Here is a 144,179-nt window from a genome sequence, read left to right on the forward strand (position 1 = left end):
AAGTTTCGATTTAGTATTCAATCTTTTCTAAATTGTACTCAACTTTGTACTTTTTTGGCATTATAAAAATTTTGATATGAGCGTCAATGATGAGTCTTATGAAGACGAAACGCGCGTCTGGCGTACTAAATCATAATCCTGGTACCTTTGATAACTAGTAATGCCTATCTGTTTGTTTTCATGTTAATGTAACTCAAGCCAACAACAAGGCATTGTATTTTACTCTTCGGTTTTAAAACTATCCAATTTTTTTATTGCCATCCTTCAATATGACACAATATGAAATAAAAAGAATATGTGGTATGATTGCCAATGAGACAACTTTCCACAAGAGATCGAACGATACAGACATTTACAACTATAGGTCACCATACGGCCTTCCATTATTAGCAAATAACTTAGCATAATAGGTTCAAGATGTGTTTTATCTTTAAACGCTGATGGATGATATTATTTTTTCTTTGAACTATTGAGTTCATACTTAAACCTAACTTAATCGCGATTATTTGTTAATTATAATTCCAAATATATTATAATGCCTTCCAGCTTATCAACTTTAATACAAACTTCTAATTTTAATTGTCCCAGGTTAACTTTTAATTTTGATAAAAAAAACATCATTTAATGTTTCAAAATTTAGTGTTACTGTAAGGTTTGACTACTTTACACTTATGTCGTAATCATCTGAGTCTATTCAAATCGTGTTGTTGGAATTGTAGGAAGGTGTTATTTAATAAAAAAAAAAACACAAAAAAAACAGAAAGACATCAACAAGATTTACTTTGTTTTTAAAATATATTATATAAACATATATCACATGTAAAGTTCTTGGGTAATTATATTGTGTTTCAGATTGTTCCTTGTCAGATAAGGTTTCATAATCCGGAAATGTATTGTTAAGACGATATACAACTTTTTCGCCAGCTACACTTCTTATCTGATGTTAAATAAATTGAGAAGATTTTATTGAAATGACTGCTTGACAAACATTCTTTTACTCTGCTGTATGTATACTTCATCAAACAGCGTACATAGAAATGTATTCTTTTGAGTTTCAACATCAGTGAAAACGGAATTAATTTAACAACATGAGAACATGAAGTATATAGTTTCCTGTTTAGACAATCAGGTTGGAAATTGGTTTTACTTCTATATGAAGAATGACTATGGTTGTGAACCTTTCCCGATCAATGTTACACACATCCTGCGGTGGTCTTGTGGTCGTGTGGTTGTCCCTCTTGTGGGAAGTCGTTTGTTCGAACCCCCACTCGGTCAAACTATAGAATTTTAAATTTGTATTTGATGATTCTCCGCCAAGAACTCTACAATTTTGAGAAAGAGCAAAGACTTGTCGGCTTCGACTCTTAATAAAATGACCAGGTAAGATGCTATGTCTTCCTAAGAACTGTTACCTTGCTAACTAGAACGTTAACAAACTGTGTCATCATGTCAACTTTTGTGCTGAACGAGATACACATTTACATAGACATGTGCGATCATATTTTCTCGTTATTACCGATGATCGCAAACAGCGAGTGCCAAGTGATGAAAAAATCAGGGGAAATTGGACTGCCCTTGTAACGATCCTTTTTGGGGCCGTATGTTACCCTCTGCATGTTAAACTTTCTTTTCCTATCCAATATTACCTCATTTTCCAATGGCTTTTTCAAATTCCCAGATTTTTACCTCGAATGGCTTCTAGTTACAGTATTTGAAATAATTGAAAAAGATGAAAAGGAAAATAATAAAATGATACTTAGTGTAGTAATTACATGTAGTTATATAACATTTTTTTTATTTTTATGTTATTGTTTGAGCGAAGAACCTTTTTAATTGTAAAAGACATTAGTATAACATGTTTAAGTTAAATCATGGCTTCATCAAATATTCTGTTTTAATATTTTTTTTTAATTCAGATAGAAAACCAAGGTACTTGACATTGGATTTTTTTAAACTGCATTGTTATTTTATTGATGTATTCTGTACATGCTTTATATAACAGTATCCTCGTGATTTACTTTTTATCAAACAATAAGCTATGAAATTTAGATTTTTAACTGAAATGAGACAATAGACATTTTACTGCTTTACTTTATATAGCTCGCCAACAAAAGGAGTGCGATTCTTTTCATTTTTCCTTTCTATAAAGGGACTGAATAATATTGACATACACTTTCCTGATGCAATTTTGTTTGTTCGCGAAGTGTTAAAGTGATGTTAGCTTTCTCATTCGTTCGACAGAGATATTGTTTCAGCAAGAAAAATCAAATATGTATTGGTCTTGCCATTGCTTAGTCAAACAAGATTTAAAAAGGATATTCAAATAAGAAAACAGAAGCAGTCATTATAATCATTTTTCAAAAATATTCAAATTAGAATACAGAAGCAATCATTATATCCATTTTCAAAGATATTTAAATAAGAAAACAGAAGCAGTCATTATAACCATTTTCAAACTGTCATATATTCATTAATCTGATACTTCAATAGCAGAAACTTACGAAGTCAACGACTTAGAAAACTGTTTCAGTGTCATATGATATGTGGAATCTACAAAGACTTGTCCTCTGTTGTTATTTTTTACGTTTTTCTGATCAAATTATACAGCAGCATGCTTTAAATGACCCTAGCTACAATAAGCACTATCATATTGAAAATGCAGTGGAGCAGACAATAGTTGAATCACTTTTGGATTGCGCGAGTCGTTGTTTGCATTCTACGCGTTGTGTGTCGTACTTTTATAATACACAATCAAACGAATGTATTTTACACGCGATAGCGTTCGGAAATACTCTACCATCTTATGCAGCCATAGGATGGAAGTACTATTTAACAGAGGATCGTGAGTAGCAATTTTGATTTCAATATTTTGTATATTTAGGTGTTTAGTTTTAAGTGCTAGGTAGAATTTTGAAATTTAAATGTTTGAGGCAAGTGAAAGGGGGCAAAGTCAGCAACAATTTACGATATCCTGTTAACAACAGAATTATATATTATTGAATATTTATTGAAAAAAAGTTTCCGCACAATTTCACAAGAGAAAAAGTAAGTGAACTACGGAATATTTGTCAAGCAAAAAACTTATTTAGAAATTTAGAAATTAAAATCAGGTAAAAAAGAAGAATTTGTTTTTTCCCATGTATGACAATAATTAGGTTTTTCTTTAATCCTTCCCGTTAGATGTTAAGTATCATACCATCATAAGATATATGAGAAGAACATAACCCGTGGCATGCCAACCACTGGTTTTTAAATAAATGTGTGTAGTTCCGATGCAAAGACCCTATAACTGAATCAATATTAATGCCACAATATGCAATCTTTAATGACCTGACAACAGTATCGTAATTATATCCCTTCTTAATAAAACTATTTAAAGGTTGTGTTCGCTTCTGAGGTGAATAGTGACATTTTTGTGCTTTTTAAAGAATATTTCCATAAAAAAATGGATGTGAAAAACCTGAACGTGTCAGAATTCTTATAAGAAGTCTGCATGTTGAGCTATATTTACGAATGATGTCTGTATACCGAAATATTTTGACTAGTTTGTGATATCAAAAAGCCTGGTGTAATAGCTTTTCAGTAATACATACATTTCTTTCGTTAAAATCTAAAACACTCTTACATACACGAGCATAAGCCTTTCATACCTTTTATGCGAAATGGGAATAGATCCTTGTTATGGGGTATTCAGTAACATATAGTATAGTTGCTAACATTTAAGTGTTTGGTGGCTAGGTAATTGTCTTCTTTGTAAATCATACCATATCTTCTAATTATTATATATCATTAAGAAGTCCGAGTCCGACGTCACGATAGGTAGTAAAAGACTTTTTATATCTGTTTGTTTTGGTCACAGATCGTTGTCAATATAATGGAAATTTATGCAAAAGCCATATACTAATGAGAGGTTCAGCTAGCTATAAAATCAGGTCTTAACTAACATTTTATTCATTTTAAGAGTATGTGTGTACTTCGTCCGAAATATGGCAATTTTTATCCTTTTGATTGATGTGTTTGAGCTATAGATATGCCATTTGAATTCTCCTCGGAGTTCGGATTTGTTATATTACTTTGTTCACTTCTTTTGAAGTCCACATCATAAGCAACTTAAGATTTCCACAAGAGAATAAAATCTACTTTATTAGTCGATATTTCATCAGTCGTATATTACTTGTTGTTTTTCGTATATCAAAAATGAAGAAAAACAATCTGTCTTGTTTGGTCTGGTTTCTTACTCATTGAAGATACTCAGGTTCAATCATTGCTTTATCAGTTATTAAATTTTGTTTAAAAAATTACAGTTGTTTTCCTATCATTTAACTTGTTTGAAACTTTGATTTTGACATTTGAATCTTCCTCAGAGTTTGAGTTTTTTTATTATTTAATGTGTTTCTTATCCTTTGAAATCCGCATATTTTGGTTGGTTCTGGTCAATCTTTATCACAAATACAAGGATATTCTTATTTATAGGAAGTGGTCGTTGTACAGCGGGAGACGGATTTATTCACTATAGAGATTTAGACTTTTGCTACAGAATCTACGATGCATTACCCACAGACTTCGACAAATTCAATGAGGTGTGTCACAATGCCAATTCTGAGTTGATGAGAGTCGATTCTGAACAAAAGCAGAAGTATGTCGAACTTATATCAGGTATTATACGAATTATATTCATATATTTTCCCTCATAATATAACTGTTAATACGTAATATTATATCTTGAATAAAACAGTTACGAGGTCCAATTTGTTATCGGCAAGAAATACAACCGACAAATCAAAGAATTAAACTTTACATATACCTAATATTACAATATAGGGTAATGGTGTTGATTAAAAATTACACCATTCCCGGTCCTTTTGTTTTCTGCGTATTTAATATTACCAACAAATAAACAAGTTTGGGTCAAATCCGATACTGATACCAAACGTATATGTCACGTGTACAAATGGTGTATTTCACGGATTAGTTCTTTTTAACTCTTCACTATCTGGTGTACATGTACCACTACTCTATTGTAGTGAGAAAATTGTGACTGGTTCAACGAGAGAGATTTGGTGCATCTCCTTTTTAGCATGACGTGACAATACTGATAATAAAAATCCATGATAAAAAAAGGCGAAGGCACTTAAATTCAGTCACGGAACCGCGAATTCGCGGGTGTGTTCTAGTAACTACTGGTGTTTTGTAAAGATACATAGGCACAGGGAAATAACACTAATTCTTGTTTTCTATAACAGTAAAATAAAATCAATATTGTATCATTTCCTATAGTTTAAGCTTTGTAAGAACAACATAATTCATGTTACTATTATATCATTTATTATCATCTTCTTCTCATTTAACATTTCGAATAGATAGTATTTTAATATACTTAAAAGTTTAATAGCTTTGCAATTGGGTAATAATACACAAATCGTTCTAAAACTACTCGATTCATATCATTAAAAATTTCCAAGAAATTTATCTTGATTTTTTCTTTCCCCCAAATTGAGTAATATTTGATAGGAGAAAAATCAAAACGCTATTTAGTCAAATGTCATAAAATTAACGGAGAACTTGCACAAAACATTTTTGTTTTTAGACGATCTTTCAGCTACATAGATTTGTATGCAAGGAACAGACACCATTGTACCCAATCAGTGGACTTTTGACGATGGTACACCAATGACTTATTTCAACTGGAACAAAGAATACAATCAACCGAATGGTAACGAAGGACATGTTGGTATTTATATACCATCCAACTTTACGTGGATGGACATTGTTGGTTTAAAGCCTGATTGGCTATGTGCATTCATATGAGAGAAATAAAGAAAGGAATAATGCTGTTCAGATGTCTTTTAATCTATATTTTCATTCTGATTATGAAGTATTAAACTGGAATTTGAATATTATATAATACTTGGCTTATTTATAACTCTAAAATCAATATGAAAAAATTCGACTGCACGAAGTGAATTGTGCCAAATACTGGTTACTTAATATACCACTTCGCGTAATGTCTTTCACAGGAAAACTTTGGCAATTATGCGAAGTTTTAAGTTAGTATCACCTGTATTCCTGTACTATTCAAGTTCTTCAAGCGTCTTTGTGATATTCATCGTATAGGGAAAACAAGAAATTTTATTTGTTCCACATGCACTTGATCACAATTCCTTAATGAGGGCCGTGCTGGTTTTTAATTTAATTGTATAAAAATTTAGTTTGCCGAATAATTTGTGCAATCAATCATCATTTTTGTTCAACCGATCACTCAAAATATGCAGGTAGTGACGATGCCCTTAACGCAAAAATTATCTCCACTTACTTTTGAGGGAAATGTAACGAACTCGAAAGTGGTCTATTAGGTTACTTTATACTTGATTTAAGGAAAGCAGTATTTAACCGAGGTTGAAATTTATAACAATATATATATAATTATATATCTATATTCTTGTAAAAGTGTTTTAAGCTTGGAAATCTTCATAAGGAATATCGCTAATAATAGCAGAGTTAGACAAATTTCTTCAATAACATATGTTTTTGATCATCATTTTATTATTCTATCATTACTGTTAGTACACACAAGATTATATTTTTTTTAACAAAATCACAATGTCAAATTGAGTAAATTGATTATGATTATCTCCTCTACATGAGCACTCACCTGATTAAAGTCAATAATGCTTCTCAAAGGTATAAATAATAAATTTCTGTTTGGTTTCCATTAATATATCCTCCAGAACAAGAAACTAAAGAAATAAAAGGCACGGCTACCTCCGCCTCACTTTTAGACGAAACCTCGAATTTAGCATACACAGTCATATTAGTACCAGAATCTATGATAAATGAGACGATTTTAATTTTGAAAATATTAATTTCTTCCACCTACGTATACGTAGCAATGTACCAGATTCACCTGCATATGGGTATACATTTCATAACCTTACCGTAGTCAAGAACATGCAGCAACTACTCATACTTTGTAAAACGTTACTAGTGTCTTGGCAGAATGTTGATAAACCAAGGTTATATCGAGAATGTCTCGTCCTTTTTCTATAAAAAGAAGTTCATCGGAAGATACCAAGACCTTGTTAATGAATATTCCATATCAACTTCACAAATAATACACGATGCTCTGGAAATATAGACTCTGGATTCTTACGTTGTTTACCTTAATAACGTGTTATAGTGTTCTTTTATTTGTCTTTACGTATATTACTTTTACTGTTTAATAGTATGTTTTGGTGGTATTCATTAGACGTTACTCTGTAATTATACATCCCGTTATTGTTCTATTGATAATATTTGTATTCTTGTCTTTAATTTTTGAAAATATATTTTTTGTTATATATGACATGGCTCTGTAATCATACGTCATTTTTTTTTATTTTGCAATAGTTAATGTTTGTTAATATATTTGTTTGTTTCTAGAGTGATTAAGATGATAACTCAATTATGTATTGGTCTATGGAACAATCTATGATGACATATAGCTCTAAACATTTTCACAGATGTGCATACATATTTGAATGTTTTATCAATTATTAATTCTGAAGACTATGGTAAACAACTCCTTTTTATGAGTTCCCAGTAAATGTATACGTAGACGTCAGTTACCATTATACTTTAAATGATAATTTCGCTTTTTTTACATTAAAACTGCCATTATTGCAATGACACAAACAATCATAAAGTGTTTAAACAAATTATGATAAACTCAGATTTCAGAAGATTACTTTACAGTTTATCATGTTTATACTTTCTTTGTATGTTTATATGCTTGTGTGAATATTGTTAAGAATTGTTATTGTGGCGTTATACTTTGTAAGTTGTATCAGGATGCACTTAAAATAAAATAAATCTATATCTTCGTCGGGCTAATCAAGGTGCATAGACAATGTTAATAGTAAAATCACAAAAAATACCGAACTTTAAGGAAAATTCAAAACGGAAAGTCCTGTATCAAATGGCAAAATCAAAAGCTAAAACACATCAAATAAATGGTAAATGGATGAAAACTGTCATATTCATGTATGGTGGATTGAACCTGGTTTTATAAGTAGCTAAACCTTTCACTTGTATGACAGTTGCATAAAATTCCATAATTAACAACAATGTGTGAACAAAACAAACAGACATGCATGTAATAGGTAGATAATAAGCGTATATTCTGCTTTGAATGCATCATCCGACATAACTATCCACACATAGTCGAACTATCACAATATGAATAATAATAAACTCATCATAGATACCAGGTATACATTTTTATATTTACGCCAGACGCGCGTTTCGTCTACATAACTGACGTTCGAATCAAAAATGTTTAAAAGGCTAAATAAAGTAAGAAGTTCAAGAGCATTGAGGACCAAAAATTCCTAAAAGTTTTACCAAATACAGCTAAGGTAATCTCTACTGAGATGAGCGGTCGTTTTTCAAATATCTCATGTTTACTTTACAGCTTTTATCAAGATTTATGTTTAGTCATTGTGTAGTTACCATTATAATAAATGTATATTAAAGTAATATTTGTTAGTTGTTTCATTATTTTACTCAACTACATAATATATTTGAATTTCCTAAACCAAGACCATAATCTGTAATTGTAGTATTTTTTTATGTTTGCTGTTATATATGCTAATTTATCTCTTCAATTTTTTTGGACTGGTGTTTCAAATGGAAGTTTTTATCGACCTTGACTGGCTATACAACCCTGGTGATCATTTCGAGATTGACGTTATATACACCTGATTTTTAAATTTTGTCGAAGATTACATGTTGTCACACTTGATTTTATTCTCAACTCTTCGTTCTATTGATGTCCCCTGCATATAAAAAAGAAGATGTGGTATGATTTCCAATGAGACAACTATCCACAAAAGACCAAAATGACACAGACATTAACAACTATAGGTCACCATACGGCCTTCAACAATGAGCAAAGCCCATACCGCATAGTCACCTATAAAAGGCCCCGATAAGACAATGTAAAACTATTCAAACGAGAGAACTAACGGCCTTATTCATGTAAAAAAATGAACGAAAAACAAATATATAACACATAAACAAACGACAACCACTGAATTACAGGCTCCTGAATACTCTTGTATTTCATGGTTTTCATATATATCATTCGTGTGCATATGAAACAAATAAAATTTAACTGAACATAGAAACATGAAGATTTGTTTTAATTCATTGAAATGCAATTTATTTCAGACGAAATATCATTTAATGGTTCAACATACTAGTTCTAATAGACAAGAAAGGATACAGGGTATCCATTCATGATACAAAATTGGTACATGGATAGCGGAAATATAAAAATCAAAGGAAACTTTGAAAGGTTTATGCTTTTTCCGTAATATTCATTTAAGGTTTCGCTAAAACTATATCTATTCTATATATGGTGTTTCCATGCTTGGAATATGTATCTCATAAATGTAAGAAGACTTCGAAGACTTCACAACAAATTACTTTCGTTTAACACCATTTTCATTCTTCTTTATCTGGGAAATTTTTCGGTTTTAGGTATTGTTAATTGTTCGATAGTGTATCACAATCCGAGTTGTCTATTAAAGAGGAAACCCAGTTTTTTCTTCAATGTACTCTTCTTGTCTAATGTTATAAAAATTGAGCATTTCATTATAATAACTATTACTTTGACAAACATTCTGTTGACACTTGAATTAACACAGAAGTAGTTGTACGAATGGATTTGGAATAGATTTTCTTAAATTTTAGTTCATTACAACAAGCTGAGTACAGCGTGTGTCAGACGTAGATGAGTTGCAAAAATAAGAGAAAAAATCAGAGAAACGGCATCATTTCCATTGGAATGAAGAATTATACTCGTACATATGGAATAGTTGATGACTGAAAGTTGATATCGTTCTATTAGAAATATCGATTATACTTTAATGAGACAGCAATTATATACGACCCATAAATAAACTTCGTATTAGTACGTGTATATAAATCATGCAACAATACTTTCTGGAGAAGATTTGTTTTTTATTATTTTTGCATATTTGAGCAAATATAATACCGCTTTGTTTATAAACTAATAATACATTTTGTGTGGTACCGTGAATCCTTTGTTCAGATGTTATACTTTCACGGATTTATATAAATAAGAAGATTCTGGTATGATTGCAAATGAGACAACTCTCTGCATGAGATGTAAGCTTCTCTATACAACTATTTACAGGCTCCTGATTTAAAAAGACTCTCGGAATGTGGCGAAGTTAAACATGTTTGCAAGAACACAACCTTATCCCTAACCTTAGACAGTGATGTACATGATTGTAACAGCACAACAATAGAAAATATAAAAAATCAATTGAAAAGTTAACATTGATCAGCCCGAACTCAAGATGCTTGGACATCAAAGAGAACAGGAAACTTATTGAAATATTTTCTAGAGAACTATTCGAAAAGACTTAACATAAACGAGCTCCGTTTGAAGTTGGACAGTATAATATATTATTTGGCTTTAATTTTTAAAGCAGAATAATAAATAATTAACACCACACATAACTGTTTTATCCAGGTTTTTATTATTAAAAGATGTAAATTTAGAAAATGATAATATTGTCGCCTATGGCAGAATAAATAGTACCGTTTTCCCTATATATATACCTAGAGTTGGTGAGGGCCTTTCCGTGATGGAGTTATCTACGGTAACGTTGTAGCTTAAACTAATGTTGCATGGTATAATTGCTTGGATATGATATGTATGTGTTCTTCATCTCTACCTCAATCAATAGTATGTTACTTTAATTATAATATATGAAAACAACAGGTTATAATTTCATGTGTATAACTCTTACCTACTGAGAGGTGTGGCGATAGCTGGTTTTTATTGTCTTATGAATGAGGAGCATCACAACCTTTAACTTGTTATCTTATAAATTCACATTTTTAACGATATTATAAGTCAGAGGAGCTAATAAAGGAACAAAAGAGGCTACATAATTTGATAGGTTATGGAGCTCCTTTCCGATATATTTAATATAGTCTAAGAGCTCCTTTTCGAGATATTTAATTGTTTTTAAATGTCGGGGATCAGGCTGATCTGGACTTTTACCTTATTTTATTTTGTTTCAAATCAAAAGAAAAGTAATCTAGAATCTGCTTGAATTATGGTAAACGACATTTTATTAGCTATTGAAATTTTTTATGGAAAGAAAAACGGGTGTAGTGGGGCAAATTAATAAACCCTGTATCGTGACAAAACCTAACAGTCAGAACATATGACAAAAATGTCTAAACCAGTTATTCTTTATAAGCGCAATTGTACATGTATTACTGTAACAGTAAACTTTGTAATTTAGAAAAAGAAATGTTATTTATAAACCAGATGAGTCTATAGTCTCTGTATTATCTGGCACTAAAGGAGCAACCATTTCACTTCAAGGGGATGTTGTTTTTTACGCTATCAATCAATTTTTTTTTAATCTCAAAATTTAACACTATATAAGGTTTTGGAAAATGGTTTTCAAAATATATTTTCGTCATTTGCTTCGTCACACCAATTTATTTTTTGGTCATTTTCTTGATTACAGTATTTTTTTCTGTTATCAGTTACACCATGTAATATTATGCGACAAATTGCGGATAACTAAATATTTTTTTAAGGAAAAAGCCATAGCCTCCCCCCCTCTTAAAGTTAAATGATTGTTCCCTCGGTTAACGTGTAACAGTCGTTCCCTAGACACTGAATATATATAAACTGTCTCGTGAATGACCTTCAGGTTGATATTATAAAGTATGGTTAACCAATAGGCACATTAATTCAAAACAATTTGATATTAAAAACTGTGAATGGAAATAATATCCAGTCATGAAGACTTCATCACGAAGATTATGATGTGGCTATACGTTTTATATCATTAATAGAAGTAACATGTTGTAGAGGCTTCTTGAAGGGAATTTATAAATTTTCCAATGAAATTATTTCTGACAAAAGTTTTAAGGAAGTAAAATTGTATAAGATATATATATATATAAATATCATGAGACTTCTTCGGCTGTTTGCCCCAAACAGCGACCTACACTTGATAATAGAAAAAATAATCTGCATTTGAATAAAATGCCATCTATGATAAAGTAAATGATATAAAATTACAGCTAATTGTATCTTCTGATCAGGGAAAATATATTTAATACAACTATTCTCTTCAAGTTTTTTTCCAGCCTCTTTAGTTTGGAAATAATCATGATAATCCAATCGGGCGCTTTCAAAGGAAGATAGTTGTTTTTGTAACTAATTCCCCCAAAAAAATATTAACATTAATCAGTGTTGATCTGATTTTTATTTTGTTTAGTCAGCAACTCAACAACACAAAAAAAAAATATTCTCGAGAATTGTTGTGGAAGACTTCAAATAGTTATTTTCTGCACTAAAACAAACTTTACATTTTATTAAAAACATTCACATAATAACAATGATGTGTATGCTACATGTTATGAGTAGTATTTTGACTTGATTCAAGTGAGAGATGCCGACAAATTGATTAGATTAAACAAATATTGCAATGAGCAGTTGTGTTATTGGTAACACAAACTGATATATTCTAGCGAACCTCAAACCGTAATCTATTGTTTTCCAGATTTAATAAAATTTATGTCCTACTATAAAAATGACTTGAATTTGTATTATTGTTTAGAAAAAGTCTCCGATGCTGTTAAGCTTTACGTGTAGCTCTCAGTGACATTTCGATTGACTGAGTGTTGATTGCTTTACGTTCAGTAGCAAATATTTCATACATTTCAGGACGATTGACAGTTTGAATAATATATGTAAAACCATTGGAAATATGGTTTTTTTTTGTGTATCATAAAGAGTTCCACATTCAAATTCAAGAAGATTTCAATAAATAAATATGTTTTAACGACTCTGACCCTAACAAATAAACAAATACAAGTGAGGTGGGAAAATAAGTTTTTTTCTGTGTACAAAACGTCAGATACGAATTGACACGTTGCATTTTATACACAAATTACACAATAAAGGGTGAATGTCACATTTTCTGGAGGGTCCGTATCTATTCTGTTTCAAGGAAACATGGCTCCCATATTTTACAGCTGCGATTGTTCACATTTCTCGCCTTTTTTTCTTGTCGACATAGCGTTTGTGCATTTAATTTAACCGTTATCGTCCTAAATTTGCACAAAACATTTGCCACTGGACTTTAAGAAACAATCAATAATTCAATGTATCAGTATTGATCAGTGGCTCTTCACTTATAATTACAATGTATAACCATATGTTTTTCTATATAAGAATAACGAGATGTGGTATGATTCATATAACGTGCATCTGTAGCCTACGGATTTCAAAAATGAGAAAAACTCAATTTCGTAAAGTTAGTTTTAAAAGAAATTCTACATGAAAAATATGAAATAAGTTAAACGATAAAACGTGTAAACTAACGACCTAAATTGAATTAATATCAAAAAAGTTTACGAAACACAATATGACAGACATGAACCAACTACATCCACTTAACTACTGGCTCCTGCATATGGACAGGCACTAATATGTAAAATGTGGCGAGGTAAACCTAAATTGTGGGCGCAAAATTTAGTAGGTTATTAGAACTTTATAAGATCCTTAGCAATTGGCATTCGGAGGGAGAATAGTGTTGTGGAATGATTTTTTTTATAATCAGTGCTATGTAGACCTTTTTTTCGTTTTGTCTTTTTTCAACAAAACCATGGTGTTCTCCAACGGCTCATCAAAAGTGCCCCATGGGTATCTTCTCTCCTACTTTTAACCGTTAATGTATACTAAATCGCTGACAATATAAATGTTTCCAATATATTTATATTTTCTCGAAAAAAATCAAAATCATGAGTTAATATAGCAAACTCCTGTATTGAACCTCATATTGTCGTTTATCATCATCCCATGAACTTGTTTGTGAGCTGCAAAGTAAATAATCAATTAGCATTAGAATGAATTAATAATAAAAACGTTTTAATTCTTCACACCTGTAAGGACCACAATAGTTACACGTTTACAAAAAAGCAACAAAGAAATTACTTAATTTGTCAGTAGGATATTTGATCTGTCCATTTTCTATATTTCTTTACGTTAAAACAGGTAAGTTACGTTTTCCATTGTTTCTTCTAAACTTTACTTTTTAAAAACATACAAGTTACTTTTTTTCCATAGTTTCTTCAGATGGTAACCTTTTCCAAAAACTTTAAGTTACTTTTTAAAATTTAATAATCGTACAACACTTTCAAACAAATTGTTTGAAGCTGCTAGCTTTGGGCATGTCTTAACGTATGATACTTCACATAGAGTGAACACTTATGGAGGTTCTTGGAAATCTTTTCAGCGGCTGTCTGTTTGCTTATCCATGTACTTATCCAAAGTCGTTTGTGTAGCGTTCATGCTTCCAAGCGAATAAGTCTATCGTTATGGTTGATAGCTTTTCAAATGATAATCGAACACAATTATATCTGTTTGAGTGTATATCCATGCAAATGCCTTTTATGTATTGTTCACGCAAAATTTAGTACTCATTTGTAAGATAATTACCAACATTATCGCGCATGGTGTAATAATACACAAAGAACAAGCGTTAATGCTTCCATGCGAATACTTATTCAATAAGTCTAGCGTTTGGTTTGATGGTCGTTTGATAACGTACAAAATTGTATCATTCACGAAGAAATAATCTCCAATGAAGAGATTCATAGGACCTAGCTTACTAAATTTTAAAAGCTGTCTACATTTAACGGTTCGCATTTTCAAAAGACGATTAGTTGGTCGGAAAACTTGCGTCTAAATACTTGGAAATATTGTTTTGGGAAAATATTTGTTTGAGTTATTTGAAATAGGGAGAACGCCAACTGTTACATAGCGGATATAAATGCATGTTATTTTTCCAACAATATAAGACGTATATTGTTTGTTTTGTGAAATTCTATCTCGACTTTTAAACGGGATATTTTTTTGGGAAGGGTTAGTTTTTTGTTTTTTTAGTTCACAACCGTCGGCATTTATCTCATAGCACGCAAACCGTAATTGTGATAGTGCGCATTTTAACTGAGACGCGGGAACATTTTGAAATACCGCTGTACAAAATTGAACACGTACTGTATGTAAATAATTACTAGTTGTGCGTGTTTTATGGTATAATTTTTTAGATGTAGCATAGAATATTTACTGTAAAATGTATAGTTAGTATAGATTATATGTGTACAGTGTCGTCGGACAATGAGACAGATACCTCACAACACAAAACTATCATTTAGTGGTCAACATTTGTTTTGAGCATTATTCAATTTCACAATTTCTGACCACATAATCGACTTTCTACGAGACTATTTTCCTATTTAAATGGTCATGTCAACTGCGAAACTTCTTCATCCTTAATGGGGTTAGGATGAGGGGTCCTTCATTGCTTTAATTTAATTTTTAAGCCATGTTTCACTCTGCATAACTTTTGCCTTGTAGTCTCTAGTCTTTATATTTCAGTAGCACACCATTCTTCTTTTTTCTTTATTTTTTGTCTTTACTCTGCACTTTTATGCCTTTATTCTATATTCTGTAAACACCATCCAGACGCTCTTATAAGTCCAATGTAACCTTTATGCTGAGACAGCAAGTTTGCATGTTCACGTGTATGTAAGTAATATGATGCTAGGTTATTGGAATAAATTTATATTCAAATTGCCACATAAATAAAACAAAACGAACTAAACATGCTTTATTGTATAATCAGTATGATATTCCAATGTAATTAAAGTTATAAAAAGTGCGCTCATGACTTTGCTCGCATGTGTTGGCTTAGAAGAGTGGTATTGACTATACAAAAAAAAAAAATAAAAAAAAAATAAAGATAACAAAAATAGACCACATTCTTAAAAAAAAACGGAACCATGAAAATCTCCCGAAAGATTGGAACACGCCTATACACCGTTAAACGCAAATACCTCGGAAAGATGAGTAGTTCATGCCTCACTCATTTAGTGACTCTCATGTGACTCCTGCTGAAAAAATAGAAACGCTAAACGTCATAGCCGGTGATTTGGCAACATCAACAAAACGCTAAACGCCATAGCCGGCATCGTTAAACGTAAACTACACAGACATAAAAAAAAAACATAGACAAGAGAATAAAATTATTTTTAAACTACACAAAAATTTAACGATAACATATGTATTTGAAGAAAATTAATTGGGATATATTAATGGAAATTGTGTATATCGATATAACCTCCTTTATTCGTCGTTGTATTTTTGAAAAAATAAGACTGATGGACAGGCATATATTTTATTTTCAGATAGTAAAATGTGGTTGAACACGGTATTTGAAATCTTACTGGTGACATTTTCTGTTACCATGGTAACTGGGATGTCTGATTTTCTCAGGTAAATATGACATAAGCACCACGTCATAGATGCAGAAAAAACTACTTGTCTAGCCATGAATTTAAGCCTTATCGATTTTTGATACATTTATTAATTTTAAGTCTCGGCAAAACAAATTACCGCTAAGATCTTCAAATAAAGCTGTCAATTGCCATTCAAAGGGTAATACATTTCCAAATAATTACATTAGATGTAAGTTTCATTATAATACGTTATTCTGATTGGCTAACATGTTATTCCGTAAACAATTGTATCAGACAATAACATTTATCATGCATGATGACACGAGGTCCCACAAAAAAGTGCACAGGTGAATTAAATAAAACTGGATAAAAATCGTGTTTTCATGATTTTAGCTAAACAAATGTAATTATAAGTATTGAATACTTCTTTTTGAAACTTTATAGGGTTGTAAAAGCGTTGACCGTGCGTACATTTTTAGAATGAAGCGCTTCCGCGCTTCATACAAAATGTACTTCGGTCAACGCTTTTACCACCCAATAAATTTACAAAAAAGAGCATTCAATTCTTAAATAAACCTTTCACGCAACTAAAAAAAGGGTGAGACGTAATCTTTGAAAGTCAGGGCTGATACGAGCTTTGCCGTCCAATCGTAGTACTAATTTATCGAAGTACATACAGAAAAATCCGTCCGTTCATAACAAATATTAACTTAAAAAGTATCATGCAATACAGGAAAAAGTATATTTGAACAAATACAGGTCGTGCGCACTCACAGCTCAAAATAGTACACGAAAATAGGATCAAAGATTTATCGCAGCAGATGTTACAATAAGTCACATGCTATTTTATATGCGTAGTATAATATATAAATATATCAGCAATTCGAATGAGATTTGTATTCATTGACTTAGGATTGTATTTCTCAAACTGCAAATGCTTACATGTGAACAATCTATGACAAAAAAATGTGTTTTAAAACATTTTTGAATTTAGGGATTGATTCAATAGTATAAGAACCCACTGTGTTGAAATAATAGTTATAAAATGTAAATTTGATAGACATCATACAATACATTGAACTCGGTTTTTTTTCTGATTTCACTACGACAAAGATTTTAAAATGATCTGTAAATATTAAAATTAAATTAAAAAAAACACAAAAGAAATAATGAATTTAATAGACAAAACTATTTCAGGGTAATTTACAGAAAAAGTCTCCCTGCGGATTTAAAGGCCGGTTTTAAAATGGATTTTCCATACAAGATATACGTATATAATCTCCCGCCAGCATTAAACGAGAACATCGTGAAAGAGATTACGAAGACGAACCATGTAACAAAAGGAATGATGACGGCTTCAGGACTCGGCCGAGAGATCACCAAAATGGGGAAATACGAAGACATGTCCATACGAGATACCTTTCAGTTTAGTTTAGAAGTTATCATGCATCAAAAAATGTTAAATAGTCCCTACAGAACTTTAGACCCAGATGCAGCTGACTTTTTTTATGTACCCGCATACACCGCATTACGGTGTATTGTGAAAGATAAAGATTGCCAGAGCTGTTTATTTAACCGGTTCTTAAGCGCACTAGTCTCTTTCTTACAACAACAACCTTATTTCAAAGAAAAAAGACCTCATTTTTCAGCCATTGGAAAGATACACAGAGAACTAGCCGATTTTGAATGTCCATATCTTTTATATCCTGTCATGAAAGAATTAACTTTCTTTGCAATTGAAAAAGAAGCGGCACTAGAACCAGGAGCAGGAGGAAATTTGTTGGTACACCAAGCTGCACAGTCATTGATTGTATTGCCGTATCCGTCATATATTCATTTTACTGCAAATACTGCTAGTGTCATGGGTTATGGCTCTCAAAGAACTGTATTTGCTGTACTTCCGGTTGCGCACCCAGAAGAATCTACATTGAGTACAAAACTTGCCGCTCAATTCAACGGAAGCACAACTTACTCTTATGGTAAATATTTCCGCAATTACAAACACGGACAATACGATATGATTCATGTTAATACTGATGCGAGAGACAACGAGATTATGATTCGTAAAACTATTTCTTGGATGACTCACTCAACTTTCTGTCTACACCCGCCAGGGGAATCCAGCACCAGACGATCATTTTACGACTCCATTCTCTGCGGATGTATCCCAGTCATATTTATAGACAAGGCTATTCCATATGCATTTCCCTCTAGCTTGGACTACAGCAAATTTTCAGTTGGTATAAAGCAAATTGATATCTTACAAGGAAAGAACATTGGAGATATTTTAAGATCAATTAATCCAAGCGTTGTTAAGCAACTGCAAAGAAATCTAGATATTATTTCTCAGCGAATGCAATATTCTGTTCCAAAAGCTAATGTCCCTGATGCAATTGATATTGCGCTTCTTGAATTGGCTAAAACAATTGAGGACACAGAAAATGAAAAAGATGAAAAGAAGAAATTAATGTAACGAGTACATAGTTTAGTATCTAGTAGTATAACAAATTTTCATTTTCATTTATTGATTTAGCAATAAATGTACCATTATCATTGTAAAAGAAACTGTTATTACATAAACTTTTTTTTAAATATCTTTGACTTTTTGTTATTATGTGTGCTCTGAGAGTCAAAGCGTGCTTGTACCAAATACTGTAATAAAAAATCACTATGTCAGGACTAACTTTCTCCATATACTTTTCACACTTTTACAAAACAGAAATATACTGCTTCGGTCATGCACAGTTTGCATTGAAAAAACATATACTTAAAACAATCATGAGATTTGTTGGAAGTCAGGGGCGGTTTCAGCCATTTTAAAAGGAGTTCCCAAACCAGGGTAAAAGGGGGGTTCCAACTACATGTCCCCATTCAAATGCATTTATCGTTGAAAAAAAGGGGTTCAAAGCCCCGGATCCCCCCGGGATCCGCCACTGGAAGTTGTTCTTAAACAGCTAAAATAGTTTGTACAAAATCACTGTGTCATGGTTAGTGTACTTTTTTTTTTATTGATACAGGTCAATGTAAACAATTGTTTTATATTTTTCTTGCACACAGTTTTGCTGAGCTGTTGTTCCAAGTTTTGCTGTCCACGACGGGATAACAAAAAGCATGCAATCAAGTTATTAAACGTAATACTGGACAAGGAACATGCATGAGACGAGCGCTCTCAAAAGGATAGACGGGCATCATACATAAATTATGTTTATTTTTATATCTCTTGGGGCTAAGGGAGCTACCATTTGATTTTTAGGGGGGGGGGTGTGATGAAATTTGAAAAAAAATAGGCAGGACAGGAGTTTTGAGTAAAAAAAAGGCAGGATGAGACACTTGCAAAAAAAAAGTCAGGACGACAATTTAGGTAAAAGTCAGGATAAACTAAAAAAAAAGGCAGGACCGAACAGAGTGAAAAATAAGAAGGCAGGACAGAGATTACAGCTAAAAAAATGCAGGAACATTTTTTTCATCCTAGCCCCCCCCCCCCCATAAAAATCAAATGGTAGCTCCCTAAGGGCAAAAGAAGATAAAAAAAAAAACAAGCACATGCCGTTCTCTACAATTCCTGGTTAAAAGTATTAGACATCTTTTTTTTATTTATTTACAAGAGGGTTCCGTTCGCCAGGCGTCTGTCGAAACATTAATATATAATAAGAATGTGTCTATAGTACACGGAGGCCCAACTCGTGCTATCATATTCTATGGTCAGTGGAACGTGAAATAGGGGTTAAAACTCTAATTTGGCTTCATTAGAAAGATAAATGTATATATACTAAAGTTTCGAGTTGGTTAAACTTCAACAGCATAAAAAAACTACCTAAAAAAACATTAACCGTAAGTGGGACAGACGGAGGGACGGGCGAACTGAAGAACTGACGGACGAACAGTCCGCATAGATCAAAAACATAATGCCCCAAGGTGGGGCATATAAATCTGTTGAAATGTATTTTGCAATATCAGGTTTTCACATGTAAAAAGGTCACAAAATACGTATCGTGTCAAAATACATGTCGGTGTATTTAATATATTCATCAATGAAATGGGGTTTTTCTCATTGATTGTAAAAACAGTGTCATCTGTTTCATTCAATTAATAAGCTAAAATAAATCCGGATTATCATAGCTATATCCGTTACTAGATTCACACACCAAGAATTTATTATCCAATCAGAAATAATCTTACAACGGGTCAAGGTAGAAACATGTAAACAAAAACATACCTCAGCTTACCTGTGCAATATTTCACGGTCATTGTTCTTCGCTGTTATTGATATTTTACTATTGTTAACGCAATATAATTTCGCAATTTGTGGATATTTGGAAACAATCAGTTAGAGGATACTTAGAAAATGGTAAGTAAAGATGTAGATTATTCTTTTTACCTGTTCTTCTCATTAGTTACCTGTTGTCACAGTGAACAAGTGGAATGTCTAATTTTATACAGCACCGAAATGACTTTATTCATCATCTTTTAAAAAATCCACATTGATAAGTTATTTTTTTATTTAATTAAATGAAAAATGTGTGTTTACTGAACTGCTGAAAGAGTACCTAAATTATGATCTCGTATTATTGATATAGATGTAAGTCTATCATAGTATTATAAGGTAAAACTACAAACTGAAAGTATGTATAGAAAATCAATATTTGAACGATTTCCATAGTTTGTTTTTGTTTGTACTGAAAAATTACCGACCTATTTCTTTCTTCAATACACTGTGTATGTGTGATATCGTAAGAGGCATAATATCTACTATCATAGACGGCCAAATATATACGAATTGAAGGGAAGAGACAAAGTCATGGACATCGTGGAAAAAAGGGGGGTCCTCAATCCTCAATCTTACATGTAAGGCCTGTTTACACAGATTGTATCAATGTGCAGATTTTCTCTTTTGTGCATTTTGCTCAGCGTATTTTCTTGCTTCAGTTATAAGGGTTTGTGCTGGTAAAGATTTGGATTGAGGAACAGCAGTGTCAAATCGGCCAGTTCTGTTAATGTAATGTTCGGGAATCCACTGTTTTTAGTTTTGCTTTCGTCTCTTCGATGTTCTCGCCGTCTAGTCTGGTTAACATAGAAGCTATACCACAAATGAGAATTGTGATAACTGTATAATCAGATTATTAAATGTGTGTTAACAGGAAACTAAGGCACTTGCAGGTTGAACAATCCTTATCTGGAATGGTTGTCGTAGAAAGCATGGGGAACAAGTTAAATATAAAATTATTTGAAATTAGGAGCAGTAAAGCTTGTAAGTAGATCAACAGGTACGTCTGAGTTTCCAGACAAAACACATGGCATGAATCTGATGATGATCGTAGTTTCAAACGTTCACCTTTGACACTTAAAAAGCTAATTTAATTAGGAATCGAAACCAAAAAGTATATAAGGTACAGACTCAAATGTATAAAAGGAATTTGACAACAATCTAAAGAAGCACCTAGTAGACAATGTTATCAAATCATAATTGTCTAAGCATTACTGCCTATTAGAAGTGACAGACGTATACAAAACATTTCTGTTTGTTAATACCGCCATTTTTAGAGGGGTTCTCAACCCAAGATAAGAGGGGAGGTCCAATTATTTGATCCCATTCAAATGCATTGATCGTCAAACAGCAAGTTGGGGTTCCAACACCAGGAGCACCCCCTCCCCCCTTTTTTCTCCGCCACTTATAAATCTTTCGACCTTGTACCTGTATACACATCTGTTGAAAGGTGATACATCCACTTGAATTTAATCCTCTCTTTGAGTATGTTATCATAAAATTTATATTAAAGGTTAATCGATAGCATTGATACATTGACCTCAGTAGTTCAATAAACATAATATAATACAGATCTGATTTGGGAAATGAATACTCTAGAGCGATTACGACCACAAACAAACAATTGTACAAAATTGATGTGGAATGATTGAGTAGGTTATCAATTATGTATGATCATACATTTGTAGTTAATGAAATTACTATAAACGGGAATATTTCAATTTATTTTTTTGTATGTTTTCTTTAACTCTTTTGTAAATTTTTACAATATGATGAGGGTGGGTTTAAACGACTTTCACTACCAATGAGGGTTTTGCACGTTCGGTTTTACAATTATGAAACTTTGTGAGAAAATATCATTATTCTATAAACTTAAAGGTATTTATTCAATTTAGGAAATATGATAATACTGCAGGTTAAAAGTATACTTTCATAGTTCGTTCTTATATTGTACTGTTATACCACTGCCCCAGGTTAGGGGGAGGGTTGGGATCCCGCTTACATGTTTAACCACGCCACATTATTTATGTACATGTATGTGCCTGTCCCAAGTCTGGAGCCTGTAACTCAGTGGTTGTCGTTTGTTTGTGTATTACATATTTGTTTTTCGTTCATTTTTTTACATAAATAAGACCGTTAGTTTTCTCGTTTGAATTGTTTTATATTGTCTTATCGGGGCCTTTTATAGCTGACTATGCGGTATGGGCTTTGCTCATTGATGAAGGCCGTACGGTGACCTATAGTTGTTAATGTCTGTGTCATTTTGGTCTTTTGTGGATAGTTTTCTCATTGACAATCATACCACATCTTCTTTTGTATAATAGTCTATACCTGGGAATAATGTTCGTTGTTGATATTCGTATGAAAGTCAGTGTCGTGAAAGACTTCACCAACATATTACGAGGAAGCCCCGGAAACAGAAGAAAAAAGTAGTACTGTCTCACTCTGTACGTAAATAAATAAATAATTTAACTCACTTGACTCTCAATAGTTTAAGGTCAAGTTGTAAACATAAATGAAGCAATAAATAGATGAAATATTGGTGGTTTAAAAACGAAATACAAATTGAGACACGGGCACAAAGGCATGATGGAAATGTCCTAAATCAACTCGAATTTTGTATCTCGCAAATCGGACTTTTCTACTTATACACCATTTTTCGCCTTTTTGTCTGTTTCAACATTGTATTTTAGAAAAATAACTTGAAATATGCATAAAATCATCAAGATTTTACACTTGAACTTTGGCAAGTTACTAAATATTATTATTTTGGGATGGAGTGGTGCGTTAATACAAAAAAAAGTAATGAACATAAAATGTATCATGTGGACCAATTGACACCATAACAAGCTGCATCAACTTCCAACACTTTAAAAAAAAAAACGACCAAGAAACAATTGAATCATATGGCCAAGGAAGTCGATGTATGACTTAATTCTTCAGCCACTTAGAATAAGCTTTCACCTTTATTATCATATGCATACCCTCAATGCACAGAAGTGTCAAATTGTGTTTGTTTGTTTGTTTGCAATTAACCATTGGAAATTCTCTCTATATATATACATATCAAATTAAATATTATTGTCAAAAGCTTGAAAAGTTGAAATTCTATAGGTAGTTTTATCATTTCAATATATCGTTCTGCATGAGTAATCTTTTTTATATCTCGTAAGGTGTTGATTTAAATTTCAGTGAAGTCCTTGAAGCATCGAACATTATCGAAGTTATTTTGATTATTCTGTGACCTTGAAAATATTTCAAATTCATTTTGAAAGTATATTTTAAGTCTTATGCGTTTCGTATTGAATGTCTGTTATTTAAACCACATAGGTTCAATGGTTTGTGGAAAATTTTAGGGAGCAATCTTGTTGAACTATTTAGCTTTAAAATAAGGGGGGATATGGTAAATATTTAGTTTTTCAACGCTTTTGACACAAATTATTTTGTTCTTCAAAACTTAACACTCTAAGGTATGGGAAATGTGGATTTTTTAAAATGTTTGTCCCCTGCTTGATCAGATTATTTTCTTTCATCAAATTTGAGATCAGAATATTTTATTTAGGAAAATAAACATACCATACCGCCTTTGAAGTTAAATCGGGTCGTTGTTTTAAATTTTACCATTTACGGCCTTCTACTAACAGGCAGTAAGCCATTCGCCCTTTTTGCACTTTGGGTCTGACTGGGGACACTTAATTCGATAATTGGTGTTGTGAGTGTATCAGTGCTCTCCGTACTCTTGAAACACTTACAACAATTTTGTGAACGGAAGTCTTTTGAAAATAGAATAATAACCCAATACAATATACCCTCCGTATCAGTAATACATAGTCAGTAAAGTAAGGCAAAATTTAAAATTCAGATTATTGTGTCAAGGCTATCTGCACAAATTCTTGCATTCAATAGCTTTGTTGAGAAGGAACTGGATTGGTGTGCAGAATAAATAATAATGGGCCAAATCTACAGAAAAATTGACCTATTGAATAAAGACTAAGAATAGGGAAAAATAGGCCAAAATAAAAAAATAGAGAAATGCGGGTGCTAAAATAAGTGCTATAATATAAATAATTGAGAATAATGGGGAAAATTAAAAAGAAAAAATAATGCAAATGTTGAATAATATATAGGAACCAAGGACCCCGATAATTGTAGGTATTGGACATGTAATGGAAGATCGAATCCTTACCCGAAAATAGTTCGTTCATATAAAAAAAGGAATATGTGGTATGAGTGCACTGAGACAACTCTCCACAAGAGACCAAAATGACACAGGAAATAACAACTATAGGCCACCGTACGGGCTTCAACAATGAACAAAGCCCATAGCGCATATAGTCTGATATAAAAGGTCCAGAAATGACAATGTAAAACAACTCAAACGAGAAAACTAACGGCCTCATTAATTTAAAGTTTAGAAAGTTTTCCAAAAGAGAATTGATGCTGGAAACCATATTGAATAGTTAAAACCAAATATTGATTGTCCTTTTATATATTGTTGTTTCAGACACAATCAGGCAACGAAGATTTATTAGGTATTTATAATTCTATATTAGTATATTTTTTATGTAAATCTGTAAATATTTTTCCAATAAGAAATATGTTCAAAGGAAATTTCATATAGCTTAGTAGTTGTATTGGTTTAGATGGATATTTGCATGTAAAGAACACTTTGAGACAATTTACATACAGGAAATTTTATTCTTATATAACATATATTAACGAGAGATATAAGAATGAATCTAAAGGGCAGGGTATCCTTTTCTGAGTTCTAGTAGTCTTATCACGATACCCAGTACGTATTTAAAAGTTTGATAAATATTATACCTTCGATAATTTGATTTCAGCTTTACGGGAAACATTTGACATCTTTGACAAGAACAAGAATGGCAGCATTTGTGCAACAGAACTTGGTACACTATTGAGAGCCGTTGGTGAGAATCCAACACAAAGAGAAATAGAATACTTCATTAAGTCATGTGATAAAAACAGTAGGTTTTTTTAACATTTAATAATTTCTAGATTGTAAGCGGCAATTCTATATATTACTGTGGATTGATTTTTTTTTCGTGGGTATCAATTTTCGTGGATTGAGGAAAACTTGCATTTTCGTGGATATTTGATTTGACCTTTTGTCAATCTCTGCATTCAAAGCCTACATGTATGTAAAATTTGAAATTCGTTGAATATTTGATTTTGTGGTTCACATGTACCCACGAAACCCTCTAACATTGGTTTGCCAACGTATATTAATGACTCCACAGTATGCGCATTTGGTTCTTTCTGGCTACTCCGGGTACCTCCGCCAATAAAAACCAAACAACATGAAAAGCTAGGACAAGAGTGATGAAATTGCGGTTATAAACAACTAACTTTACTGTTCAATAAGTCTTAGATTTCTTTCAGTATTGACCTTCATGACAAAGAAATTAGCAACTATATGTCACCTCACTGCCTTAAAGAATTAGCATAGTCAGCTACAAAAAGCCCCCAAATGTCATATACGAGAAAGTTAATGGCCTAATTTATGTACAAATGAAAGGACGAAAAACAAATGTGTAACACAGCAACAAACGGCAACCACTAAATTAAATAGTCCTGACTTTGGCCAGGCACATACAGAATGTGTTCGGGTTAGACTAGTTAATGCTTACAATGTTAATCATTATTATGTTGTAAAAAATCGACCATATTCTTACACTAAGGGGGAAATGCTAACCAGAAGGACACAAATCCTTACAATACGGACTCACATGCTTAGACTATGGACCCAAATGCATACAATAATTAAGAACCCAAATACTTACAATACGGACTCACATACATTTGTACTTAGACTATGGATCCAAATGCATATACAATATTAAGGACCCAAATACGTACAATAAGGACTCTACTGCTTAGAATTTGGACCCAAATGTTTACAATAAATGCACACATATACACGAAATTTATTTTTCTCACATATATATATACATATAGATGCATTTCATGGGACAACACATATTTGAAAAGTATAGTATAATAGTTTATATATAGCTACCCTTTTATATTTCAGAAAATAATGTAATAGAGTTTGAAGACTTTGTGGCGTTAATGGAAATAATTAGACGAGATGCGACGCGGAAAGAGGATCAAGAAGAAACTTTAAAAAGGGCATTTAAAATATTTGACAAAGATGGAGATGGAACAATAGATGTCAAAGAACTTGAGAGGGTCACTACACAATTAGGGGAAGTACTCAGCGAAGAGGAGTTAGCGCAGATGTTTAAAATAGCAGATGCTAACAAAGATGGCAAAATTGATTACAAGGGTATGTTGTTATATTTTCTAATTCATGCACAATAGATATATAAGAAGATGTGGTATGAGTGTCAATGAGACAACTCTCAATCCATGTCACAGTTTATAAAAGTAAACCGTTAAAGGTCAAAGTCTTCAACGCGAAGCCTTGGCTCACACCCAACAGCAATCTATAAAGGGCCCAAAAAATGATTTGTGTAAAAGCATCCAAACGCAGAAACCAATGGCCTTATCCATATAAAAAATGGGAAACAAGAAACACATATGAACCGCAACAACAAACGACAACTAGTGATCAACAGAATAATGAAATTTTAGGACGTTTCTTGTTTCGAGTTTTTATAATTCGTCCGGGAAGGGGTCAAGACTTGGTTCTAGTTTACCCTTATCCGTTTGTGATTGTTTCTTTTTATTCGGTGGGATGGTTGCGTTTGTGATGTTTGTAATAAGTTTTCTTTTGGTTGTTTAAATATAACTAGAACACACCCGCGAAATCGCGGGCATATACAGCATGTGAACTGTTGTAGGATGATATGATTTTTTGTAAAAGATATTATGTATGGAGAATTACATAAAAGGTATCTCCCTTTTTCCAAAGACCGATATTTGTTTCCTTTCTGTTCTCCTTTGCAACAATGCTTCTTTTGGTAAAAGTCAAATCAAATTAAAAATTTGCACCGTTTCAAACATGAAATAAATGTAACTGCTTATATTTATACCCTAATTAGTCTAAAAAAAAATATGCTTCTATGACAATCCATCAGTACATTTCCTGATCCCGAAATCTTGGACTTAAAACCATGAAATCCCGAGATGCAGAATTTAAAGAAATTCATATCCCGAAATCGAAAAATATATTCCCGGATCTCGTAATGATCAATCCCAAAATCCCGAGCTTAAAAAACACCCGATCCCGACGCCCCTAAAAAGTTCCTGCCTCCCTCTAATCTCTACCTTACTTTCATTTTTGCCAAATCACTATTTTCCCTTTTAACAATAAATTTTATTCCCCAATAATGGGCATTATGTTTTCTAGTCTGTGCATCCGTGCGTTCGTTTTCGTTTGTTCGGTCGGTCGTCCGTCCGTCTGTCCCACTTCAGGTTAAAGTTTTTGGTCGAGGTAGTCTTAGATGAAGTTGTTTTATTTATTTTAATATATATGCAAGTGGTATGACCCCTTAAATAGTAAAAATTTCAAAGAAAACAGTAAACAGTATCAGGGACTTTCTATACTAACATAGAAATTCCCTGACAGAATACAGAGAGTCTCTATATATTAAAGTAGTATAATCGTAGTTTACATATAGATAAACACGGAAAAATATTTGTCCTCTCTAAGGAAGTATTTTTGCAATCTAATCACCATGATATGGGGAACGCTCTACGATTGGTTGTACTTGTGTCACATGTTTTACTTTTTTTAATATAAATGCAACTGGTATGACCCCTTAAATAGTAAACATTTAAAAAAAAACAGTAGACAGAATACAGAGTCTCTATATATTAAAGTAGTATAATCGTAGTTTACATGTAGGTAAATGCGAAAAATAATTGTCCTCTCTAAGGAGGTATACTAGTTGTGGTTCTTGCGATCTAAACACCATGATATGGAGAACGCTCTGATTGGCCTATCTATTTTTCATTTTTGTTATCTATCATACGATTTGTTGTATTTGTGCATGTTTCAAACAGGAAGTCTTATCTATGACTAAAACTCAGTCTGATGACGGAAACATATCCGGACTCCTTTTTTGTCGTTTTTCTCCCAAAATAACTCAATCTGAATAATCATAAGAATAGATGACAAATGCGACTATGCATGTTACCTACATGTATAGGACACAGAGGCATGATGATTGATTTATTGTGGAAGGAAGAGAAGCGACACCAAAAAATGAGGTCTTCTCGTTTAATAGTATAGATTTCCTATGTTTTTTGTATTTTGTTTCTGTTGACAAATCTGCGGTGCTGTCTGAATTTTCTTTATTTTTCGGTTCTTGATATCTTGATATTGATATCCTCTAATTCCTCGTACTTTATAAAGTATACTAAACTACTAGCAAATCGTTATTTGCTTCTTTTCAGTTTCTTTTCAGACATTAGATACATTTTGTAGATCAAACTCATTCGTTTAGTGTATGGTACTTGTTTTTGTATAAATGTCTTTTTGATCGAGATTAGCCATTTTAATTCAATTTGCCTTTAATGTTGTAATGTTACAATACTGCCAGGTTAGGGTGAAGGTTGGCACCTTTTTAAACAATTAAACATTAAAACCCTCTGTATTTTATGAACTTGTACTGAATTGGGAGCAGGTTGTTCAGTGGTTGTTATTTCTCGGTTGTTGTGGTTTTTTTTTAATTAGACCATTGTTTTTCGTGTTCATTTGGTTTACACTAGTCAAGTAATTTTATGGACATTTATAGCTCGTTGTTCGATTGGAGTCAAGGCTTTGTGTTGTATGCTGTACTATTACCTATAATAATAAACTGTTTATACACTGCAACTTGGATGGGGAGTTGTCTCATTGGCACTCATACCACATCTTCTTGTTCACATTTAATGTATCTTGTCCTAGACTGTTTCTGATGCACATGTATATACATTGTACATGGAAACTTTGAAATGGTTTATTGTGCATGTTAAAATCAAGTTAGCTGAAGAAACCAATAATTGCCCATTACGTCCTACACCATTTAATAAACTATGTACTTTCTGAAACCATTCTTGATCATTCTTTAATTGCACTGAGATGTTTATCCATTTATAACAATGCAATCTAATCGATTTCTTTACCATGATGGCATTATAATCGTTTGTTTTTAAGTTTATAATATTACATTGAAATGAATACACCATTAATATCATGAATAATTGATTATTTCAAGTGTCAATCTATCTTATTAACACGTTCAATGAAGTAGAAATTACAACAATATTTAATGTTTGAAAAAGGACGGAACTTTACAAAATGTATTTGCAAAATCAGTAATTATATATAAGAAGATGTGGTATGAGTGCCAATGACACAACTCTCCATCCAAGTCACGATTTGTAAACGTAAACCATTATAGGTCAAAGTACGGTCTGAATATATTGAACCGGTTAATTGCCTGAATAAATATTAAGCAATAATGCGTCGTATCTATATCCGTAATAACTGTACAAGATTGAAATTATGAGCATTTCATGAACAAAAGAGAGGAACTGCATAATGAATGAATCGTGTTCCCATGTATTTAAGGCATATACAAGGACGGACTGGTTGATTGGTTTTTGGTTACTTAACGTTCAGTTAGCATATATGATATATAGGACGGAAAACAATTAAATAATAAACAAATACATCGATTCTTCATTATTAACCGATCATGCTTATGGGCGAGAGCTTCGACTGCTACAGAAACATTTAATACAGTATGCTTGATTGGGAAAAAGGCGTGCAACATACTGATGTTGACCCGTCAGAAAGAAGCGGAAGAATTAAGGACGGAAAATGTTATACTAATGAACTAAATGGATGTTTATAGACGAGAAGTTCGACTGCTAAAGACACATTGTATGCTAGACAAGGGGTAAAAACTTGCAACAGTCCTGGCTTACTTTGACCCGACCCGTCAGAAAGACGATACCAAATGGATATTGAAACTCATAAGTCGAAGAAAAACTGATAAAAATGACGAAAACCCATCAAAAAACAAACAACAGGGGTGGTATGCATTGCACTTAAATAAAATAAATCTTATCTTATGTACTACTTAAGTTTAGATTTGTTCTGAACGGACAGATTTTTCGTCATGCCATACGACAAATTAGTGCTACGATTGGATACCTTATCTTAAGTAGTTTTAAGCATACCACCCCAGTTTACAAAGATAAAACGAAAAACAAACGACGGAGCGACACCAACCATAATAAATTCCATATTTTAGATTTTTCATAATTCATATGTCCATTATTTATTTTTTTCAGAATTCACCAAATATATTACGAAGCCAATAAGTAAACAGCCAATGGGTCATTCAAAGAAAAATCATAACACAAATAAAAACAAGACATAGGAGTTGTATGCTCCATTTACAGACTGTATAGACTATTTTATAGAACATTAATGATAGACATTTTCAGGAACAGACAATGCTGTAGTATGGTGACATTCGTGAAATAATGTAGTAATCTGCACTTTTGGAATGTTAAGAAAAATGGGTATTTTTTTATATTAGAAATGAACATACTGCTGTATAATTATTATTGGTAGATGTACATTATCATGAAATATTTGTCACTGAGCTATTTCTTTCAACTTATGTTGTTGAAAAGTTTTTAAAATATATTGATACCGAAATTCGAGTGTTTCCAGACAGCTTTATCAAGAATTTCATGAATTTAGCAAATACATTATAAAACTTCTAGGATATCCTCACGCATTTTCATTTTTCAAATTAACATAAATTCTGTATATTAATACTAGAAAAAAAACCTGCTACGAACAATCGAGTAACCACAACGAACTAGTTCAATAAGGCTTCATAATGTGAAGAAAATCTGATACAGTGAAACCTGAATAAACCGAACCACTTCGGAACCTAAGATGTTGTTCGGTTTTGGCCGATTGTCGGTTTTATCGGGTTCACAACACATGCAATTTGATATGACGGTACTTAAGAACATGTTTCGGTTTAGTCAGGTTTCACTGTATTTGAAATAATCGCTATGATAGACAATCAAATAAGAGATTTTTCGAATATAAATTTGTTTATTAATTAAACATAAAGAAAATAATACCTAGAGCGTCTGCAGCGCTTTCTTTAATTTGTCCCCATCACTGTATTACTTCTAAGCTACAGAGATGTTAGATTCCATAGCACCTATTTTGCGATATATTGGATAAAAAGTAAAATCACCCTGGAAAATTCAAAATAGAAAGTCCCTAGTCAGATGGCACAAACACATCAAACGAATGGATAATAACTGTCATATTCCTGACTTAGTACAGGCATTTTCTTATGTAGAAAATGATGGATTAAATCTGATTTTATAGCTAGCCAAACCTCTCACCCCCCCCCCCCCCCCCCCATTCATCGACGATTCAAAAAGTATTGTATTTAAGAATTAGTTTAACAAAATACATTGCATAAAATATAGATTTGTTTGAAATAATCTCGATTTTTTTATTGATTATCTTTGCAATCGATAATCGAATATGATCGATGAACGACTGACACCATCGTGTCGAATGTGAAGAGCAATCTACTAATGTCTTATAGATTACAGTGAAACCTGTTTAGCCGAACCTCTTCAGGATTTTAGATTTTTTTCGGTTTTATCAGGTTTACAACGCATACAATTTGATGTGACTGTGCTTAAGAACATGTGTGGTTTATACAGGGTTTCGCTTCATGCAGGATTCGGTTAAGCCAGGTTTCACTGTAAATTATTATTTTGATTACAGTTTATAATTTTTATAATAGATTTTTACTACTTCATCTTTTGTAATAATAAAGTTCAATGTAGTTCCCCATTAACATAGTTCTGAATAATACTGTTTACACCTGGTGAGATATATATCATTGATATTGCTTGTTAAGCCTTCTCAAAACTTGTTGCTTTTTTTTGAAAACTTAAGCTTCCTTTTCGGTGTTTACTTGTTGAGGCGATCAGACTCGGACGTTTTGTTTAAGATTTACATGGGCCTTGTTAAATTTTAACCTGCAATACAATCATACTGTTTAAGTTTTATGTATCGAACAAAGCAGTAAAAACTCACCATGATTCTTGAAATTTGCTACAAATAAATGGTATTTATTTCAATACATCCCAGTGAAAAAATATTAAAAATCTTGTAGGATAATTTTATTGTTATATTGTCCGTCCATTTTTTATGTTGTTTATTTTTTATATTGTAAGTTGTAACTAATTCTAGCATGAATAAAAAGTATATATATTTACTTGCTGTTATTATTATTTTTTAAACCATGATAGATATGGGCTTGCTGACAACACAATATTATAATACTGAAAAACAAATTTAAAATGACAAATAAATCAAACATGCTACATTTTATTGCTGTTCTTAACTTCACATTTAAAATATTGAAGAGTTTACTTCTTTGGACAAAGACGATCACTAGTGACGGCTGAAATAAAAGCTTGTACTTTTAGACAATACATTAGTCTTTATAGTGGTGCATTTTTTTTTATAGTAACTGTTGTACATGTACGTGTTAAAGTTTAAAAGAGTGAAATCGATTTACGGTCTTTTACCGCAGATACATGTCTCTACACTATATTTCCTAATTAGTGTTTAACGCCACTGCTATGATGAGTTTATTTACAACCACTGGGTCGATGCCACTGCTGGTGGAGATTTATTTCCCCGAGGGTATCACAAACCCAATAGTATTATCATATAAGATATAGTTATATTTATAAACTAACTGTTTACAAAATTTTGAATTTTTTGAAATACTAACTAAAGGCTTTTCTACCTCAGGCATAGATTCACTATTGCCTTAGCTGTATTTGGCAACACTTTTAGGAATTTTGGATCTCAATGTTCTTCAACTTCGTACTTTAGTTTGGCTTTTTTCAACTTTTTTGGATTCGAGCGTCACTGATGAGTCTTTTGTAGACGAAACGCGCGTCTGGCGTATATATAAAATTTAGTCCTGGTATCAATGATGAGTTTATTTCAACAATATTGTGCTATTTCGTGATGGTAAGTTTTTATTGATGGATGAAGCCAGGGAGAACCACAGACCTTCGATAAAGTCAATTAAGATTTGGGGTCGAGTGCACCTGTCTGTGCTGGAATCGAACTTACAACCTGAGTACTAACACCATATAAAGTACATTTGTAAGTTATGGTCACAAATGTTGTAAAAGTAATGAGAAGTTGTCCTATTGGATAATTTAAACTTCATATGTCTACATTCAGTTTGCTTATATGGTCTTGATATTTAAGTATTTTCCAATTGTTAGAAATTATGTCTGTATACTTCTAGGAAGGGTTTACCTTGAATACCCATTTGTGTCTCTCAGGGTCGGTTATGTCCAGTGGCGGTTCCAGGGAGGAGGGGGTCCTGGGGTTTTAAACCCCCTTTGTTTTTGACGATCAATGCATTTGAATGATGGGAACATGTAGTTGGAACTCCTCCTTTGTCATGGGTTAGGAACCCCCTTTTTAAAATGGCTGGATCCGCCCCTAATGTCTGTATTATTGGATGTAATCGGTTATGTATAGAAAGGCTGTTCTCGTTCAAACAATTCGGAAATACATGTCGCTGGGATGTGCAGTTTGATTTATAAAACAGAAAATGAGGAAGATTGCCGATGAGACAACTGTCCACAAGAGACCAAAATGACACAGACATTAACAACTATAGGTCACCGTACGGCCTTAAACAATGAGCAAAGCCCATACAGCATTGTCAGCTATAAAAGGCCCCGATATGACAATGTAAAACAATTCAAACGAGAAAACTAAAGGCCTTTTTGTATAAAAAAAAAAAAAAAAGGAACGAAAAACAAACAAATAACACATAAAAAAACGACAACCACTGAATTCTAGGCTCCTAACTTGGGACAGGCACTTACGTAAATAATATGGCGGGGTTAATTATGTTAGCGGGATCCTAACCTGGGAACAGTGGTATAACAGAACAACATAAGAACGAACTATATCAATTAGTTGAAAAAGGCTTAACTCATCAGATGGACAAAATACAAGTGGCCGTGGCCGTGTACTTGTACATCCCGACAACAACAAGACAATAGGAACAGATGTTTGTTTTACTTATACGAACAATTTTCTTGATAGGCTAAGAGTTTGTATACCACGAAAAAGGAAAATGGATTTACATCAATTTTTTTCTGGGATATATATGTTCTTGCTATTGGTCTGTTGTATTGGTAATAATCTTTATTTTGTAAGCAATACGAGGGAGTACTATGACTGGTGTTACTAGTATGTGCGATGGCAAGAATTAAACATATACAGCAACCAAACCAAGGCACTAGTGTTCATTTACACATTAACACAATACACCAATAGCGTTAAAGATATGCCACCGGAATACAAGGATAAAATTAAACAAAAATCGTCTATGAAAATATAACTTTATTTACAAAAAACTTCAATATCATTATATAAAATTATTGTCACAGATACACATTCATGCAATAAATTAACTCTCTTCAACTTAACGAGACAGACAAAGTAACAACCATATAAAACAATCGGCTAACCTCGGGTAACTCCGATACTCCCAGATGGAGTTACGGAATCGACCGTGTTGTACCGATTGCAAGATAAAACACAACCTAATTGATAACAATTCATTTTCTTAATTTTAAAAATCAACTTGATGAAAAAAAATGAAAAATTAAATTGTAAGGCTATCAATAGATATCACAAAAAGGCCCCGAAATGACAATGTAAAACAATTCAAACGAGAAAACAAACGGCCTTATTTCTGTTTAAAAAAAAAAATTAACGAAACACAGATATGTAACACACAAACAAATAATTTGTATATGACATATTTCTGTTTACCAAATATGACATAAGTGAAAATATCTCATGAATATGTAATAATTAAAAAAAAATTCTTGAATAATCAAATGAGAAAACTACATGTATTTTCACAATCAAAATAACAAGTCTCGATTTTAAGGCAATAAATATCAACACAACTAGAATGGATTTCTAACTAGATCTACACATTCCACTCTTGGATGTTTCTCCTATATTTTGGCATGCATATTTTATCATAATTCGAAAAAGGACATTTTTTTACATTCATTGCCATGTTGAATCAATAATTATGAATACTATAAATGTTTGTTTATGCTTCATTTAAATGCAGAATTCTGTAACGTTAAATTTCAAAATTTTGAGGAGACAAAATTTACGCTTCAATTAAACGATCTACGTTTAAAATTGCGTGCTATATCTGACCTCAAAATTTAAAAACTTTAATTAAACGATCTACGTTTAAAATTGCGTGCTGAATCTGACCTCAAAATTAAGGCTTTAATTAAACGATCTACGTTTAAATTGCTGCTGAATTAGCAACCATAAAATGTGTCATACTAATGTGTCGCCAAGTAAACTAAATTTGTAACTTTTTAAGCTCAGATTGACAAATGCAAATTTCTAATAACAAAACTGCTATCCATTAATTTACACTCGCTAAATTTTGTTTAGAACCATTGAACAAAAACTAATTTAAATGGTTTGCTATAATTCAAATAAAACATTCTTAAGTTATAATGTAGCACCAATTTCTGCGTAATTTATAATAGTTATAATGCATATATAATAACACATGAATGATTGTCTTGCACAATGTAACGTTACCTACATAAATATACGGAATGAAAACATATTTTGAAATGGATTGTGTTTGATAATGTTTTTATCACAAGGAGCACTTTTATTTCATTCCGTAGACTGATTTTCACGTTACAGTTTTTGCACATGCGCCGTTGCTATTCTTTGTATATCCTGTGCAGCATGTTTCTGATATGAATGGATATGTTTCTTTCTCGTATCTACAATAGAAAATATACAAAATAAAATAATCGACTAACCTCGGTACTCCAAGATGGAGTTACGGAATAGACCGAGTTATACCGATTTCAAGTAGTAAAATGCAACCTAATTGATGATAATTCATTTTCGTAATCTAAAAAATCAACTTGATGAAAATAAATAAATCAATATATTGCGGTTTAACTTCGTACTTAATAATATTGCCGTCACACTGTTGTTATTCGAGAGCCACATTCTTGTCAAACCATAAGCAATCTAGATATAAAGCAAAAAATATTTCCGCCATAGTGGGTAATGGACAAATAGAGCCCTTTTCTGATCAAATTGAAAGGAAAGATGCAAGAAATACGACTATGGCGATTTCAAACTATTAGCTATCGGCAATGCGATTTTACACTTGACGTTTCTCAATTGTAAAATATAATACATTTATGTTTACTCGATTTGCTTATAGGATACTTAATGCCGGATATGCAGTTGGAAGATGGATAATAATACGAAAAAAATATCAAGAATCAATACAGAAAAATTGACCCCAAAAATACGAAAAAAAGAATAATGACGCGCACAAAAAGGAATAGAGAATAATGGGCACATAGTTTAAAATATAGAGAAAATGACATTAAAAGTAAACGAGGGACGCCTACTCCCACAGACAAACAATCCATACACTCGGATAAACTATGAATTGCTGACAAATTCATCATAGTGAAAAACACGTATGACATTAATGTCGACGATTAAATATATAATTCTAGCTGACATGGAGAATAAATTGCACAATTTTCCAATATAACAAGCTTAAGATAATAAAATGCAAGGTGTTACCTTCCATATCTGATAGGATTTAGTTTCAGATTTAGTATCACATAACTATTCAAATACCTTGGAACAATCAATTATTTTCTTTTTGAACAGAACAGTTAAAATCATATACTTCACAAAACAGAACAAATAAGATTATTTACTCTATTTTCATAATGCAATGTATTCGATGTATCAAATATCCTTAGAAAATTATTTGGTTATTTTAATTTTTGATTTATAATACTAAGTATATGTTATTTAAATAGAAAGATCGACATTATTTGGTTTCCACTTTTAACTTTGATTTCTTTTCGTTTCTTCGTAATCATAGAGAATGGAAAAGAAAAGGTCAATTTAAAAAAAACATTCATACTTTAAGAAACAAAAGACAAATAGTAATAATTGATACAATGCTAACACAACACGAACACGCACGGGAAATTAAACATATTAGTATACGACGGTTGTTTTTAAAATGTAGAGTTATTCTTCTTTCACTGATATTTATATGGATATTCCAATAAATGTTAAACTTTTACAACGGAAATTTATACAGCGTTGTCTTTCATTACAGATATTTATTATATCATCTTTATTATCGTTTTTGTTACTATAACTATACGTCGTTATTTGGAACCGGTTTCGAAGAGTTTTAAAAGCTTTAAAATTTCAAATCCATTGGCGGACCCAAGGGGCGGGGGGGGGGGGATGGTCCGGGGGTTGGAACCCCCTTTTTTGCCTGTCGGTGCATTTGAATGGGAGCAAATAGTTGGACCCCCCCCCCCGTTACTCTGGGTAAGAAACCCCTCTTTTTTTCAAATGGCTGGATCCATCCCTGAAATCCATGCAGATTTAGCTTTGTTTGGTTTGAATTATTGTGTGCTTATTGGGGGCCCTTTATACATGTAGCTCGATGCGAGCCAATGCTCCATGTTGAGGGCCGTACTTTGACTTATGATGGTTTACTTTTTATAAATTGGTACTTGGATGGAGAGTTGTCTCATTTGCACTCATACCAAATCGTCCTTTATCTATTTGTATGAAGAACATCGCTACTGACACAAAAAGAAAACATCCGAATTTATCGCCTCAACCCGCTCCAATATGTCTAAACAAAAATTTAAACCCAATTATCATAAAATGATAAACTATTTAACTTAAAGATTGCTTATTTTCTAAGTAGCATTGGAAACCTATTAAAGGTATACATGTACAGATACGCAGCACATCGAAAACAAGTTCTAATCTGCTGAAGTCGATGCTAGGGTCCGTTTTAAACTTGCAATGAGGCTAGAGGTTTTTTCTCTGAGTTGGAGGCCTCCCTAAACTTTGAGATGAAGAACAGCAATGAAACCGCGGTTACTTTGCTTTATTTTTCTCGTGGATGGATACCCCATATCCTGAGTTTTTCTACATATATTATTTAATTTTCAAGAAGAATTCAAAGTTAAAATACTTACACTGTACATTTTTGTAATGTTATAGGATTACAAACAACCACTTTTGATATGGTTCGGGTTCCAAACTTGACCTGAGTACATGGATTTTTATTACAGCTTCTCGTTTCTACTACAATTGATTTTCCACTGAAATTTAAAAAAAAGAAATCGTTATGAAAGAGACAGAAAATACTTAAAGGTGAATTGTACCCAAAAGGTTAAATAAAGGCAACAGTAGTATACTGCTGTTTGAAGTCATAAATTGATTGAGTCAAAAAGAGAACAAATTAATAAGAAGTAATCGTTACAAAAAAGGCGAAATATACTTGAATGAAAGAAGAATCTAATAAAAAGAAAAAAGGTAATTTTTGAAGGCCGTACGGTTACCTATAGTTCTTAATGTCTGTGTCATTTTAGTCTCTTGTGGACAGTTGTCTCATTGGCAATCATACCACATCTTCCTTTTTATATTTAAAGCTAGCTTAACCTCTCATCTGTATGACAGACGTAGTCGCAGTTGGGGCTGTATGATTGTTGTACATTTGTTGTTAATGATTTTGTGATACTTGTTTGTTTATACTATAGCATAATGACTGATGCAATTAAGCTGTATAAAAAACGGAACTGTTCTACTTATCAGAATACATGTATATTGAAGCACTTGAGACACTTCATAAAAAAAAGAATATACAACAGTTACGAATATATTAGATCATGAAAAGAAATAAAATTAATAATCATCATTGCAAATTCATCGTTGCAGTAATATTTGTTCAACTTACCTGCATAAAAGTGGATCGTAACACAGCCGTTGACGAGTTTGATTTCCACATCCACCACATGCAGTGGAACAATTTGACCACGTGGTCCAGTTTCCTGATGATGGATCGTTCTCTTTATCCTTAGAAGGATCGTGTGTGGGTACAATATATTCTGTTGATGACGCACCAGGCTGTATAACTATACTTATATTGGCTACTGACGATGATTCTACAATAGGAAAAGTGTTTAAAATTAAAAATGGAAATCGGGAATATATCGAAGGGACAATAACCCGACCAAAGAGCAAAACACAATCGAAGCCCACCAATGGCTCTTCAACAAAGCTAGAAAATCCGGATCACGGCCATGGGCCGCAGCTGGCCCTTGATAAAATATGTATTAATCCAGTGAAAATGGATAGAGTTGTCTCATTGGCACTCATACCACATCTTCTTATATGTAGTTATACTAAACTTCAAAACATAGAAAAGAAATTAAATTGAAAAAAATACAAGACGAACAAAAGCCAGAGTCTCATAACTTAAGACAGGCGCAAAACCGCGCCGCGCTTAAACATGTTTTGTTACATCGCGACCCCCCCCCCCCCCCCCCCCCCAATACCTCAAGCCATTATAGAACAAAGAAACACACAGTGATACGCACAGTAAAACTACAAATATATCTTTCTATCATATAACTTAAGTTTAAGATGAAGGCGTTTTATTTGATCTAATCCTATATTGTCATGTACCAAGTTATGAATATGACAGTTGTTATCAAATAGTCTGTACATATGTATGTTGGCGTTTGTTTTTGTTGTATTTCAATGCTTCTGTTGTTCCGTTGTTACCTCTCATAGTTAATGTGTTTCCCCTGGTTTTAGCTTGTAACCCTGATTAGTTTTCTTTCAATCGAATTTTTGACTTTTGAACAACGATTTACTACTGTTGCCTTTATCTAAATATGTTTATATGAACAGATCCAAGTTTGACATATTTGTTCCGACCGTCTCTGGCATGCAGTACCCATAAATATATTATTTATGTCTCTGCTAGAATATTTCATAATTGCCTATTTTTTTTACTTGTCAATAAATTGTAACCTAGTTGGTTTAGATTATTTCTAAGTATTTTCCTCGGAGCTTTGCTTTTCTCATTTGATATAAACCCAACAAATGTCTTCTAAATAAACTCTTCATAGATACCAGGACTAAAATTAGTATATACGCCAGACGCGAGTTTCGTCTACAAAAGACGTATCAGTAACGATCGAATCCAAAAAGGTTCAAATATATTTTCTTAATATAGTATACATAGTTAAAGCTAAGTTTTAAAAGACACTTGAAAGTATTGCTATGTTGAAATTAAAGAATGATAATAAATCACTTCCATAATATTATATGTATTGATTACTTACTGATGCAATCTGTTCCATTTAATTGATAGCCATTACAGCAGAAAAGTTCAGATCTATGGCAAATTCCAGACCTCACAGCTGTCTTATTCCTGTAATAGAAGGAAACAAAATTATACTCAACCTCCTTCAAAAATAGTGTTGAATTATAGTACTTAAGGTGGTACCTAACACTTTCAGTAACACTACTTTGGCTCGTTTAATTTTCATAAAATGTTGACAAAGTATTTACTTGACCCTTTAACAAAAATATAAAAATTTCAAAAAATATTGAACCAACCATTTTATCAGAAAAATTACACTGGTTATATAGCTGTTTGACAAACACCAATTTTGATCACTGAGAAGCTTACTATTTCCGTTACAACACAACGTAATTAAAACGTTTAGTTGACTTTACAGAGTTATCTCCCTGTAGTGTTATGTACCACCTTAAATAGGCTATCAGTGTAAAAAAAACAGAAGGGATAAAGCATTTGAATACACCATCACGAATTGGTTGACCGTTATAGAATAACCGTTCCACAGATGATATCGGACATGTTCCGTACGTCATGACTACAATCCCTTTTCCGTTTCATGAATATGACCTACCAAATTAGACTATTTCCGGGTTTGTTATAACACGAGCAACACGACGGGTGCCGAATGTGGAACAGGATCACCTGAGATCCCCCTAGTTTTTAGTGGTGTCCGTGTTGCTAAGTCTTTAGTTTTCTATGTTATGTGTACTATTATGTGTCTGTTTGTCTTTTTCTATTTTAGCCATGTCGTTGTCAGTTTATTTTCGATCTATGAGTTTGACTGTCCCTCTGGTATTTTTCGCCCCTCTTTTAATCATATATTGCGAAGCCTGTTGAACATTACATTGGTTGTCGTTTTTTTGTTGCAATTTATAACCGTTTGACGTTTCTCGTTTTTATATAGATTAGACCGTTGGTTTTCTTGTTTGAATTGTTTAACACTAGTAATTTTGAGGCACTTTATATTCTATTCGTTTGATGTGTTTGAGCTTTTGATATTGCCATTTGATTAAGGACTTTCCGTCTTGAATTTTCACGGAGTTCAGTATTTTTGTTATTATAGTTTTTTTAGCTCCCTGTTTAGTGTGAACCAAGGTTTCGTGGTGAAGGCCCGTACTTCGACCTTTAATTGTTAACGTTTTATACATTGTAATTCGGATAGAAAATTGTTTCATTGGCACTCATACCATATATGCGGGGGACAGGACCTTTTTTGGGACGCGGGTTTTTAGGCTCGGGATTTTCGTGATTGACCCTTTCGGGGTCCTAAATTTCTTTTTTTTTTAATTTCAGGATGTCAGGATTTATTTATTTATAAATTCGGGACCTCGGGGTTTCGGGAACAGGACCCCTCCGGCCCCCCTCATGTATTTTATTTATATTAATGCAATTCTTACGTTGCTAAAACAACTCGTCTAAAAAGATTCATCAGCGATAATGTATTAAAAAAGTAAAAACTGTCAAATGAAGTGTTAAGTTGAAGAGTATTGACCACCCACAATTTCTCAAAGTTTAACCAGACACAGCTACGATATTTTACTCTTCGAAAAAAAATATTAAATACTAGGTGTTTGTCAAAACAGAAGTTCTGATTAATGGGCTGGTTTGTCAAATGGTACCACACAGTCCGTTTCTATGTATGTTGGCATTTGTGTTTGTTGCAGTTACTTATTTCTGTTGTTCCGTTGTTTTCCTCTGATCGATGGTGTTTTTCACTCGATTTAATTTTGTAGCCGGGATAGGTTTTCGCTTAATCTATGTATGACTTTCCGATATACTACTGTTGTGACAGTCTTTATTTATCCTAGTGAACAATGTACGAAATACTAATATAAGATTAATAAACATAAAAGCAATATTAATTCCAACAAAAAGTAAAGGTGATACCAAGTGCTCCGCCGCAAAAGACAATAGATCCGGCTTTACATATAACACTATTTGTCTCACTGCATTAAAATATGTTGATAGATTATGAGAAGTGTTTAGACATCATGTAAAAGTGCGCAATATAAGATAAATTTTTGTAGTATTTAACTTACACAAGCTTATTGCAATCTTTATTATCAGCCCACCACCAGTTTCCACTGGGACACGGATTCCATTCTGTATAATTCCATTGACGTTCACAGACGTATGGCACATTTCTAGAACATGGCCGATGACTTAACTCTGTTCCGGTAACACAGCCTCCACATGGTTCTGAAAAGGTCGATTATTATTGTTATAATTTGTAATCCAGTATAAATCACTAGTAATTGATAGTTTGTTTTGAATTTTTTCTAACTTTTGTAAACTGATAAATTTCAAAAACAAAATTAATGTGCCTTTTCTATCTGTTCTTTTCCTCATTGATTAAATAGATTATTCGCAAATATTAACACTATTTCCATGCATGTAGTAATTGTCGCTAAATGTAGTTAGCAATTGTTTTCTATTCAAATACTAAATACCTATGCATAAGGTCTCGTAGAATTTATCATATTCTAATATATCAAAATACACCTCGAAAATGTGTATTAGGACGACATTTATACCCATCGTTCTGACATCAAAAGTTTATCAAATAAATACACAGCAAAAGGTTTCATATAGTGGCAAAGTTAATTCAATCTACATATCTTTTCTTTTGGTCATTTGAATGCTATAAACATTTGTAAATGTAAATACCTGCCCATATTTTAGCCTGGAATCCATACGATCCTGCTGCATTTGCCCGTAACAGCACCAGCATCTCGTTACCTTCCGAAATAATAGGTTTTGTGGATTCTAAATAGGAACAGCAAATTCTGAAATTGAATTTAAAATAATAAATATAAAAAGAAACTGTACAAACTTAAGATTTATGCATAACAGCCTTTCTAGTGCATATGTTATTTATGATATAACGATACTTTTACTTTGAAAATAAAGTTTTTGTTTAATATTTTCCAGAACAAAAAAGACAATAAATATTTATTATAATTATTTTCTAGAAACATATTTAAAAGACAATTGAAATGCAAGTATCTTGCATCGATCTTCTAACAACAATTAATCCGACTCGTAAGATTCTAAATAAAGGCAACAGTAGTATACCGCTGTTCAAAACTCATAAATCCATGGACAAAAAACAAAATCGGGGTAACAAACTTAAACCGAGGGAAACGCATTAAATATAAGAGGAGAACAACGACATAACACTAAAATGTAACACACACAGAAACGGACCGAGCATCAGACAAAATCCCACGAAAATAACAAATATAACCTCAAAACCAAATACATGAATTTGGAGTAGACAAGTACCGTGACACGTCTTATCGCAATGTGAATTTAAACTAAAAAAATAAGAGAAAACAAACGACACAACGTTAAAATGTAAAACACACTATAATATAACAATGGACATATTCCTGACTTGAGTTTTTTTGCTTTTTTAAGCCAAACATTTTAATCATTTAGTATCTTATTCATCTTTTGTCGATAAAAACCAATTCGTTTCTGTCAATTTTACTGGTGGAGGAATCCGAATTACGGAGAATACTACGGATCTTTGGCAGGAAAACTGTTTACATCATCAGTCATATTGACAAGATGTTGATACAGTAAATGAAGTACATAGACCACTCGGCTACAAGGTTCCATTTAGACAGTTCTTTTGCCTGATTTTGTATTATATTAGTGCCTTGTATAATATTATTGTTAAATTTATTCATTTTTATTTGTGTACTCTTAATCATATGATATGACATTTTTGGCACAATTACCTATTATGTCTGCTTGCTTTCACATATTATTGTCAATATAATAAAATCTTATGCGACTGTCATACAAGAAAGACATTTAAGTACATATAGCTGTAAAACCAGGTTTAATCCACCACTTTCTACTTAGGAAATGCCTGTACAAAATCTGGAATATGACAGTTGTTTCCAATCGTGTGATGTGTATGTGATTGTGATTTTGCCATTTGTTAAGGGACTTTCTGTTGTAACGTTTTCTTGAAGCTCGATATTTATGTTTTTTTTTTAATTTTTTATCATTATAATCCAATCATTATATTCCACTTGAAACCTTGTATTTAATGAATGGCTATTATCTATTTTGAATTTATTGAACCATAAAACTAATTTTTGACTCTTCACATTGAATAATCCGCGAAGCGGATTATGTAAAATGTGAAGAGTCAAAAATTAGTTTTATGGTTCAATAAAATCAAAATAAATTATTGCCATTCATTATAAATAAATTTCTATCCAAAATAAAGCTAAAAAAACTTTTTATATTATTTATATTAACAATAACAACGCACACACATGTTGGCGTATGAATACACAACGTCAGAGTGGGCGTGTCACCATCAAAATTGACAATATTGAAAATAAAACTAATGATTTTAACCAATCAGAAGACAGTAAAAACACCAAATATATTTATTACATAATGAAATGACTGTTTCAGATCAGGAATATGACAGCTGTTTCCAATCGTGTGATGTGTATGCGATTTTGATTTTGCCATTTGTTAAGGCACTTTCTGTTTTGACGTTTGCTTAGAGGTCGATATTTTCGTTATTTTAAATATATAATTATATTCCATTATACCATATATATATCTTACCGTGCACCTGTTGTAGCAATGTTATGAGAATATCTAACTTCCAGGTAATTCAGACATTCGACATACTTATTATTGGTATCACTCACACACTGAGGATATTCCATGATACGAGGAGGCGTTATCGTGAAAAATACTCTGGAATTTTTCGGAGCCTGAAAAATTAAATTGTTGATTTATACAATTTTTATTCAGTATTTGTCTAGTATGTCTTTTTGGGGATGTGAAACTGAAATAAACAAAGCTTGTTAGTTCATACTAAGCCAGTAGTTGATTTAGAAATTTTTACATTTTTAATTTTTAACTACATTTTTCAAAATGAACACTTCATTATCATTTTTACTATCTGTGGTTAAAACAATATTTGCAATCTTACAAAATTTGTTATATTTAACTATATCAATCACCTATATGCAAAAAGTAGTTACAAAGGAGTCATTGCTATATATGTTAAAAAAGACACAAGTTCATCAAATGTATGTGAAAATGATGACTGGAAAAGACTAATCGCTTCTTGAAACAGGTTATGATTTTAATATGCGACAAACATAGTGGATACGAAACATTCATTGCTATAAGGATATAAAAGAGATATATAAGGTTCATAAAATGTAAGTGAAAATTATGTCTCATAAAGCCAAATCGTTTCCAGAAACAAGATATTATATGATACTAAACTGACAAACAAGGCTAAAATCACTATTCTACGTACGATTTTGCAATATATTTTTTTTTAAATCAATGCAAAATATCTAAAACAAAATCAATTTCCTTATAGCTATATTTTCAATGCCTCATTATCTGGTTAAAAGTTAGGACAACTGTAGTTAACCGAAATTCAAATATTACAAACAAACCGGAAAAAATTATCAAAAGTTAAAAGCAGAAAATAATTGAATTCCAAGACATCCAAAAGGAGCGAGAGCGCATGCTTCGATAAAATAACCGTCATGAATAAACTACCATGCAAATTTACACTAAGAAAAAGTATCAAGACTACATATGTTGCTTCCCTTAATAGACTTCCAAGAGATGACGTACCTTTATATACCAGTTACACTGTTGTCCGAAACGATATGACGTAGGATATCCAATCGGTACTGGTGAACCAGTCAGGTTTATAACGCCACCACACGTATCTGAAATTATTGAATTAAGTCGTTAATAGTTTTATTCACATTATTTTCACAAGTAAGTAAAGAAGAAGTGATAGCAGTTACAGGTTACAGTCAGAAGTTTATGATTTGTAAATCTATTTGCATATTAGAACCATATAGAGTAATTGGCCGTTTCAGAATCTAAAGTATCATGGGTAATTTCATTGTTCGTACCCCAAAATGAAAATAACGTCTCTTCATTGGTTAAATTTTCATTTTTTATCATATTTTTAACCAATCAGGACGTTTTTGCTGTACACTTTTGAAAATATTACCCAGGATGCATTAGATTCTGAAACGGTGAATTAAAGCATAAAATAAAACAGGAAATGAAAAATATGAAGGAGTCGATACAAAGACGAGAATAACGCGGAACAAAAAAACGCAAAAGTACTCTTAGAATCGAATTGAAAAACATTTTAAAGACATTCTCTCAATCTACGCATCAAACTAACCTCCTACAGATGGCGCAGCTGTTTCACAGTAATTTCCTCCCAGTCCTTCCGTACAGCGACATCTAGAACATAACTTGGGATCTTGGTAGCCATCGTGTTGACATGGTTGTGCTAATTTGGTATTGTTACATTTGTCTGAAATACAGAATTCAAATTATAAATATTATATAGGAAGCTCAAAAGCATGAACCAAATATCACTGCACAAAAATCGAAAAACAATGAATCTATGTAATAAATGATAAATGGCAGCTATATTTCACATATTCATTTTATGTCAATCAATACCGTAATTGATCAAATTTAAAATAACACGATTAGTTTATTCATTACGTACATTTTAAAATCAGTTTGTTTTCGAAAATTCAATTTATTTTTTAACAATTGTGTTATCTGAGATCACCCCAATTTTTTGGTGGGGATCGCGTTGCCGTTGTTCCCCTATCTTTGACATTTTTACCTATTGTATCTTTGTTTTGTTCACACATCGTTGTCAACATAATGGAATTTGATGCGACTGTCATACAAGTGAGAGGTTTAGCTTACTTTAAAACCAGGTTTAATCCACCACTTTCTACATAAGAAAATGCATTTACCAGGTTAGGAATATGACAGTCGTTATCCATTCGTGTGATTTGTTCAATCTTTTAATTTTGCCATTTGATTAGGGATTTTACTTACCCGTCAAACAACTGAGAGATTAAGCTACCTTTAAAACCATGTTAAACCCACCACTTTCTACATATGAAAAGGCCTGTACCAGGTGAGGAATATGACAGTTGTTATTCATTCGTTTGATATGTTAAAGCTTTTAATTTTGCCGTTTGATAAGGGATTTTACTTACCCGCACAGTAGGCAGCGTTTGCTAGCTTAACGTCATAATACGAAAGTTGGAATCTCTGTCCGAGTGCTCTTTGTAATAATGGATCTTTCGTAATAATTGTTGGTGGGACTGGAGTTTGATTGTCAACAGCATACGCCTACAAAGTTACCATGAGTTAATAGACAGTTAAAACATTATAAATTATGTAATAGCAATTTCCGAACTCCAAAAAAACTCAACATACATATCAGGATTAAAATTTGTACGCTTGACACATATATTGTCTACAAAAGACACGTCAGTATCGCTCACATCAAAACAAGTTAGAACAAGGCCAATTGCAATACACTACGAAGTTTAAAAGTTTTGAGGACTAAAAATTCCGAGAAGTTTTGCCAAATTTACTAATGCAATTTATTCCTAAGATCTTAAACCAATTTTGAACTGAACCGGTCTTTAAGATCTGAAGACTGTTTAACAGTTTAAGGATGGCAGTAGTACATCGATGCTTAAATGACATAAATTGATTAAATAGACAAATCAATGCAACACATATGAACTTAACAATTGCATGAACTCAGAAAGGAGCGAGGTAGGGTGCATGCCAGAGTCAGCGTCCCCTGTAAATGATATATGAGTAACCCATATTCAGTATTGCAGACTTATCCACTGATGTGCTTGCAGTCAATTGTTTTTCTTCTTCCGAAAATTCAGATACTAGTATTTACATGTTTAAAACATTAACATAATGAACTGTCTGAAAAGCTCAATGGTGTAGAATTGACTGCAAGCGAAATTGCTGAACAATTCTGAATTTACAACCACAACAAAATCGCAAAAAAATTATTTCCAAAAAGTCTTGTATATTGTTAATTGGATCAGAGTTTCTAGATTCCTTTAGATAGACAAAAGCATGGCCATTTGAAGACTAAAACTTATTTACTAGTGAAATTTATAATGAACCCAGAACAATTTGTTTTATTTGTCGTGTAGTTTTAACTTACTCTCGAACCATAATGCATTATAGATCCAACATCATAAGGCATATCTTTGTTGTCTAGATCCTTCCAAGAGATGTGTAAAAAGTTGTATTGTTTTCCATATTGGATGGCATTCTGTTGTACCTGTATATGTTCCTCTCTGTCAGGTCGGGCATGTTCATGCCAAAACCCTATCACGTGACCTATTTCATGAAGAACATGGCCTTCCTAAAATATAATACATTTAATATGTGACATATCATGTAGGTATAAATATATTTAGGAGGATGTGGTACGTGTGCAAATAAGACAACTCTCCACCAACGGTCTAATCTATATATCTAACATTGATTATAAATATTGTAATATATTTCATGTGTGTCAAACAAATCCGTCACCAAAATTATCTCAAACAGATGTTTTTAGATTAATCCCGATGATAAATTTGAGAATAATAATAATAAAAAGAAGAATTATCGTGTGTACCGCTACATGGAGAACTATTATAGCACATTATCAATGTCATGATTCTGTATAATTTTAACGTTGTTCATATTCATAGCACATCAACAAGTTCTCCTGCTCACCTGAACATCCAAACAAATATCAAATAGCTATCATGTTTGTTTCTTTGTCGGTCTATATAGGCTAAATCAAATAGCAGTTCTATTTACTTAGAAACATAGATTTCAGCACATATACATTATGTCATATTATATGTGGTGAAGAAATTGTCTATATTTACTGACGCTATTCACATGTTTGTTCCTTTAATATTATTCCTGAAATAAGTGTTTGGGATACATTGCGACGATTTTTTGATGTTGCATTATGTCACAATTAAGAATTCATAACATAATTTGATCTCTTTGTTATCGTTTGTATAAATGTCACTTACATATATACAGTCTTCAAAAATGGAAACTTTTTGCTCTCGATACGTGCTTCTTCCAACAAATGACCAGCAACTGAAATTGTACAGTTTTAATGGACTTTATTAGAGTGTTTACAAAATAGATGTGAATGGACTTCTTGTCCAATAAATGGCAAGATAATAGAATTAAAACAAGGCAAAAGTAAAAAATAATAGAGAAAAATGGGGTGCTTGAATGTAAATAAGGATAATAAAGAATAGACTAAACGTGTTTCAAAAAAGTAAAGGATAAATAAGTTAGGTCTTTATCAGACTTATTTTTTTTAAGTGTAATGAATTAGTACATCATATCTCTTATTTTCAAGGTAACAAATATTCAATATAACAATATTTTTATGACAACTATGAAAAAGGTAAAAAAAAAAAGGAACGTTACAGTGTAACTGTTTAAACTATTTACATATACCACAAGTAGCTATATTTACAATATAAATAATCAGTGCAAAAAATGCTCTCAATATTGGATAACACCTACAGGCGAAATGTTTATAATTATATTCGACACAACGAGACAAATGTCGAATTTAATTGCAAATGAATCGACAAATTTACTTTTAGGATTTTTATACCGCTTGCATGTATGTTAACAACATTTTGCTTTGTTTTAATATGTTTTGTTTTTGTTTTTGTTTTTTATTTGTCTAGCCTGCAAAAAATGTCGCGGATGGCAGACCATTGATAATATCTACAGATTTAAAGGACGCATTCAGCGTCATCGTCGTCACCTGATATTGTTTTTATTTTATAAAAGTTTATTCAACAAATACTGATTTAAAGGACGCGTTCAGCGTCATCGTCGTCACCTGATATTTTTTTTTATTATAAAAGTTTATTTCACTAATAAGTCAATGATATTCCATAAATCTATCCATCACAAATGCAAGAAATATAGAAGTCATTAATGCTTCAGTGACTTTGGAATGTTTAGGGTATTCATTTGGTATTCATTGATATTTGGTATATTTATAAAGGAGATTTAAGTTTCCAAGAAGGGTTATAACTCTCACTTGCCAATTTGTTTAGTAATATGTTTTCTAAACAAAAAACGTTCATACGGTCTTTATTAATAACCAGGGCTAAGAGCACAAAAAATAAACTCATTGTCATATAAATGTAGTGAATTTTGTTTGCTTTTTTTGGAGGGAGGAGAATTTTTGCTAACTTGCTAACGATGAACTGGGTAAAATTCTTGTATTAAGTGATTCGTTTAAAATGTTTAAATACATACGACTATCATAAAAAATCAAAATACTCACCCTTCATTGCTAGTGAATACAATGTAAACTTTGTTTTCATTCACACTTGAGTTATCTTTATATGTTATTTCTTCGAAAGTAATACAGGTATAACTCTCCCAGTAACTTAAAGCACGTCTTATAATACTTTTTTCAGATTCGTCTAAAATTTAAAAAAAAACAATTAAGTATTGTTAAGTAAAATTAATTTTGGAGCATAAAAAATGAAAACAATTTGTAGGTGTGTTAGTTAAAAAATGTGTACTGCTTTGCTTTAAGCGTGACTGTCCTATATTTTTTTGATTTTTCAAACTCGTTCGTTTAAGAATAAAACTAATGTGGAGCATACGCCTACTTATACAGAAGTTTCAAAGTAAAATTAAAAAAAACTTGGCAACACAGCTGGAGGTACACGTACATTTCGAATTTGTTACGAAAAATGAATTACAAAGTATGTGGTCTATCGAATGTATATTATAATTTTATAATGTTCTTGTTCTTATCACGATATCAATCATTGATTTTTTGTAAAGGTGACGGTTACTAACTGAGATACATTAAATGCGTAAATTGTATAGTAAGTTGAAACGTTGCTTATTTTGCAACAAGTTGCTGCTTCATACTAAGTGAATTTTACTATTAGATCTTTTATATGCATACTGTATAGGTTACAGTGTCTATAACTATGAAATTCATTGTATTTACAGTGTATAATGAAGTATATCAAGTGCATCGGAAAACTTTCTGATTTTGATATCCTTTAATTGCATATACTGTATCAATTAAAATTGCAATAAATCAAATGCAACCTAGTAGACAGTTAGGGTGTATTAACTAAGAGATCCATTGCATATACTCTGTATATCTTACTGTTACTTGTGAAATCAATTAAATGCATACTGTACAGTTAGTTATTACTTTTGGTATCAATTGAGTTCCTACTGTACAGTAAGATGTTACTCTTGACATCAATTGAATGCATACTGTACAGTTAGCTGTTACTTTTGATATCAATTGAATACATACTGTACAGTTAGCTGTAACTTCGATTTCAATACAATTCATACTATGCGGGTAGCTGTTAATCTTGATATCAATTGAATTCCTACCGTACAGTTAGTTGTTACTTACTATGAGATCCGTCAAATGCATACTGTATCGGTAGCTGCCAATGTCGATGTAAATCTGTATTTAATTTTCGTTTCTGGCGAGGATTTCTACTTTCATAAATAATTTGAGCTTGTTTTGGAGTCAATATAATATCTTCTTCAAAAACATATGGAACTGTATTATCTGTTGTGGATTTCGTCTAAAAGGAAAGGAAAAAATTTAATACTTTTTTATATTTATTCAACATTCGAAATGGTAATTTTGCGCTGAAATCTCATTTCAAAGGACTTGTGACCTTTTTCATAAGTTAAAACGGTTAACCCAACCGTCAGATTAGTTAAGAACTGTACATAATACTTTAAAGTGACCTATTGATCCCAGACAATTTCTAAACGTTACTTTATGACTTAAGAGGTGTAACCTACTCGGAAGCCCTAATTTGGACAAAGTTGTCTCTAAATAGCGTTTACTGGGTACCCTTTCTTATTCATCCCGAATATGCATATCCAGCAAACTAAAATGAATCATCCTTTCTTGTTAATATTTTTATCTTGGTGAGCAACGGGTATTTTATATAATGTATAATGCAAGCATTTGAAAGGATATAATAACTTCCGGAGAAGCACGCATATGAAACGGAAGATCCTAGAAATATTTTTACATTTTATATCAATCAAATTACTAATTCAAATATTTTCTAAAATAATAGGAGTTGCGTACACAAAAATGCTTTGTTGTGGGTTTCAAAATATGATGCATCACCTTCAAAGTAAATTATTATTTTGTTGTGTAAATATTGTATTTCCGGGTTCTTAAGTATTGACAAATAATTAATTACGCATGCAAAAAGGCATTTTTAAACCTATGTATAAAGATACAAATTGGCCTACAGGTAAAGAGATAAAGAAGGCTTCTTCTGTTGTATTCCCACTTATCTTCCTTTGCATTTTACGCACAAAAGCGCTCAAGCTTTTATTAAAGATTAGAATCATCCCGTAAAATTATATCTTACATCGTAATGACGAGCAAATCATTAAGGAATACCACAATCATAAAGATCCCCGTGTGCGATTTGTTTTGCATGTGGTTAACTCATATATTGCGCAATATCTAGCCAAACTTTCTGAGAAGTCAAACATTTAAAGAAGTGGGCGTCCCCAATCATAATTTATCTTTTCAAACCCTCAATAACTTCTCAATTCGTACATCACATATCAACAATAAAAAAATATATCTAAAATTCAAAATTTTCACGTTAACTTATGGAAACCAGATTTAACAAAACATTTTCTACAAAAAGAAAATGCCGGTACCACGGAACATGAAAGTTGTTTTCACTGCCTGTCATGATGTGTTTGAGCTTTTGATTTGGCCATTTTTTGTGAAGGACTTTTCCTTTTATATTTTCCTATGAGTTCGGTATTTTTTTCTATTTTACTTAAATAGACGAAGAACGTTTTCATTATTATCAATGTCATCGTTTTTGCTGTTTTTGGGTGGTGTGTTTTTTTTCCTTTTTGCACTTTGCAAGTGCATTAGAATTAATATACTATATTACACCGAATTAGACTTTTTACCCTTTATTTGTGACATTTTTCCTATTGTATCTCTTTGCTTTGTTCGTGCATTATTATCAATATCATTAAATTTGATACGACTGTTGTACATGGGAGAGGTTTAGATAGCTATAAAACCAGGTTCAATCCACCATTTTCTACATTTGAAAATGCCTGTACCAAGCCAGGAATATGATAGTTGTTGTCCATTCGTTTAATGTGTTTTATCCTTTCATTTTGCCATTTGAATGGGGACTTGTTTTGAATTTTTCCTCGGGGTTCAGTGTTTTTGTGATTTTACTTTTTTCTACCTTTTCATATACTTACAATTAAATGATGCTCCTTCTCTTCTTTCTGTTCTATAGCAGATAAATAGTTTACTACAACTATTTTTTCTTGTATTGTTAGTCCATCTGATATATTTAGTGGCGACACCTAAAGTGAAAATAATTAACTAGTCATAAGTTATGTGCAGACATTGTCATATTCAAAAGTTAATTATTAAAAAAAATGTTTTATTATTGAATTCTATTTCAAGACTTTCAAATGCATGTTTTTTTTTCTTCGTAGGGTCGACAAAAAAAGGACGAATATGTATTCTGAGCACACATAAATTTAAAAGCCGATTTTGATACAATATTACAAGTCCTGTCACAGGTGAACTACCGGAAACCGTTTGGGTTTGTTTAGAAATGTCCTTCTTATTGAAAATAATCGCAAAAACCTGTCAAAATTGTAAATCGGAGTCATTTTGAAACATCATAAAATATGATACATTTTGCAATAATTCAACAAATTTAAATAATTTAAAGATGAAGTTGGTATACATTTTAGGCAAATGCTTTTGTGTTCTTTCTGTTTTAAGCACCTTCTTTTGATTCAATGAAAGAGTAAGAGAAGACTTTAAATGATCAAGAGATAATTTAAAATATGTCGGAATGCAAAATCAATAACACTTCAGAGAACATGTAATTTATGTTAAATGTTATAATAGTTATCAAAGGTACCAGGATTATAATTTAGTACGCCAGACGCGCATTTCGTCTACATAAGACTCATAAGTGACGCTCATATCAAAATAGTGATAAAGCCAAACAAACTTGTACAAAGTTGAAGAGCATTGCGGATCCAAAATTCCAAAAAGTTGTGCCAAATACGGCGAAGGTAATCTATGCCTGGGATAAGAAAATCCATAGTGTTTCGAAAAATTCAAAGTTATGTAAACAGGAAATTTATAAAAATGACCACATTATTATAACCTCTGTTTTAGTATATAAATTACAAACTTCCAGTTGACAATTTGAGAAAATAAGCTCAACACAATAGGACAAAGGCAAAAACTGTTCATTCCTTCATGTATTTCGCTATTAAGTTTATTAAAAATTATACTAGTCGCGATCATTCTCTTGTGCGACATTTTTTAACAAATTTGTAAAAACAACATCAATATCAAAGCATCATATTTTCATTAATCTCCCATTTAACTTCTGTTTTAAGATAATAAATCCTCCCAACATGTCATCATATACACTAAATCTATGCACTCCCACGAGTCTATCTATTATGCCAATTTGAAGAAACAATTGAATACAAATCAAAGAAAAGAAAAACTTTATATTACAAAATGAGTCAAGGAAAAGTAAATGAACTGTGTATTATTTTTTTTGCACCATATGAGCATTTCGATAATCTATGTCCCTTCAGTGGTGTTCGAAGACAAACCTTTTGAAAATCCAAAGCTTATCAAAAAGACGAAAAGATATTAACCAAAAAAGTAAAGCCAAATCCAGGCTAAGAACCACTTTTAATTCCTACGTTTATTTGCTAATAAGTTAATAATGATATAAGTCGCGATCACTCTCTCGGGCGACATCTAATAAACAAATTCATTAAAACAGCATCAATATCAAAGTGTTAAATGTTCATTAATCTCCCATTTAACTTCTGTTTTAAGATAATAAATCTCTCCCATGTGACATCACATACACTAAATCTATGCACTCCCCCACTCTATCTATGTGTCAAATAAGACAGATCATATAATAGATCTCACACCACAAATATCTATAAATCTTGTCATCTAAAGATCACACACCCTCAATAGATAAATAAGAATTTAAAATAGGCCTTTCCAATATTCCCAATGACCTAATTTTTACCTGCTTAGGGCAATATTTTATACTCTAAGAAATAAATGTAAACCACTTTATCTTTGATAAAATATTAATATTAAGTTCGAAAATTTAGAAAATGGGCGTACCCAAAAATTATTTATTTCATTAAGCCCTTAATAACTTCTCATTTTTTATACATCATAAAGTGACAACGATGGTAAAAAAAATAAGTACAATCTAACTATAAATCAAATGTGCACGTAAACTTACAAAACTATCTGGAACAGATAAATATTCCAATGACCTGATTTTACCTGCTTAGGGCAACTTCTCTTTTTTCAACACTCTTAGAACAAAATTCAATGTACACCACTTTATCTTTTATAAATCATTAAAACAAGTGCATCCATGATAATCAGTCGTTTTTATTACAATGAAGTTAAATCATCCTTTATATACAAAATGACTTTTCTTAAAATGATAATAAAAGCATCAAATGAAAGAAATTGCATGAAAAATTCAAGAAAATGATAATAAAAACATGAAAAAGAAGAATATAGAAACAAATAAAGAAATAAAACTGTTTAGACTAATTTGGAAACTGTCGTTTTTTACCTATTTAGACTTCACTTGATACATGGTACATTAATCTAGGTCATGACGATCATTATAATCTCAAATATGTTTTAATTTGTTTATATATGACAATAAAGCTTATTATTATATAATGACGCTTGTAACTGACTTTTCATTCATTGTTTATTGATAATTATCTCTAATTCATGTGTGAGCAAAACATCTTTAGGATTGCAAACAGAGAGTACAACATTAACATAATTGTAAAACTCAACCAATCAGCCAGTATTAAATTACAAAAGTCGTCAGTACGCATGACTTCATAAGGCATTCTCAGACGTCACGGACATACGGTACCAACAAGTGACCTTGAAATAAATATTAATTAAGGCTTTATATGCTGAGGCGTTGGAAAAATTGTTGTGACAGCAAAGATATAACCATTAATAAAAATACTAGTACTAGAAAATACTAAGGATTTACTTGGAATGAATCTTCATACTAATTTGGGCGTATGCTGAGGCGTTGGAACAATTGTTGTGACAGAAAAGATATAACAATCATATCAATAATACTAGAAAGTACTTATTATTCAGTTCGAATGAATCTTCATACTAATTTGGGCGTATGCTGAAGCGTTGGAACAATTGCTGTGACAGCAAAAATATAACCATCAATAAAAGTACTAGAAAATATCAATTATTTAGTTCGAATGGTTCTTTATGGTAATATCTATGCATTTTTGACTAATGATACTAGGGGCGTGACAGAAAGGACAATTTGTCAATTATTGGTCATCTAAAGATCAATGTCCAAAAAACAAGACTGATTTAAAGTATTATACTCATATGTAAATGATGTAACATAAACACATCATTTTCCGGTCTGCAGAAATGGTTTTCCTTAACCTGGAAGTTTTGGTATAAAACGTTTTATATAAACTCTCGTTTAAATACTAGACACTTCTTGAGATTTTAAATCACGGAATAAGTGATTATAAGAAAAGCTCTGAAGTAAAGTTAATTCTTTAATACTTTAAAGAGCATATTGTTTTATATTTTATAATATTTTGATCAAATAGCTCCCTACGTTGCAGCGTATTTACACACACCCCAGGCTGGCTTTCCAATAAACAATTTTGAACCTTCCTTGCAGATGAAGGCAAATCCAGAAAAGGCACTCGGACGCACGATGAAGTGTTTATTTTATTTCAATTGTTGAAGACCGTATTATATTTACCATTTTACATCAAGAGGTAATATATTTACCATTATACGTCAAGATTGTTGTATTTAAAGTGGGTCAGTCAAATATCTCCATTTATTCATAATTCATAAATCAATGATTCAATGTCATGCTTTACTATCTTACAATAATCTTTAACAAAGCTCCAATTATAAAATCAGTAAACATTAAATGATTGATTAAAGTTTAAATAACTTTCAGTGGCAAATATGTCATGCATGTTCAGGACAAAATTAGAAATGACTAGACTCCGTTACATTCCTAGGCTTAAATGTATAGAAAAGGGGTGATTGATTAATTTATGTTTTAACAACGTTCAGTGGCAAATAGTTCATGCATGTTCAGGACAAAATTAGAAAAGACTAGACTCCATTACATTCCTAGGCTTAAATGCATAGAAAAGGGGTGATTGGTTGATTGATTTTTTTTAAAACGTTCAGTGGCAAATATTTCATGCATGTTCAGGACAAAATTAGAAATGACTAGACTCCATTATATTCCTAACTTAAGTATACAAATTGCCTGATACTATCTCTTCCATTACACTTATAACAGAGATAACAGGTTGTCACCTGGACATTGCAATGATATTGTAATGACTCTAGGCACTTACAAAAGTAGTTCGAATAATTCAAAGGTGTAAACTGAATGGTTTATGTGCGCGGTATTTAACAAACTATTTTAGGGATCTTATTTAACACACCTTTGTTGATTGGGTGGGATTGTGATATACAATTGGAAAACCCATAAAAATTTAATAATATTTGCACTTTTAATCCAATGAACAAACATGACAAAGAAACTTATAAAAGTGTGTACTATTGTTATATTGCCTTTTTTTAATGTTACTCTTCCATTGGTGTATACAACACACATCTTTTTAATCATAGTTTTTGTTCCTTCTTATATACTGTGGATTCATTTATTTTCGTGGGTACTAATTTTCGTGGATTGCGGAAAACTCACATATTCGAGGATAGTTAAATTCGTTGTTTTGGAAAAGTTTGCATGCATTCCTTTGGAAAATTTGTATTTTGTTGAATATTTAAATTTGTGGTTCCCCTGTTCCCACGAAATCCGTGACGAAAATTGGTATCCAACGAATATTAATGAATCCACAGACTGTTACACTATACATGTTAGACACAGCAGAGATGATGACAACACTCAATGTGACGTCATTGTATTATGATACAGAAGTTCGGATGAAATACATATATGGTGTATAATTTATTTTATAAATCATAATCTTCATCTTTTGATCATCGTGTCAATTGGGCTATATATAGAATGGTGTCGGTCAAATATCAACGGGAAATTAGCTAATGAAGCCATTGTTTCTCAATATAGAAAATCTAAAATTTTAATAAATAAGGTCAAGTTTCTATTTATCAGTCAGCCATAAATTAGTCTTAAGTTCATATAATCAAATCGCGTGAAAATTTTTACTTCATATCAACATTTTTTTAAATTATTTTAGAATTATTTCATTTCCCAAAAAAGTTCGTTCTTTCATGATTGTAAATATGCAAATGCAACTATTTGGTGAATTTTATTTCTTTTCGTGAGTTTTCGTGCAGAACATGCCACTGGACGCCATGAAATAACAATCAATCAAGGTATCATACCGAGTAAATTATCTGTTGATAAAAAATACAAACTAAGTTTCGAAATCATAGGCAGAGTTGACCTTCGACTTATTTTGCTATATTTTTTTGGGACAGTTTTGGTCATATGGGACCGCGTGTATTCTGGTATTTAGACATCATTGGCCCTCAAATGGTTTGATTCGAGCTTGTCGAATGGTTAAATTTAGAAAATCGTTACGAAAGCTACGTGTATATGTACTTTACTTGTATACCCTTTTAGTTTTGCTCTTAAAACGTTTAAAAACTTTAAAATTGGTTTTTCCTACTTTTGGTCTGGAACGTGTCTGATGAAGGTCAAAGCAAAAACACGTGTTGTATGCACGCAAATCATACATCATATATGCTTTTTTTATTCGTCTTCTTTATTTATAACAGTCGCTTTTTGTGAGGGTCTGAATGGGTTGACCGAATAGAGATTATTGGACAAAAAGGGCCGATAAATGGGCAAAGCATTTACATATTTTTTAGGGGCCAGATGAAGGACACCTACGGGTGCGGGAATTATCGCTACATTGAAGACCCATTGGTGGCCTTCTGCTGTTGTCTGCTTTATGGTCGTGTTGTTGTCGCTTTGACACATTCCCCATTGCCTCTCTCAATTTATAAAGAATATAGAAAAGTAGGGGAAAAAAGTAAAAATGCAGAAAAAAGGGCAACAAATAAAGAAAAGAGAAAAATAGAGTAAACAAAACCCAGAATAATAGGCAAAATATATGAAGAATAGAAATTACCCCAACCAGATCCTCTTTCATGGCTACCATGTTAGACTTTATTTTGCACTTTGAAAACTAAAGATAAATATAAACACTGGAAAAACCAAATAATTCTTATGATTGACAGCAATATTATAAAATTAACCAAAAAGGAAATATCATTGAAGAAAAAAATTACAACATTATATAAAGTCATTATTTCAGTGCAAACGCAATTAACCTTTCAAGTACATGCATTCAAACACAAAGTTACTAGGTTAATATTCTCATTTCTCAAAATATATTATTTAAGATATCTACTTCATTAAAATATAATGTATGCGAAATCTTAATAACACATCATAGTAAAAGATTTGCCGTCTTTAACATCAAGATACATTCATTGTTCTACTGACATTTAAAAAAGAAATAAAATCATCAGGTGTGGTAATTAAACATTGAACACGTGATGATTGTTTTCCGTTTTCAGGCTAATTTTGATTTAACCTCTTCAAAATTTTGTCAGTCAAAATATCAATCAAAGATTGAAAACATTTCCATTATATCGTTGTTTTATTGAATTTAACAATGTAAATTAAGAACAACTTGAGTACAACTTGACCATGTGACTTCGTACAACTTGATTAAGTGACTTGAGTACTACTTGACCATGTGGCTTGCATGAGTACTACCTGATCTTTTGACTTCAGTGTACAACTTGACCATGATTGTGACCTAAGTGTACTACTTGACCATGTGACTTGAGTACTACTTGACCATGTGACTTCAGTGTATAAATTGAACATGTGACTAAAATAATCGACTTATTTCCTTAGAAAAGCCAAAAAGCTGCCAAGGGGAGTTCGTAAACAAAATATCATATAAAGACAACAATATGTACCATTGCTAAAATAAGGAAACAAAGGGATTAGGCAAAACTCAAACCACAACAAACAGAACAAAAGCTTAAAATTGAGCAACACGAATTCCATTTACAAATTGTGTATTTTGGGCCTTTTATAGCTTATTGTTCGGTGTGAGCCAAGGCTCAGTGTTGAAGGTCGTACATTAACCTATAATGGTTTACTTTTATAAATTGTTATTTGGATGGAGAGTTGTCTCATTGGCACTCACACCACACCTACCTATATCTATAAAAATTGCATCAGAAAATTTAGAAAAAATAAAATAAAAAATGCTTTTCTGTATATGAAAATAACCTAATGACTCAAAAAATATCAGTTGTGTTATGTAATTATTATTGTTAAAAGTACAAGAATAAATTGTTGGATTTTTAGGCAAACATTTTAGTATTGTTTTGGTACATGCGGCTTATATTAACGTTTCCTATTCCAGTCGGACGTGGCCGGGTATTTACACATTCAAAATAATCAAGATAATGCTTCCGAAACACAGATGAGGATGTAAAGTAGAAGTAATAATGCAACATTTTGATACCCAGATAAAAAAACATTTGATGTGCGCTACCAATTTAAAGATTTTGAGCCAAACTGCACCTACACGTTATTATAATAAGTAAACAAATAATATACTGTGATTTATTGTGAAATAATTTTTTAAATATATATATTGTAACACGGCCTTGGCTGATATAATCCAGTTATGTCTATCCTTCGTCTACCCTTTGGCTATAAATTCCTTGAGTAAAGATAACAGTCTAATTTCATTGTAAACATCAATATAGACCATATTTAAAAACTATACATGTTTTGACTGTCTTCAAAGTCTATATCAATTGACTTTGATGTCTTTATTTATATTATGTATCTTTTTTGCTTTTTATTTTTGATATTCATTAAAATTGTCGATTTGATCAAAAGCAATGATATCTATTTCCCTCCTAATATGAATTGTCAATTTGGTCAAAAGCAATTATATTAACATTTTCCTCCTAGAATGTGTTTATTTCAATTTATAACTATAATACATAGACAAAGTTTCACATTGAAACTTGTTGTTATTTCATGGCGGTCATTTTTCAAGATATAGAAAATAGCATAATACATGTATATTGCCCCTCCCCTCGAAAGACATTTAGCCTCTCTTTTTTAACGATCAATGCATTTGAATGGGGACATACGGTTGGACCCCCCTTTTTATTCATGATTGGGAACCCCTTTGGAAAATAGATGGATATGCCCCTGATAATGTTTTTCAATATTATTTTACATATTAAAAGAATACAATGTGGACATATGGTTGAACATCCCCCCTTTTTTATCCTGGATTGGGAACCCTCTTTGGAAAATAGATAGATATGCCCTGATAATGATTTTCGATATAATTAAAATAGTACAGGAAACATTTTGGACTGTCATATATAAATGTATATACCTATATAAGTAACAAGTCTGCTTGTGTGGCTGTATATACAGACTGTTTAATATGAAATCCCCTATATTTTTGCTCTTCCTGTTTAGTTTACCTATGTCATTCTTAAAGTGTCTCAGTACTACTAATATATTATGATTTAATTAGTCTACATATATATCATGTCCTCGTTAGTCGTACGACAGATTGACATGTTACATTTGTATGTGTTGTAAAATGTCACACACTTCTACTGGTAATTATCAATTTTGTTACTCCGGAAATTGATATCACCGTGTTTTTTCTTGTGGACTCCGGATATTACCGCTATTAGGTCAAGGATAGTTTAGACTGATATAACTTTTCATAATTATTGTGTTGTAAATACCTACAACATATATAACACTGTATATTTAGTTATTTACACAAAATATGAGCATTTATTATTATTATTACATTAGGTCTTGCACGCAATTTTCAATGATACTTTAATTTGGGATAACATTGCTTGTTATGGTATGTCTGTCCATGTGTATATCCATAGAGATAGATATTGTTTTTAACATTTTTATTTCATTTTTATTTGTGTCATGATAGCTTTCAGTTTTGACGTGCTTGATCTTTCACGTCCTTATCTTTCAAATGTTAGAGTTTGCGCGTTGCTGATTAGGGTAAATTTAGATGTGCGAATCGGACGCACGAAATTACTGATTTATTGCTATTTTCATTCAAAATGCAAGGCATTTCTTTCATGATTCAAGGACATTCGTTGTCCCAAATGTAGGTTTCCTGTTACAGTAAGTCGTAAAACATACCATAATTAAATAAACGAGTGGTTTACATATATAAATGGAATGTTTCTAAAGTTAAAAATAAAAGGTAGATATCTCATTAATTTATTATAGTGGAATAAGACCACACATATTGTTTTATGAACAAATGAATGGAAGGATGTCTTTTACTTGTCGAACCAGTGATATCAATTTAATTTTGCATGAAACGTTCTTTTTCGAAGATGGCGTCTACGAGTAAGCATAAAACCAAATTACGTGCCAACCTAACCTGATTTTGAAGTTTACAAGAGTGTTTTGATTAGAGTGACTTATGAGTGGCTACCTACATGTATAATAGTTTTTAAGCGTTATCTTATCCAAAGTGCTGTTATTTTTCAGGTTTCTTGAACATTTCGTCTAGAGAGAGTACCAATTTGGCAACATAATTATCTTTAAAAATGTGTGCTTGGTTAAAACGTATAGATAGCAGATGTGAAGTTGGATTACAAAGTTGGTCAACGTTCTACAAAGTAATCTTAAAACTAGTATACCTTATTTATAATTAGCCATCAGGTTTTTTCTTTCCCTTTTAACTTCCCTTCCAAAACAACACCAACATAACAAACAAATGAACAAACGAACCCAGCGAAGGCTTGCAATGACTTTACAACATACTAGAGTGCGGATTCTTGGGGAAATCAATATTCAAACAAAAGGTAGAAATAACTAATCAGTGAGAGGTTTAGCGCTATTAAACCAGGTTCAATCCACCATTTTCTACACTTGAAAATGTCTGTATCAAGTCAGAAACATGGCATTTGTTCTACATTTGTTTGATGTGTTTTGTTATTTGATTTTGCCATGTGATTAGGGACTTTCCGATTAAATTTTCCTCGGAGTTCAGTATTTTTGTGATTTCACTTTTTAAAATGAATGCTCCTGGTTCAGGATTTTCTCGCTGTTTTGAAGAACCATTGGTGGCCTTCGATTGTTATATGCTATTTGGTCAGGCTGTTGTCTCTTTGACATATTCCAAAATTCATTCATACTTTTATTTGTTGTTTAAAGGGCTGCATCGTGGCTCAGGCTCAGGCTCATAATAGTACCTCTTTCTGGAGCAAACTATTACAATGTATTACGTCACTTTATTACTGCAGAACTAATTCAAATAATTTGAGTAATAATATAATGTACAACTACATGTATTAGCACAAAAAGTCATGATTTTTTGTAAGTTTGGTGGTCAAACCATAAGGAGCTGTCAAAATATGTTAATTCCATAATTATTTTGTTAGTTTAATTACAAAGACAGAGAAGCATGTCTTTTGGTTTTTTTCTATCAAGACAATTTCTCCTGAGATAAAGAAAAAAAACTATTTAAAATAAACCATATAATACATCATTAAAAATGTGTGCCAAACATAACAACTTTACATATTCTATTGCGTAAAAAATTATAAATTGCAAAAAAACCTTGGTTGTTTGACAATATAAATCAATGCATTTAACCTACTAAAGCACTTTGCTCGTGATGTAATGGTTTGTTATTTATATAATTAATGCCTTATTGACATTTATATCAAAGGTCGAGTAGTTGTTTTTTCCATGAAAAAGTTCGTTTCTCACGTTTTAAACTTGTATGTTACAGTTCGTAACTCCTCTGGATTTTTCTTTGTAACTCCTCTGCATTTTCTCTTTAAAACCCTTTTAGATCTTTGTGCGTAGCTCTATTGACTTTTACTTCTTTAATGTTTCATAATTTTGATTTCATATTTTAAAGCCATTCAAATAACTTTAAATTAAACCCGTCAAACAAATCTTAATAGGTGGCAAGCAAAAAAGGACAAGTCTGGTTTTTTTTCGAAATTACTACGCAGACAAACTGAGGAGAATTGACGTCACAGACCATTTGTATGTAATGACAGGTCAATGGAAATCAACAAAAGTCCAAGATAGTTATCTTCATTGACTCGGAATACATCAATACACTTTGAACAGCCAGCAGGGTGAACTACCTTTTTAAATCAATGAATGCATCACCGAATGTTGATTGTAAAACTGAAGACTCCATAATATTTTTAAACCTGAATAATGCATAAACACAATAATGTGTCAACAGCACACGGATGCCCCACCCTCACTATCATGGACCGTGAAATTGTGGTTAAAATCTCATTTGGCATTTAAATAAGAAAGGTCTTATCATAGGGAACATGTGTAATAAATTTCAAATTGATTGGACTTCAACTTCATTACAAAATACCTCGACCAACCACTTTAACCTGAAGTGGGACAGACGGACGAAAGGATGCACAGACCGGAAAACATAATGTCCATAAATGAGGCATAAAAGATGACAAGCTGTGTAAAAGAATTGGAGAGTTCAACTGACCAACCCTTTATCAATCACTAACTTAAGTAAAACCAAATGAGTTGATGAACGCTTCCTAAACTTATTAGCTTTATTGATGATATAATGAATAGAAGCTAGGAGTTGATGCCACTTCTTCAGTGCCATAAATAGATATAAGAAGGTGTAGGTATGAGTGCTAATGAGACAACTCTCCATCCAAGTCACAATTTGTCAAAGTAAACCATTAAAGGTCAAATACTTAGAACAGTCTTCAACGGGGCGCCATATCTTCTAACGTTTTTCAATGGTAACTTTGCAATTAAAAACCACAAGCAATCAGTTTTGCATTCATTGAACATATTTTTTAAAATACAAACATTTTTTATTTTATTTGTTGTATATAAAGCAAGAGTTCTTGATTATGGTCGATGCAAAGAAGGTCAACAAGTGAGTGTATAAAAAAAAGTAACTGTTTTGTTGATTAAAGAGGTAACCCTACATTATATGAACCGTAGGTAGTCAAACCGAAAAAATACCTAATTTATTGCTGTTATCTTCTTCTGTTATAACCGTTTATTGTTCATATAATATAAACCTTAGGCAGCAACCATTTGATTTTCTGGGGGGGGGGGGGGCTATGGGTTTTTTTTTCTGGACAAATTACAGCATTACATATAGTGGCAGCTGAGGGTGAAACAAACAATTTTTTTTTCACAGAATCAAAAACAAATTATTTGTTTCTCCAAAAACTGGAAACAAACTTTTTTTTCCAAAAAAAACCATAGCCCCCCCCCCCCCCCCGAAAATCAAATGGTTGCTGCCTTATTGGAAATGCTTTTGCTTATCCAAGTCATATGAGACGTAAGCCAGGTATCGAACATGTTTTTTGTTGTTATTTTTGTTGTTATTTTGATTTAGAATGTCGACAATTTTTGTATTTTATTTAGTTCACTTTAATACTGATGTTTTATTTAAAGCGTTGATGCTTTTTGCAATGTATCTTTAATCCCCCTTAAACATTTCGGTATCAATTCTTTGCAAACATGGGCCTTATCATATTATCACGCAATCTACCTTATATACCGCAAGGACGTATAGCTAACATACGTCCTTGTATACCGGTATATACTCTTTCCGAGTTTTGCCGAAAACAACCGAAGTTTACCGATGTAATGACGTTAGCTAATTTTTGCACGGATGTCTAAAAGTCGGTGTCACGTATTTCAAAGGAAACGCACTCGTACTTAACAAAAATGAATACTACATATTGAGGGTTTTTAAAAATTCCCTTTTATAGCTTTCGACAAATGTTGTAATTAATCAAGGTTTATATAACTGCTATTTACAAATGCCAGACGTGTTTGGTCTTTTTTTTACGTGGTTACTTTCGTAGTACGTTTATAGAAGACTCTGTACACCCTTTTTTATCTCTTCAAATGTGCTACATGTATAATTAATTGACGCAGTTTTGTATATTTCATACGTATTTATAGCTCTGATTGAAAAAAAAAATACATTGTGGTCTTGTTAAGTGGTCATGTTTACAATAAACCATCATCAACTTAGAACTTAGAATCCGGATGATAGGTTGGTGTCTAAGGTAACTAAAAACCACAAAAAATGTTTCATTCATAATTTTCTGCTTTTGTGAAGTCTTGGATATCACATTTAACTGAAGGTCTATTGCGATTACATAATATCGAGGTTTACCACTATGACCAAGTAAATAGGTTTCAAAATTGTACAATGTACACGTATGCGATTAAAACATACTTGTCAATAAACATACAACTAAAAAACTTCAAATTTTATAATAAGAATCCCGCCAAAAATAAATGGACAAATAAAATAATCCGAAATCTTAAGCTGTTCTTGCTATATAGTGATTTTTAAGGCATGGTTTTAAAATCCAATAAGTACATGTATATGCTAAACTTAAAACAAAGAACTAAATTGTAGTGATTGCACCGCCCACCCAATACCATTATACTAAATTGTAGTGATTGCACCGCCCACCCAATACCATTATACTAAATTGTAGTGATTGCACCGCCCACCCAATACCATCAATCTTCATTTATAAGAAGACGGAAAGTATTGAACAATATTATATTTATTTATTCTTGTAAATCGCCCTAAATTTTAGTGTTTTTGTCATAATGCATATGTATATATGAACCTGGCTGAAAATTTCATTGAACATGCTTCCGGGGTTATTTAGGTAGATCTTTTATTTCATGGCCATGGGACATAGTGACTGGGATATATAATTTTAGAAAAATAATATTTTGGGATAGTGCACTAATATAACACCAATGATAAAGTACACTGACATTTGGTCTTTAGAGATCAATGTCTGATTGACAATTATACCACATCTTCTTACTTTTAAATTAATATATAAAAATAAAATTTAAGATTTGAACAATTTAAAATTTGTATTTTATGACAGATACGACGAGTTAAATTATTGGTCAAGGTTTGAAAAATAACTTATGAGATATAACTATCTCAAACTATTAAAAACATTATAGAAGATATGTTATGATTTCCAATGAAGCAATTGTCCACAAGTTAGGGAGATGTGGTATGCTATTCTAATCAGACAACGATCCACAAACAAAGAAGACGTGGTATGATTCAATGAGATAACTACATGTATCCACAAACAATGAAAATGTGGTAAGAATTCCAATGAAATTATAATTAACTATCGAAAAAACAAAGGAGATGTAGCCAGAATGCCAATAAGACAACTACATGTATCCACACACAAAGAAAATGTGGTATGATTTCCAATGAGACACCTATCGACAAACAATGAAAATGTGGTAAGAATGCCAATTATCCAACTATCGACTAACAATGAAAATGTGGTAAGAATGCCAATTATCCAACTATCGACAAACAATGAAAATGTGATAAGAATGCCAATTATCCAACTATCGACAAAAAATGAAAATGTGGTAAGAATGCATATTATCCAACTATCGACAAAAAATGAAAATGTGGTAAGAATGCCAATGAGATTACTACTGAATTGAAAAACAAAGACGATGTGGTACATGTACGATCTCCAATGAGACAACTATTTACAAACAAAGAAGACGTGGTATGATTTTCAATGAGACAACTATCAACAAACAAAGACGACGAGCTGGCATGATTTTCAATTGAAAAAAATAAGAGTATCAATGAGAACTCTCCATAAACAATGAAAATGTGGTAAGAATACCAATGAGATAACTCCACAACAGACCCAAGGACACGGATGTAAACAACTAAACACATCCGGCTATTATTATGTTAACGTAACAGAAAAATATATACATGAAACTATAAAAACATATTTATAATTCCAAGCTATACACCAATGACCCTCGTGTTCGTCGTGTACTATAAATGTCCATTAATTATTTTATTGATTGATCTAATTAATATAAGGTTAGGATTTCCTTCTCATGGCTTTCCGCAGATGAAAACCAAATACGTATTTTTCATTCATAAAATTTATGCAAATTAGGTCTTTAGTACAGCCGTAAATGAGGAATTGTATTGTCAAAACTGTCAGTAAGTTTGACAGTTGTGGTCGGGATCGAATATTATTGTATTAAAAGTGCTACTTATATTTTTATATCATAGTTAAAAATGCATATAATCTCTAAATTTGGGAAGTACATTATGCCAAAAAAAATTAAACAAAGTTAGGCATTTTGTTTGATGTGGGTTAAAACATAATTGACCATTTTGAAATCAAAGAGCTGCATGCACCTGTCGAATATTGATGCCTAATTAGTAATTCTAGCGGTCAGTAGCACCTGCATTTCCGTTTATAAAAAAATGATTGTTCCAAAAAAACAACTTTCAAATAGATTTACTTTTAAATTTTAGTACGTGCACATATTCATAAAATGATCTAGTTATAGTCCGTTCACTTTAAAAGATGTAAGAATGAACCCCAATCAGTCGGTCCCTACTCATGGTAGGTGCGTTCGGAAGTCAGTGGTTCCCTCTGGGTTCTCCGATTTTTTCCAGAAATAACAAAACAAATGGTCACCACGGTTGATTTAATAATACTAGAAGTGGCGTTAAAAAACAACCATCAATCAATCAATCAATCAGTTAATCAATCGATCAATCAATTAATTACTTTATTCGTGAATTTAGAAATCGAACTGTTAAAGTCAAATTCTACTAAATATGATATAGAGAAACCAGTATAGTCAAACAAACCATGCAATTTGAATGTGGAACATGAATTAATCCGTTACATCATTTTCTGTTATATTTTATTCATGATAGTATTGTATACTGTCGATTATTGAAAAATTGTATCTGTTTGCAACTGCTACAAACGGAAAAAGGTTGTTTTCCTCTTGTATAAATTAGCATGAAAGGGAAATAATTTAAATTGACTTCCGTCTTTTCAAGATGGCCAACGCTTATTTACAACGCCTGTCAAAATATCAAACAAAATGGTGCAGATTTTGATGTTGTTTATTGATTCTTTCACGTCTTGTCAGTTAGAAGTTGACACAGAAGGAAAAGTCATTAATTAAGTGATAGGTTAATTAAAACAATTAGTGTAATTATGAAATAATTAATAATTATAATAAATGTCAACCAATAAAATAAATCAATGCGGAAACGCTGTTGTATTCATCAAATGTAAAGTAAGACACGAAAGTGTTTGCGCAATCAGTTCAAGGTTTCTTGTATGAAATCTCAATACTTAACTTAGTCAAGAAAAGACCGTATTTTAAGCAAAGGGAACTCAAACTTCACGACAGAATGGGACAAGTAAGATTAGAAAAGCTGACAAAGTGTATTATGTAAAAATATACAATGGACCGAAAAGAAACATATGTCAAATATAAATCAATAAACATCGGCGTTTGCGCAATGAGTGCATGGTTTCTTGTATGCAATCTCAATACTAAATAAAGGAAAGACCGCAATTAAAAGCAAAGGGTACACAAACTAAACCTCACTCGAAAAGGTGCAAGTAAAAGGAGAAAAACTGGCAACTTCACCTAATAAGGATGTCCAGTGGCAAATAGCATACATATCACGACCAGAACTTGCAAACTAACCTCTCCTTGCATTAGAAAAGAGTTCACCATCACGAGCTGACCAATAATTGATATATTTAAAAGAAATTCTCCTCAGGTTCACAAAGCCAAATGGACAAGCCTGATAATCTGCCTACACATATTTATACTTTGCTTTGATACGATAAATTCTTGTAGGTAACTTGCAAAAGAAACAATCACATTCATCTTTTTTTTTATTGAACGAACATGAAACTAAATGTAATACAAAACCAATAAACACCAAAACCCAAATGAATGGTTTAAAGAAAAAATATTAAGATGAATAAAAACTAACATGTAGCATTAGTGCAACTAGTTAATACATTTGTACTTAAAATTGAAAAAAAATATATCGCTAAATATCAAAACCCAAACAATGAATGGTTTAAAGAAAAAAAACTACCATAAAGCAAGAGTGCAAGTACAAAAAAGAAGATGTGGTATGATTGCCAATGAGACAACTATCCACAAAAGACCAAAATGACACAGACATTAACAACTATAGATCACCGTATACTTGAAATTAAAAAAATCCTAAATAAATATCAAAACCAAAACAATGAATGGATTTAAAGAAGGAACGAAAATAAGACGAAGAAAAAAATAACATGTGGCAATAGTTCAATTAGTTAATACTTGAAATTAAAAAAAAAATCGACAAATACCAAAACATAAACAATGAATGGTTACAAGAAAATAAATAAAACGAAGAAAAAATAACATGCGGCAAAAGTGCAATCAGTTAGAATTTTGATATTAAAAAAATAACAAACATACCAGCTGAGATATGATAAAACGTATTTACTGGATTCATAACGGTGCACATTTAAATAATTGCTTCCCTATTGAAGGTACATGAACACACCATTTACATAATTTTCAATTGTTCTAAGGTTGTAATTGTACTAAAAAGTACACCTATTTGTCAAAGATTAACTTCCCTGATGGTAAGGGACTTTTTTTTTCTTAAGTGCAAAGATGCAACTTGTCCAGATTATAACGAGATATTTCGGGATTTCAACATCCCGGCTGATGACGTCATAATCATTCACGAACTTCCTTATCATTGACGTTTTGTATTGTGTGTATAATAAAAAGGGAAATTTTAAATTATTTTTACTTTGTTTTATTAATAAACTTTATGAAAAATAATGTTATGGTATGGTACATTACGACATAAAAGTAAAATCCATTCATTAAACAAATTTGTGAAATATTGTGAAAATATACTTGTGTTTTTATTTCCTTAACAGATAAGTAAAAGGATATAATACTTATGCCGAAGGTAATGTATTGCACCATACAGTTAATTTTATATTTATTTCCCGTGAACTTTAGTGTAGGTAATGAAACCAAAAAACTCCAAAACATAACTTTACTGCATAAAAGTAAGTAATTGTATTTAAAGTCGGCAAGTATGAACTCAAAAACAGAGAGCCCTTCATATGTCTTTCAATGGTGGACAAACCCTGTAATTGCTGTTGCGCTAGTTATATAATTACTCGTGAAACTAAAAATACGAATAAATATGCATGAAATATTTGCCACTGGACGTCAAGCAAACATCAATCAACCGCAATCGAAGAGTTTGTAGAGGTACACAAAGTAACGTCAGGATCAGAATGTTGGCTCGTGAAGTTTTCAAGCACAGATCTAAATTTGACACCATATATCAAAACGTAAATATAAAACCATAGTTTAATAACATTGAAACAAATTAACAAAAGTTCAAAACAAGTGAACATAAAATGATAATAAATCAAGAAGAATTCAATATCAAAATGTCAATTTAAAAGTTGAATAAATTGCGGTTCAAAAGATTCTACGTGTGTTATCTAAAAACCTTAACTGTCACATTATAAAATAAAAGTTTCTAATATGCCGCTTTTGCGTGGACGATTCGATCACATGATTTTAAAACCATTCAAGAAACGCTTGGAAATATCAGGAATTCGAAATATAGTATATGAAGAAAGTTTGGTTGATTGGTTGTTGGTTGCTTAAAGTCTAATTGCAGTTATTTCAAAGAATGTCTAAGAAGAGAATAAATCGACATTAGATAAAATGTGCAGGTCTTATATTAGAGGCTTTCCGGGAAATTTGGCCTGCCACTGCAACATAGGGTATATTGGATAGGGTCAGACATTTTTGTTTTGCAACAGGCTACCCACAGATTACCAAAAAAGTTGTTGCAAGAGCTGAAGAAAGATGATAATAGTATGGCAATTTTAAACATTTGTTAGATATTAAAAGACGGAATATTTTCGGCTAGATCTCACTGTGTTTTAGATGCACACTCTGTGGCAGTAGACAATGCATAACAGTGTTATTTGTTACGTTAGTCATGTTGAAACTTACAATGCGCCTATATCGTACATTTTTTTCAAATGACCTATACTGTGGATTTATTCATTTTCGTGGGGGGCCAATTTTCGTGCTTTGAGTAAAACTTGCATATTCGAGGATATTTAATTTCGTGGTTTTGGCAAAGTCTGCTGACATTTCTACAAAAAAATGGAAAATCGTTGAATTTTTAAATTCGTGGTTCCTCTTTAGCCACGAAATCCACGAAAATTGGTATCCAACGAATATTAATGAATCCACAATATGTTAAAAGTTATTTCTTTTTTGATTTAAGACTAACCTCTTTCCCACCACTTAAAGCCTCACCAAAACATCAACATAATCATACGTTGTACTGACTGTCTTTCCCACCGCTATAAAGCCTCACCAATCATACGTTGTACTGACTGAGAATTTTTTCCCCCTGTAAACAGCTTGCGTTTCTTTCAAATTCAAACATTTTAAGGTGTTATTTTGTTGACTTTTTAGTGTGTCAAGGACTGGCTTCTTTTTCAGATAAATCAGTGTAATTAGAAATACATCATGTTTCGGTATTTTTTTTATAGTTTAGTCCTAGTGTTATAGTGTAGGGTTACGGAGCTACCATTTGAATTTTATGGGGGGGGGGCTAGGATGAAAAAATTTATCCTGCATTTATTTTTAGTTGTAATCTCTGTCCTGCCTTTTTTTTTACTCTATCCGGTCCTGCTTTTTTTTTTTAGTTTATCCTGACGTTTTGTACATAAATTGTCATCCTGACTTCTTTTTTTTTTTGCAAGTGTCTCATCCTGCATTTTTTTTTACTCAAAACTCCTGTCCTGCCTATTTTTTCAAATTTCATCCTAGCCCCACCCCCTAAAAATCAAATGGTAGCTCCCTTATTTTTTTATTTTTTTAAATGTTATAAATTGTCTCAATCACACATTTCTATGACAAAAAACTTTGTAAATTCTGATATTTATCACAAATTATCTTTATTGTCAATCTTGTAAAGTTAATGGCGCTTTGATAACGTGATCAAATGTTTTGATAACATATGTGTAAAATTTGACATCTTGACCTACTAAAGGTAACACGAATGAATGACCAGTTCGACGTAATTTTCAACCAAATATATTTCCAAATTTCACCCACAAATATGTCCAAAATCAAGTTTTTCAAAAATTATTCATTAAGTGTCGAGATAGAGTCGTGTCGGTTCTTCTATACCTTCACTGACATTCAGTAATTTTTGTTTTACAAATATTTGGGTAATCATACATGTACATTTTGAATCGAATCTTATATTCTTGCAATTATCAAATCTATAAATGGTGTTGAGTTTTAGCAAGAGCTTTGTTTAGACGTTCAGTTTGCCGTTTTAATTCAGTTTGCCGTTTTAATTCAGTTTGACCGTAACTTTAGTTTTATAATTTGGTTATCATATTTTAGCTATTATCGATTTTAAATAGTGTTGAATTTCAGCAAGAACTTTGTTTTAGTTTAAGTGTAAATATTTTCCAACAGTTATTATTACTCATACAAGTTTTGTTTGTATATTTGGTTTAACTACATTAATGCAAATTAAACAAATTCCAACATTATATTCGGTCACATTGGATGTTGACGTGTCCATATCATGACAGCAAAATGTAAATAAATGTATAAACAAATTTTGATGAAAAACAAAACAATTCTGCATAATGTTATCATGACACCATCAATGGAATTTTCTATCTCAAATTTGAAAAATAATATCAAACCAATGCAATGTTATTGTCATTCAACGGCAGATTGAAAAAAAGGGATTTTAGATGCAAAGTTGGATTCTGTACTTGCTCATGAGCAATCAGAATAGCACAAAAAATATACGGCAATAAAAGACAGGAAGGCACCCGAGGAATCAAAGGCAGGGCTAACTTAAAAAAGAATTAAACATCTTTCATTTATATTAGTGTTTTTCAAATGAATGTCATTTTCGCAGGACCAGTAGGTTTGGAGCCGGACCAGTAGAGTTATAAGTCCACTTGTCCGGCTGGCCAGTACACAAAAAGCTTAAGTTCGACCCCTGGATGCAAGCATTAGAAAAGACTATATTTTGGTTTAATTTAGATATCTGATATTATATATAATGATATAATATCAGAATTGTATAGGTTACAGATGGGTATTATATCTAAATAAAAAGGCATTGGTCTTACGTTCTATATTTTCGATTTATATTTTCCATAATGTGGTCGCTTGAATACACAGAATTTAAAAATGCAATTGAAAGCTTGTTGACTGATAAAATATTCACAAACAAATTTTAAATTTTGTAACATGTATGTCTTCCAAAAAAGTTAAGACTATTTTCTGTAAATTATTTACTTGGGATACCAAGCAAAATACCCCTCTATATAGAATTTCAGCAATCGTTTCGATAGGTTAATCTTAAGGGGGAAAATGAATGAAAAACCGAACGGCACGTCGTCATCTGGACCTGTATGTATAAAGCTACGAAGGTTCAGATTTGTTCCGAACGGACGACTTTTTCTACATGTCCTACGAATAATTAGTATCACGATTGGATAGCAGTTTTGTGCATATCGGCCCTGTAAACAGAACTGAATATGTTTGAAAATTAATGAAGCTGTATTTGTATAGAATGGGTCAATGCAAAAGAACCGGTTCTTTTTTTTATAAAGTCCCTCGACATAAGCATATCTTTTAATATTGGATCTCATTTGTTATATTTTTTTTATACCAAATATTTAGCACCTATAAAACAATAGCCTTTGTTTTTCTAAGTCGATGAAATTTGACATTACTTTTTTTTATTATTTCAAACAGAATATACATTCATAATTTCCAATAATGTATATGCGTGAATGATTTGATTATTCATTAAATATGTTTTTTAATCTATCCGGAATATTATTTTTCTGTCACCTCTCGTTCGCTCTCGCTCGCTCGCTCTCTTTTTCTCTCTGTTTAGGATTCTCCAGACGAACCTTCACCCCTTTTTTATATATATTCTTCTTTCGTGTTCTTTCTCCCTATCACAATAAGTTTTTGTCTGATTCTCTTCTTACCTTCAGCTATTGATAGAATATATACACATACAAAAGTTAAATTCAACCGGTCATTTTCTTTGTACTGTTTTCGCATTGCTCGTTCCCTAATAACAACTGTATGCATACAGTTTGTAATTTGTCTATAATACATGTAACTAAGTTATTGATTCAAACTGTTATTTGATCAATTATACAGACATGACAGCATTGCATTGAACTGTTAACTTTCAAAATGCATACATCAAGTATGCCATTTGATAAAACATATATTTTTTTTCATTGAAATAATTTATGAGTTAAATGATGAGTACTGCATATCATTATTTATCACATTAATAATTTCAATAAAAAATATATACAAATTGCATATGCATCAATGTCTTTGGCAAATATTCAAAATTTAAAAAAAAATCATCAAAAAGTAAGCGTCAACGAAGGCGCGCTTTTTTAACTATCACTTAAGGACAAAAAAAGGTTTCTTACCTTTAAAAGATGGATATCCTTTTGATACAGAATTGTAGAAATATTCGTATGGTTTTCACGTGACAAAACTAAATTTGTCTGTCCATCAGAACTGTTCAGTGCTGTATATGATGTATATATAGGTGCAAGATACACAAAGTTAACTGTTGAAATAAATAAAAATAATCCATTCCTAAGCAAGAAGTTTCGTATGAAATTCAGCATTGTTGTATATATAAGTTGTATATTACTATATTCAATTAAATATTAAAACAAAAAAAATCTGTTGTGTTAAACACGTTGTTGTAAGATGTAGTAGTAGATCAGTTCGATCAGTTTTAGGCTTGGGGAATAAAACAAGTGAATTTTATCTATATATCTACAGAAGTTACCCTTCGGCCCGTCACAGACTGTGAGTCAACATTCGGAAGTCGAAACACCTTTTCAATGGAGGTCACGAATGGATGACAAGTCCGTCCTGCAAAGCTAACGGAACAATTTTTCCATCTCCTGATTTGGTTATTAATTAGTTATTTGTCCACTCCCACAATATAGTTTTCATAAAACAATAGCTATATCCACTGTTCCGATTGGATAGTTATCTATGCAAGAAAGTTTTACATGTCGGAAATCCGAAAATTAATGTATTTTTCTTGTGTTCGATTTACTATCATTTCTTAACATTGTCTTCAGTCTTGAAGAAACTTTTCTTACATATACTTGTTAAATAGAAGATTAACGCATTGAAGTTATTAATAACTAATTGTCACAATGTTTCTCAATTTTATGGTTGAGTTATCCTCGCGGGAATTTTTGCGAATGGTGCAGAGAGTAACTTATTTTCGTCTTTTATTTGAGGCCTAAACAGCCTACAAGAGGCATACAAACCTCATGGATGTAGTTAATTTATGTATTATTTTTTTTTTATCTTGAAATGATAATTTACGACACATTATATTATTACTATTCTATATTTATTTATGTACATTAAAATGACATAAGTTACAAGAAAACCACATAATAGCATATTCATCTTGCTATCGTTTTAGGTGGGACATTTGCCTACGTTTAAGTTTATATAGAGATACAAATATTTTTGTCAACTTTGAAAGAGAAAACTAATTAAAGACAATTATCAAAGACAGGATTTTTACGTTGTTATTTAAAGATAAGTTATACACACCCACTGCAAATTAACATTAATTTAACATAAATTTAAACAACAGAAAAATCTTTGTATAAGATAAATTCGACTACATCATTTTCTGACATTTTTAAAATCAAATTGACACTATGTGTCGAAATAAAGTTTATATGTTATTTTCAAGGATAATTGATAGTTTTCATAAACCGTATCCGATTCCTAAATTATGTTATGTAAACTGGTTCTTGTGTGGTAAACCGATGCCCTGTCTAAATAGAGAGATTAGGGAAAACAACATTTTCTCTCATTCAAAATATTAACTTTATTATACCTGAGAAAATTAGTTGCTTAGTCACTTGTAATAACCGTGGTTATCTTTTTTACAGGGTGAAAACTTGAAACAATAGAAACAGTCCTAGGTTACAAGTTATATGTATTTGAACGTTGCAGTTTTAACTTTGCCGCTTCATAACTGGTACTCTGTTTGCAATAAAACGCACGAGTTAAAAGCACAAAGAAAAATGTATAAATCCAGGTAAAATTCGATGTGTGTAACTATTAAACTAGTTAATATGAACGTACAAATATTAGAATATAGTTAGTAATATTACTATAGACAAGTCCATATTCAAATTGCTAACTTAGTTTCGATATCTAGTAATCTATTTATAGGTTCCAAAACAAACTCTAAAACAGGTAGGGTAAACTATTTATAAAGAGGTACAACGGTGGATTGTTCATAATGAACTTGCAATCTTAATTTTGTAAATTTGTATCAAAAGACACATACTTCTTAGCTGTTTTAGTTCTACGGGAAACTTATTTGTTTAGCCTTATATCCCGGCATAATTCTGAACGAACCGTCGCTATTCACAAGTCAAGCAAGAAAACAAAGCATCCATTTTTCCCTAACTTAAAGTTAAATATTATAAGTATTAGCGGCGAAATTTTATCAATAACGAGACGCGTATGTAGTAAAGAAAACGAATGCGCGAATAGTTTTTACTACCTTTATATTATTCGTTTGCCCTGATTAGCACATTTTTGGTGTTTACTAGAATTGTCTAGAAATAACTTAAGCATAAGAAAATGTGGTACGATTGCCAATGCCACACTGTCTAACAAAGACCAAGATGACATACATGTATAAGTTAAATACTACATAGGTAAACTACTGTATTTTCTACTTTCTGAGGTCAGTCAATCTCATCCTTTGTTTGTTCATACATTGTACCATTTTTGTATGCCCCACTTATGGGCATTATGGTTTTTTTCTGTCTCTGCGTCTGTTCTTTCTTCTGTATGATCTACGTTTTTGGTCAAGGTTGTCTTTGGTGAAGTTGAAGACCAATCAACTTAAGGAGGCTCGAGGGTATAAAAATTTCAGAAAAAATTAAACATTGGGTTTTCATTACAAATTTTATGTGTTACCTTTTGTAGTTATTACTTTATCATATGGTACAAAAATCATTCAAAACAATTAATTCGTGTGGGCCCCAAATGAGTTTTAAAATGTATACATCATTGAAAAAGTTCCAAATTATCTCCCTTTGGTGGAAAATGCCATATTTTGGCTTTAAAATTGAAATATCTTTTTCAACTCATCGGTGACCTATATTTTTTAATATAATTTCCATATAAGCTGTACTTAAACTAAATTATTGTAAAATTTGAGCGATTTCTGTAATAAATTTATTTTTTTATTTCGATATTAACTTTATTTCTACTATTACTTCAACAGAAAAAAACCACTTTTACACAAATGTATGCTTCTTTTGAAGGCAAATTGTGAGCGCAAATGAACGGTGACCCCACTTTTTTATTTTATTTTTCTATTAACTTTAAGATAAAGTTCATTTAAAGAAAAATGTAGAGAAATCCTATATAAATGATTTAGACCCGCGAACCCCCTTAAAACTTAGTACACATGTTCTATGTTATGATCTTTCTGATTTTAATGCTAAATTGGACAGAACAAACTGGACAGGGTGTGAGTAGGGCATCAGTGTACTATGGACACATTCTTGTTTTATATTTTATTATCATGCTAAGCTTAGACTTCTTAATTGTGATGTATGCAATAAACTTTTGCATGATGTCCTTATTGTACTGAATTTATAATATTATTTTTTTTTACATTTCCATATACAAGGATTTATTATTTATCAGTATTAATAAATCCTTGTAAACGATAATGAATTAGATTAGACAACTATTCTGTCATCTTAAGAAATATCACCGAAAAACACAGAAACATTGAATCAGTCAATATATCTGTCATGGTGACCGCAAACGCGTATATTTACTAGGCATCTTTTGTTTCAGTCGTTCTAGTTTAAACATATTTAGGGTGGATTTGGAAACAATTTATTGCAATTAATATTAATCCCTTTCCACTTTGCGAGTTGTAGCGGCATTAGCTTGCTCTTTTTCAAAATCTACAATCTACTTTTACGTGCAAGAAACATGGCTCTCTCTTAACACGAGCCAGCCATTTATCGTCCCCTTCCGACGGATTATCATCTTTTCCGCGAGCAAGACCATACTCGAAAGTGGTGTCAAAAGAGAGCCGAAAATTCAGTCCTTGAAATTTTCAACCGGGAACGGGAATTGAACCAGGAACCTTTGTGTAAGTAGTCCGATGCATTCATCAATAACGATTTCAGTCGCTCTTTATGTTAGATTTATTGCAGTTTTTGGATTTAGAGCACAACCCTTTTATACACTTCTGACTTGGGTGGAGACTTGTCTGACTGGAACGTATACCACATAAATATTAACACAGCTAAAATATACACGGTTTGTTACTTCTTTAAAAGTTAAGAATCATTATTTAGATTTTACACTTTAAAACCGTTTGTCATACATAGTATTCACAAGTTGAATTGAGGTGAAACAAAAAGTATATAGATGCGAGGGTAGGAGAGAAGAATTTTATATCACGATTCTGTTTTTGCTCAACATGATCAAAATAGAATAATTGTCTTGATTGGGAGGGGGTCATGGGACTCGTAACCCCCTTTTTTAAATCAATAATTTTGTATGGGGATATATGGTTGAAACCCCCTTTTAAAATGGCTGGCTTCACCGGGCTCTGCGTTTCTATAGATGTTCAAATATTTCAACGATAACAACAACAAAAAAGGCCGTTAAATACACAAAGCAACAATTCTTACATGTTTTACCCAAAAAAAAAAACTCAAATCAAGTGAAGGTATTTCTTTCAAAACATAAGATTTCTTATTGAACTTTTATTATAATATATTGCTTTGTTTGGGGTTGTTGTATTTGTGCGTGTGTGCTTATAAGCTTGCATGGCACAAATATTCAAAATATCATAACTTCCAAACCAGTCATAATAGATTGCTTATAGCTGAATATTTTATTTTTAAAAAGTGAAACACAACACTTTGAGTTATCGTGCCTGTGGTTCTTTTTTCAGAGCTTTTGAAAACTAAAACCTAGCTTTACATGCGGTTTTTTTATTGGTCGTAACATTTGTCCGATTTAAACTCTTGAGCTTATATTCAGAATAAAAATAGGAAGGATTTGAAGGAAAATTGCTTAATTTTATTTATGATAAAATTGAATGATATAATCATGTTAAGACTAATGATGTTAAACAATATGCAATGACATAACACTCGTATTTAAATGTACTGATGCAAATTGCATATTTACTCCTTCAGATTCTATGTTTTTTTATATACATTTTAACACGAAGTTACCAACTGAAAACCAATATTAGCATCTAAAGTATTAATTAAAACAGAAGGTACATAAATTATTTATTTTCGGAGAAAAACTCGCCACATATTCTACTACATTATTATTGATTTAATATTGCGTCTGAGTCAGCGAATTCGTCAGTGTCTTGTCGCAAATTAGTACAAGTAGTTATAAAAGTAATGAATATTTAATTATACGAAGCTTAATTTGCTTCGGTACCATTACGAGATAGTAAAAAAACAGATATAAATCAAACGCCTTCAACATCTGATTATAAAAAACGTCAGCCGTGGGAAGATAGCGTTGCTCTTTAAGACTCCTGCTTATGGGGCACCGCTTATACGGCGTAATAAAATGATGTGGCGTAGGCTTCACTACTACGTCATCTGTCATTATGTTAAGATGATCATATTGAATAGGAATGTTATAATTTTGCAAAATAGAAAAATGGTGATATAAGTTCTAGAAATAGCATTATATGTTGTACTTAGAACTTATTTCTCATATTCACCTATTGACTGACACCAGACGCTCCATATATGGTAGGTTGGACCAAAACACCTGGTTGATGATTGTTATATGCTACTATGTCGTTATTATATATTTAAAACGTCTTGGAGTCAAAGTTTTTGCAATTAAAAATCGCTTTTTCTCATATTAACCCATTGCACATCACCCGCACCATCTATGGCATGTTGGACCGAGACGGCGGATTAATGATGTGTATTATACTTCCATGTCATGACTATAAATTGATAACGTCTTGGAGTTAAACATCGGTAAAACCAACGTATTTCAAAATAAAAAAGTTACTGATTTCTTCATCCTCTATATAAAAAAGAAGATGTGGTATGATTGCCAATGAGACATTTCTCTACATTACAAGAGACCAAATTACGCATAGTTATGAGTTAGAGCCATTCAACTTTTGATAAAATTTGTCCCAAAAGAAGTACAATACACTGTTATAATCTTATATCAGTAGACAAGGTTGAATTTTGTTTATCGTATTTGCTTTTAATGTGTAAAACAAATGCACAACGAAATAACTGTGTTCTCGGATTAATTTCTCTATACCCTTCTATAAATTCAAAAAAATCAATATTTGAATTTTTATTCATTCTTAATATAAACCATGTCGAACTATTTTTATTTCACAAACAGTACATTATACTATTCGAGATTGTTAAGCAGATACATTAAAGGATGTTTAAACTGCCAAAAACTCTTGGAATTCTAATTGAACCATTGAATTGCTGCAAACCTTACTCTAGAAACAAAAAAACACCAATACGACGGATGCTACGTGTGTAGCAGGACCCGCTAACCCTTCCGAAGCACCTGAGATCACCCCAAGTTCTTGGTTGGGTTCGTGTGTTTAGTCTTCTATGTTATGTCTTATGTCTTGTCTGCTTTGTCTATTTCTTTTTTAGTCATGGCGTTGTCAGTTTATTTTCGATCTACGAGTTTGAATGTCCCTCTGGTATATTTCTCTCTTCTTTTAAGGTAAGGGTATTACAAATTAGAATGTATTACAATTGTTTGTGCAATCTCCAGAAACTATTTTTTATCTGATTATTTTGCATATGACATATAGGTATCCGTGGTAGGTAAATATGAAGAATTATATACAATGTTTACATAAGTTTATAAACGTGATAAAAACAACATATTTTGTTTGTTATATTTTTATTAAGAACCTTAAGGCAAATTTTATGATGTTTCATATGCATTTAGAAATCGTTGAACTGCGTGTTAATGTTTAAAATATATATATAAATATTGCATATATATATATTTTTGTGCTATCAGATAAACTATCAATTAAAAAATTGCAAAAACGAGGAAGACAAAGGTGAAGGCGTCTATGCAAATTGCAAGACGTTCGTCCCCGAGGGTATCACCAGCCCAGTAGTCAACACTTCGGTGTTGATATGAATATCAATAACGTGGTCATTTTTATAAATTTCCTGTGAACAAAACTGTGAAATTTTCGAAAAACAGAAGATTTTTTTTTATCCCAGTCATAGATTACCTTAGCACAACTTTCTGGAATTTTGGACCCTCAATGCTCTTCAACTTTGTACATGTTTGGCTTTATACATACTTTGAAATGAGCGTCACTGATGAGTCTTGTGTAGACGAAACGCGCGTCTGGCGTACTCAATTATAATCATGGTACCTTTGATAACTACCTTTTTTTTAAAACTATCAATTACTTAACAGGGACTTAACAATCTACAAAAAATGTAATATTTAACCAAAAAATGAATACGGGGAAAAAACGCTAGTTAGGTCTTTGAAATTAAACATTCACGCGTTCTTGGTACGGGCTTAACTGATGTATTTTAAATCTCAGTGACATGATTTCTTGGATGGGGTCGATGTGCATGTGTCAGGATTAAGCAATTTTTAAATTTCAAATCCTCCCTCTCTACTTTCATTTTAATTTGTATCAGTTGACTGAATTTAATATGAAAATATAAGGAGTTTTGGCATTTTTGCCAGTTATGAGAAAATTATCCATCTCGACGTCCTGATAACACGGATGCAAGAAACTATAATTTACCATCATAGAAACATATATACTAACAATCTGTATAGGAAAAAATATTGAATAAAAATGAGAATGGAAATGGGGAATGTGTCAAAGAGACAACAACCCGACCATAGAACAGACAACAAGAGAAGGTCACCAATAGGCCTACAAAGCAGCGAGAAACTCCCGCATCCGGAGGCGTCCTTCAGCTGGCCCCTACACAAATATATATACTAGTTCAGTAATAATAAATGGACGTCATACTAAACTCCAAATTATATCCAAGAAACTAAAATTAAAATCATGCAAGACTAATAAAGGCTAGAGGCTCCTGACTTGGGACAGGCGCAAAAATATGGTTTGGTTAAATATACTGATTTGCTCTCTTACATCATCGTTTAGACAAAACATCTGCACCTACCCATTATCCCCTTTTCGAGTAAATTCGTTCCAGTTCTCATTATTTCTGAAGTATTTGTCACTGGTCGGTGAGCAAAGTTAACTATAGTGTATGTATAAACTTCAATTTACTAAAATGCTGTCATGATTATTTCATGGTACATTTATGTTTAATTTAAGTTTCTGCCTAGTATAAATTATATGTATAACATTACAATACAAGCATGATGTTATTATTAGATAAACTATTACTTGTATTGTTTTTACAGGTCTACCTGAATTAAGTTGTATGCGTTTATCGTATTCAAAGGGCAGTAATTCAATTGTACATAAATTATATACTTTTAAAAAATCAGATACAAAACTTGCCACACATCAAATGTCAATTGTAATATAAAAAAAAAGAAGATGTGGTATGATTGCAATTGAGAAAACTCTCCACAAGAGACTAAAATGACACACAAATTAACAACTATAGGTTACCGATCGGCCTTCAACAATGAATAATGTCCAGATACCGCATAGTCAGCTCTTTACGTTTTTAAATGTGTGACAGCTTTACGACAAACGTATGAGTTCTCCGTCGGATATATATATTTTAAAAAGGTATTTCGTATTTTATTATTCCATTTAAAATGACTCTTGTATGTTTCGGTCTATGTCTTGTTAGTTTATGTTTTATAAATAGGAAAGAGGAGACTTCAATAAGATAGTGTATCAGTCTATTTTTTCCCCCTCATATTTGTATGAATGTCAGTTAAAGTATTTGCTGTAAATTCTAGTGAAGCGGTTTGGAAGAGTAATAGTGATTTGGAAGCAAATATGCAAATGAACGAAACGCAATATATTTCTCTTCTTTCGAACTAAGATTTTTGTGTTGCCTATAAGAGCAACGATAAATACATACGAGACATAACTTTCAAAAGAATTTAAGAGTTTAAAGATGACTCTATAAGTCAGAAGAGCATTTTCTAAGGGGAATAAAATAAGTTAAAATATTGATCAATCTAATTAAAATATTGATCTCTGATTACGTTATACTACTCATATGTAGTTTAACGTAATCTGAGATCAATTACGATGTATCGTAGGATAAAAACAAGGAGTCCGAACATCTGATAAATCTAAGTGCTAGGCTGGTCCTCTCCCTTGCAACATAAGGGTGTCAAAGCCAAACAGATAAAGGACAGAGAACCAGTCTAACTAAGTAAAATTGAGAATGGGGAATGTGTCAAAGAGACAACAACCCGACCACAGAAAAAACAACAGTAGAAGGTCACTAACATGTCTTCAATGTAGCGATAAATTCCCGCACCCGGAGGCGTCTTTCAGCAGGTCCCTAAACAAATATATACTAGTTCAGTGATAGAGGCTCCTGACTTGGGACAGGCGCAAAAATGCGGCGGAGTTAAACATGTTTATGAGATCTTAACCCTTCCCCTATACCTCTAGCCAATGTAGAAAAATAAATGCATAACAATACGCACATTTAAAATTCAATTCAAGAGAAGTTCGAGTCCGATGTCAGAAGATACTTAAAACAATGACAAAATAAACTTGGAAAAAAAATCATCTTGAAATAATTATGATATCAAAATACATTGGGGCAATATAGCACATATAATTTAAATAACTTTAATCATCCTCAATGCCACCATGATTAGGTTTGTCAGTGGATTATTTTAACTTAGTCTCAGACATATCCTAGGTTAGTCACTCATTGATAAATAACCCAAGAGTTTATCATAAGAAATAACGTTCAAATATTTGTAAATTTGTTTTTAGCACGGAGGTTTAAATTTGGCGCGCTCCCACTTCAGACCCCAAATACCCAGCCTCGTTTCAGTTTGGACCATGCTTTCTCAGTAACTTGCTCATGGCTGCACGCTTTCTTTTTTAATAACTAGGCTAAACTGAAGTAGGATGATATCAAAAGAAGAAATTATATTCCGAATAAAATGGAAGTAGTATATACATTAACAAAACATCAAAATTTCAAAGATATGAACTTCAAAGCCATCTGCATACGGTCTTTACAATAACTATTGCAAAATATCGGAATATTAATCACATCGAGTCCAGAAAAGTAGCGAATCCATTAAATGTTAATCACATTTTCGTGCGTCTAAATTCAGCCTCAACAGGAACGGTCTTGGAACATTTGGAAGCCAAAAATGTATGAGTAATTGTTAACGCGATGAGCTCATTGAACAGAAATGGAGACTTTAAACGATCTGCAATCAACATAAGGTCCGAGTACACAGTTATCGTCCTTTGATTTTCGTTTTCACCAATATAGTCCCTAGTGTGGACAGTGTGTTACTTGCCATTTTTGAATACCCCTTCCAAATCTATTTCTTAATGTTGTATGCCTCAAATAGCAAGAAGGGGGATGAAATTACACCAAAAAAAATATTTCGGTCATGAATTTGAAAGTCCAAGTAGTGATTTGGTCCAGCTAAAAAAGGTTAAAAATTAGCATTTCGGAAGCTGTCAAAAGATTTCAAGCCCCCCCCCCCCCCTTTAACCTAATATTGGGCCATATTTTGAGTTCGTGCTGATGAAGTTTTCTTTAATTTTGATATAATTTGTCCCAAAAGTAGTACAACACACTGTAAAAATATTATTCAGAAATCGCAGGTGGGATGTTTATAGTTTTTATTTATTGTCTAGAGGAAATGCACTACGAAATAATAATGTTCTCGGACCATATTTATTAATCTTATTTCGGATAAAAAAAAATACATGTATGAGAAAAGATAATTGCTGACTAGGTCTCAGACTTTGCATACACATAATTGTTTGATTTAAAAAAATATATAACTAGTTTATTTTAGTTTACAGCCTTACTCTGTTGAATCATAAGTTTCTTAAATTCGTGATTAAGGAAAATCTAAATTAGAACCTTTTTCTTTCCCCCTTCTGACACTTCAGCGGAAACGAATGCACAGGGTCTAATTGTCATGTGTTACACACAAAGCAAAATTATTAGTATGATAACATAATTAAGAATGTATATGTACTTTTGTTTAAAGAATAAATTCAAAAGTCGAAACAAAAATAAACTTTATATTTTTCTGAATCACGGATATGAATAAGAGTTTGTAAATTGTTACAGACTTACCGTTTTAAGTTTTCCAGCTGCACCATCTGATAAATTAATAACTCCACGTGACCTGGTCTCCTTGTAACTGGTACTGTGGCACAAAACGATTAAAATAACAAATGTCAGTATACTATTTGTCATAAAGTTATTTGATAGGCTAAAATTGTGTTTAGTACAAATTTGTTTCTATTGTAAATATTTTTTGGATCGTCACATTTAAAACAATGGTTGTTATAGATATAGGAAGATGTGGTGTGAGTGCCAATGAGAAACATATTATATAATACTGACTTCTCTTCTTTTTGGGTTAATCAATTTTTATTTTTCATATTGTTGATTTTTTTTCATTTTTTACTCGTTATTTTCTAAAAAAAAATTGTATAAACCAATACTTGATTTAATTCAAGAAAATGTGTTTTAAATAATTTTTGAATAATAATTTAAAATAGAAAAAATAAAAATAAGAATATATACATTTTATAATGTCAAATTCAAATTAAATTCTCTACTTTGAAAAAAAAAGTTTGAATATAAAGTATGAATCAATATTTTACTCTAAAGATCCAATATGAAAAATGCAATTCTTTTTAAGTGTTATTTGCCTCTATTAATGAAAAGTTTTAATTTTGTATTTAAAGTGTCTTTGATCTTTGATCTTATAATATTTCAGAACAGAGAAATAATGTTTTTTTAGATTGCAGTATAAAGACAATAATAGTGCATTCCCCCTTTTTGGGAAAAAAAGTTCGTTGCCTTTACAGGAAATCACTGAAGCGTGACTGGATCGGGCCCCTAATTTTGATCATTGAGAAGCTTAATATTTCCTTAACAACACAATGTAATTAAAACGTTTAGCTGATTTTACAGAGTTATCTCCCTGCTGTGTTAGGTACCACCTTAATACGTATATATATTTGATTGTTAATCCTGTTGAAATATTCCAATATAAAGTTTTGACAGCCTTGCGTTGAAGATATTTTTTCACCCTATTGCATGTGAAATACCCGTGTTTATTCAATTCAGTACTGCTTTTTCAACAAAAAAGAATCAATATTATACAGAAAATGTATCGTCTTTAGAAATGTATTACAAGTAGCAGTAGTAAGATTACTGACTGTGCAATCCATTACCGAATATACATTTTGCAAAAACTACATCATTAATATGTGTCGGCTAAATTAAATGCTTGGCAGAATTTTGTTGATCATTTCTTTTTTTATCTAAATAATTTATAGAAGTCCATCTTGAAAATTTAAAGGATATCTTAATAGCACCCCGTATTTCTGTAAAACACATATCTCTTTCCAATTTGCATTCAATTAAATTTCACGAAAATATGGCATTTCCTAGGTTACGAGCAAACAAAACGAGCACTCGGGGTAAAATATTCCGAAAAATTGAACCAATTTACGACAATAATTATATCTATTAAACCAGGACGTTAGAAAAATAAATTGAATTGATATTTCAAATATTGATGTTCATTTTTTTTTTATTTTTGCGAGTGTCTTTGTTATTTTATAATGTCTCATCCTAGTCTTGTTCTATTGGCATTCGTCACATCTCGGCCGATTCCGTACATCCGATGGAGAGATAGCGGAGTCACCCGAGGTTAGCCCATTGGATCGATTGAGATTTGTTAATGCCGACGGAGATTCTATCTATCATTGCTTTTAATCTTTTAAGATATAATATATTACTACATGTATTTAATATACTCTTAGTGATTATTATTATATTTGTGTTTTGTTTGCCCTCTTACATGATACTAGAATAGGGCGCTTATATCTTTTAGGCTTCCAATCGTTGCGGTAATATATTTTGATTGCACTTTTTATGTTCCTCATGTATCCTCAGTGTGACAGCTATTCCTAAAATTTAAACATGCTAAACGAATTTTTAATTAGTTTTTTTCCTTGATCAAGTACAATTATCAACAATTTGATATTTGTTCGTAAATGCCACATAAATGTCACATTGAAACATGTACTTCTAGCAGGTGTACATACTCTAAGCTAAACAAAGGTATTGGCGAAAAGATAATTGAATATAAAACACTTCAATATGATTGATTATTTTTAAATCAAAATAAAGTAATTATACTTTATCGATTAGTTTATCGTGTTTCCCTTGTATATTTGTTATTTTGTAGGTCTCGTGATGTCTCTTACGTCTTAAGGTGGTACCTTACACTACAGGGAGATAACTCTGTAAAGCCAGCTAAATGTTTCAATTACATTGTGTTGTAAAGGGAATGTTAAGCTTCTCAATGATCAAAATTGGTGTTTGTCAAACTGCTATATAACCAACGTAATTTTTCTGACAAAACGGTTGGTTCAACATTTTTGAAATTTTTATATTTTTGTTAAAGGGTCAAAGTAATTACATTATCAAAATTTTATGAAAATTAAACGAGCCAAATTAAATTTAGTAAAAGTGTTGGGTAACACCTTAAAGTGCCATTCTTAATTTTATGATGACTGAGGATGTTGTTAACATAGCCCGGTAATTTCGATACGATCCGGATAAACTTAATGATCCTTTAAATAAACAATGTAATTAAATGTTTGAATATTGATGTTGGATTAAATACTGATTTTGATAAATTAAAACTATAACAAAAACTTATTATAGCCATATGTACTTTTAAGGTACTAGTATTACAAGCTGTCGATTCTTATATTTCGGCATTGCACACTGACAAGTTTATGTCTGTCTCTGACTGTTTTAAAGGACGTCTATAATACATTAAATCCATTGGATGTTGGACGCATAAAGATTGATATTTTAGTTTTAGAATCATATTTTTTTAAGTGGTATATGTCTTTGTATTTGCCGGTCTGTGCTTTTATTTGATGGATTTTTTTCTGCTTTGTGTCAATCTAAAGAGCCTTTTTCTCAAGTGATTTTTATAGATTGTTCTTATGTTATACTGTTTTATCACTGTCCTAGGTTAGGGGAGGGTTGAATGCTCACAAACATATTTAACCCTGCCACATTCTATATATGTGCCCTCCTTAGTTAGAAACATGGTTGTCGTTGCTTCAATTTAGTTTGTCATATTTGTTTTTTCGTGAACTGTTATAAGTTAATAAGTTTTCTCAATTTGAATTGTTTAACATTTTTTCAAGTCGGGGCCTTTTATAAGCTGCCTACACGGTATGGGGATTTATCATTGTTTGTAAGGTTGTCTACAATTGAATACATTCACTTCACATTAATTTTGGTGGACAGTTAACTTGTCTCATTGGCAAGCACACCACATCTCCTTATTTTTATATAAAAATTAAGAGGCTACAGCTATCTGGATCGTTATTTTCGAAAACCCCTAATGAAATGACAACAGTTTAAATTGTTAATGACAGTCTCGTTTTGAAATTCAATGTTCTTTTACACAGTTTGTAACACAATCAATTTATCATTGAACGTACATTTAAATAAAATCCATTTGAAGTTGCAACTTGGAGATTTTTGTTTTCTGCTTTTCGGTCGGGTTGTTGTCTCTGACACATTTCCCATTTCCATTCTAAATATTTTTTAAGTTATTCTCTTGAAATGACGTATGTAACCTTTGAAAATAAGTTCATCTGTGTAAGGACACGTCTAGATTGTGTCAACATTTCTTACATTTTTTATAGCTTTTGAAACTTTTTATTTCACTGAATATCTCACATTTCATTCTATTGGCACATATATCTTTATTGTTTGAATTATCTCCCTTGTAACGTTTTAAATATACTGTTAAAAAACTATTAAATAAATTATCCACTGTTTTCGCACTATGCTAAAATGCAGTAAACAATCTCATCTTCATACTTCGACATTTCACATATATCTCATAGCAAAAATTGTTATGTCTATGCATAGGGGAGGGTTGAGATCTCACAAACATGTTAAACTCCGCCGCATTTTTGCGCCTGTCCCAAGTCAGTAGCCTCTGGCCGTTTTAGTCTTGTATTGTTTTAACTTTTTGTTTCGTGTGTACAATTCGGAATTTTGTATGGCGTTCATTACCACTTAACTAGTAACTAGTATATATTTGTTTAGGGGCCAGCTGAAGGACGCCTCCGGGTGCGAGAATTTCTCGTTGTATTGAAGACCTGTTGGTGACCTTCTGCTGTTGTCTGCTCAATGGTCGGGCTTTTGTCTCTTTGGCACATTCCCCAATTCCATTCTCAATTTTGTTACAACTTTATTTTATTCAAAGGACACCAGGATTTATAAAAGATGGAAAAAAAATACCAGAGGGACAGTCAAAGTCATTTATTGAAAATAAAGTGACCACGCCATTGCTAAAAATAAAAAGACAAACAGACAAACAAAGACTAAGCAACACGAACCCCACCAAAACTGGGTGATTTCAGGTGCTGTGGAAGGGTAGGCAGATCCTGTTCCACATGTGGTACCCGTCGTGTTGCTTATGTTATTACAAATTCGGTAAATAGTCAGATTCGGTAGGTCACATTTGTGAATAGGGAAGGGGATTGTAGTTACGACATAAGGAAGATATCCAATATCATCTGTGAAACGATTACTTAGTATCCCATAACGGTCAACAAAGGTATTTCTCAATACTATATTTAAACGTTATCAATTTCAGCGGAAGAATGTAAAATTCTGGAATATCTTAATAGGCCTTCGACAGGAATCTAGAGAGAATCAAATACATTGTATAGATAAAACAAAGTGTGAGCAAAAGAAATAGAAGAAAAATAGACAATTTTCATAACCTGATCGACAAAACGTTTAAATACAGTGGCACGGTTTTACACTAAACATTAAAATACAGTGGCACTGTTTTACACTAAACGTTAAAATACAGTGGCACTGTTTTACACTAAACGTTAACATACAGTGGCATGGTTTTACACTAAACGTTAAAATACAGGGGCATGGTTTTACACTAAACGTTAAAATACAGTTGCATGTTTTTTCACTAAACGTTAGAATACATTGGCACGGTTTTACACTAAACGTTAAAATACAGTGGCACTGTTTTACACTAAACGTTAAAATACAGTGGCACTGTTTTACACTAAACGTTAACATACAGTGGCATGGTTTTACACTAAACGTTAAAATACAGTGGCATGGTTTTACACTAAACGTTAACATACAGTTGCATGGTTTAGCACTAAACGTTAAAATACAGTGGCATGGTTTTACACTAAACGTTAACATACAGTGGCATGGTTTTACACTAAACGTTAAAATACAGTGGTACGGTTTTATACTAAAAGTTAAAATACAATGGCACGGTTTTACACTAAACTTTAAAATACATTGGCACGGTTTTACACTAAACGTTAAAATACAGTGGCACGTTTTACACTAAACGTTAAAATACATTGGCACGGTTTCACACTAAACGTTAAAATACAGTGGCACGGTTTTACACTAAACGTTAAAATACATTGGCACGGTTTTACACTAAACGTTAAAATACATTGGCACGGTTTCACACTAAACGTTAAAATACAGTGGCACGGTTTTACACTAAACGTTAAAATACATTGGCACGGTTTTACACTAAACGTTAAAATACAGTGGCACGGTTTTACACTAAACTTTAAAATACATTGGCACGGTTTTACACTAAACGTTAAAATACAGTGGCACGGTTTTACACTTAACGTTAAAATACATTGGCACGGTTTCACACTAAACGTTAAAATACAGTGGCACGGTTTTACACTAAACGTTAAAATACATTGGCACGGTTTTACACTAAACGGTAAAATACAATGGAACGGTTTTACACTAAACGTTAAAATACATTGGCACGGTTTAACACTAAACGTTAAAATACAGTGGCACGGTTTTACACTAAACGTTAAAAAACATTGGCACGGTTTTACACTAAACATTGAAATACAGTGTCTCGGTTTTACACTAAACGTTAAAATACAGTGGTACGGTTTTACACTAAACGTTAAAATTCAGTGTCACGTTTTTTTACTTAACGTTAAAATACATTGGCATGGTTTTATACTAAACGTTAAAATACAGTGGTACAGTATTACACTAAACGTTTAAATATATTGGCACGGTTTTACACTAAACGTTAAATTACAGTGGCACGGTTTTACACGAAACGTTAAAATACAGTGGCACAGTTTAACACTAAACGTTTAAACACAGTGGCACGGTTTTACACTAAACGTTAAAATACAGTGGCATGGTTTTACACTAAACGTTAAAATACATTGGCAAGGGTTTACACTAAACGTTAAAATACAGTGACACGGTTTTACACTTAACGTTAAAATACAGTGTCACAGTTTTAGACTAAACGTTAAAATACGGTGGCATGGTTTTACACTAAACGTTAAAATACAGTTGCACGTTTTTTCACTAAACATTAAAATACAGTGGCAAGGTTTTACACTAAATGTTAAAATACAGTGGCACGGTTTTACACTAAACGTTAAAATACAGTGGCACGGTTTTACACTTAACGTTAAAATACATTGGCACGGTTTTACACTAAACGTTAAAATACAGTGGCACAGTTTAACACTAAATGTTTAAACACAGTGGCACGGTTTTACACTAAACGTTAAAATACAGTGGCATGGTTTTACACTAAACGTTAAAATACATTGGCATGGTTTTACACTAATCGTTAAAATACAATGGCACGGTTTTACACTAAACGTTAAAATACAGTGGCACGGTTTAAGACTAAACGTTAAAATACAGTGGCATGGTTTGACACTAAACCGTAAAATACAGTGGCACGTTTTTTCACTAAACATTAAAATACAGTGGCACGGTTTTACACTAAATGTTAAAATACAGTGGCACGGTTTTACACTTAACGTTAAAATACATTGGCACGGTTTTACACTAAACGTTAAAATACAGTGGCACAGTTTAACACTAAATGTTTAAACACAGTGGCACGGTTTTACACTAAACGTTAAAATACAGTGGCATGGTTTTACACTAAACGTTAAAATACATTGGCATGGTTTTACACTAATCGTTAAAATACAATGGCACGGTTTTACACTAAACGTTAAAATACAGTGGCACGGTTTAAGACTAAACGTTAAAATACAGTGGCATGGTTTGACACAAAACCGTAAAATACAGTGGCACGTTTTTTCACTAAACATTAAAATACAGTGGCACGGTTTTACACTAAATGTTAAAATACAGTGGCACGGTTTTACACTTAACGTTAAAATACAGTGGTACGGTTTTACACTAAACGTTTAAATTCAGTGGCACGGTTTTACACTAAACGATAAAATACATTGGCACGGTTTTACACTAAACGTTAAAATACAGTGGCATGGTTTTACACTAAACGTTAAAATACATTGGCACGGTTTTACACTAAACGTTAAAATACAGTGGCACGGTTTAACACTAAACGTTAAAATACAGTGGCTTGGTGTTACCCTTATCTCTTATTGATATTACTTCTTTATGTTGGTATTTATGTCCTCCGGAAGCCCCCTTATGTTTATATCCATTTTGTTCCTCTATCAAACTGCTCTCAAAAGTTGTAGAAAATTTTCTGTGCAATTAGGGGCTGACGCAGCAGTCCCTTTAATTATTCAAAATAAGATATTTCGTTAATAAGTATGTTCATGCGTATTTCGATATTTAGATCCTTCGTTACTCCTCTAATATACGTTGCGGAATAAATTGTCTATAAACCTTTTATTCCTCTATTAATAAGCTTTCGAATGAGGTTGAAGGTATATTTTATTAGGGACTGAAGGGTCAAATTAGTCCATTTCATAATTCAAATTATGCATTCCATTATTCAAATTTGGCAATTTTTAATTTTCGAGCGTATTTTGGCATATACACTGTATGTCGTCCGTAACATCTCCAATGGGCATTGCGGCACATATTGTGTATAGCCATTCCTCTATCAATAAGCTTACAAATGGTGTATAAAAAATCTTTAATAAGGGTCTGACGGATCGCAGTAGTCCATGCCATTATTCAAAATATCCATTCAATTATTCTCTTAATTTTCATGTGTATTTTGGCATTTAGGTCCTCTGTTACTCTTCTAATGGTCATTGCGGTACAACCGACATATTATATATACAGGGGACGAAGAATAGCAAAGGTAAAGTGGGGAAAAAAGACAACGTATAAAGTATTTCAATGTTTATATATATATATATATGTTTTGGTATTCTGGTCGTCAATACATTCAACTAAGGAGTTTCTTTTAAAAATAGTTGGGATTATCCAATGGTTTATCCTCAGAAACTAAAAAGATCAATAAAGTAAAAAATTAAAGAATGTTTTATTTTTTTTTCCGATATTGAATTTAATATTTGTTAGATAACATCAAAATGACGAATTCAGAAATACGGGACATAGTGTGTGACAGTCAAACAATATTGTTTTATTTCATAATTTACTTTTCAACTAGAATACTGAAACGTAAACTATTTCATTAATTAGCACTTTACATTGAAAAGTGAATAATGAACTATTTCATTATTCTATATTGTATTTTGAATAATGAAAAATGAATAATAAAAAAAATAAGCGTACTTCAGCGCGGTCCTATGTCCTTTAAATTTTTGTTCATTTGTAGATTAGTCAGGCGTCTATTTCTCTGAACAAGTATACGCTATTCTTATTATGTCAGATAACGCCCGTCTCTCGGAGCGGGATTTTTTGTTGTTTGTTGCTCAGTCGTAGACCTATTGGTGAGCTTGGGATGTTTTGCTCTTTTGTGAGGTTGTTGTCTCTTGGTACATTTCAGTTGTCCATTCCCTGTTCTATTCACTAACTGCGAGCACTCTGAAATCCGTACGATGTACTTTGTATCTTAAAAGTCTTTGTTCGTTGTTTGTCCTTTCCAACATATTTTATAGTCTATTCTTATGATGTGCTGTTAATTCGGATCACTGTTCCTGGTTAGAGGAGGTTTAGGCGCCCGCAAACATATTAAACTCCGCTACATTATGTTTGTGACTGTCTAAAAAAACAGGAGCCTGATATTCAATAGATGTCGCTTATTACTGTACCGGTATATCATATTGGTTTGTCGTTTGCTTTTTTGTACAACGTTGATTTTTTATTAGCATTGTTTTATTATTCTAGTATGCATAATTATTTATAGCTTGCTTGCTTTGTGGTTTTGCTATTTGTTGAAGGTCGTACGGCGACCTTTAGCTGCAAACATCTTCATTCATACTCTCTGGTGGATAGTTGTCTTACTTACCACGTCTACTTATTTTTTGTAACTAGTTCTTCGTGTGCGATTCCGTTATTTAATTTCTCACGTTTGTTACTTGTTTTTGAACCAAATTTATTTGAATTGGCTGACTATATTCTAGAACGTACTATTTTCATACACAATCCTCAAATAAGGGTCAATTCTTTTAAACGAAGAGTAGGGTATTGTAATGTGATTTTAAAAGAAAAATATGTAAATACATATTCAAATAGTATCGAAAATATAACATCTTTATTTAAAACGAAACAAAAGACATTTATCATCTTAATATTAATTTAACATAAAAATTCAATATTTGTGTCAAAATATTGACAAGAAAAATGAACAGGAAAAATAAAACTAGTGTGACTTCATAAAACCGCTTATTCTTAAAATAACCATTTAAACTACGATGAAGTGCATGACCCTTAACCTTTTGATGACGACAATTGATTTGCACGTCAAAGTTACCCTTGACCTCCGTTTATGCAACCTTTCAAAAGAGTACAGAAAATGATCTCAAGTAAAAGGAATAGCATAAAGGCTATGTCACAAATTTGGCTAAAATTTGTATAAAAAATTTGCTCGATCTTTGAGTTTTTATAATTGCTGAAAATCGAAGAAAAATTAGTTTACTTATATCTGTTATAAAATGAACTATTACTAGTTGATTAATTTCAAAATAGGTAAACATTTGTTTAGAACGCACATTATATCGGCGAAACACGTTTTACATTTGTTTTGAATCATATTCAAATTTAAAGATTGTTCTTAAAAAATTTGCGTGTAACCGATATAGGACTATCCTTTTGTAGATAACGATTGATTAAACCTGGGTTTATACTAACCAAACCTCTCAATTGTATTAAAGGCAGTCCCAATGCGCAGAGAAACAGACAACATCAAGGCAAAACGACGTACAATGTGTAGACTAAAACAGTACATGATATCCAGGGGCCTGTTTATCGAAGCTCTCTTAGGATTAGGACATGTCCTAAGACCAACTTAGGATACATCAGTGACCATATGGCTATTTCATATCAGAAAAACAGAATTTTTCTTATCATCAAAATATGTGTACCACGTCAGGAATATGACAGTTGTGTTTTTTAATGTATTTGATGTCTATGAGTTTTAATTTGATTTTTCCACTTGACAATGGACATTCCGTTTTGAATTTTCCCTGGGAGTTTGGTTTTAGTGACATTTTCATGTTTTATCTAGTAAATATTTACATCGTTCGTTTGTTGCTATTTCATTACCGATCTATATTCTGACTTTTTTTGTGTATATTTGAGCATCATTATTTATCAGTATTATAGTTTGAATTTAAGACTTTTTATGTGAAATCTTTGTAATCGGGTCAAAGTTTTAATTGTTTGCTTGACTCCAAGTATCAAATATTGACGCATTTATTATTTCCATGTGTTATGGTGGTTATCAGTGGCGGATTCAGAGGGGGGGGCGTAGATCTAGAGGGCCCCCTTTCCAAAATCCTGGATCCGCTCTTGGTTATGAAACTTATATTTTCTCCGGGAGAAAGCTCAAGATTGATCTTACTTAATGAACTACTATTGTAAGTCCGAAAATACTCTGACGTCCGACGGCTGTAATCTCAGACTAGGCTTTCATTGTATAATTAAGAAATATAAAACGCTGATGCGTACAGCCTAATCCAAAATGTAAATATTTTATCACAATGTTGTCTAAAATAAAATAGTGTTTTGAAAAGGCAATGTTCCGTACCCTGTTGGTTTAAAGCGTCGATTTATAAACATTGTATATCAACATTTCGTTTCTTAAGAAGATATAGCGTATAATGATATTCAGAAAATAATAATTACAAGCTAACATAGAATTCTTAATATTATCCTAAAGTTAAACACCCTCCCCTTTAGAGGCTTAAAGTCGAAGACTAGAAAATATTTTTCTATCGGTTTAATTAACGTTAAATACAATCAAGTTGGGATCTTTCTGAACCATTTTAGTAGTAGATGACAATCTGGAGCCTATTAGACGCAGAGGCGGATTTGAGGGGTCAGGGTGCCCAGGCCCTTTTTTTGTGGGAACTATTTGGTTTATTATCTATTAGGGAATCACTGCAGCATGAAGTGGGTCCCCTTTCAGGCAGTCAGTGACGCCACCACTTTTTTCAATTTCTGGATTCGCCACTGAAAATCATTTTTTTGAAATACGCTACTTTCTTTAATAAGCATTGTTAAGTCTATTTGAAAAGGCGTCTTCCGGAAGTCTATGAGAAAAAGGCGACTTTCGGAAGTCTATGAGTGAAAAGCGACTTTCGGAAGTGATCTCAGGTCTTCGGACGAATAAGCAGATCCTGTTCCGTAAATCACACACTTGATCATCATGACAACTAACATTACATGCAAACTTAAACTTAATAAGGGAGCTACCATTTCCTTTCAAAGGGGTTCGGGGTGAGGTGGGGCTATGGGGAAATTTGAAAAAAGTATGCAGGACAGGAGTTTTGAGTTAAAAAAACAAGGCAGGATGAGGAACTTGGCAAAAAGGCAGGATGACAAGTTATGTAAATAAAATGTCAGGATAAACTTATTAAAAACGCAGGTCCTAATAGAGGGGGGAAAAGATAAGGACAGAATTTTTTATTATTTTTTAAAATACCGAACTCTATAAAATAATACACCGCTGTCTTTTAGTATACATTATACAATTTATTTGTCACCTGTATAATTTTTGTATATTTGATAAACAAACTAATTTATGTTAAAACTAAATATTTAAATATCGTATTAAAAATATTTAGTGAGTGAATTATTATCCTTTATGAAAATATATTGGTACTGAATTAACAATACGATATAATGACCCATGTCTTCGTCACACCACATGCGACACTGATAGTTTTGATGACCACATGTGACATTGACGTGTTCTTCGATGAAGAAATATTATATTTCAACCATTATGATACATATTTGTTATCTTTTATTTTATGCTTATGATACTTTACAATGCTACAAGAAAGCATACACGGAATAAATCACTGAGTTTTTTAGTCAATAGCATATATACATGTAGCAATGTCAAAAGCATTAGACCTATTTGTCTTTTTTTTTTGGGGGGGGGGGGGGATAACACGCTCTGAATTTCTGCATTTTTTATTAAAGCCCGTATGTACGTAACCAGTACTTGCGAAATAAAATATCAGATTAGGAGATATGGATGATTGATTTGCCAAGACAACTATATACCAGAGTTTAAATGAAGTGGATGTGTACCGATTGCCAGGTTTTCTGCATGTTGATATTGTCAACTATCAGCTGCTAGTCACCATACGAAGCTTTTTGTCGAGTGAGCCTCGTAACAATATGAAGGCTTTTAGAACTCGTTCGCTCCGCTCCCTCGACAAAAACCTTCATATTGTGACTCGTAGCTAATATTTATAATCTCAATATGCAGATAACCTTATAATCGATGTATAGACTGCATTTGCGTCTTTGAAGAGTTTTCTTTGTTTCACAAGATGACTTGATAAGGGAGCTACCATTTGATTTTTATGGGAGGGGGGGGGGGGGGGGGCTAGGATGAAATATGAAAAAATAGGCAGGACAGGAGTTTTGAGTAAAAAAAAAGGCAGGATGAGACACTTGCAAAAAAAATTCAGGATGACAATTTATGTAAAAAAAAAAGTCAGGATTAACTAAAAATCAAATGGTAGCTCCCTAAGTTCGACAAAGCCGTGATATGCAATCCTATTGAAAGCTGAGCAGAGTGATAAAGACAGTGGTACGGCCGATAACATCAGTTATATATCACCGTATACGGACATCAACAATGAGGGAAAAAACAAAAGTTTTAAACAGCTAATTCATAGCCGAAATTGCTTTCTATGTTATAATCTGCAATTTCAAGCTTCAAATAAAGTGGTAGTTATTTCGTGTCAAAACTATACATTGACCTGACTAAGAACACACCTTTAATTACATATTAGAGCGTACTGGTTTCCGAAAGTTTCATAATATAAAAACATGTTCTTCTGGTCTAAACATCAGGGTAAGTGTGCCCTGAATCTGGACAGCGTTGTTACAGCACAACATATAATTAAAATCTGTAAAAAATCCGTTACAATTTTAATACATGAACCAAATCATCGATACAATGCACAAAACCAACTAAAATAATAGACATAGGCACTGAAGTGATAGCTAGTCATTTTGTACCACAACCTACTCGTACTGAAAATTACCATTTCGTACTAAAAATTACCATGTCGTACTAAAAATTACCATTTCTTACTGAACATTACCGTTTCTTACTGAAACTTACCATTTCCTACCATATTTTGTTGTTGTTGTATCATGACTATGCCCTATTCCGTACCATAAGGAACAAATTCGTACCATATGGACAGAAACAAAGAAACAAGAGTACTCGCAGTTACTGAAATCTAGTTCAAAGCAACAACAAAAAATACTTATAAATAATTCATGTTTTCTGTGACGAAAGTCGTGATATTTAAACATCTGAAGCTAGTTTTTTGGCACTATTGCAAATGATATTTTCAGGTGCCAGTTAAGTTGAAAATAAAGCAAGTTCGTGCTAGCGAAAGGTGAAAATATACGCGAGTGCGGTAATTACTATAACACTACTCAAATATATTGACAGTAAATTTGGAAATTAGTATGGCGTTCATTATCATTGAACTAGTATATATTTGTTTAGGGGCCAGCTGAAGGACGCTTCCGGGTGCGGGAATTTCTCGCTACATTGAAGACCTGTTGGTGACCTTCTGTAAGTACTTAAAGTATTAAAAGGTATACTAAAAGTATTGACAAGCATACTTAAAGTATTGAAAGGTATACTAAAAGTATTGTCAAAAGCATACTTAAAGTATTGAAAGGTATACTAAAAGTATTGTCAAAAGCATACTTAAAGTATTGAAAGGTACTATACTAAACGTATTGACAATAGAAAAGATAAAAGAAGCTGTGGTATGAATATCAATGAGACAACTCAACATCCAAGTCATTCTTTATAAAAGTAAACCATTAAAGGTCAAAGTGCAGTCTTCAACACGGAGCCTTGGTTTACGAACAGCAAGGTATAAAGGGCCCTATAGTATACCTAAACACAAAACCAATAAAATAAGTGATGAGATGTTACAAGCATACTTAACTTACATTTACAAGGTCAATTTTGTCAATTTTGTTAACTTTTTGATTTGATATAGAAAAAGAAGAATGTGTTGCAGGACATGTGAACAGACTCACATCGTAAAAATGAATGTAAAATAGGTAATTTGGTTATTATATAATATGAGCAGATGCACAAAGCTGGTTTGTCATCCTCGTGTCTGATGCAGAGAGATTGATGCATATTGAAAGATAACCCTACTACAAGAGACACCAAGGGACATGCTTAATGACTTGCCAAAATTTTCATAGTACCAACACATTTAATATAAAATATGGAAATAACTTTGATATATATTATATAAATTATATCAGATATGAGACCAACTTTGTTTTCAAACTTTTTCTACCAGCGGGGGAGTTTAAGTTATGTAAATGTGAAATAATTCGTTGTTTACTTTTCTTTTATCCTTTCAAGGTAGAATGCTTTAACTAAAGATCATACAATTCTTAGCATAAACATTGTTGTTTAATGTTAAATAGTTATTAACTTGTATTAAACATAGTGCTAACAATATCAGTTCAACAACTCTCAAACAATATTTGTACATTAGACCTCATCATAATGTATTGACCTTTCCAGTCTATTCCGGATTCGAATAGGTTAAGAATTGTGACTCGGACAAACACAAATCTCATATAATTATTATATTATATATTTGAAACTAACATACAAGATTTGTCCAGCAAGCATATTTTTGTGTGAAGTAATATATTTTAAATTTTAAACTACATCATTATCATTTTTCTATTTTCTAGAAAGAGTAATTAATGTTCGAAACAAATTGGAGAAATATGTACAAAAAAAAACAAAAAAAAATAAATTTCCAGCTGCAAGAAAAAGGTGTTTTTAGCAAATATCCCCTCCCCAACCTGGACATAGAATGGTTAATTTGTTTTTATACATCACGAAAAAATACACAAAAAGGGAAAAAAAATACCGTCTTGTGCATAGGCCAAAGTAAAGTGAAATATGAAACGCGCTATTTGATAAAAGAAAACACATGCAAAATACACTTTATTACTGTAAATATTGTTGTTAAATGTCAAATATTTTGAAACTCACTCAAAATACTATACTTAATTTAACGATGGTATAGATCAGTAGGTCAAATGCACATTAAGGCTGACAATTCAGTTTAATTTGTTCCTTTAAAAAATTCACTCTAACAAATGCATTTTAAAGGGGTTTTAGTGATATTTGAATTGCAAGCAACCTATTTCAGCTACCATTGAAATATATGAAACGAGTGACTGGTGAAAAATAATGTTCATCCAATTCTAGTAGCAATAAAATATGTAATATGCACATGTATCTAGACAACCCGTCTATCTTCCAATTTTGTTTTCCACTTCGCACTTGCGTACTGAGACCACCGGCTTTTTACGAGATGGGTCACGCTGAGGTTACTGCAGACGACAAAATGTCGTTGAATTATTGTCTGGGAAGTTTGCAATGTATTATTTTCATTAAAAAGTTTATCAACACGACTTAAAAATTTTAAAATAAAAACTAGTCATTTAGTTATAAAAAAAAAATGCTTCAATTTTGTTTATTTTTTACAAATATTAACTGTAAATTGTTTACTTATAGTATAAATTGTTTAAACTCGATTAGATAATTTAAAAGTAAATATTTCATAAAAAAAACAGTTAACCAAAATAGCTGAAAAACAAACTGATGAAATTGTCAACATTTGAAGTTTAATACAGCTAATAATCAGATAAATAAAACATTAAGCGCAATTTTTTCACATCGTTTGCGAAAACATATAAATCTAAGTTCACACTGCCGAACAGACTGGTCTGACTCAATCGACAAGCATGCTCGGGATAGTCTATCTTGCTCTTCATCGATCTGGCTTTCTACCCGAGTGTTTTGACATGACAAAACATTCGAGTAAGGATCGAGAAGTAATTCATTTGAGAATAGATCCAAAATTTGTTGAGTAACGGTCGAATTGATCGGGATAGGATAGTGTAGAAATCGAGTTTGGTCTGAATAAAAAAAAAATTAACGATCAGTACTCGATCATTTCGACCTTTGCTCGACTAATGTCCGATCATTTCCAGATTAACTCGACAAATGCCCGATCGCTTCTAGATCACTGCTTCTATATTTATTTTATCCTAGACCAGTTCGACCAATACCCGATCCCTTCGCGACCACATTCGGTCACTCTTCGATCTATATTCGGCCATTTGTTGGGTTATGTGTTTCTATATGCATTAGTTTTTGACAGTTCAAACAGGGTCAGTAAACTCTGATTAAACGATGCATTTGTTTCTGCTTCTGTAAAGTGTAACAAACTATTACAAACGGCACACAACGTTTACCAAACTTTGGTGAGAAAAAAATGCACTCTTGATCTCTTGATATATATACATGTCAAGTTGTAAACAGTTTAATAAAAGGTATCACTCCAGGGAATTGAATTTCTAGATTGGGTAAAATTTTGCGGAAATATGTGACATTTTTGCTCTCTTTTGCAATATTTTTTAGCAAATACATGCAGGTTGTTGCCATCAGACTTGGGGTAATTGTAATTGTAATCGATAATCAGCTGTAATTGATTACAATTTTTCAAGTAATCAATGTAATCATTAATCAGCCAACAATCTGATTACATGTAATTTATTTTAATCAATTACATTTCAAAATACCCTGTAATCCTGAATACTTTTTGATTACATTCTGATTACAATGAAGAAAATCTAAAACGGCGTTTATGGTCAATAAATGAACCTTTTTGTTATTCATTTTAAATAAATATTTAACAACTTAAAAAAGTAAACTAAATAGTTTACTTTAAGCATGTTAATTGATTTGTATACTGAAGTAAATAATAAACTCTTACAACATTGAAAAGTCATCATTAGTAAAAGATATATTCACAATTTATAGATGTACATCGATTTATTTGATAACAACTGTTATATTCAAGTAATAATTGTCTTAAACCCTTGAATTTTAATCGTTTGTTAAAATTGTGATTTTTGACCACTTTAAATTGAGATGTAAGAGACCAATTTATGTTGGTTTTTATTCCAATCAGTGGCGGATCCAGAAATTTTCATACGTGGGGGCCCGCTCCAGTCACGCTTCAGTGATTCCCTATGTAAGCAACCAAATTTTTCCTAAAAAAGGGGGGGCCCGGGCCCTCTGCCCCCCCCCCCCCCCCCCCTAAATCCGCCTCTGGCAAATTGAGTATAGTTGTAGGGCAATATACAATGTATATGATAAAAGATAAATCAGACATGTGAAAAAAGATTGATATTGTTATAAATATTAAACGTTTATTTTTTCACAACATATTTTGTGAGCAAAAAGAGAAATATAACTACCATTACATATCAGTGTCAACTATGAGTAAGTTTTTATAAGCATTGGGTTCCTCTTTGTTGAGTTAGTTCAAGTCTCTCATACAGCACACACAAACATGTAATGGTCATCGTGTCAGCAACTGCCTCGCCTAGATTTTTCGGCGCCCGTTCCTGTCTACATAATATTCTATGCACTCTTCAAGCTCCGTTACAGGTATTAACCTGTTTCTCTGAGCTTTTACCACCTTGCCCACAAATTCATCTGCTTTATTTCTATGTAGATATTTTAAATGTGTGCGTTTACTCAGATTTTCTACTGAATATAACCAAATAAACGGAGAGTGTGTCCAGCTAGCATATAGAACATTATAAAAGGTCATTACGCAAGAACGGTCTCCCAAATTCGCATATGAACTGTGTTTTATGGTAATATGCATTGTGTATACGGCGTTTCATAAAATTTGGTTGAGGCAAAATATAATTAGAGAACGCAAACTACTAATATTGTTAGGACTTACGTACGGACAAGGGTAACACGTAATGCCCACTCCGAAGCAGCGGGGGATAAATATTTTGGGGAAAATGTGCATACCCAACAAATTCCATATTACCCCTACGATCCAAATACGATCTGGTCGGTCTGGTCTGGTCGCGATCAGGTTGAGATCGTGAAAAGTTGATTTGAAAAAAGAAGAATACATATATAATCGAGTAAAGATCGTGAATTGATCGGAATTATCGAATAAGTATTCATTTTTTTGTCGAAATGAAGTCGTGGTGGAGTCCTTAAGGAGTCGTAAATGTGCCGAGATAAGGTGGTGTACAGTCGGATGACGGACGGGTAGAAGTCGTAAACAGGCCCGATCAAGAATTTGGTTGAGCTTGGTCGTGGAAATTTGGACAATCGGAATCATCGAGTTTATTTGATCGGCAGTGTGAACCTAGCTTAAGTTTTCACATATCCGTGATTGTACATGTATCAATACTACATGTTTGTTTGTAGTATTATGAAATTGCAGCCAAAAAAAATCGATGAGGAAAAGGTTTTTTGGATAAAAAAAAAAACACCCCCCTCAAAAAAAAAAAATCACACAGATATGAATATTTATACAAACTATCCAGTACATAACGATATATAGGCTACGTTTTAGTTCTCTCTGATCTTTTAATCTATTTCCCAGGCTTTCACAAGTGTATGATTTTATGAAGCAAGGGGAGCATCAATCTGCGGTCATCTTTACACGTTGTTATAGTCCTCGTTTATTTGGTAATATTTATTCTATAGGAGTTCTATATGTTAACAAAACCTTGTGTTTGAACGAATACATAGATTAATTTGTTGGTGAATTTTGGTTTGAAAATAGTGAAAATGACCCATTTTAATGTTTGAATTACGAATGTCAACATTAAAATCTGTTGATCAAACACCTTTGTCTATGAATACATGTACAGGGATAAAGCATTTCAAGGTCACCGTAAGTGCAATTGTATTTACCGACAAAATTGGTGATTTACGCATTTCTATAGAGGGGAAGAGCTAGGACGAAATTTGGGGAAAACGGCAGGACAGGAGTTTTGAGAAAATACACAGGCAAGAAGAGAAATTTTGCAAAAAAAAACTAAAAAAAAACAGGACGAGCAATTTTGCCAAAAGAAACCAGGATGACATTTTATGCACAAAAAAAATGGATAAACTAAAACAAAAGACAGGACCGAATAGAGTTGGGGAGGCAGGACAGAGACTACAACCAAAACAGTGCACGAAAAGATTTCACCCCCCCCCCCCCCCCCACACCCATTCCCCTGCCATACATAATCAAATGGTAGTTACTTAGAACAAATACTGTCTATATAATCTAGGGCACGACCATTCATCTTTAGAGCTTATATTCTCACGAGACAAACGGAATATTTTCTTTTTTAAAATCGAACTGTGGTATTACCTTTTTTCCATAATTTTCAATTGATGCTAACTATTTAATTTTTCACTTCCCTTCTTAAAACTTTTTTTATCACGGTATTAAAAATAAAGAAAATTATTAGAAAAAAAAGATAACTCTTCATAGAAATATAAATGAATTAGTCGGTGCCTAAGTCGCGATGACGACATCAATTTCAATTTAAGTTGTAGTACGTACTTTCTAACACCTATTCAATTGTTAAAATTTATTTTGGACTTTTATTTGCATTTCAGCTTTTTTTCTTATTTGATCGTACGATTTTAAAAACGAGCCTGTTTCTATTGGTCCACAGTTTTCGTAATTGTCTTATTGTGTAAACAAACCGTGACTGGCGTATTAGGGTAGAGTGTATATAAGTAAAACTTTGTTCAGAAACAGTCATCATTCCACAAGTAACGAACACTAGCAGAACACTAAAAAGGTAAGTTATATATATATGGAGTGAATTAGTTATTAACTATTTTACTATATGCTTTGCCTCAAGTCAGGAATATGACAGTTGTTGTCAATTCGTTTGATGTTTTTTGAGTTTACTTTTTTTTTCTATTTGATTATTGCCTTTTCGTTATGAATTTTCTCGGAGTTCGGTACTTTTGTGATTTTACTTTTTGAATTTCGAGTATTTCATAATTTTTTTCTCGTGTTTAAAAAAATTGTTTATGAAAAGAGAGTAACGTATGAATTTATTAAGAACGTCTTTTATAAACTCAAAACTTGATTTTTAACAGAAATGCTAATTTTGCTATACGAGCACTGGTAAAGCGTGTTCTGATATGGTTGAAATTGGTAATAATGTTAATTTTGATTTGGCCTATATGATTTCATATGTCGATAAATAATGAAGATGTTTAATTTTATAATGATTTTTTCGTTTTATTGTGTTCACATTTGCAAAAAAAAATGTACCAAAATAATTGCTTTTTTTTTTTAAATATTTCTAAGAAAGGCAGTTTGTAACGAATTCCCGCAGAAAAAAATATGCTTGATTTAATTTTTGGAATTAAAAGAATATATATATAGGAAATTTCCAGGAAAGCAAGTGCAATTAAAAATATTCATCTTATTGCATTTTCAGTTGTTCATAGGTTCGCCTATTTCGTTTAATTAAGCGTTGAATATGTTATAATATTTTTCACAGTCACTGATATTACAGAATTTTGGTGTTTTGTTCATAAGTTTATTCTCCAAGCACTGATTTTTTATTGGTTATATATATATATATAGGACGTTAGTTTTGCGATATATATCAGCCATGTTTAAGTAGCAGTAATTCGCTTACATATCAGTTTCATATTTTCAACAATTTCAATGTGTACAAATGAAGCTGTGATCCTTTGGATTTCAGTTCGATTGACCTCAACTTATAAACACATAATGGTAAAACAAAATCCATAAAAAAATGTCTTTTCTTATGCTTCCGGAAACGGCCTTCACCTTATTTAGTTCACGTTCTTAAAACAAACCGATAGCAATCGGAACAACTCGGCCTTTCTGGTTGCACGAAGCTATTGTACTGCGTAGCGAGAATGGCCGAGTAGTTACGATTGAAACCGATAGATGATACAAACCGGATCAATGCAAAGAATAAAAAACAACATAATCATTGCAAAGAATGAGAAACGACGGACGACAAACAAAAATTGTACTTCACGAAAACTTAAATAAATGAAATGTTTTTAAAAGTAACTAAACGCGAGACGGTTTTATTTAAACTAAAACAATAACGGTTGAGAAACCTAATCAGTTCAACTTACAAGCTGATCAAATATGAAGTACCTTTTTTTAAATAACATGTGATCACATTTTTTAAGCTTATTTATGAATACAACATAAAGATTTTAATTCAAACTTTATATTCCTTTCTATTTGTAGCATAATGAAGTTGCTACTGTTAGCCGTTGCCATATTTGGCATTATCAACGCCAGAACTCTTAAACAGAGAGGACTTTCAAAGGATGACGAATGGTTTGAGCCACTTAAAGCATTAGCCACCGAAGTCATTGTCGACACTTTCGATATCGAAGGAGTCAAAGATAAAGTTGAATCAACCGTCGACACCTGTATGCAAGAAGATGATGTAACAGATTGTCTGGAAGGAGAGGTTGATGCTGTGTCCGATGCTCTTGGAGGAGATGTATCAAAAGAGGACAGAGATGACGCCAGAGTTAAGGTCGCTGCTCTCGCCGACTTCTTAAAGGCTGTTTATGAAACATGCAAAGATGTTGAGGATGAGGAAATTGGAAAATGTGCTTTTGAAGAAGGAAAGCGATTCTGTGCTGCATCTGATTTCGATAAGAAGAAATGTATGGGCGGTGTAATGTTTGTACTAAAAAAAGCTGGGGAAATTGCTAACCGAAAAGAAGACAAAAGAGGCGTGTCAAAGGATGATGATTGGTTCGGGCCCCTGAGTGCTCTCGGAACCGAGGTAATTGTCGACACCTTCGATTTGGGAGGAGTGAAAGACAAAGTTAAACAAACCGTGGAAGATTGTATGCAGAAAGATGACGTAACAGCCTGTTTAGAAGGAGAGGTTGATGCTGTTTCTGATGCTCTTGGAAAAGATGTCCCACAAGAAGCTAGAGATGCCGCCAAGGTCAAGGTCGCTGCTCTCTCAGACTTTCTAGGAGCTGTTTATACGACATGCAAAGATGTCCCAGAAGAAGATCTCGGTAAATGCGCCTTTGAAGAAGGAGAGCGATTTTGTGACGCTTCTGACTTTGATAAAAAGGAATGCATGGGAGGCGTTATGTTTGTTCTTGGAAAGGCAAAGAAAATGGCTGAGGAACACAAAAATAGCGACAAGAGAGGACTTTCAAAGGACGACGAATGGTTTGAACCACTCAAAGCATTGGCCACTGAAGTCATTGTCGAAACATTCGATATTGAAGGAGTTAAAGATAAAGTAGAAGCAACCGTCGACGAATGCATGCAAAAAGATGACGTAACAGATTGTTTAGAAGGAGAGGTTGATGCTGTTTCTGATGCTCTTGGAAAAGATGTCCCAAAAGAAGCTAGAGATGATGCCAGAATTAAGGTCGCTGCTCTCGCCGACTTCTTAAAGGCTGTTTATGAAACATGCAATGATGTTGAAGGGGATGAGGAAATTGGAAAATGTGCTTTTGAAGAAGGAAAGCGATTCTGTGCTGCTTCTGATTTCGATAAAAAAGATTGTATGCACGGTGTTATGTTTGTTCTTAAAAAGGCTGGGGAAATTGCTGCCAGAAAAGACTAAAGACAAAAAGGAAAGGATAAGAAAGGAGCAGAAAAGGGAGACTATGAAAAAAACGTTGTAAATTGAATTAACATTCTCAATTTATCAATATGTTTTTACAATGTGAAGTTATGATACTCGTTATTTTAAATATAGTATTTTTATTGTATTACTTTGCACTTTTTTCTACCACTCCAGCATTTTTTTTATTCAGGGATAGCTAAGTAAAATTAAAAAAAAAAAGGATGTTGCATTATCAGTCTAAATAAAAGAAAGAAGAAAAATACCATAGGGATATTCAAAGTCGAAAAAAACCTCACAATGCCATGGCTATAAATAGACCCCAGCCCACCCCCCCAAAAAAAAACCAGAAAAAAAACAGTAAACAAAACAACTTAAACACTCAAACAAGAACTCAGTCAAAAACTGGTGTGATCCTATTGATCTGCTAGGGTCAGTAAGACTTCTCATCATGTGGCAGCCATAATGCAAGTTCAAACCCGGTTAGCAATTTTATAATCGGGGATATACTCATAAAACTCAAAAAGGGATGCTTCTTTATTATTTTTAAGTGAGGCGAACGCTACAATGGAATATTCAAACTCATATATCGAAAATGAACTGTCAATTTCATGGCAAAAAAAGAAAAACGAAGTAAAAGACCAACAGCATTGAACGAAACATCAAAAAGAAATATAAAAAATGAACACCAAGAACACCATTAAAATGCGAGGGTAAACTTTGGAAAAATAAGTAGCTGTGTTTACGTGTAAATGTTATATAAGAGTAAGAACATCTTTCTAGATGCTAATGTGTAAACTTGGGTAATCTCTTTGAAGCGATTACATGTTACATCGGTGAGTCACTGATCCTTTTTACTCATTTACACCTGGATAAAAGGTATGTCAGTCCCCATAGTTTTCAACTCGAAACATATGTTATTGTTTCCATTCTTGGACCCTGATGATTTCATTGCATCGCACATTTATATATCACAGTGAAACCTACATAGTGTTTAAAAACGTGAGACGTGAGGCAAAAATACAAAATGAACATTCATTACATCTGTAACAAAAATTCGGCAACATGATCAATCAAAGTGTAAACCAAATGAAAAATTCCAATCACACATTCAAGTATTTGTAGATATGTAAATAATGAAGAATTATTGACATTTGTTTGTTTTGAGCGAAAATTAAACAATAGATCAATCCAGAAACGTAATATAGAAGTATTATCACGATTACAATTTAGGGATTGTAAAAAGAGGCATGGCATGTACAAGTTTCGTGATACTCTAAATAAAAACCAGGCTCTTCGATTTGAATGTTCTGTTTAAATCAAGGCAACAGTAGTATATCGCTGTTTAAAAGTCATAAATCATTAGTGAGAAATCAAATGCGGGTTACATACTAAAACCGACGGAAACACATCAACTATAAGAGGAACAATGAAACAACAGAAACACAAAAGTGCAACAAAAAGCCAAATGATAATGTCACACAAACAGTAACGAACTACCGTATAGCGGGTTATTTTCGCGGGTGTAAAATGTCGAGATTTTCATTGAATAAGGTATACGAAATATTTTGGCGGTTATTATTTTGGCGGTTTCGAAACGTTTATCAATACCTTTGCATGAACACTTTTAAATTGGCGGAATTTATTTTGGCGATTTTGTTCTATCCGCGAAAATAGGCGAAAATTTACACCCCGCGAAAATAACCCGCTATACGGTATAAGATAACAAGTGCCATTTTCCTAGGTTAGTACAGGCCTTTTTAAGAACAAATGGTGGGTTAAACCTGATTCTATGGCTAGCCAAACCTCGCGCTTTTATGGCAATGTTAAATATAATACTTAAAGAACAACATTACATGACAGGACTACATACAGTACAAATAAGTCCATGAACGTTCAGGACATACGACTAAAATAGATGTCGCTTATCATTTGTTATTCAGCACAGTCAGACAGGTGCCCTCTATTAGCGTTACTTATTCTGTAGGAGGGTCTGCAAGGGGTTAACAGAATTAGTATAGAAAATTGGAAAAATACTTGTTCTTTTTATCTCTTGCAGTATAAACTTGTCCAAAGGTAAAATGCAAAAATTTTAAAACACAGTATAATAGTCCCGGCACAGATCAATATGTTTTGGTTTTCATGCTAGCAAGCATTTCTTCTAAAACATTTAAATTTTTATTGTCCTTTATATAATGTATATGGGATAGTATATATCGAATGAGATGTTGCGGTTTATTTATCACCTCTTCAAAGTTTGTATTGGACTTTGATGTTTAAATATAATGGGTTCGGATATCACTGAAGACCAAACTAATATCGTGTAGGTTTTCTATGGTAAGAACCAAGAAACGACGATTACACTGCAATTCATACATTACATCATTTAAATTTAGTAAACGTAATGCTACAGACAGCTAACTCAATAACTTATTGCTAAAACATTTTCTGTGTTTTCAGATCCAAAAGCTTATTTGTGTGAGGCAGTCCTTTTAACCAGAAGACCTAAAGTAAAATCTAACACTTATATATACAAATAACATTTATTTGAAATGCAATGCTTTTGACATTCTTTGTAGGTTTTGCTTTGATTGGGGAATAGGTTGATATTTATTGGTTCGATATCATTAAAAACAAACACCTATAAAAGGTAAAAATTGAATATGATTATTAGCATAAATCTGACATACACATATAGAAGTGCTCCCCATTTTCTTTCTCAATTTTATTCATGTAAAGTACCATGATCTATAAAGTTAACATAACAAAATACAAAATATTGTGAATTATTTAATTTCGTCGGGTACCTGTTTTCGTGGATTTAGGAAAACGTAAATGTTCTTTGATATTTGATTTCGTGGTTTTTCAAAAGTCGGCATACATGTCTATAAAAAAAAATCATTCGTTGAACATTTAATTTCGTGGTTCACCTTTACCCACGAAGTCCACGAAAATTGGAATCCAACGAATAATAATGAATCCACAATACACGTAGAAAGGTTGTATAACAATAGGTATATACATGTATCACCTTGTGGTTACAAATGTCAAATATCATTTAACAATTCTTAAAACCAGTTTCTTCGCCATAGTTTCTCCGATCTTTTCAACATTTTTTTTCTCATTTTTTCTATCCGTTTTTTATTTTTCTTGTTTTCCTTTTCGATCTTTTTTAATGCTTTTCGTTCCTCCTTTGACATCCATTTCTTGTTTTGCTTTATATATTGAAACTTGGATGGTGCTTCAAGCGATGGGTTGTAATCTGAAATCATATTATATATAAAAAATTAAAAACAACACGTTTAATAAGTGCATGCGTTCGAAGCGCTATTCTGGATTTATCTTCATCAGGAACGCTAAAAACCAAAAATTTTCAATCGAGGATGTATAAGTACCGGAACCGTTGAAGAGCTATATGACAAAAATACCCAACATGTATAGCCAAATTCATCTTAAGTCAACTTTGCATGAGGGAGTTGAAACCTTAGTTTCTTCAAGTTGATAATTTCAAAATTCATAAACGGACAATTTTAGAAAAGTTTGCTTAATCATGTCAGTACCAAAGTACTGACTACTGAGCTGATGATACCATCGGGGACTGATAGTCCACCAGCAGAGGTATCACCCAGTGATGTAAAAACACAAAACGTTTGATAATTAATTGCTAACTTGTAATGTTTACAATGAATGTTTAAATATGTAGACACAGGTAAATGGGATATTTAAACAAAAGGCGACGAACATATTTAATAACTGTAAATTTTACAGCCAATTACCAAATTTGCTTAGCTTTTGTGCATATTGATAACTTCAAATTATAAGCTTAATATACGTTTTTGTCATTTAACAATAAACAAGACAAACAGTTACTATAATACACTACTAATTGTTGCAAAACAAGTAACCTCTGTCATGTCTGTTGACTACAAGTATATAAATGTGGTTGAAAGCAATAAAAACAAACATGATCACTTATGATTCCGACAGTCTCTTTGGTATCTTCTTACTTGCTTATACAAAAGAGAGAAGAAAGATACCAGAGGGAGCGTCAAACTCATAGATAGAAAGTAAACTGACCACTCCATGGCTAAAAATAGATAGACAAACAGAAAAGTAGAAGAGTATAGAAGACACAACATATCAAACTAAAGACTAAGCAACACGAACCCCACCAAAAACTTGGGGTGATCTCATGTGCTCCGGAAGAGTAAGCAGATCCTGCTCAACATGTGTCACCAACAATCATTTACCGTTGTCTCCTGCATGTATCTGATTGTCCTGTTGTAATAGTTTTCGTTTCTTAGGCTGTCGTTCAATGTTTGAGCTGTACAAGAAGATTAACTATGCTCTTGATGAATGTTTGAGCTGCAAAAGCAGATAAACTACTGGTATGATATTTTTGAATGTATAAGCAGCACAAGATTGAATAATTGAGCTGTAAGATAATCAGCTATTCTCTTGTTAAATGTTTGAGATGCAAAAGACGATAAACTATGCTCTTTTAAAAAAAAAGTAAAATCACAAAAATACTGAACTCAGAGGAAAATCAATTTGGAAAGTCCATAATCACATGACAAAATAAAAAAACAAAACGCATCAAAAACGAATTGACAAGAACTGTCATATTCCTGACTTGGTACAGGCATTTTCAAATGTAGAAAATGGTGGATTAAACCTGGTTCTATGTTTGAATGTGAGCTGCACAAGAATATAAACTATGCTCTTTTTGAATGTTTGAGCTACACAATAAAATAACTATGTTCATGTTGAATGTTTGAGCTGCACAATAAAATAACTATGCTCTTGTTGAATGTCTGAGCCGCACAATAACATAACTATGCTCTTGTTGAATGTCTGAGCTGCACAATAAAATAACTATGCTCTTGTTAAATGTCTGAGCCGCACAATAAAATAACTTTGCTCTTGTTGAATGTTTGAGCTGGACAATAAAATAACTATGCCCTTGTTGAATGTTTGAGGCGCACAATAAAGTAACTATGCTCTTGTTGATTGTTTGAGCTGCACAATAAAATTAGCTATGCTCTTGTTGAATGTTTGAGTCGCACAATAAAATAACTATGCTATTGTTGAGCGTTTGAGCTGCGCAATAAAATTAGCTATGCTCTTGTTGAATGTTTGAGCCGCACAAGTTAATTAGCTATGCTCTTGTTGAATGTTTGAGCTGCACAAGAAGGTTAAGTATGCTCTTTGTTAATGTTTGAGCTGCACATGTCTTTTTAAAAGCATAATGTCTTTTTTAAAGCATAAATATTCCTCTTTATAACAGTGTTACTCCTCAAAGAGTATGCATACACGTCATATTTGCCTAGTAATAATAATAACAACAAAAAAATATTAATTTTATTATTTATTTGCCTTTAAATTGAATATGTTCTTCACCGTATTATAACCTGTAGAAAAAAAGGATCTTACTCTACATGTTTTAGAATTTAATTTGCCGACATTCAGAACTAAGAATGTTATGATAAAACGATAGGCCTTAGAAATGCAAATAAGAGACGTGTCTTGGAACCACTGGAATTAATTTTAAGAAAACTTCATACCATATCTATATTTCCTCTTGGAAAAACGTCGCATGTATTTCTTAAATCTTTTTACTGAATGTCTTCTCCATTTAGAAGATGAATGCATCCAATATCTAGATCGAAACGGTTTCTTACGTTTAACTGTTCTCCATGGACGTCTCCACCATCCTGAGTGCCAACTTAATCCTGTACATAACATCCAACAATGAGTGTTACTAGTAGTAGTCTGTGTCGAGGTGCTGAAGGTTGGTGGTGATGTCACAGCATTGGTTGTTGAAGTCATTGGTGTTGTACTGTATACCATTGAGGTCAAGATGGTTGGAGTAGAAACAATAGTTGTTACTATGGTAGTGTCTTGGATTTTGGTCGTCGTTTTTGGAAAAATGGGAGTTGAGCTCATTGAAGTAACTCTGAAATTAATAAATTTCTCCAAATGCATATACATAACACTAAATTTGGACCAACAAAGGTGCAATTTAACTTCTAATGTGCCCTATACTGAGACATTCATCCATACATAGGCTATAGCTTTACACAAGTAGAACAAATAAACCTTAGATATGATATTTTAAAATCAAATTTTGAAAACGTTCAGTACAGAAATATCCTTTTGAAGTCAAAATATGTATAATTTTTGTACAATCTTGCAAATCATTGATATGACATTCACTTGTGGCACGATTTACTTACAAAGTGTGTTGTGGCCTGTTCAACAGACTAAATACTAAGATTTTGAAATGGGGAACTTCACAGACAAAGTTAAGTATGTTCATGTAATCATATATTATGAACTATAAATTCAAGACCGAAGATATGCTTAATTAAACCATTGGCAACGTTGTATAATATCTATGCAGTTTAGCAGCACATATATACGTAGTATACCTTTCTTTATTGATACGATATTCCAGTGCTTTCATTATTTAATTATTTTTTAGAAAGAAAATAAAAGTGATACTGCTATCAAGAAACCCATTGGAGCAAAGGTCCTAAATGGTAAACTGGAATCTCTTCTTTGAATCTAACATGATTTGGTTGACCTTCATAGAAAAATGCGTCACAAATGACCTCAGATATGTTAAAACTTATCATAGACACAATCATATCTTGTTTCCCGCGATTCAACATCACTTAATGTGACATAAAACGAACTGTTTTTTGCCGCAAGCAAACATAACTGGTGCCACAATGGAAGTTGAAACTGTGTATCTTTAAGTAAAATATGTGTTCATCATGAGTTTTGTGTTAAAGGGGATCGTGTTTCCTTTGCATTTAATAGTTTTCAGTGTTGCATTTGGTGACGTTTTAATGTTTGTTTGTTTCTAATGACAACAGACAGTCGTGTATTTCCTACGTTCGTCATTATTTATCTGTGTTATTTCAAACTTTATCATTCGATAAAGTAATAGTGTTTGGGGATTTATATACGTCGATGCATCGGTATATTGTGATATGTCTGGGTCTTTCCGTAATTTTTAGGGGCATGGCGTTGTGCTTCCCCCTCCCCCGTAAAATCAGATTATTGGTTGCCACCAAGGTATCGATCGTCGAATCCATAAGATTTTCAGAATAAGAAGAAAAACGTCAAATATTGTTTTACCAATCTCTGAAATGATCAATGATTAACAGGCCGAAATTCACAGATGTAATGAACTCTTTTGTGTTCTTCTTTTTATCATAGCTTATAAAAACCTGGATGTGTCTTTTCTGATGTCAGTACTCGATGTGACTATGATTTCTGTGAAGGCGTTCGTGGGAGACGACGCCACATCACTTGCTGACAAATCCATAGTACCAGTTGAATATTTCTTTGTGCTCGCCTTTGTTAGAGGATATTCAGTACCAGTTGAATACTTTTGTATTCTGGTACTTGAAATTGTTGAATCAAACTCAGTACCAGTTGTATACCTCTGTGAGCTCGATCTTTGTGAAACCAGTTCAGTACCAGTCGAATACTCCTGTATGCTAGACATTGGTGTATCCGAAAATGATTGGATATCTGTGGATACAAATGGTGGTATGACTGATCTTGATGTTTGACCGGAAGTTGCGAAATTAAATGTTGTCCTTTTATTGTCTTTAGTACTATCGGAGATCCTTATAATTTCTACAATACAAAGATTCAGAAATATTCGCGAAGGTTTAGTATTAGCTAATTTCGCGGTAAACCCAAATTCAGAAAATATTCCCTGGCAGAAGTTTGATCCTTACTATACATCAGAATTAGCAAAAAAAGATATCATAATAGAAAAACATCAAAAACAGGTTTCGTTTTGTAGGTATCCTGATATTCATATTTCGGATATAAACTTCTTTACAACATGTGTTTGATACTGTCGGATTTAGTAATTAAAATCTCAAACTTTTTAGGAAAGATACATCTGATAGAGTTTAACATGATACAAAGGTGATATATCTTTTAAAATCATGTAATATACTGTAACAAAAGTTTATCCAAGAAAAAGGATCATGCATTTAAAACACAATGTACTGATACAGTGTCTGTCAAGAATCATAAAACAAATATGATGACAACGACAAGGAAATCTTTTTTAAATTATCGAAAGCAAATAAATTGTGTTTTGTGAGGATTCCAACGCTTGAGAGAGTAAATAGTTTGCTTTCCCATACAATATCCGGGTCTTTTAAAATCATTAAGTGGTCAATTATGTCGTGAAATTGAATATATATTCGTGAGAACTAAATACATGTTAACCAAAACAAAACACATTAATTCTACCTGTACTCAGGAACATGCCAGTAGTTTTCCATTTGTTGGTTAAGTTTCACGTTAAATTTTGTCAGTTTTATGGATTTCAATCTTTTTGAATTTACCTTGGAAATTGGTAATTTTGCTATTGCTTTTTAAACAACGCAATTGACATCACCAAAAATAGTATCTTATCCATAGAGAAATTAAAGTACATGAAGTCTCGAACTAATGACAATCCACTTTGACTGTGACACGAGGTTTCCAAATTGTTGTAGTCGTCGAGGCATTGTCGCATTAAGTATTTGTAATTCGAGTAGTTCAAACTAATTAAACGAGTTTCGTTTTTTGTTTCTTTGAAATTCATACATAATCATTCATGGTTACTAATTATGAATCATATGATGGTATGCCTGCCCACAAAACGAGAAGACCTGTTGTAAAACTCTCAAAAGATGTGTTGTGATATTTGGTCAATGTAATTGGGAGCTTTTGAATATAAGTTTTCAGAAACATAATAGTGAAAGAAAGACATAGTATAACGAGTTTGAAAACCCCGATAACTCTACTGAATATATCTAAAGGGTTTCTGTGTTTTCATTTTTAGCCATGGCGTTGTTGGTTTATTTTCGATTTATGAGTTTGACTGTCCCTCTGGTATCTTTCGTCCCTCTTTTGAAATAAATCAATTTTATTCATTTTGTTTAATTATGCGCTCACAAATAAAAGTCTATCATTGAATATTATCAAAAATTGTATTTTCACGCGAACAGCACAAACAAAGTTTAGTGTTTTGCAAAAAAAGAAGATTACATTACGGATAGCAAAATACCTTGGTCTTAGAAAAACAGACAGCACAAAGACAGCGGTCTACATATTACTTCATAGATAAAAAAATATTGCAAAGTAACAAGAACTGCATCAAAGCTCAGAGTGGACTCAAGTGCTCAGAAAGTGACAAAAAAAATGTGTTGTCATTGTAACTGAACTAGTTTAACATGCTGTTAAAGTCTAACTTTCAATTTCACCTCCACGTTTCAAAGTTATCAGAGTAATTCAAATCATTAATAGTAAGCAAAAATTACTGAACTCCGAGGAAAATTCCTAATCAAATGGCAAAATCAAACGATCAAACACATCAAACGAATGGATAAGAACTGTCATATTTCTGACTTGGTATAGGGATTTTTTTATGTAAAAAATGATGGATTGAACCTGGTTTTATACGACAAGGTTCAATCCAATAATTGAATTATACGATTTTTTTAAGATCATACCTGTTGTGGTTCGTTCTGTTAACATTTCGGATTCTGGTGTTCCGAAAGTAACTTCAGTTACTGAAGTCATTTCCATTTCTGTTGTAGGTTCAGTTGCAGTCGATGTTATAATAGAAGATTTCGAGTATGGTTTTATACTACATTTACGACAACAGCGTACATCTCGTGTATAATTATCGTAGGTAGCACACAGGCTGGCATTACACAATGACCATCTATCACCATATTCGCATCCTGTTGAAATTATCTAAATTTTAAGTCATTCATTTGTAATAATTTAAGCCACTTCACTGTTAGTTCGGCCATATTGAATAGGGTCAGATTTTTTTTTAAAAGGAGTGGTATGAAAGTATGGGAAATCCTATGCATGTTCCAAAAACTGCTTTTTGTTAATGATGTTTTCCCGTATTTTATACTTTTTTTACCTCCATTATGAAAATCTGCCCCCTATTCAATATGGCCGAACTAACATTTCAGGATTGAAATTTAAAATTTGATAAAATCAAGATATATGAAATGAATAACTACTTGCCAAAATCAATAACTGATGGCACAGATAGCTTTTTCCCTACATATTCTTATAAATAAACTAATTAATACTTCAAATTAACATACAAGATCATAGGACATGATGTTTGACGTCCAGTAGCAAATATTTCATTTATTTTCAGTACAAGGGGAATAGACAACAAAATAGTGCAACTTTACCTCCAATACCAGTGTACTGTTCAGCACAGGATTGACAGCAAGTGGTTCTGATCTGTGGCTGATAACAGTCAAACCCGCGAACGGATATCCTTTCCTTACATATATCATTATTGGGTGGTATAAACGGCTGATCTCCAAAAGGACAATCCTCTGTGAATACAAACAATAAAATGTAAAATCACAAAAATACTGAACTCCGAAGAAAATTTAAAAAGGAAAGTCCCTAATCAAAAGGCAAAATCAAAAGCTCAAACACCTCAAACAAATGAATGACACCTGTCATATACCTGACTTGGTACATACATTTTCTCATGTAGAAATGGTGGATTAAACCTGGTTTTATATAATGTCAGGTTTCTATGGAAACAACAAGGTATGTTTTGAGATTTCGTGTTCGGACGTTTCTTTTTTTCTTCTTTTCAAATTGAATCATTTCCAACGTGTCAAACATGTGGTTTGCAATTAAATGTTAACTCCTTCCCATTCAGACATTTTAGGCCTTTGCTTATCGAAAAGACACTATCGAAGTTTAAATGGATACTGCATTCGCATCAATGGTCATACACATGTCATGTTGGGCTCAAATGAAAGATAATTAGAAAAATATTTCAGAAAATTAAATTTGGAGATAATTCGTCATTTTTTGGTCACGTGGTTGATTTCCAAAAGTCACGTGACTGTTGGCGAAAAAGTGAAAAAATACGAAATCCTTGGACAAAAAGTCATGCAGAGACATATTGGTGGGCTAAAAGGGTCAGGTTTTGGTGGAAACACAATGCCTCGAGTCTGTTGAAGCCATAACAGTTATCATAGTGGAATAAATAGACGCATAATGTGCTATAGGCCTTGAAATATAGATGTCCGTAACATTCAAAATAACTGATTTTAGACACCATTTTTGTCCGATTTCAAACTTGGACCCTCGTTATTGGTCTAATTCGTTTTCAATCAATTAGCAACTTTAACTTTGTTTTTAGCAGTGAAAATTCATTGAATTACCAATGCTAGCTTGATCTGGGACACCCTTGGCCGAGCCCGATGGAGCCAAGGGGGTAAAAAAAGGGGGGGGGGCAATTTGGCACACACATTCTTTGAAAAAAAAATCGTAAGTTTTCTTTTTGAAATTGAAAGTAAAGTTAAGTTAAGTTACATTTAATATAGGAAACTATTTTTCCAACTCCGGCAGTGAGATTCGAACCCTCAATCTTAGCGCCTTGGGATAGATCATCGTACCCCTGCGCCACTGGCATTGTATTGAATTTATTGAAATTTAAGTACTTAAGTCTACTACTACAGAAGAAATTAAAAAAAATAATAATAATATAAAGATTCTCACCCAGTTTGTTTTCCTTTTGGAATTATGTGTTCAGATGATATTTTTTTGGTGCCAAATGCATGATTTTTACGCAAATCTAGGAGGAATTCACTCTTTACAATGCCATTTTTTCATTGAATTATGCATGTTCCTTTATTCAAACAAAAGTGTTTTCAACTTTATCATACCGCAACACTTACGAAACCATGTTTTGTTACATCTATTTCAACTTTGCAAATTTTTTTTTAGAATATTTGAGTGGTTTTGTCTATTTTCTCTTAATATCTCTAAGAAATGACTTCGGATTTTTAGTATATTTCAAGTTTGTGAGTGCGCTTCTACTCTAAAAATTACATTTGCAACTAGTGTACAAGTTAGAACTATCAGTTTAATACTATTCTTCAAAAACTCACTGCACAGTTATTGAGAAAAGTCATAAATCCTCTTAAAAGAGCAGTTTTCTTTGCCCTTCTTTTTGAGAATTTTCCTCAAAATTCGAAGAAAAATAAATGGTTTTTACAGAAGAATCACACATCAGTAAGAGGCGACTTATTTGTTAACCAACAATGATTGAGGTTTGCTGCACATTAAATCGCATTGCTGGTTATCTGAGGATTAATTTGAGCCCTTAACCACATCTGTACGTCAGCAAATGGCTATGAAACAAGTCTAAATGCCCCCAAACAATATTGAAATTGGCTTCACCGGTAAGCTGTACCGGTGTGAATGGGAAGGGGTTAAGGGACAAATTAAGCCGTATTTGGCACAACTTTTTGGATTTTTGGGTCATCAATGCTCTTCAACTTTGTACTGATTTGGCTTTCTACCTATTATGATCTGAGCGTCACTGATGAGTCGTATGTAGACGAAACGCGCGTCTGACATATTAAATTATAAGTATGACAACTATTTAATAAATTAAATAAAAAAAGCTATCGACAAATACAGATGACTAAAATTAGGCTCCATCAATATTTATAAAACCAAATTTTACACAATCATTATACAAACAATATAAAAAAGATATAAGGACGACAACAGAGATTACCTACCAAGCGTTTCATTGGCTCTTTCAGCAAAAATGCATCTCGCTTCAAAGCATAGCTGAAGAATAATTTAAAAAAATCGGCATTTGTAAAAGTTGCTCATATTCTATAAATAGTCAATATGATTACTTTTAGATTTAATATAGAAATATTTCATAATTTCAGTATGAAAAAAAAACTGGTTTCTGTTCTTTTCCAAGTTACACGTATTACATATAAATATGAATCTAATAATTCTGTGATTGAATAAGTTTTATTTTGACATATTTCTTTTCTTTTTTCCTCTTTATGTTGAACGCTTATCTCTGTGTCAATGAAACTTACAGTAGTACTATCCAGTAGCCAGTACTTCGTTTCTGGCATTAAATATGGATTAAGTGTTATTAAAATTTTCTGTTAAAAAAATTCTTAAATTAAGGTATATATCTTCTTCATGCCGAGCTCTGGTTCCTCGCCCGACTTTGGCTATAGTTTTTTGTCCTTTTTAATTTATATCTCTTCTTCCTCGTACTAAGCTTTTGATTTTCAAATATTTTGGTCTCAAGCATCACTGATGAGACGTTCATTGTCGAAATACGCATACGATGCAGACAATTTGGTACCGTTTATGTTATTACATAATTACTATAACTATAATATGTGTTACTGCAAAGATTTGCATCTGAAAGAGGTACTTTCTAAAAAAAAAAATCATCAACTTACATATTTGTTCCTACAGAAAGTTTCATTTAAAGCTAGTATTTTTCTTTCTTCTTATTGTCCAAATAAAGGCAACAGTAGTATACCGATGTTCGAAATTCATAAATCGATAGAGAAAAAACAAATCCTGGTTAAAAACTAAAACTGATGGAAACGTATCAAATATAAGAGAACTACGACACAACAGAAACTTACACAACACCAAAATGTAACACACACAGAAACGAACTATGATGTAATAATGGTCATTTTCCTGACTTGGTACAGTGCATTTAATGAAAAACAAAAAACTTTCAAATTTGTAACTACATAGAGTGCTGTGTCCAGGTAGTATTTCCTTTTCTGCAACTAAGTGAAATTAACAGATTTTTTACTAGACAGATTATCATCTCTAAGTAATATTCCCATTTCTCCTTCTTATCTCAATAAAACTTACAGATTTGTTACTACACAGAGTTCCATCTCCAGGAAGTATCAAGCTACATATCTGGGACTGTGGTACATAACAGTATGCCCCATAACATATTGAACCAAGATCAGACCCTTGCAAAGCCTGTTCAGAGTATAAATTAGGTATACATAATTATGCAATAACAGAGAATTATTATAATTATAACTGATGGTGCCAATAGGACCCTTCATTTCTGTTTTATGAAGCTGTGCCCTTATAACTGTCTTACATTATAAATCACGATCCGGTCTAGTCTGAAACTTTACATATCGAATCAAGATCAAACCCTTGTAAAGCATGTTAAGAGTATAAATTAGGTATACATATGCAATAACAGAGAATTATTTAAATTGATGGTGCGGATACGATCCTTCATTTATGTTTTCTCTTATTTTCAAAGCATTTTCCCTATTCTTTATTATCCAGCACCCCATTATTCTCCATTCTTTACATTTGTTGTCCATTATTCTTTTTAATATGTAAACCTAAAACTGAACCCTCATAATTGTCTTAAAATATAAATCAAGATCAAGTCTAGTCTGATTTTTTTTTTAAATATTCTAATGTGATTGCCGTTAATATCTTGAACAATTTTTGCTTTCATTGTAACGTTGTACACATTTTAGTATAACAACAATAAAATTATCTATTGTCCTTTAGAATCTGAAACAGAAAATTGGTTACATTATCTATTTCACTTATTTTGTTCGTATCAAGCTTTGATCAGTCTTTTCTATGATATGTATATGTACTGTTGTTTGACTATTTCATTGTTAGCCATGGCATTGCCATTTTATTTAGACTTGTGAACGTCCATTTGGTAAATTTTGCCTCTATCTTTCATTAGTTGTTAAACGTACCCTACACAGGAATGATTCTGGACCATAAACAGTTCTACATTGGTCATCTATGTTTACCATGTCAGCTGACCTCTGACGTAAGAATTCTGGTACATTACCAATGTACTCTGATGGCTCTGCTGTCCACAAACAATTTTCTGTCGTTCTTGAAGAAAAAATCACAAAAAATACTAAACTCCGAGGAACATTAAAAAAGGAAAGTCCCTTATCAAATTACAAAATCAAAAGCTCAAACAAATCAAACGAATGGACAACAACTGTCATATTCCTGACTTGGTACAGGCACTTTTAAATGTAGAAACGGGTGGATTGAATCTGGTTGTATAGTGCTGAACGTCTCACTTTATTCATTTGACAAAAGTAACAAAGCTTTTATAATCAAAACTTTGAAACATTTGATATAAATAACGTCACCCCTCCTACCTTTACTTATCTATAGGTTTACTAATTATTTGATAAAATCATAGTGTGTAATAGTTAACGTAATTATATACATTGTTTACCTGTTCAGCATTCTTAAAACTTACTTTTGTAATATTATACGCCTCACACTTATGTGTATCAATGTTTTTCTGAATTATTGTATTTTTTTCTTTCTGAAATTTGATTTTTAGTATTAAAGATAACATTATAGTACAAAGTACAAGTACACATTTAAGTATTATGTATAGTATAAGTACATGACTTTTTGTGCACTTTTTCGTACTAGTAGATAATACATACATATTTATAAGATCTGTGATGTACTTCTCAAAGTATTCAATGGAACATGATGAAAATTTCCATAAATTTGGAGCTTTATTTTTACTCGGAAAAGTAAATTTTGAAGTCATAATGTTCAGGTTGAATGGAAAACAGTTGTTACCATCGAAATCTTTTCTGGCACCAAGACTGAAGGAATAATAAGCAATATGAATAAAATAATATAGATTGACATGATTGAGGCAACAGCAGTATATAAAACTCAACATAGAAAAACGAAAGAATGAGAACACGAACCCTACATACAACCTGGCTCTGGTTCACAGGTTCTGAAAGGGTAGGAAGATCCTGCTCATAATGTTTTCACCCGTCATGTTGCTTATCTAAGTATAGATGCGGTGATCAATCATAACCAATGATGTCACAATCAGGGAACATTGAAGAAGTTTGTGGTTACAACAAATAAACTCATCATAGACATACAAGGATGGATATTTTGTATTTACGCCAGACGGGCGTTTCATCTACAAAAGACTCATCGGCTCAGACCCTCGAATAAAAACATGTTAAAGACCAAATAAAGTACGAAGTTGAAGTAGATAGTATCCGTCGTCAGCATTGAAAAAGATAGTCCATATTGGTTAAGTAACTCGTGATGGTACTGGCTTTTGTTACAGTGTACAACAGATAACTTCAACTTAATTAAAGGTTCACTTGGATAAATAGCATCCTTGAGAATAACAACCTTTTTCATAAAAAATATGATAGGTGTATCCTCCATTTTGATGTGTTGTTTGCATGTTGCTACATATAAATGGAAGGGTAACAATTAGGGGGCTAAAATCTACTCTTTTCTCGTAAACTTTTGTTTGCAATCGAACCTCGTTGTCAAAAACTAGATATAGGTAAACACAACTGTATATGGTTTATCTCTTATTCCAAGTTCGATAGGATAATTATATTTGATATAGACAGTATACATTATTAGTGAGAGGACATGATTATGAAGTTAAACTGCTATATATAAAAGAAGATGTGGTATGATTGCCAATGAGCCAACTGTCCCCACGAAGTCTGCCTCATATGAATTACTATCAAGTCGCTAAGAAAAGGAACACAGTTGGTTTAAATGAAAATGCCGTTATTTCATTGAAAGACACATCCTCCAATTGACAAATATGTAGAAAATCAAAAAATCAACCACATTGATGATGTCAATATCTGAGAATTATTTATTTGGGTTGGAATAAGAAATGACAATAGCTGTCACTCACTTGGGAGGAACTGTTGACCCTTCAAGCACACCTATTTTATCTCAATATTTGGCTTCTAATTTGTGTAACTCGATCTTTAGTTGTTATTGAGGTGTTTTGTTTATTGCTGTTTCAATTTAGCTGTTCGTCTTGTTTCCTAAATAGTCTTGAAACGGAGAAACGTACATAACCTTCCAGTTTTATTTTCAATGTCCTGGACTAAGTCCGAAATATGGCAGATGTTATGAAATAGCTTGTTTCTATGTATGACGTTTGTTTTTGTTTCAATTCAGTGATTCTGTTGTTCCGTTGTTTTCCTCTTTCAGTTAATGTGGTTCCTTCTGCTTTAGTTTGGAACCAGGATTTGTTTTCCCTCAATCGATTAGTGACTTTTGAACAGCAACAAATGAATGAATCAATGAATCAATCAATCAATCAATCAATCAATCAATCAATCAATCAATCAATCAATCAATCAATCAATCAATCAATCAATCACTCAATCACTCAATCAATCAATGATATCCTTCCGTCATTTCTAAAATATGATTTCCTTTGCACGATTTGTTTCTCTTTGTCGCAGACTAATCCTAAGAGCAATACGACGGATGTCACACGTGGAGCAGGATATACCTACGCTTCTGGAGCACCTGAAATCACCCAGGTGGTGATAGGGTTTGTGTTGCTCTATCTTTAGTTTCTACATTTTTTTTGTGTTATGTTAGGTTTTTTTTTGTATTTTCTCATTTTTGAAATGGTGTCGTCAGTTTATTTTTGACTGATGAGTTTAAATATCTTTTTGGTATCTTTCGCTGCTCTTTGATTACACTTTTTTCAGTGCAGCCATTTCGAAATGAAAGGACATTTTTTTTTAAATGTATGCATTGATACATTTTAAATCGCATTTGTATTTGTATAATTTAAGTATTTTTTTTATTGAATAAAGAAAGAAATACTGCATACGTTGACAATGGCAATGCCCAAACATGCCAAAAATATCAGAATTTGTACAAAAGACATTCAATTTATGTGAAATGACATAGTCAGGAGCCTGTAATTCAGTGGTTGTCGTTTGTTTAAGTGTTGCATACTTGTTTTTTGTTCATATTTTACATACATTAGGCCATTAGTGTTTTCGTTTGAATTTTTTTACATTGTCATTTCGGGGCCTTTTATAGTTTTTTATATGGGCTTTGCTCATTGTTAAAGGCCGTACGGTGACCTATAATTGTTAATTTCTGTGTTAGTATTGTCTCTTGTGGAGATTGTCTCATTGGCAATCATACCACATCTTCTTTTTTATAATTAGTACCTTCTTCCAAGTTCTTGTGCTGCAATGCCAATTGATCTTATATCAGAAAATGATTCCTCCACTACAGCTACAGGTCCTCCCATAGTTGTGGCCATCAGCGATATATTTTGACAAACTGATGAAGGATAAGACAGGCCTATAATAAACCAATATATCTTATTGATATTTCCAAAAAAAATACGTTTTTGCATTTTTATATTAGTCTATAGATGTAAAAAGATGTTGATGTTGTATGAGTGTCAAAGAGACAACTCCTCATTCAAGTAACAATTTACTTACAAAAGTCTACCGTTATAGGTTAAAGTACGGTCTTCATCACGGAGCTGTGGCTCACATCGAACAGAAAGATATAAAGGTCCCCAAAAATGACTAGTGTAAAACCATTCGAACGGTAAAACCGAGAAACACTAATAAACCACACCAACAATGACAACTACTGAACATTAGATTCCTGATTTATGACGTAGGATGGAGCAAAGAAATGCAGCTGCTTTTGATTTGTTGGTCCTTATATGAACAACAAACTGTAGAGTGTATCGGTTTATTTTCTAGGAGTTTATATTTCGCGTAGTACTTAGTTCAAGCTTATAATTGAAGCATTTTTCTGGACTTTTATTTTGATCATACATCAAAACGACATTTTTGCGATTTTATCTGCATCGCGAAATTAGCATTATTTATACAATTTATAGTACAAGAACGCAATGCAACGTGCATCGCACATTTTAAATTTTTATAATGTACAATCATGCATAACGATCTATTGAAATAGTGCTTCAAGTAATTATGGTATATAACCACTGTCATAGATTTCCTGAACCTTACACCATAAAAACTATTTGGAAGCAAAGGATACAGAGTCAAGCTGCGAGAGTTTGTAAAAGTTTAAAGTAACAAGTAATAGCTTTTCTAAAAAAGGGTTACGTTTTTTTTTGTGTAAGCAAGTTAATGTATGCTAGAAATTAATTGTTTTTAAAGTTTTATGAACACACACGATGCAGTGTTCGTGTTGCTAATTCTTTAATGTTCTACTAGTATGTTATGTTTTCTGGACTTTTTTTCTGAAACAATTGTGTTGTTTTTCTTCAAATTGAAACGGGTAAACGCAGCTGCAAAATGAGCATCTAAAAATTAAATTATTTCGACACACTGTTCATTTACCTGTATTTGAAGCTGAACCTCCATAAGTTAGATTGTATCTGGAATAAAAAGAGAAAAAGGAATTCAAATGAAAGCTGATGACGAAGTGTGTATAGTATTTTTTTAGGTGTCCCTGTATTTTACGGTTATAGTTAGGTTAGTGTTTGGTATTAGGTGTCCCTGTATTTTACGGTTATAGTTTGGTTAGCGTTTGTTATAAGTGGGTGTTGGGTTTAAGTTTACGGTTTAAATATGCGTTTTGTAAAGGTAAAGACATACGGTTAGTTTAATGAAGCTCTTTATGGATTGGGACCCTAAAGGTAAATGAATGTCTAGTGTTCAGGCGTAAAGATGGTAAGATATCTGGTGTCGACACTTAGGTTATTTTTAGACCTCATACTAGCCTATACATGTAGATATATAATTTGTTGGTTTTAATTATGGTACATACACCAAACAATTACAATTACTTTATAATGTAACCTATACTGCGGTCTCTGTTGGTGTATACATGTACAAGTGATAATGTTGACATTTGTTTACAAACCCAGAAAACAAAATTGCGTAGTCAAAGTTTGGTAAATCTGGTGTGGACACTATCCAGTTCAGGAATAGATCCAGAGCTGATGCTGTGTCGACCATTTCTCTTGGGGATCCAACTTCTGGCGCCTGTTTTATTTGTGTGGTCCATACAGAGGTTTCGGGTTTCTACAACATTTAAATCAATACCTCTGTTAACCATGTGTTTAACCGACTTTCGTAGTATTTTTTGTGGTTTTTATCCATGTTGTTTTCATAATTTTTCTTTTTAACTAGCTGTTTTTTATCGCCTTGAAAACTTGTTGATTTCATTTGTTTTTTAACTAGCAGTTTTTTGTCGCCTTAAAAACTACGAAAAATAATTAGAAATATGAAAAAGAAACATGTATCTTCTCCACAATGAATTGTCAGTGCTTTATCAGCTATTGCACTGTTACTTATTTATTTTTTCTTTAAATACAGATTTCCGACCTCATAAAATTATCAATATAATGTTTTGATATCTTTGAGACGAATTGTTGAACTTTAAATCTGACAGTTCAGTCTGAGTTTAATCATACTTTATGATAAAAGTTCATACATTTCCTATATGATTAAGAAATAATTGATGCAAGCTATACTTCATTTTTGATGCCTTATGTGTTCAAGAATATGAAGAGGATTAAAAAAAAATTCTTCATTGTAGCTTGAACATGGGTAGGCATTATATTCGTGATTTTTTTAGCCCGAGCGATAGTGAGGGCTAATACAACACGAATATAATGCCCTATATGAAATATATCAAATGCATGCCGATTTGATAAGTATTCTGCAGTTGTCAATAAACACATGTGCAAACAAATTTTATTGGATTTAGAGCATGGATTTATTCACAAAGCAAAAGAAGCACGTAATATTAGAATTATAATACCTTTGAAACATTGAGATCACTGTACTTCAGAGAAAACTTTAATTCTGAGCTTTCTATTCCTTTATAGCGTCTGTTCATCTGTTAAAAAATAATAATAGACTAATGATGTGTTCCAAAGCTTCAACAAAAGAATAAATCGTACTTGTAGTGTAGTTTTTATATGAAGGTTTTATTCATTGCAATTGAGGGTTTTGTGTCTGGGGAAGTTTCATATTCTTGCAAGCTACTATTTGGCCGACGGAATTAAAATACGTTAAATGATTTAGAGCATTTCTTGGAAGTTCGTGGTTTATACAAATGTATTGTCGTCAATTTGATACTTTTGTAATGGTGATGAATAATATAGGAGCAAACTTTATTTACTAGAGGTGTGTGTGATTTGCTATTTTCTATTTGGACTTTGATGTTCTAGTTGTTTTTTTCTCAATCAAATTGGACAATGTAACGTAATCTTGGTATAAGAACAAATGTGTTACTCAGTTTAAGAAAAATTCTCTCAAAAGTAAAGTAGTAAAATACTAACTCCGTCAAAAATCCTGGCATAGTAGATTTCAATGTTGTTTTCTGCATCTGTCGCACTGCCATTAGAGAAGTCTAAAAACCTTAAAATAGAATATCAAATGAATAGAGACAAATCGGTTTATATATACTTTTTCATATGTTGTCTGCTTAACGTCCTGTGGCAAATAGTTCTTGTATAATTATAGATTATCGTTGATCATCTCAACGAGATTGATTTTCTCGCTTGAGCTGGGACAGCGAAAGGGAGAAAAGCAATCGAGTTGAGATGTCCAATGATAATCTGTTAATCGTTATTTTACCTATGACGACGTTGTCAATGTCATGTCAATTTCGTTAGCAACGCCACGTCTAGCGATAATTTGCTCGGAGAAGCATGCTATGAAAATTATCACAAAAAAAGATCAAAAGAAAAATGCACAAAATAGTCATAATAATATTTAATCAATTAAAAGTAATACAATTGAAAATATATCATAAAAAGTGGGGCTAGAGAGATGAATGATTGACCATGTTGGCCTCCGTAAATATTTCACCAAATATGACGAGTTTTCCATTTCGTACCCTTAGTTTCAATGACACGCTTCTATCATTGCAATTTTAATATGAGCGTTCAGTTTGGAGATGTATATTCACAGTGCTGCCTGATGTTGTTACATCTAACTTGAATCTCAAACTCAAACAACACTGAATAAATTCTTCACTTTGACAAAACTTCAATTAGGCAGTGTTCTAATTCATTTTCTTATATAAAAAAAAAAGAAAATTGTATAAGATACGCCATTTCCATTATTTTGAAAATAAAAATTAAAGTAGAGACGACTTTGCATCATGAACTCAGCACCTGAAGTCATAAAACTTTCGAGTCACTTTTTTGTACTCGTACTCCAAAATCAACCGATCAAAATGCTGGATTTCATGTTTAGAGCATGATTTTTGTGCTCCGAGCACTGAGCAAAGTTTAATGACTTCAACACCAGGGTTGAGTTCAATATCGTAGCAGCTACGTAATGCTACGTAGATTTTGACTATTGAACGAGTATCTATAGACTAATTGCTACATAGATATTGATAGCAGCTACGTAGCCGCTACGTAGATTTTGACTATCGAACGAGTAGCTATATACTAGTTGCTACATAGATATTGATAGCAGCTACGTAGCCGCTACGATATTGAAATCAACCCTGGTTACTTTATTAACTGTAATCAGCAAGGCTCACTGTGATACAGTGCTGTGTTCAATTTCGTAGCAACTACATAGTGCTACGTAGAGTTTTACTATTGAACGTGCAGCTATATACTAGTTGTACATAGATATTGGTAGCAGCTACGTAGCGGCTACATAGCTGCTACGATATTGAACGCGGCCCTGCACTTTGACTAAAAATTAATGTGGGCAGCTTAATTCTCATTCAAATTTTAATAAAACATTTTATTTGACCTTTGACAAAAATATACAAATTTCAAAAATAGGATCCACACACTTTATGCGATATTGATATTCGTCAACAGTCTATCTTCGTATATGTAAGAGAATGATAGTCCCATTTGTCATGCTCATGTACGAGCGATAGCGGGAAAAATATTTACTTACCGTTTATATATGGCATAGTCTACTACAAACAATACTTCTATAGTAAGATTGTACTTACCGTTTATATATGGCATAGTCTACTACAAACAATACTTCTATATTAAGATTGTACTTACCGTTTATATATGGCATAGTCTACTACAACCAATACTTTTATTGTAAGATTGTACTTACCGTTTATATATGGCATAGTCTACTACAAACAATACTTCTATAGTAAGATTGCACTTACCGTTTATATATGGCATAGTCTACTACAAACAATAATTCTATAGTTAGATTGCACTTACCGTTTATATATGGCTTAGTCTACTACAAACAATACTTCTATAGTTAGATTGTACTTACCGTTTATATATGGCTTAGTCTACTACAAACAATACTTCTATAGTTAGATTGTACTTACCGTTTATATATGGCATAGTCTACTACAAACAATAAGTCTATAGTAAGATTGTACCTACCGTTTATATATGGCATAGTCTACTACAAACAATACTTCTATAGTAAGATTGTACTTACCGTTTATATATGGCATTGTCTACTACAAACACCACTTCTATTATAGTAAGATTGTACTTACCGTTTATATATGGCATAGTCTACTACAAACAATACTTCTATAGTAAGATTGTACTTACCGTTTATATATGGCATAGTCTACTACAAACAATACTTCTATAGTTAGATTGTACTTACCGTTTATATATGGCATAGTCTACTACAAACAATACTTCTATAATAAGATTGTACTTACCGTTTATATTTGGCATAGTCTACTACAAACAATACTTCAATTGTAAGATTGTACTTACCGTTTATATATGGCATTGTCTACTACAAACAACACTTCTATTATAGTAAGATTGTACTTACCGTTTATATATGGCATAGTCTACTACAAACAATACTTCTATAGTAAGATTGTAATTACCGTTTATATATGGCATAGTCTACTGCAAACAATACTTCTATAGTTAGATTGTACTTACCGTTTATATATGGCATAGTATACTACAACCAATACTTCTATAGTAAGATTGCACTTACCGTTTATATATGGCATAGTCTATTACAAACAATACTTCTATTATAGTAAGATTGTACTTACCGTTTATATATGGCATAGTCTACTACAACCAATACTTCTATAGTAAGATTGTACTTACCGTTTATATATGGCATAGTCTACTACAAACAATACTTCTATAGTAAGATTGTACTTACCGTTTATATATGGCATAGTCTACTACAAACAATACTTCTATAGTAAGATTGTACTTACCGTTTATATATGGCATAGTCTACTACAAACAATACTTCTATAGTAAGATTGTACTTACCGTTTATATATGGCATAGTCTACTACAAACAACACTTCTATAGTAAGATTGTACTTACCGTTTATATATGGCATAGTCGACTACAAACAATACTTCTATAGTAAGATTGCACTTACCGTTTATATATGGCATAGTCTACTACAAACAATACTTCTATAGTAAGATTGTACTTACCGTTTATATATGGCATAGTCTACTACAAACAACACTTCTATAGTAAGATTGTACTTACCGTTTATATATGGCATAGTCTACTACAAACATACTTCTATAGTAAGATTGTACTTACCGTTTATATATGGCATAGTCTACTACAAACAATACTTCTATAATAGTAAGATTGTACTTACCGTTTATATATGGCATAGTCTACTACAAACAATACTTCTATAGTCAGAGTGTACTTACCGTTTATATATGGCATAGTCTACTGCAAACAACGCTTCTATAGTAAGATTGTACTGACCGTTTATATATGGCATAGTCTACTACAAACAACACTTCTATAGTAAGATTGTACTTACCGTTTATATATGGCATAGTCTACTACAAACAATACTTCTATAGTAAGATTGTACTTACCGTTTATATATGGCATAGTCTACTACAAACAATACTTCTATAGTAAGATTGTACCTACCGTTTATATATGGCATAGTCTACTACAAACAATACTTCTATAGTAAGATTGTACTTACCGTTTATATATGGCATAGTCTACTACAAACAATACTTCTATAGTAAGATTGTACTTACCGTTTATATATGGCATAGTCTACTACAAACAATACTTCTATAGTAAGATTGTACTTACCGTTTATATATGGCATAGTCTACTACAAACAATACTTCTATAGTTAGATTTGCTGGAGATGTCGTAGCCATCAAAGCTTGTCGTCGGTATCTAAGACGAGCTATAGTAACCATGGTAACTAATATCAGTTAATAATAACATAACATAACATTTGCCATTTTATATCCATTTTCTTTAAAATATTGAAAACTTATGTAATCTTTTAAAAGTAAGAAATTTTGTGTAAACGTAACTTATTATTACATTGAATACTGCACACAGTTTGACATTTACATATACATGTAACTACAATTGAATGATACATAGGATCTGGAAACAAGCTAACTTAGGTAAGAGAACTACGAATGGCAACAGCAACTATTTGATTGATAAAAAAAGTAAAAGAAAAAATCAACTTTTTGAAAAACATAGATGTAAGCTGCAATAAATAAAAACAAAAGTAAAATCATATTCTGTATGCAAATTTGTATTACTACTGGTGTCGTTTAATATGAGAGAGTGTAGTGCATGTCAATACAGGAAGTCGCCTTGTCTCAACGAAAAATTTCACATCGCAAGTCTATCCTATGTCCTTTCGCAACTTATATGGGTGCCACATGTTGGGTAGAAACAGCATTCTCTTACAAGCTCGGTTCTTGGTTGGTTCTATTCTTTTCTATCAGAAATTTCATGTGCAATATTTAGTGGCATTTGTATTTTTATTGTTTTTTTTTAAATTTTTGTCATGGGGATATCGTTTTTCTTTTAACTTGTGCCTCCTTTCTCGTAATTTTTTTTGGTTCTTTTTTAGGATTAGTTTAGTTTAAGCATATTTATTTATAGTGGATTGTGAAACAAGTTTTGCAACTTATATTAATCCCTTTCCACTTTGCGGGTGCGAGGGCAGCCTTGTAGCGGCATTAGCCTGCTCCTTTTCGAAATCTACAAGGGTGTCTTTAACGTGCAAGAGATATGGCTCTCTCTTAACACGGGTCAGCCATTTATCGTACCCTTCCGACGGACTATCACCGTTTCCTCGAGACCATACTCGCTAATGGTGTCAAGGGAGATCCGAAAATTAAAAAATAATAAGTCCCTGAAATTGTTATCCCGGACGGGAATCGAACCAGGAACCTTTGTGTTAGTAGTCCGATGCTCTAACCACTACACCACGGCTCGTAGGGGGGTGGGGGGGGGTGGGGGGGGGGGTGGTGTCGAGTACTTTTTTTAATTTATTTTATTTACAGTCCGTATCTTTTCTTGTTATGCTTATTCAAAGTTAAACCTATAATATGAATACAATTCCATTTGAACAAATCAAAATAAAAACAAAGAGCGACTATCTCTCGAAAATCAATCTAACATTCGTGCATTGCAAACTAAATGCTGAATTAGTAAGGTACATATATACATCTTGGCTGTTAGACCGGCACAAAATATACGTATTGAAGCAATCGGTCTATCTACAGTTACATGCACCTCATATAAATCCAAGCATGCGTATAACCATAACAGAGTTAAGGCAAAAGCGTGGGTTTAAAAAAACATTAATCTGAAATTTGATACATTATGAATACTGTAACCAACGAACATATTTTTTAAAAGTAATTGAATAGATAAATATATGAATTAAATGGATAGATAAAATAGGACGTTAAGAATAAATGATTATCGAAAATACCTCGTAACAACTAAAAAAATAATTATTTTTATAATTAAAATTGAAATTGAAATTGAAAGCATTGTCTGTCTAAGTTAAATATTAAAATTAAAATATAAAGCTGAAAGATTTAAAATAAGATTAAACAATATTTTTACAAACATATAAACAGTTTATAAATTTTCCTTACCATGTTTTGAATTATCCTCTTGTTTAGAACCTAAAACGTACAGAATAAGCCGCTTAGAATCACTTTTTACTTGACACAATTATAAATCTTAAATTATCGGAAGTGATTTATGAAAACAGTAAGACATCATATTTAAAAATGAGGAAGAAAATGAAGAGAAAATGGCCTTAGGAAGGAGAAATCGAACATCTTTCCATCTCTTTTAAAAATGTATGGACTGTATTAGTCTATCTTTACTGCACTAATAAGAACTGATTTTACTTATAGATTTGCCCATCAGGCTCTTTCAGTACAGAACGAAGTAGAAAATAATGAAAACAACACGTTAATAATATAATGCATTCGAAGCGCTTTTGTAGATTTATATCTCCACCAGGAACCCTCAAATCCGAATATCTGAAAGCCAAGGGTATATTAAACCGGAATATCATAGTGTTTCCTGTTTTCACAGTGAAACGAAACACGTTTTCGTGCGTTCAAAGTAGAACGTACCATCTTGGTGTTTCCTGCGTTCAAAGTAGAACGTTCCATCTTGGTGTTTCCTGCGTTCAAAGTAGAACGTACCATCTTGGTGTTTCCTGCGTTCAAAGTAGAACGTTCCATCTTGGTGTTTCCTGCGTTCAAAGTAGAACGTACCATCTTGGTGTTTCCTGCGTTCAAAGTAGAACGTACCATCTTGGTGTTTCCTGCGTTCATAGTGAAACATTCCGTCACTGTGTTCCCTGTGTTCAAAGTAAAACGTATACTGTGTTATAATTCTTCATTCAGAGTGGAGCGAACTTCGGAGCGTCAGGATGTTCCTTGCGTTCAAAGTGGAATGTACAGTCATGATGTGTCCTGCATTCAGATTGGAACGTACCGTATTTCCTGCGTTTATTAAAAAAAACCAGCGTTTCTTGCATTCAGAGGGGAACTTACCGTGTTTCAGTTTGAATGCAGAATGGAACGTGCGTACCGTTATTCCTCTTTCAAGGTAGAGTAATATATTTTTCTGTATTTGATGCGAATCTAGATATGCTTTTATAAGAAAAGTTCAAATTCAGCAGTTGGGAACATTTGAAATCGGACAATATATTACATACATGTGTAGCTTTATATAATATAAGGTTTAAAAAAAATTGCCAAAAACATCTTTCAAACAATAATAAGGTTTTTTTTTCTTTAAATTTATACGCTCAAAATTACCAAATAGATACCTCGTAGAGGACATTGTTCCAATATTTGATTCTGAAAATCAAAATTATTATTATAGTTAATTTGAAATATATTTGATTTCAAGATCTGAAATCGTGCCTTTTTGCGCATACGCTACAAAAATAATAAGATCTCAAACGATACTTGAAGTTTTTTGCTCGGACATTTTCAAAGCTAGTGTTGAAATGTTAACTTTTAAAACTAAGAGGAAATTTGTTCATTTTAAAATATGAAATAAATATTTTCGTTACCTTTTAAATGTAAACATGTGCAGCAAGTGACAATCAACCATAGCAGAAAAATATCTTTCATTATTAAAAACATCCTTGCATAAAATCAGTGCATTTGATACTATCCAAAACCCTCGATTGTATTCTTAAAAGTTAGAACAATTATACGATATAGGAAGCTTGTAAGCCGTCACATGAAGGTGTTGAAATTGACATGTAAGGATGTATATACCTGTAAAAATCACACCTTACGTTTTAGGTTACATTACATGTTAAAATCACAATCTTGTGATGGGACCTAGTACTTGAGGAGGATATTGACGGATTCGTATTTTACGCAGTAATGTTTAGGAACATTATATGTTTGTTTTTGTCTAAATATACCTACTGTACTATTTATATAAATAAAAACAGTATATGTCAATGAAACAAAAACTCAACAAAACATTTACAGCTAATTTCCTAATGCATGTGAGGCAAATTTTGGTTGGCTTGCTTGCTTTGTTTGTATAATTGTTTATTCAAGCTTTATAAATAAGATTGCCATATTTAAACAATATATATAGGCATAGTTTAACCTGTTTGTATAATATTGAATTTAATTGGGGGTTATCCTAATGATTGTACAATATAAAAACAAAGCAAGCAAGCTAACTAAAGTCTTGCTCTACATGCTGTAGAGAATTAGCTGTAACGCTTCATAATTTTATATTTTTTGTTGATTTACGCTATTTTTGTGTTAATTTACGGTTAAACATTATGGATAAAAAAAATTAAAGTAAAACAAGAGTGTGTCCAAAGTACACGGATGCCCCATCCGCACTATCATTTTCTATGTTCAGTTGACCTTGAAAATGGGGTAAAATCGCCAATTTGGCATTAAAATTAGAAAGATCATATCATATAGGGAACATGTTTACTAAGTTTCAAGTTGATTGGACTTCAACTTCATCAAAAACTACCTCGACTAAAACCTTCAACCTGAAGCGGGACAGACGAACGGACGAACAGACGGACACACATACCAGAAAACATAATGCCCATAAATGGGGCATAAAAATCTCAGTACTGTAACTGTTTGATGTGCATACATGTAACTGTAAAAATCACACCTGAGGATTAGTGTTACAATAAATGCTATGCATCTTGTGATGCATTGGGACGTAGTTACGGGACTTGAGGAAGATATTGACAGATTTCTTTTTTACACAGTTATTTACAGCCGATTTCTTTGAGTGTGTAGCCTTTGGTTAGTCTGCTTGCTAGCTGAACCGTGCAGTTATTATTAGGTTAGGTAAACTATCCTCCTCTAAGAATAGACTACTAGAAGTCCTAGAGATAACCAATCTATCTGTCTGTAGGACAAGGCTACTTCTAAAGTAGGGAGTATACCTTATCTAATAATAGCGTCACGGTCCAGCTAGTAAGCAGGCTAACCAAAGAAAAAACCTTTAGCTACACACTCAAAGAATTCGGCTGTAAGGGAACATACTATGTATTTCTTCTATTCTAATGTATTTGAAATTAATACAAATAAAAGGAGACGTCCGACATGTGTCAATGGTAAAGCAAACCAACGACACGATTACCTTTGAATGATCTATAGGGTACTTTTATAGCTGATTATACGGTATGGTTTTGCTCATTAATGACAATCTAACGGTGATCGACCTATAATTGCTATAATCCAGCTTCATTTGAACTAGGTTGAATAGATGTCTCACTGGCAATCCTACCTTGTTATTTTCAATATTTAAGTATAAGAACAAACAATTTCCATCATTTAAGAAAATATTGAGTTATATCAAGAAACACACGTGCTAACTCCTTATTTCCACCAGGGACTTTCTATACTATCTCTTAGCCATTATATACATTCACTCCATTTGAACTTTGGTAGATAGTTTATTAATTATCAAAACATGTCTCCTTATTTTTATAAACAATATTACAATTTTGCAGTCCTACATTGTAGGTCGTACACTCTGCTTCCTATCATGTTAAGAACGTTGTTTATTCGACTAGCCTGTCATCCTGACCCAATCTAATACTTCGTGATGTGAGACAGGAACCCAGGGTATTAATTCAACATACATCGTAATAGCATGTAATTTAATCTAAACATACAGGTGGGGCTACAGAAAAGTGAATGGGCATCAAAAAAAAAAACAGAAGAGAAAATAAGCTAGGTGCTTAAAAAAAACATAGGAAAATAATAGACAAAATGGCCGAAAAATACCGAAATACTACTTGCAATTCAGAACTGCATTAAATTTGTTTGTCTGGTCGTCTGTATTCAAAGGAGACTGATTTGCAATTGACACTAGTACTTCTGGAATAACTATACCCACAAGCTCAATACTTAGCTCTGTGATCTAAAAGTTTTATTATCAAGGCAACTTCGGATGAACAGAAAAATAAGATACCAGGAAATCTGGCAAATCTACAACGTAATTGCTTAAAGATGACTTGTGTTCGTGTTTTCTTTTTAAAATTAGCTATACAGGACTTTCAAGTCACCAATCATGTCAAAGTTGGTTAAAATTAGTCCACTAGTTTCAGACCGGTGAAGATTGACAATTGATTTGTGTTTATCGTCCATTTGCCAATAATATATATATATCAGGACAAGATCACGTTTAAGATATATTTTATGAACCCTGCTTTGTCGAAATTTGACTAAATAAACCAGATTTTTTGATGCTAGTTCATAAGGTAGCAATCCACAGGACCACTTGTCACCATTACAAGACATGCTATAATTTTAACTCTGAACCAACTAGTCTTTGCTACTAGTATTTCCCCTAAATGCTGTCATTGGCAGACAAGCAGCAAATACCAATCCTAATGCAACAACGTTTGGAAATTTCATTTTGATTGGATAACGTCACTAATTTTCATGGCATCAATTGGCATCAATTGACAATTGATGCTATGGGACGTATACACAAGCTCAGATATATGACAGATTTTTTTAAAATACATGTTTTAATGTTGTTTTCTGTCAGTTTCATTAGAATGGAGATAACAATATAGTATTTTAAGCACGCTGTCATGAATTTGTGATTTGATGGTTGCAAATACCCGTTCATGCCGTCGGAGCTTAGAATACAATACAGTTGTCTCCTAATTAACAAGTCTTCAGTTTGGTCAGGGTGGGGATCTTACAGACCAGCCCCTGTACACAAGATAAGCATGTCACAACAATCAAGACCATCCAGAGTGTTCAGACAACAAGATAAAAATATGGTTATCCTATCAGGTTTCAATGTGACTACCTACCACCAATACAGCCATCTTAACCAACTGCTCAATCAACTTTACAGCAAAATGCATTAAGTGTGTAGGTAAAGGTAATATCTTTGGATAGCTTCCTTGTTAGCTGAACCATGAAGGCAATATTAAGTTAGGTATACTACCCTCCTTTCAATGTAGTTTAGTCCTACAACATTGTTTTTGAAAATTGGCCCGTTAGTTTTCTCGCTTGAATTGTTTTACATTGTCTTATCGGGGCCTTTTATAGCTGACTATATGCGGTATGGGCTTTGTTCATTGTTGAAGGCCATACGGTGACCTATAATTGTTAATGTTTGTGTCATTTTGGTCTTTTGTGGATAGTTGTCTCATTGGCAATCATACCACTTCTTCTTTTTTATACCATCAGTGCTAACATAACCTCGGAAAAATACATTCTTAAATTTGTCTGAGAGGAGAATAAAGATTTTTGAAAATGTCATAAAAACGGATACTAAAAAGATAACAGTGACTTGTAAATTACATATTATTTTATTCCTTTTTTATATTCTTTTGTTAAATTATGTTTGATGTATTGATCAAACAAACTATTCGTAGCACTACCAACAGCTTATAATTACAAGTATTTCAAAAACTCATGAAACATGTTCTAGAAATATCGAAATTTTCAAATTGTTGCTCAGATCGTATGTTTCTTGGATTTTGTGCATTCAAATAATGTATACAATTAATTTTAAAGGAGTACATGTACCAGCTACGAGAAATATACAAAATATGAAATATGATTTTTTTTTTAAATCATTCAAGAAAGTGAAATAGTGAAATAATATATCGCTTTTAGCAGCCAGTAAGGACTTTTTCTCAAAATAAGCTAAGAAACATTGATTGATGAATTATTGACTTTATTTTCGGTTATTTTATTTGCAATGGATACCCTTGCAGACAACCAGGGTATAGTAGTAGTGGACGGCAATATCGAAAACTCCACAATTAGAACCTTTTGTGGCACTGGAAAGCAGAAAGTAAAATCACAAAAATACTGAACTCAGAGGAAAATCAATTTGGAAAGTCCATAATCACATGGCAAAATAAAAAAACAAAACGCATCAAAAACGAATGGACAAGAACTGTCATATTCCTGACTTGGTACAGGCATTTTCAAATGTAGAAAATGGTGGATTAAACCTGGTTCTATAGCGCTAACCCTCTCACTTTAAAAACAGTCTCATCAAATTCCGTTACATTTACATGATGCGTTAAATAAACAGTCACAATCAATAAAATAGTCAAAATATGGGAACATCAGTCATCATCGTATAACAATTTAACAGGACACAACAACATCTACTATCTACGAACACATGGATTGATTTGAGTGTCTGACGTCAGAAAAATTATATACGTCACATAAATAGCAGGGCTTTTTATATAAACCTCGTGTTCGGGAATACAGAATATTGATTTGGAGCAGCAAAGAGGGGGGGTTGCAAAATCAGCGAACTCAAGATTTATATTAGGAAGCCCTTATAAGTTTTATCACCCTTTGTTGTCAGGACAAGATACATGTCTTTAGCTAGTGTGGTAGTTATTTGAAAAAATATGCATATCCACAATGTTAGAATCAACGACTTGTTCATGGCAGTTTGATCTCATGTAATATTTTTAAATTGCTTTGTCAATCCAAACAGTGACTTACACACAAGCTTAACTGATCTATCGACACTACCAACTATGATCCCCGTTAAATTTCAAATTCTTGCGTAAACACGGTTACAGGTCAACACTTGAAAAAGCTGGTGTTATTGCTAGATTCACCCTGGATGCAAAGAAAGAACTATAAATGAGATCAGAAAAGAAAATGATTGGTTCCAATCAATTCTGTATCTCGTAAACACCTCTTCAGCATGTTTAGATGACGATTCGAAATGGTCGCGGGAGTGGTGCTTGAAGTATTTTGCTTCGCCTCCTTATCTCTCTGTGTACTGCAGTCGGCATTTTCTGTCTTTAGGACGAGATTCAAGACATGGAGCTTGCCATTCTCAAATTGTTGAAGTACAATACTCAATAATGTTGAGCACGATTTACATATTTAAATATACTTTTATAGCACGAATCAGAATTTGTAGAACCTGTTTCGATACACTAGTACTGAACAAATGTATATGCCCGAAAGGCCAGGGTTCTTTTCAATTAAACGTTACTCGGTATTTACAGTACACATTTTGTGTTGGATTGGTAACCTTGAAGAATATGTTTAGGATTGATAAGTTTACCCGGATTAAAAATATCTAAATGGTAAAACGTTACAAGGAAAATTCAAACGGAAAGTCCGTTAACAAATAGAAAAATCAAAATCTCAAACACCTTGATTATGAACGAATGGAAAACAACTGTCATTTACCTGACTTGGTACAAGAATTTTGTATGTAGAAAATGGTGAAATAAAACTGGTTTTTCAGTTAGCTAGACCTCTGATTTGAATGACAATCGCATACAAGTACATTATACTGACAATGATGTGTAAGCAAAATATGTTCCTATAAGACATTAGAAAAATCAAGAAGTGTAAATATCCTAAGAAATAGGATGTGCTTTTCCGATTTGAATAAGTTTTTCTTCAAATACAGTCATGCTTTCAAAGCAAATCTTTGGATCTATGGGAAAATGTAGCCAAGATTTAAATAATTTGTGATGCAAACAT

The 144,179-nt window shown here is 32.3% G+C and overlaps 5 protein-coding genes across 5 annotated transcripts; 3 read left to right on the forward strand and 2 right to left on the reverse strand.

Moving 5' to 3' along the window:
* The first annotated feature begins 13,996 nt into the window (after positions 1-13,996).
* Positions 13,997-18,932, forward strand: LOC134689646 (uncharacterized). Its single transcript, XM_063549614.1, has 3 exons — positions 13,997-14,098; positions 16,294-16,381; positions 17,542-18,932. The coding sequence occupies exons 2-3, from the start codon at positions 16,302-16,304 to the stop codon at positions 18,815-18,817; spliced, it is 1,356 nt and encodes a 451-aa protein (XP_063405684.1). The 5' UTR covers positions 13,997-14,098; positions 16,294-16,301; the 3' UTR covers positions 18,818-18,932.
* A 1,548-nt stretch (positions 18,933-20,480) lies between these two features.
* Positions 20,481-32,851, forward strand: LOC134690964 (calmodulin-A-like). Its single transcript, XM_063551143.1, has 5 exons — positions 20,481-20,692; positions 25,113-25,140; positions 25,453-25,596; positions 26,664-26,918; positions 30,881-32,851. Exons 1-5 carry the CDS (start codon positions 20,690-20,692, stop codon positions 30,967-30,969), a joined length of 519 nt encoding a protein of 172 aa, XP_063407213.1. The 5' UTR covers positions 20,481-20,689; the 3' UTR covers positions 30,970-32,851.
* A 2,159-nt stretch (positions 32,852-35,010) lies between these two features.
* Positions 35,011-76,911, reverse strand: LOC134690966 (zinc metalloproteinase dpy-31-like). Its single transcript, XM_063551144.1, has 16 exons — positions 76,442-76,911; positions 54,082-54,189; positions 52,220-52,397; positions 51,110-51,251; positions 49,818-49,887; positions 48,944-49,147; positions 47,961-48,096; positions 47,117-47,251; positions 46,546-46,643; positions 45,508-45,659; positions 43,576-43,694; positions 42,948-43,107; positions 40,889-40,977; positions 39,493-39,700; positions 38,732-38,857; positions 35,011-36,463 (listed from the first exon to the last, which is right to left on the reverse strand). Exons 1-16 carry the CDS (start codon positions 76,643-76,645, stop codon positions 36,370-36,372), a joined length of 2,223 nt encoding a protein of 740 aa, XP_063407214.1. The 5' UTR covers positions 76,646-76,911; the 3' UTR covers positions 35,011-36,369.
* Positions 76,912-107,313: 30,402 nt separating this feature from the next.
* On the forward strand, positions 107,314-110,378 carry LOC134690967 (uncharacterized). The gene is made up of 2 exons (XM_063551145.1): positions 107,314-107,419; positions 108,871-110,378. Exon 2 carries the CDS (start codon positions 108,875-108,877, stop codon positions 110,228-110,230), a length of 1,356 nt encoding a protein of 451 aa, XP_063407215.1. The 5' UTR covers positions 107,314-107,419; positions 108,871-108,874; the 3' UTR covers positions 110,231-110,378.
* A 5,399-nt stretch (positions 110,379-115,777) lies between these two features.
* On the reverse strand, positions 115,778-131,284 carry LOC134689928 (uncharacterized). The gene is made up of 13 exons (XM_063549894.1): positions 131,219-131,284; positions 130,700-130,777; positions 129,797-129,957; positions 129,271-129,308; positions 128,110-128,245; positions 125,566-125,733; positions 124,843-124,987; positions 123,968-124,084; positions 122,839-122,890; positions 120,472-120,621; positions 119,764-119,997; positions 117,469-117,883; positions 115,778-116,186 (listed from the first exon to the last, which is right to left on the reverse strand). Exons 1-13 carry the CDS (start codon positions 131,282-131,284, stop codon positions 115,778-115,780), a joined length of 2,169 nt encoding a protein of 722 aa, XP_063405964.1.
* Between the last annotated feature and the right edge of the window lie 12,895 nt (positions 131,285-144,179).

The sequence above is a fragment of the Mytilus trossulus genome, chromosome 11 (genome assembly GCF_036588685.1).
Source record: "Mytilus trossulus isolate FHL-02 chromosome 11, PNRI_Mtr1.1.1.hap1, whole genome shotgun sequence".
NCBI lineage: Eukaryota > Metazoa > Mollusca > Bivalvia > Mytilida > Mytilidae > Mytilus > Mytilus trossulus.

Excerpts from the sequence above, each read along its gene's own strand:
- LOC134690966 (XM_063551144.1), bottom strand. The coding sequence starts at position 76,645 with ATGCTGAATTTCATACGAAACTTCTTGCTTAGGAATGGATTATTTTTA. Across the intron at positions 52,398-54,081 it reads AGAAGGAGCATCATTTAATT|ACGAAATCCACAACAGATAA; the intron begins GTAAGTATATGA and ends CTTTCCTTTTAG. Across the intron at positions 48,097-48,943 it reads TAATGCATTATGGTTCGAGA|GCGTATGCTGTTGACAATCA; the intron begins GTAAGTTAAAAC and ends GTAACTTTGTAG.
- LOC134690964 (XM_063551143.1), top strand. Across the intron at positions 25,141-25,452 it reads AGGCAACGAAGATTTATTAG|CTTTACGGGAAACATTTGAC; the intron begins GTATTTATAATT and ends ATTTGATTTCAG. Across the intron at positions 25,597-26,663 it reads TAAGTCATGTGATAAAAACA|AAAATAATGTAATAGAGTTT; the intron begins GTAGGTTTTTTT and ends TTTATATTTCAG.
- LOC134690967 (XM_063551145.1), top strand. The coding sequence starts at position 108,875 with ATGAAGTTGCTACTGTTAGCCGTTGCCATATTTGGCATTATCAACGCC.
- LOC134689646 (XM_063549614.1), top strand. The coding sequence starts at position 16,302 with ATGTGGTTGAACACGGTATTTGAAATCTTACTGGTGACATTTTCTGTT. Across the intron at positions 16,382-17,541 it reads GGGATGTCTGATTTTCTCAG|GGTAATTTACAGAAAAAGTC; the intron begins GTAAATATGACA and ends AAACTATTTCAG.
- LOC134689928 (XM_063549894.1), bottom strand. The coding sequence starts at position 131,284 with ATGGCAGTGCGACAGATGCAGAAAACAACATTGAAATCTACTATGCCA. Across the intron at positions 130,778-131,218 it reads CAGGATTTTTGACGGAGTTA|ATGAACAGACGCTATAAAGG; the intron begins GTATTTTACTAC and ends ATTTTTTAACAG. Across the intron at positions 116,187-117,468 it reads ATCAGAAAAGACACATCCAG|AGTTACTTCAATGAGCTCAA; the intron begins GTTTTTATAAGC and ends TATTAATTTCAG.